The following is a 144,179-nucleotide window of genomic DNA, read 5'->3' as shown; positions in this document are numbered from 1 at the left end:
AAGCTGCAAATGCTGTGTACACAACACCAACACTGCAACATGTCGACACACAATTTTGCACATTCATCAAAAACAATATTAGATGTTGTCTAATATCTCGATATTTAGGGCATCACTTTGGAAAAAAGTTGGGCATTACATCTTTATAATGCAAATTAGTTTCTTTTGAATACTGCAATGCCTGCCGTATATGCATGATGTCAACAAACGGATACTTATAATGTCCTTTACTGTATATGTTAGTGTAACCCACTTGTGGCCAGGTTACGATCTACGAGGTCCGATGAGTAGCTGAGGGACATAGACTGTAATAACCATAAATTAAAGTACACACAATACACAAACAATTAAATGCAAAATGTAACTTTACTGACTTAAAGTGGCAGGTGATAATTCACAAGCATTGGGAAAAACATTTGTATGAAAATAAAATTGTTTTACGTCAGTCGTTTTACGTCAGTCGTCTTTAAAGTCTGTTTCCTGTGATCAGTCTTGATGTGTTTTGTCAATTATCTGGCTCATTAATGACAGTGACTGGTCCTGTGACAATTCCTTAAAAGAGTGTGCACCCTTTATTAGTGTATGTAGCAGTCCGGGTGACTAGCACCACCCTACCACCACAGGGAATATTCGATGGATATCCTCTTCCAGATGGAATGACGTTGGGAGGCTCGCCATCAATAAGAAAGGATCTTCAAAAGTTGTTCTCACTCTGTCCATATGACCTGACCTGTTTTTGCAACAGGAATTTAAGAGTCTGTTTGATCTTTTTGTTTCACAACAATCATACTAAAGCATAACACTCACATAACATTTAAACGTACTGTATAACACATAATGATAATATGTTCAGGCCTTGCATTACACTCTAATTCAAGTCCCAATATCAATATATGAATCATAACCAGCATACATCAACACATTATAATACTAATTAATCATGACTTCTTAATAGAACCATTATGACAAATGTATTAAGTATCACCTTGATCTAGTATTAGGAAAACACAGGTGTTACCCATGGCTCTGTAATGCCCTCTCTCTTGTGAGAGTACATCTTCAAAAATAACAGTACAATAACAAATGAACATCAATATAATATCTTAACATCTTATGTCAGCGTGTACTACTAACCAGTTAACACTGCCTTTATAACATGGAAAAAATGTGTAACTAGAAAATAAAAGAGTTGCTACAGTATCAGCTAAATTGTAAAAGTGTTACCATTTCAATAGCATTGTTGTTACCAAGCACTTACTGCTATAATTCGCTGTCTGAATTGAACAACTGCATTTCTCCATAGAATCTCTACAATAGGCTCTCTACAATAGGCAATACACATGTCGTAGTACTTGTACACACCATGCTACATTAGCTTCAGATTATTAGCTTACCGAGATCAATGACAAGAACCGGGACCATCCAGGTCATTTTTCTCTTAGTTAACCGTGTACCTATAGTGATAATAACACAAAGAATTACAGAAAAATACAAAAAACAAGCAAAATTTTCTGTGATGAAGGTATGCTTTTTTATTTGTATCAATTTATAGATCTTTCTCAATTACTAAAATAACAGCAAAATTTAATTGATTATATACAGATTCATGCTTTCTTAATACACAAGAAACAACTAAATAAATAAAGGGATACTTTGGTCCACTGATTCAATTATTGGGAAATCAAATTGCAAGGGGCAGGGATGTGAGGTTTGCTTCTTGTCTCCAGTTAAAGGTTCAGTCATAGACTGTATATATAATGGACGTAGGGTCCGTGACGTCACCCGTTGGTTTCTGAAGAGTGAAAATGAGGCTAGTAGTAGGCGTTCACCCGGCGCCATCTTGCCGGTGCTGACTCCTCCTAGTTCCTGGCTAACCAATAAATGGGCAAAGAGGAGGAGCGCGAGTGAAGACTGAAGGCTGAGCCACGCCCGCAGAGCTCAACGTTACCTGGTTAGCTCAGGCTAAGGAGCTAGGCTACGGATAGCTACATGCTCCTGAGTGTTCTCGGGTCACAATGTCCTGTCATTTCTCAGATGAGGTCCGGGGGCGGCTTCGCTCTCACAGGACAGACTGCTTTGACACCGAAGCGGCAGGAGAAGGAGAAGAAGGAGAAGAAGGAGACTTTGACTTTTGAATAACTTTAATTATGACACCTTGTCAAGTAAATCTTAATTATTCAACTATGTGAACAGAAAGGATAACTCCTTTCATGCACACACACACATCATACACCAACACTAGAGTTAAAAGATGTTCTGCTAAAAATTTAAAACCAGAGACTGGCTGTCCCCCAGTGAGCACAGGACCTGTCCAACACCCCACACAGCCCTGAAACCCTCCAAATTGTCCGTCAGTGTGAAGTATGCATGTTCGATCTTCAGCCGAGCTGCCACCAAACCCCTCAGACAGCGCAGTGGATCAGTCCAGCCTCCCCCAGCCATTTTGTTCTTCTGACTTATCCAAGTCGCTATCTTTGCATTTGAAAAGAGAAAATTCATTAAAACCATAGTGTGTTTTTTCCTTGCTATGTATTTGGGTCCAAAAACAAAGAGTGGCATAGAGAAAACCTCCCCTAAACCCCCCACCCACTCTTGCAGTTGTTTAAAAGTTAGCTAATCGGGGACAGGACACTACTAGGTGTTCTAGGGTCTCTGGCAGTGAGCAGAAAGGACACCCCCCCTCAGTGCTTGGGTGCAGGTGAGCTCTGTATCTGTTTGTAGCTAGAGCTATGTATAATCCTCCATTGGATGTCTGCCATCCGTTTCTCCACAGGGGGTTTATACAGGATCCGCCAACTGCCACTAGGGGAAGAGTCTGAGCCAAAAACCTCAGTCCATCTCAACTCCCTGACTCCTGCAAGAGAGCGGCGGTTCAGGACCTTCACACAGCTACAGTACAGCTGTTTCCCTCCAGAGGTGTTGAAGGTGCCCAGTGCTGGAGTCCTGAGGGTTAGCAGTCGGCCGCTCTCTTCTCTCCACTCCGCCACAGCAGGACTCACATTCAGGATAGGAAACCTGTACTCTTGTATTTTCACTATACCTGCCTCCCTGAACTTGTTCTTTACCGTAGTTGATGTTGACGTTAGGACTGAGTCGGCCAGGAACCCATTGTCAAACAGTGGCTCCTCAAAGAGCCACATCCCAGGCGTGGGGTCAGGAGGCCTAGTGAAGCTGAGAGTCCTCCAGGCATCTATCACAGAGGTATAATAAGTGAGTCCAGTCAGTTTGTGCTGAGGAGAGTTCATCAGGAACAGCTGCTTGTCATACCCGAGGCCCCCGGCTCTCCAGAGCAGCAGGTGTGCCACAGCCGACCAGCGCAGTGGGGAGCCGTACAGCAGCCTCTGGGCTGCCTGCAGTCTAAAAGCAGCAGTCCTGGAGATGATGTCCGTTAGTCCATGGCCCCCCTCTGCCACAGGGAGGTACAGGACGGACGCCCGCACCCAGTGATGACCTGACCAAAAGAAGTCCACCAGCAGCCTCTGCAGTTGTTCCATGAGTCCCGGTGGAGGAGTAAGCACCTGGAGTCTGTGCCACAGGGATGCTGCAACCAGGTTATTGACTATCAGAGTTCTTCCCCTGTAGGACAGCTGGGGTAGCAACCATTTCCACTTAGACAACTTTGCTTGCACCTTCCCCAGCACTCCCTCCTAGTTCTGCCTCTCTATTTCTTCACTGCCTAGATGCAATCCGAGGACTTTTAACCCTCTTATTCCCCATGTCAGGTTCCCAGGGAGACGGGGTATTCTCCCTGCATCCCACTGACCAAGCACACAGGCCCCACTCTTTTCCCAGTTCCCTTTTGCTGTCGTAGCCTTCTCATATAATGCCAGACTGCCCTCTAATTCTTGGATGTCCCCCTGACCTTGGACAAGGACGTTTACGTCGTCAGCATAAGCTGATACTATTATAGGGGGGCTGTGAGCCAGCTCAGGCAGACGCAGGCCTTTCAGCCGAGCCCTGAGCCGACACAGGAGAGGTTCGATGGCCACGCTGTAGAGCTGGCCTGAGATGGGGCATCCCTGCCTGATCCCTCTTTTGACTGGTACAGGTCTGCTCAGCCCTCCCCCACCTTCACAACACAACACGTATCATTATATAATAATTTCACCCAATACAGAAAGTGCTCCCCGACACCAAAAGCCTGCAGTGTGGCAAACAGAAATGAACGATCGACACGATCAAATGCTTTTTCCTGGTCAATGGAAATAATGCCAATATTAATATTATACGTTGTACACAAATCAAAAATGTCTCTCATTAAAAACAAATTGTCCTGCATTGACCTACCTGGTACACAATACGATTGGTCAGCACCAATAAACACTTCCATAAAAACCTTAAATCTATTTGCTAACACCTTAGATAAAACCTTATAGTCACTACATAAAAGAGAGACGGGTCTCCAGTTTTTCAGCAGGGTTAGATCCCCTTTTTTTGGCAGGAGGGCTATGACGTCTGCAGGAGGCTGGAAGAAGTCCTTTCCCAAACGACTCCTTCAATACATCCAGCAGGTCCTGTCCCGTAATATTCCAGAAATGTTGTAAAAAATCTGCCGGTAATCCATCCAACCCTGGTGCCTTGCCTGCAGCCATCTGTGACACTGCAGTGGTCAGCTCCTCCAGAGTGATGTCGGAGCTCAGGGTGTCTCGTTCACCTGGACTCAGCTGTGGGAGGTCTTGCAGCAAATCGGCAACAGCTTCCCCGTCACATTCCTCTGCCCCAAACAGGTCGGTATAGAAATCCACCGCGTGTCTCCTCATCTCGGCTGGTTCCGATGTTAGGTTCCCACCCGGCAGCCAGAGACACACCATCTGCTTCCCCTGGGCCACGGATCTCTCCAGGTTAAAAAAGAAGGTGGTAGGTGCGTCTATGTCTCTTAATTGTTTGAAACGGGCTCGGACCAGAGCTCCTTTGGCCTTCTCCTGGAGAAAGGAGTTCAGTTGTTGCCTTTTCACTAGTAATTGCTCCGTGTTGGTAGATACACTCTCCAGCTCCTTTATATCTGCCTCTAGCTGCTCCATTGCTCTTTTAATGTTTTCTGTAGAGTAGGAGGTGTACTGCTGGCAGAAGACCCTGATTTGACCCTTGCCGACCTCCCACCACTGACTCAGGGAGGGAAACGACTCTTTCTTGGATCCCCAGTTGGCCCAGAACAGTTTAAAATTCCCACAGAAATTAAAATCATTTAAGAGCTTAACATTAAAATGCCAGAAGGATCCAGGCTTTCTAGCAGGAGATAAAATCAGCTCTACTAAAACTAAATGATGGTCTGTGAAACCAACCGGGTGGATTTGACAGTTTGTCACACGGGTGATAAAAGGAGCGGATTTGTAAAATCTGTCCAGCCGGGCAGCACTGACCCTGCCGTCTGTTATTTTGATCCAGGTATACTGCCTGGTTGAAGGATGTTTCCTCCTCCACGCGTCCACTAGATCTGCCTCTTTGACCGTTTGGCCCAGAAAAGAGGAGGACTGAGGATGGAGCTCCTGTCCTGTTCTGTCTAAAGTGACGTCCGTGCAGCAGTTCCAATCCCCCCCCATTATTACACACTCCCCTTGACCAACACTACCCAACTTGTTTTTTAATACTGTAAAAAGAGTAACCCGTTCAGGACCTTGGTTTTGTGCATACACGATCAAATTAAAAATAATATTGTGTATTTCCACTCTTATAATCAGAAACCTGCCTGCCACGATCTCTGTGCTGGATAAAATTTTCATATTTAATGAGTGAGAAAATAAAACAGCGACTCCAGCGCTCAGGTTAGAGCCATGGCTGAGTACGTGCTGCCCCCCCCCACCATACTCCCCAGTCTGTCTCATTCAGGCAATCACTGTGGGTCTCCTGTAAAAAGAGAACATCCAGCTTTTTCTCTTTAAAAAGTTCTGATACTAAAAACCTTTTGTGAGCACTTCTACCCCCGTTTATATTTAGTGAAGCTGCCCTTAATGCCATGTGAGGATAAAGAATACAGCGTAAAAAGACAAACAGGTATACACAACAGATAGAAAACACCCAGTGGTCATGGTCAATTTTATTTACAACTTTTCATTGTCTTAGATCTTATATTACATGGGAGACCTTTCCTTGCCGCAGTCACGTGCTTCTTGAGCCTGTACCTTATCTTCCCATCCCGCGACATTCGGGACGTTCCGCATGTTCGTCACGCCGGATATGGAAAAGATCATCCTGGACATGACCAACCTGCAGGGGTTCCGAAGGTACGGAGACGGCTGGAAAGGGATGGACGAGACCGACCTGCGTGCCTACGTAGGGCTGCTGATCTTAGCGGGCGTGTACAGGTCCTGGGGCGAGGCCGCCGCCAGCCTGTGGGACGCTGATAGTGGAAGGGTCGTCTTCCGCTCCACGATGCCGCTCAAAGTGTTTTACGCGTACTTGGGGCTACTGCGCTTCGACGACCGCGAGATGAGGCCGACGAGACGCACCTCTGACAAACTGGCGGCCGTGAGAGAGGTCTGGGACAAGTGGGCACAGCGGCTGCCATACCTCTACAACCCCGGGCCCGACGTGACGGTGGACGAGCAACTGATTCGGTTCAGAAGTAGTAGTAGTAGTAGCAGCAGCAGCAGTAGTAGTAGCAGCAGTTGTAGCAGCAGCAGTAGTATTAGTAGCAGTAGTAGTAGCAGCAGTAGTAGTAGTAGCAGCAGTAGCAGCAGCAGTAGTAGTAGCAGCAGCAGTAGTAGTAGCAGCAGCAGCAGCAGCAGTAGTAGCAGCAGTAGTAGTAGCAGCAGTAGTAGTAGCAGTAGTAGCAATTGTCAGTGCCAAGTTCCGTGACACCGATATAGTAGTGACAAATGCCAGTGACGAGCGCCGATAACGTGCGTCTCTTTTGTGGTCGTCCCAAGGTCGTTGTCCTTTCGGTCAGTACATGCCCGGCAAGCCGGCCAGATACGAGATCAAGACGTGGGTGGCCTGCGACGCCAGATCCAGCTACGCCTGGAAGATGCAAGTGTACACGGGGAAGCCAGCCGCTGGCGGGCCCCCCGAGAAGAACCAGGGGATGAGGGTAGTGCTCGATGTAACGGAGGGCCTGAGGGGGCGCAACATCACCTGCGACAATTTCTTCACCTCGTACGAACTGGGCCAGCAGCTCCTGCTCAGGGGGCTCACCATGGTGGGCACGATTCGAAAGAACAGGACCGAGCTCCCGCCCGCGCTGCTCGTGTCCAAGGGGAGAGACGTGTTCTCGTCCAGGTTCGCCTTCACACCCACCGCCGCTCTGGTGTCCTACCTCCCCAAGAGGACCGGGAAACCCATGCTGCTCCTGAGCACGCTGCACGCAAAGGCCGAGGTGAGCGACCGCGCGGACAGGAAGCCGACCCTCGTCCTAGACTACAATCGCAACAAAGGCGGTGTGAACAACCTAGACAAGTTGATCGCCACGTACAGCTGCAGGAGAATGACCGCGCGCTGGCTCCTGGCGGTGTTCCACAATATCCTCGACGTGTCAGCCTACAACGCCTTCGTGATATGGAGGGAGACGCATCCAGACTGGAGCCCGGCAAGCGGAACAGGAGGAGGCTGTTACTCGAACTGCTGGGAAAGGAGCACTGTGTGCCGTCGGTGTAACGCCTACATCTGCAACCGATGCGCGTGTGCCTACTGCCCCCCGTGCGCCGAGCTCGGGTTCGGGGGACGCGGCCGCCGCTTGGACAGGGGCACTGACTGACCAGGGGAACGGGAGGAAACCGTAACTGTACACCGTATCACGTGGTCGATCCAGGGATTCAGGGAGGACCTTATTATGTGTATGCACCGAATAAACACAATGAAACACTGCACAACGGTTCGTGAGTGGTAGTACATCTTTATTGTGTATGCACCAAATAAACACAATGAAACAGAGGAAACAGAGACTCTTATATAGGAACAGGGATAACACTGTGTATTTGTGACATGTAATGACATGTATCCCTCCCTAGCTAGGAAGACAAGGGTCACGTGACAAATTACGTCAGGGACGTCATACCTCATAAACACAATGAAACAGAGGAAACAGAGACTCTCATATAGGAACAGGGATAACACTGTGTATTTGTGACATGTAATGACATGTATCCCTCCCTAGCTAGGAAGACAAGGGTCACGTGACAAATGACGTCAGGGCCGTCATACCTCTGATAGCTCTCCAGGCATGGGATTAGGGGTGACACGTGACATGGGCAGATGTATCTGGCAGGACAGCGGGAGGGTTAACACGTGTAATGAACAGATTGAAGCAAATTAACTACACTACTACAGAGTCGTGTGTTTGGTTGTGACTTGATTTTAATTTTAATAAATTAATAAATTAATATCAATACGCTACATGTGTAAGTTGCATGTGATAGTAACTATATGTTTCACAAATGTTGTGATACATGCTGGTATAACCACCATTACTATTGCCACCTTGTTTATTTAGCCTGTTATGGAATTTACAGTGAATTAGACAGTTTAGATAAGATTATAATCTCCACACACCACTGTTGGTTCTCATATTTATTATATAATTATGTTTTCACACTGAGAGAAGTGGAGAGACTTGATGTGGACTGTTATCAACAGCTCTGTGGGAGATTATCACCTTGAATATTACAGATGAGGTAGAAAGACATTTTATCTATTTGTACAATGTTTTATTTCTTTCAGTACATTACATTTCATTTAGCTGATGCTTTTATCCAAAGCGACTTACAATATGTGCATTTAACCATGAGGGTACAAACCCAGAGCCCAGTACATTGGTTCTGTCTGAAATCTGTGGTGCTTCCACCTGCTGAACACAGAATAAACTGTAAGAACCAGTCTTTGCTGGAACATACACAACATAAAACATCCTTTTATAGTGAGTTTCTTCTTTTCATTAGATGAAGCACTGCAGCACCTGATGTCCTCAGCATCCACTGTGGCAGCAGCAACATGGTGGAGATCGGCAGCTTCAGGCTGGTCAACATGAGGACGACCTGCACCAGCTTCATCTGCACAACACTTCATGTTTTCCTCCCTTAACTAAAGATGGCCTGCAACTGTTTAGAGTTGGCAGTCATTGCTAAGTGTCATGGATAATAGAGTTAATTTCTATATTCATTATGGTTGGTTAAAAAAATGAACACTTATCAGAACAATGTTTATCTTTTACTTTCTGATTTGATACACTTTAGATAAAAACCCAGTGTTTTATTTTTCTTCTTTGCCATAAGAGACAGAACACAGTCAGCACAGCTGTGTCCTTCAGGCTCGTCCGTCCCTAATAAAATGACAGGAAACATAAAAGTATGGCATTATTGTAGAGGAAGTGTTACTTATGAACAAAGTTTATATCCTTATTTTCTGTGGATATTCAACTATGTATTTGAATATGGTTTGGGATTAAACAGTGCACTACCAAGACAATGAATGTACAGTATGGAGTTCTTCCACATTAATAGTATTGCATATATAATTTAATACATTATGTATTATGTGCAATACTTTGCTTTGATTGTTTGTAAGTTATGAAAACAGGTCTGTACCTGGAGTCAGTGTTGAAGTGATGACTCAGTGTTCAGTCTGGTTGGATTCCAGTTGTGTCTCATGTTGGACATCCACAGGTGCAGGCTGTCTGAGTCACCTAGAGGAACATTCAACACAAATACACAGATATGTAAAGTCATACATGTGCCAGGTTAACTCCTTAACAGACTTTTACATGGTAAAAATACAAGTTTATTACTTCAAAGTTCATCAGATCATAATCATTTCAGCTTAGGAAATAGGTGGTGGACATCAGCCTCAGGTTCTCTATGTGACTGTCTATTCTAGTAAAGTTACACTTCCTATAATTTATTTATGTGACAAAAAAAGACATTATTCTGCATGTCCACTTATTTAACACAATAATTCAGTAAAGTCTGCCTAAGATTAACGATGTAAAAACTGAATGTAGCCGACAGGTTTAGTTTTCACTAACACGTTACAACACATCAACACCAATACTCTGAATAAAGAGCTTTAGGAGACGTAATGCTACTTTAAACAGCTGCTCTTAAAATGCAGATGTGACTTTAAATACTCACGTTTCAGTTGATCACAGTAAATCTGTTTCTGCAGAATAATAATCTGTGTAACGTAGTCAAGTCAAATGGGTTGGCGAGTGAAACAACTTTACATAACATTAGATATCTTACGTGGTGGAGCTTATTCTCCAAACACACACAGTCACCTATCTCAGTTTAAAAGATTCATAACGCTTGCCTGCAGGCTAGCGGAGCTAAACTAACAAGCCAGGTACAGAGACACTGATACCTGCTCATCACTACTAACACATAAATAACATACTATACTTTACTTACCACAGAAACGGGAGCGCAGACGTCTTTAACTTCTCCGTCACCTGTTCGGTGAGGGGTATTAGCCTGTTAGCCTGTTAGCTCAGGTGAAGCCGAGCAGGCAACAGGCTAGGAGCTGGAGTCGGGAGCTAACGGTGACGTCACCTGTCCATCAAGTGATAATTATTCATAATATCAAACCTCTATATAATTTAAACGAGTGAGTTAGAAAAAAATCCACCCCCCTCAGAGTTGTCATGAAGGAAGAACTTAGTGATTGAGACTAAAACCGTTTTTTGAACCATGCTGTAAACAGGTTTAATTCTGCTCTAAAGTCGGGCTTTTTAACATGGGAGTCAATGGGAATTGACTCCTTCTTGGAGCCAGCCTCAAGCCAGCTCAGCTTTTTGCACTTCCGTATTGGCCTCATCGCTCAGCCCGGGATGTTGCCCCTTGGGTTCAGTGTGTAAGATTCAGTGATATCTAGTGGTGAAGTTGCATGTTGCAGCCTCACCTCACCCTCCCCTTCCAAACACGATAGAGAACCTGTGGTAGCCTTCAGTTGTATAAAAACTCAAATGGTGTTTAATTTGTCCAGTCTGAGCTATTGTAAAAAAAATGGCGGCCTCCGTCGAGAGGACCCGCTCCAGATGTAAATATAAAGTATTTAAATATAAAGGGCCCATTCTAAGATAAAGAAAACCACAATTTGTACAATTTAGATGAAACACATAACTATTATTTCATATTCAATTTCTTCCAATAGATCCCTTTCAACTAAATCTTACACACTTTACCCTTAAGATGAAGGCTATAACAAATATGACTGATCATTACTGACAAACAAATAGCGACAATCACAATGGATCAAAACAAAGAAACTCAAGGGAAAAAAACTTGCCACTTGTAAGAGAAACATTCAGTAAATTCCTCAGAGGATATGCGACTGATTTCAATGACTTTTCAAGTATTAGTACTAATAAATAGCAACAAGGAAAAAGATAGAGGGAGAGTGAGGGACAGAGAAAAGAAGAGACGATCAGAGAAGGAAAGACAGAAAGGGAAAAAAGAGAAACAGGACTGAAAGGTTGAGACCAAATATGAGACACAGAGAGAGATCAGACGGATCAACAAGAAAGAAAGAAGCTGCAAAACAAGAGCTCCCACTTCAGCAAATAATAAAATTGCATTTAGATCAATTTAAATTCAACTTAAACTTGAATCAGGGTGATGAAATTTCAATTCAACTTGATAAACCAGTAAACAATAATCAGTAACCAAATCCAAACAGCACAGCTGTTAACAACAGTTCTTTTTGTAAATTTAAAGAAGGGATCCAGTACCACGACCAGATGAATGAAGCATAGATAGGAGGTGATCCATTACCTGGAGGGAATGACCAGTGAAGCAGGGGCAAGCTGCAGAGAAACCACCCAGAGACACTAAAAAGCAAGGTGACAGAACATTGATGACATACTGTACGTGTTCTTTGCAGATCCCCAGAGGCCTGGCATTCAGCCTGGTATCTAAATTCACTCACACTACTCCGCTCCTCCGCTCCCTTCACTGGTTACCAGTGGCTGCCCGCATCCGTTTCAAAACATTAGTACTTGCGTACCGTGCTGCGAACGGGTCGGGTCCAGTCTACATCCAGGACATGGTCAAACCTTACACCTCAGCCCGTTCACTCCGCTCTGCATCTTCCAATCGTCTTGCTGCTCCCTCACTGCGAGCTAACCACTCATCAAAATCACGACTGTTTGCTGTCCTGGCTCCCAAATGGTGGAACGAGCTCCCCATTGACATCAGGCCAGCAGAAAGTCTACACATCTTCCGCCGCAGACTAAAGACACATCTCTCCACCTTCGTTAAGAAAATGTTGAATAAACCACTGTCAACTCTGGTGTTATATAAAAAATAGTATAAGTACGTATACTAAGTTTAGTTGCACTTATATATTGCACTTACATGTAGCACTTGTAGTTTGGCTTTTTGATGACTAATTGTACTTACATGATTATTGCTGTTCTGGGTTTGTAACTTCATGGTTGAGTGCACTTATTGTAAGTTGCTTTGGATCAAAGCGTCAGCTAAATGATATGTAATAATCATCAGAAGGCATTTATCATGCCCATTTCTTTAAGTCATTTTATTTCTTATAATTACACATTTTTCAGTTTTCATCGAGGCTATGTTCTTGTGGTATTGCGTATAATAATCAGTTATTGTTTTTTTCTTTTAATTCTACAGTTCTATAATATAATACAATTTAAATTACCATAATATTTTATAATTTTCATCTTAATATAAGTTTCAGTGCATTTTATAATTTTATTTAAACGCATGGAAATGTTTAAGAGGAGAACACACACATAATATCTGGTCTACTGAAAAAGATAACACTTTTTAAACACATGAGGATGTTTAATAGGACAATAATAAGTCACAAAAATAGTCACCCGTCTATTGGTTTTACACATTGGTGTTTACACAATGCTCCATTGTTTTACTGCTACAGCTTTTAGTTCAAATGTTCTATTAAAGTGAAGCTTATTATTTCTGAAAATATAATTTATTTCTGTTCTGCAAAGACAGATGGTTTAGGAGATGCAACCGGACCACACGCTGCGCACAACATCCAGGTCTGCGGGTGCAGATTTTCCTGTGTGCTCACCTCGCGGGACCTGAACCTGAATATTATTGAAAATATTTTGTCTGAACCTGACCCGGCATTTCCGGTCCAAATGGGTCCCTTCAGGCTCAGGTCGAGTACTAATAGGCACTCAGCTGAGAGTTCACCTGCAGTGCTGTGTTTCCAATGATGCACTTCTCCAGCTCAGATAACTTTTCTTCTCCCTTCCCCCTCTCTATTCTGTGTTTAACAATATTTATTTAGACTTAAATTCTGAGATCAAACTTTTTTAAAAATTAAATTATGCAACTTTATCCTGATACAGCTATTATTGAACGTTGAACTACATTCTATGTATTGTTTTTGTGGTATTTTAGGTTCACTGCAGACACTACAAAATATAAGAACTTTTTTTATGGTTTGAGTCCGGTGCGGCGTCGTCATAACATTTTCGCTCTATCACTCCCGGCTTCTTCAATTTTTTTTTTTCCAGTTTCTGTGATTTCTCTATGTGCACACAGCACTGCAGCCTCATGCCCTTTTATGGGCATTGACGGGGCATTACCTACGCTAATTAGAAAAACTGACACGTGCTTTCAACCGAGAAACACATGTCATTAATCAATATAAGAACACAGATGCAAACGATTCTGCAGTTTAAGAAGGCGTTGTTAATCTGACGTGGACTTTACTTAGAAAACTTCTTAAGAACAAATTCTTAAGAAGATATTGATGAATGAGGCCCTTTAAAACCAGGATTGGTAAATCTGGAAGAGTTTGCAAGAGCAGGCTAAAAATATGCAACGGATACATTCCTTCTCTTCAAAGCTATGCCCCAAAGTCATGAACATGCACTGACTGACAACCACTAGAAGCCGACTTTTCCCTGACTCGCTCAGTGTCAGGATGAGCACAGGCAGGCTGGTCAGTTAGTGACAGACAAGTACACTAGCAAAAACATTTCGTCTGAATTTTAATCAGGATGAAATGATTGAATGAAATGGTCCATTGCTGTGTATTACAAACCTGTGAGGGCCACATACACCCGTATTTTAGCATTTTTTGCAGACAACTGTATTTCATTTAGGAGAGATTTCGATTCAACGTTTGTTGACGTGCACAGAAAGTCAAGTGAATGTTATAGTCTTTTGGCGTTTTAGACCCTATATGAATTCATTGGGATTACAAGGGGTGGAGCAGAACGTAGTACAGGAATCCCCCCCGGGGTCTAGACACTGGTGGTGCGGTGCTGGAGGAGATTGAGCTGGAGGTGGATTATGCGCATCACTGAATAACGGCTGACTGCAAAAGAGAGAAGAAGGGATTTAAAGTTTGACAGCAGCCGCATGATTGGCCAGAAGAGACTGTGCAGAATCTGATTGGCCATTTAGAAATGCCCACAATCAGCTGATCAATAAGTATTGAGAGAGGGAGAGATTTGAGATTGATTGAATGGGCGTAAAGTCTTCCTGACTGAACTTTCATTTATTGATGGCTGAAGAGGATTTAAACAAATAAGATAAAAACAATTATTAAACAAATTATTAAACCATACCTTTAAAGGACAGCTGAAAAGCTTAAAACCCACAGAAATAATATACAAAATGTGTATAAGTGCAGTCTTTACAATACAAGCACAGTGATGCCTCAAGGGTGTCAGACAAAACTGTAAGCGTTTGAAACAGACTCTACCAGGCTGATCTTTTTATGTATTTATACATTCTTGTTTTCTGCTGAATCAGCTCAAACAGCTATAAGCTGGAATGAGCTGAAACATGGCCCAGTAACTGGAAATGAAGTGTGACATGATCAAGAAACTCATCAAGTCTTTAGCAAATGAAACCACGCTCACTCTCGGGTTCAAGGCTTGCTCTTCGCTGCCTAAGCATAAAAAGCAGTCTTTTGTTGTTTCACTACAATGCATGCCATCAGCCCAAGAGATAATTCTCTGAATTCCCAGCTGAGAGTGATACTTTTAAATTCACCTACAGCCTGAAAATTTGCAATTATGGGTAAAATCTAGTATATTTAGACATGATTAACTCACGGGAGAACACAATGGGCCTAATTCACCAATATCAATATCAATTTGTCTGGAGAAGTTTTTCTAAGAAAACTTGATGTCAGATTCAAGACGCATTCTTACACTTCAGAATTGTTCGAATCTGTGTTTTTATATTGATGAATGCCATGTGTTTGTAAGTTCCTAATTAGCATAGGTTAGCGACTCAGCGTCAGAAAGTCAGCTCGGTTTTCAGAATTAACATGCTACAATTAGATTATAATTATTTTTTTTTTTTTTTTGTGAATGAGTGTTCTCTTTTTCAACATTTCCATGTATTTAAAATCTCTGAGACAATTGAAATTCATTAAAAAAATGCAAAAATAAAAATATGCACTGAGACTTTCTTGTCTTTTTAAGGATAAAAATGATAAAATATAGAAATCTTAGCATTAAATTGTAGATTAAAGAAAACTACATGTCAGTAGTGTGTGTAGATTCTGTTCTTACCTAAGAACAAATCCCAGGTTACAAACCATTTGTGAATGTCTTTGTAAAAGCTGCTAACTGAGTTTTAGACGAAATTTCTTCTTATGAACAGTTTGTGAATGAGCTCCAATGGGCCTTGCTTTGGTGGGACTGCAGCAACTATGGACAGTCTAATCGTGCAGCTGTTACAGAATCAGTATTTGAATGCAGCTTCCGGAGGATGCAGCCCCTTAAGACACTTTGAGACACAGCTAATGTCACTGAATTAATGCAGCAGGAAGTGCAGCCTTCACAATCCTATATCCTCAGAATCACCCAGCAGGTACATGATTTCTATTTATAGCAAATATTTAATCCTTGTAAAATAAGAAGTGTGTCTAGACAGCACTTTGTACAGGTTAGTGCAATTCAGAGTGCTTTACAAATAACTTACAAGCTAATAGTAAGACAGGGTAAGTTTAAATGAAAAAAAATGTAACACCCGGGCGACACTGGTTGTGGTTGCGGAACAGCTTGTTTTTTATTTCTGTGCCCATGTTCACAGATCAGTGCAGCAACACTGCCTGTGGTTCCGCTGCAGAAGCCGCGCTGCTCCTCTGGAGATGCGAGGTATTGCTGATTTTCTTCACGTTTCGCACACGGTTCACAGTGGAATAGTCAATAAAAATGATCTTTGATCACAGTTTCAAAGCTTGTCTGTCGGATTGCCTAGCCCGTTCAAAATAAAAGCACTTAATGCCTTTGTACATTTGCATATCTAGGTTGTTTTCTAACTCCAGCAATGATTCAATGTAACTATCTGGCGTTCTCTCAGTGGCTGTAGAAAGAGGACGTCTTTGAAAATCCTCTTTTGAAATATGACAGTTCCGCAAACATGTTCTGTGTAGCTGACATTTTGAGTTAATCCTCCAAGATAGCGAGACCCAAGATGATCTCCAATAACACAGGCAATACTACCTGAAGGTTTTCCCTGTAAAAACAATGCCTATTCACTCGAGGTCAAATACGTCTGACATCAAAATATTAAAAACTCCGGTCCAAAGAGCTTACAGCCTTTCAAAACAAAGTTATACAAGCTATTTTTAGTCAAAAATAGATTATGTCTACACACACAAGTAACATGTGGTACACAGCAAGAACTGCAGCTCTGAGGTCCCCAGACAGGTAACGACTTCAAAAATATCTTGAAACAACATGATCTAAAGAGTGTGTGGATTACACAGTATACCCCCTGTTAGTGTGAATAGCATTTAGAATTTGAACACGGAAGCTTTGTAACATAGGGACATCAGAATGTATTATATTGCATTGGCCAACATGGCCTTGAGTTATTTGTACTAACTCTACCAAGTTGGATTCTTTCTTAGGATGTTGAAGTCTTTTGTGGTGTTGAGGTGTCACTACCTGCATAGTGTGCTTGGCTGATGAACATCTTTACCTGGGCTTTGTAAAGCCTCATCAGACCCACGATATTACTGGAAACCTCTTGAACACAAATACATTGTAAATTTGTGCGTCATAACCTGTGCTATTCTCATTTCACTGTTATCCCAATGACAGTAGATGCTGCAAAATGTGAAAATCACTTTGCTTGTAAGGCAATGATTGTATCTATGTGTATTATGGGCTGACCATGGATTAAAGTCTCTATAATGTTGCACTGCTTATCAGAATCAACAGGTGCATTCTCACTGATAGCGGACATTAGCATTTCGGGTCCCTGAGTGCACCTCGTAGGAAGATATCAGCGGACATTTAGGCTTAAAACACGGTGTAAATGATGTTGTTTCGAGTCGAATATGAATGTCGAGGCTTGTGGACACTTGGATGATACCACAGGAGCAGTATGGAGGTATGTTATGCTTTTTCTGTTGTTTTATTACTTCTGAAGCAGGACTCACCATTGACTTGAATTGTATTGGATTCTGCTCTAACAAAGTTTTCCCCTGAGACTCCAGAAGTGTTTTGTGGACTCAAACACTTCACCCACCCCTCCATCGGCATAGTGGTGAGTAGATAATGAGTGAATTTTCATTTTTGCATGAACTATCCCTTTAAATTGCACAACAAGACAGTTTTTGCTTCCACAAACTGCCTACACCTTTTAATAAGCATAGATATTTTACAGTGAAAATGCTGCCTCCTACCCTCATGGTAAGTGTACATTAAAAGAATTGTTGAAAACCCATAAATTCCCCAGCTAATGTTTCTGTGGGTCATGCAGTGCTTTACAATATCACACTATCTATGAGACAAATTGTGATTTGTGAATAAGGGCTATACAAATAAAATTGTATTGATTGATTGACTATCTTAGTGATAGTAAGCAGACACAAAACAAAAAAAGAGAAATATTTCACAGTAGTACCAGTAGTAAGGAGGGTTGTGTTTAATGGAACATATTTTCCTATCAACTGACTCATTGTTTTGCCCCCACGGTGTAGACAGTGGCCGCAGGCATTCCGTTTTCAGGTTGTTTGTCAGCCTTTGGTACACATGATCAAAAGGATTCACAAATAAACTGATTAGAATTTGGGTGGCCAAACGTCAAGGTTGCTGTGATCATATAAAATACATTTTAGTACTTTAAACGCAACAGCTTGGAAACATTCATATTTGAAATGATGAGATGCTGGTGGTGAAAGGTCAAGGTCACTGTGACCTCTATAAACTCTTTCTGCCTTGTGAAGGGGTTTTCTTGAGATCACCTCCTGAGAATCCTGTCAAATGTGGCACAAATGTTTACTAACACTTTCACAGAATAATGGATTACATTTGGATGGTAAAAGGTCAAGGTCATGGTGGCCTGAAAAAACAGAATTTTGGCCTCTTGAACATGAGCATTTAAGGAATGTTTACAGAAGTCTTCTGACCTTACACGAAATCAATTTAACTTTCTCTAGAAATGTCATTTTCCTGAAGTCAAGCATGTTAATTTGTAATTTTTTTATATATTACTATATTACTCATTTTAAATGTGGATTAATAATTCGCCATTGGAATCTGTGACTAAATGACACCATCTAGTTTATACTTAGGCCCAGCTTTTATTTCAAAGGCTGCAGTGCTAAAGTGGAATTGGTCTTATCAAGTACCCTTTCTCAATAAAATGAATGTGCTACGGTCTCAGTTGACAGATGACCATATACAGTATTTGTCCTAATGAATTGTTCTCATGCTATCAGATATAACAGGCCTGCCTGCCACTAGCAATAATTAATAACAAATGTGAATGTGGGATTGTGGTTTTTCTCTCACTCAAAATGCAACAGTTTGGCCCAAACTTCATATAAAAAAGCCTCCAATAAGCCCTTAAGCCCATTTATTTAGATAGGCCTACATATGATGTAGTATGCTAATATGTTTGCTAAATCTACTGTCTTCATGTGACCAAACTACGGTTTCAATCCCGAGAAAGGCTCTTCACTAAGAGGTCGAACATAATCCACAGAGTCAGGGAATAACATACAGGAAATATCAATTTAATACATAAGAGAAATTAAATGACCATAAACCAACTTTCACAGAAATTAACGAAAAGCCGATGGGTGGGCCAACATTAACAAAAGAATGAAAACTGCACACACCAATCCAGAAAGGCTCGTAGGATCTTGGCATTTCCCTTGACCAAAAGCATCAGTAGAACTACACTATAAATGCAACACCTTTGGTTTGTTCCCATTTTAAAGGAATTGAAGTATAAGACGTAAGATTTCCTCTATGCAAACAAAAGGCTTATTCCTCTAAAATTTTGTTTAAAAATAGTAGCATTGTGTTGAATGAAAGAACTGTACATTGAGGAGCGGCCTTTTATTGTGGTTTACAGTTCAAGGCACATCTGTGCAATAATCATGCACTTGAATCAGCATCTTGTAATGTCTCACCTGCCAGGTGGGTGGATTATTTTAGCGATGGTGGAGTTCTCACTATTACAAATTTTAACATATTTCTGAACAACATTTTTGAGAAATATCCTTTAGTGTGTACAAAGGAAATCTAAGATCTTTGACTTTGGCTTGTGAAAACAAAAAAAAGTGTGAAAAGTGTAAAAGAAAAACAAGAGGAGCACCAGAAGCCATGGTCATGCTGAACAGACTGATGTTTACTTCCTGCCTCCTCCTGGCAAACAATAGGGAGCTGAGAATATAAACCTAACAGTTCCAAATTTGAATTGTTTATTACTAATCAGCTACTAAAAAAGCAAGGAGAAGTTATGTATTTAAAAAAACAAAAATTGAAATCATTATTATTATTATTTTCTTTTACCATTTTAGTAATTTTAATAGTTTTACAAACAAATGGGAACCAATGACATTATTCTGCTGGTTCACAGACAGTGGCCGAAAGATGCACCCAATGGACAGGGGGGGGGGCCCATTAGTGTTTCATTCGCCGTGCTCTCGCCTTGGATTACAAATACTGACGTTACAACTCTTTCAGATACCAACCGACTGCCACAACAAAAAGCGTGTGAACACCACTTCTCATCCAAACTGCTGTGAACAATCCTCCAAAATCGTTTCTACTGCAACATTATGCCGAACAGCGATTTTCATGCTGCTGCTGAAGCGGCAGATGCACTGTCACAGTAATTGGCCGAGAGCCTCCTGAGACAGAGAGGAAGGCTTCTACATAAATAAATAAACAAACCAATAAATAAATAAATGCCAAGAGCAGTGTCAAGACATGCTCTGAGAGACAGCGCTGCTGAGGACAGAATCAGCCCTTTGTACACAACAGTCTCATTTCATTGTTCCCAATAAACACACTCGGAGACACAGATTACACGGTCTAGACCCAGACTGTGTAAATATTGCATTTGCTCAGTGTATATTTGGTCAGCACCATAAACTCGACAACATGTTCACGCACTGCCGCATGCATAAATGACTACCTCTGTTTCTTTGTAATGTTGCATGACTAAAAGTTGTTTGTAGTAGGTTGTTGGGCGTTTTTTTAACTAAATGACCTTAAACCTTCAACAGTTGTAATAAACTGCAGTCATGCAATAAACATAGTTACAGCTGTAAACTAGAAAGGCGCTCTGAGAGCTCATACCTCAACCAAGGATAACTAACCATTTAAAGTAGTGTTTTCCATTAATTATCTAGAGGGTGGCAACCCACCATATGCTAATTTGTCCTGACACAGTTTCATAATTAACTAAAAATACTTGTACACCTCTCATTATAACTTGATCAATGTTTTGCTCTGTTGCTGCATCGTATTTGTGTGCAACACATAGTTTCAGCTGCAGTTTTGTATGTACCCAAAAGTGGCATGTAATACAGTTCTCTCTCTCACACAAGAACTTGTCGTTCACTCTTTAAGTTGTGTACCAGTCACTCAGAATCTGTTACATGTTTCTGCATGTGCACCCTCGGTACTGTACTGATTGATTGTATTCCTTGATTCTTCCATTTAATGGAATCCCTACTAAAATTGATGGGTTCTTCTCTGACCCAAACCACAGACTTCCACCAATTTTTGTGGTAATCTGTCCTGTAGTTTTTGTGTAATCCTGCTAACTAACAGGCAGACAAACGAAAAGGAAACAAAACCCTCTTGGTGGAGGTAATATCTTTTGCATACAGCTTTAATAATTATACCTCTACCTGATACAGAAAAAACAACAATATTGGTGATTATTGTAAAAAGACAGGTTATCACGTTGGTTATTTTATTGAAAACTAAATTATCAAGATGATGAACTCCTCATTTCCTCGAATTATGTGAGATTTTATTTTGTCTATAAAACTTTTGTGCTGTACAACTCCTGTTGTGTGTAAATGTTGTCAGACCTGAGTCCTGATAGACTGTACACATTCTAGCACAAAAGCACTATGCCAAATTAATGAAAGTTGCAAAGAGGAGCCCATTTGAGTCTAATTCAAGTATAGTTCCTCTCCTCATTACTCAACATGTGTGTTGTATGAAACAAGCTCAAATGGCTCTAGGGCTCCCCAGTGAAGAGACAAACCTACTTGTTCATTGTGCTATGGTAAGACCACAAAGCAAAAAACTATTCAACCTTTAATTACACTGACCCTCCATTGGTCCCCAAATACTGCTGTTACTATTCGCTCTGACAACAGGAAATTGTCTCTTATTGAAAAAGAAATAAAGACAAGATATACCACTTACCAACGACACCTAACACCAAAAAACATGGGAGAAAAGAGATCAACCAAATCTGATCCCAGGGAGGATATAAATACTTGCATGTCTGTGTATGGGGGCGGCTGCAGAGCAATAGCAGAGAGCCTACGTGTGCTGGGGAAAGCCAGCCTCTAACCCTGGAACGGCCTAGGCACTCACACGATCATTCACTCAGCCAATCAGAGAGACTCACCTTCAGCACAGAGAGGCACATGCAAACACAATGTCACTGTGGGTAACACCGGTGACCACAGATCTCTTGAGTGTTAGCAGCATCAAGGTCATGTCGTGACATTGTGTACTCGATTTGCTTCAGATCTCTGCGTCTCTGCTCGTGGAACAGTCATTCATTCTGAGGGGAAGCTGCTGTGCAGGCAGAGGTCGAGCTCATCTAAAACGCTCGGCCACGGAAACGTAACTCGTCTTCATTTACTCCGAGCTGCGCAGGCACAAGCTGTCAAAGTTGAACATTCTTGTTTCTCTGTAAATGCATCACAAATAAATGAGGAGTGAAAGGAAAGAATCAGAGGAGTGAATAATGCATGAAAAGATGTTTTGTTGCCTTTTCATCTTTGCTAGCTCAGTAGAAAAGAATAAGTTAATTCGCCTTTCAGCTACAGGCAACTTTAAAGGTGCGCGATGTTTCCTCACTTGAATAAATAGAAGTGCAACACCTTTTAAATACGGGAAAAAAACTCATGATATAGAAGCAAGCTTACATAATACAACAGGGTGTTTCTGTTTAAATAAAGCTTTTGTTATGTTCTGTCAGTGCAGTTCTAGCTTTGTGTCTGATGGGCTGCGGGTGAGCCTATGTTGAGCTGTGTGGTTTTGTAGGTGGTTCCCAGAAGCGCAATGGTTCGAGGCTGCTGATTTATAAGGCCAGCTTCCCCCAGCGGTGGGATCTCTTTTCTCCACTTTCAGCCAGCCAGCCGCTGAGCACACTGCTGTCCATCTTTTTTAAAGTACTGTAAATAGAGGGGTGTTCTTTCAGCTTTCCTCTTCCATTTTATCACTCACATTATGAACACAACATGTGTAAGTATTTATTACGACGACCTGTATCTGAGTTCAAGACCATTTCAAGTATATATGCAAGTAAATGGGTTTTCAGTATATTTACCATGTATTAGCATCAGGCTAAAACTTTGGCCCAATGCTGTGACCTGGACCACATTTTGTATGTTAAAGACAGACTGATAAAAACAGCTGATTACAAAACAACTGCTTGCCATCTTGTAGTAAAAATGTTGCATTTGCTTTAGGCATCAGACGTTACACCGCTTCACTGACCCTTTATAAACCCTACCACATGGCTCCAGCTTTAGCTTCAGATCCTTTTATACATCAATACTGCAAGTCAGAATAACCCAGATTCTGAGAGGATCAGATGGAAATGAAGTCTGGAGCATTTATTGCTTCTTCACCAAAAAAAAAAAAATCAAGAAGAAAGAAGTGGATAAAAGATGGAGGAGGAGTGCAGAGCGAGAGGCAGGACGGTAATGAAGAAAAAGCAGAGAGGATGAAGGACATTCCCCGCTGAGAGAGAGCAGAGAGGCTGGGCAACGGGTGGAAGATGAGTGAGATATGAGTGATGAGTAGTGGAGTGGGAGAGATTTAGAGCAAATGAAAAAAGATACAGAGAGAGAGGCGTGTGTGGTGGGTGTGTGTGTGTGTGTGTGTGTGGTGGGGGTGTACTGGTACAGATGACGGTTTGCATTTACACTTGGTATCAGTTCTGCTTGCTTCAAGATGTAAGTCTATAGAGAGCAATTTTTTTGTTAGGAACAAAGAACTCGTGCAAAGAGAGGTGCAGTGGTGGATGTGAATGAGATAGATAGATAGATAGATAGATAGATGGATGGATGGATGGATGGATGGATAGATAGATAGATAGATAGATAGATAGATGGATAGATGGATAGATAGATAGATAGATAGACAGATCAGAATCTAGTTTTATTGCCGAGCAGGTTTACACATACAACGTTTTGTAGTTATGGGCTTGTAAGTAATGTATTTAGATGGAATAATAAAAAGTATGAATTTATTTTTACAACCATGTAAAGTGTAGAAAAGTACGCTTTTCTCACCCACTCTATGAATAGCTTCCCAGTATGGATGTGGATGTGGGCACATAAAGAAAGATCGTGTGTTCACACATTGATTCTTTATGTTAGCAGCTGTCCCTGACAGTTTGAAAACATAAGGCTGGAGATGATAAATATAGACTTATTTAAGACCTCCCCTTTATAGTTAAAGTGCCAGAAGCTGTAGTTCTCTACTCACATACAGTGATAGACCATTCGAACTGTGGTTATCACCGTCTGCATCCAATGAAATTCATGAAAAAAAAATCACATTTTGAATTTGTAGAAGAAAAAGAAAACATGATAAGTGAATACAGGGTCTGTTTATAGATTGAAAAATAAGTAACAAATTTGGCAAAGCTGGCTTTAAATCTGACTAATGATGACATGGTCATCTATGCACAGGTACATTCCAAGCAGCTAGGTGGATCTGCACTAAAATAAATAATGCAAAAACATAATAATGCCCATCTAAATTTAATCATTATTATTAATGTCATTATCATTTTAAATTTTGATATTCATCCACGCAAAATCTGTGAAGTGCAAATAAAAAATACTGGTGCGCCTCAAATTTAGCTGCTCGGTCTCTCATCTGCTCTCGTCTGAGTCGGAGCGAGGCGAAGCTTACACTCACTCACGGAGGCAGCGCCACCACTCACTCACACACAGACAAGCAAACAGCGAAGCAGAGATGACAGCTTGTTAACGTGGATGAGGCAGTTTGTCAACTTAGTTTAAGAAGAGTGGCAACGAAAAGAGGGAATACGGGGTTTCCACAACAGACCCCCAATGATAAATTATTAGCGCTGCTGCTTCAGGATCAGAGGAGAAGCACCGGTTGGTTTGTACCGAGTCTCCTGTCTGAGTGTCTTCCCTCCACTCCTGCTGACCTGCACTCACTTTACACTTAAACAATAAACACCAACACCAAACAGAAGTTATTAGGAGTTTATGAGACATGCACTGAAACACATTGAAAAAAAGTCCAACATTTTGTTGCCCATTTCCTCACACAAACAATCCTAGAGGAAATCATGAAAATCATAACCATCCCATCATGTTTACTGAGCTGAATCTTTAATATTTAGTCAAGAGTATTTTTTGTTAACAGAGTCAGAGACCATTTTATTTATTGTTTTGTTTGTGTGTTTATTTTATTAATATTTTAATATTTTTAATTCTAAATCAAATGTCACACTGAATATTATTTAGAATTACGTTCATTGGTCTTTAACAGGTTGTACTTGCATGATTATGCTATTACATTATCAGTATATCACTGGTATAAAATGGTTTGATGACAATAATATAATTTATCGTAATATTTTCTGGGACAATATTTCTTCCAACAAAATTTGTTATGGTAACCTACCTTAATATTTTTAGTAATACACCAACTTAGAGGTTACAAATATCCAAGCAGAATTGTTGATTAACTGAATCGATACTGAATCGTATTGAATCAAGACCTTGTCAATCTCAATCCAATTGATTTGTGAAATCAGTGGCGATACCAAGCCCTTGTTCAGAAATTACCAATGTATATAGGAACTTTCAAGAAAAGGTTTATTAGTTGTATCATGTGGAGCTAAATGGCGCAATGAAACATTTTGGGTGCACCTAAATTAAAAAGTTAGTCTGGAGCCCTGGTATGATACATATGAAATGATAAACAATCATTTTGTATGGCCCTCAAAGGATGTTATGAAAATTGAAATGGCCCTTGATAGAAAAAAAGATTCCCCACCCCTGATGTAAAGCATGCATTTTACATGAACATCAAAAGATTGTGTTGAGTGTGATCACATGTTCTGAGACTTGGATGTTCCAGTACAATCCTGAGACTAAATGGCAGTCTACTGGAAAACATCGGTGTCACCAAGGATAAAGAAACTTCAACAAAGCAAGTCTAAGTTCAAGGCCACGTTGTTGAACAGGTTGCGGGAAAAGGCAGGAGCACAGTGCACTTGGTTTTTGCAGTACTTGCTCACCCTTCCTATTCAACTGTACAGAAGTAGACCTACAGCACTTTTGTCATTGGAAGACCTGCATGTAGCTGTGTCTGGTTGCAGAGGGGGAATATGTATTAAAGAAAATGAAGAAATGTTAATTTGAATAGCAATTATGCATTGAAAGAAATAACAGATTATGTTATGTTATAATGAGACGATTCTGAATCAGAATCGTTTATTAATGAATGCACAAATATTTTCTTTTTTTGGTACAGTATGGAACAGCTCATAGCAACATAAAAATATAACAAAGTCATTGACATGTACAGCGGTGACACGACACAATGGCACACTAGCTTAGGCGCGACACTCGGGCCATTGTAGCGCACACAGAGCGCACAGCAGGCAGCGGCCATCAGTGCCCTGGCAAGAGAGGGATTATTTCTGCTTCTGTCAATCCAAACATGCTAACACGACCAGAAACACCCGTTCTCTCCGTCTTCTTCCTGACGCAGTCACAGCCACCGCAATTATTTTCAGGCTTTGTAAATCATAATGCGTGTACTAAGTTAAAGTATTTGCATCTACTCCTCCCAATATTTTGCGCACTCGGGTAGAAACACCCGATAATGCATATTCAATAAGGCAAACGTACTAAATGGACAGCGCGTGTTATACTGCACGCAATCCTCAGTGCGCACCGTTAGTAGATCAGCTTGCATGTTTTTTTGTGGGTTAAATCAAGTTTGCACATGTTTTTACAAGCGCAAACCTTCAGTAGATCAGGCACCTGAATGTGTTAACTTAGCTTCATGTGCAAAATACGTAGAATGACGAAGACATTTATTGAAAAACTAATGTCCAAAAATAATGGCATGAACAGCCATGGAGGGTGAAAACTGTCCGTATGCAGTCAGTGGCTTTTCTAAAGATGGAGGTGTGCAGATAACCTTGGTCTCCTTTGAGATCCGTAGGTCCAATGAGTTAATGACTTGTAGGTCATATTCCTAGCTCAGTTTAAGATTTTCATTTAAGCTGTTTACATAAGCATGGAAACAGTCATTTCATGAAAATAACAAAATGACATCATAAATGTATCTGCCCCATCACACAATTCTTTCTTTAAATGGGTTATTGTCAGCAAAACATGCCCCTATAGCTGTCCTCTTTGCTTGTCTGTATAACTTGTCCTGGAAGTGGAAGACATTGTTTTTTAGTGTCCACTCATTCAATAAAGTCGCTTGGAGGCATAAGGTCGTCAGGTCTGGACCCCAAACAGTATCTCAGAGCCTCCAGGCCTTCCTCATGTACAATGTTGCTGTCACGGGGCTCAATATTCATAATGCAAGAACCAATATTCTGTATTTGTGCTACTTTCTTTTGGACCTGAGTATCGTTCTGAATATGTGATGGCAATTTTGCAACAAATGGTTTGAGAAAGTAGTCAACAGATTTTGAGGATGGTTCTTTGATGGAATCATTCCCACTGATAATTTTTCTACCTGGTGGGTTTTTCTAAGTTTTGTGGACTTTTGGGAGCATGTCAAAAGAAGGAAGACGTGGATGTAGCATAAGAGATGGTCATGTTCTTTCTTCGAAAATCCAGTCATAAGTTTTCCAATCCATGAGCATGCATTAGTGATTTGAGGGACACCAGTAGCGCTCCTGCCACCTCTCTCTTTCATAGGTAGAATGACTCTTTAAATGACAGCTCTGCTTAGGAAAAACTCAAGGTGAAATCATCTGACAGATTTTCTACAGAGGGTTTTTCTTTATAGGCTACTTATTTTACTACAACCCTTTAAAAACATTGGTTATTTTCTGTGGCATGCATTTAGTTTTAATGATGTTAACTCACTGCCCTGCCGCTCACCTCTGACCATCAGCTCTTCTAATTACTGTATATTCAACTTCTGACTCATGTGCATGCAGTTGTTACTTACACCTTTGCCACAAGATGCTGCTACATTACACATTTGCAACTGCACTTCTCTCTGCCTCCGAGTGTCAATTAACGTTGTATATGTTCATCCATGAATCTATAGTTATCAGTTGAGCATGCTTTATGATTCCAGTCACAGGCTTTAAAAACACACTCACACTACAAGATGATTATTACTAAAGTATTTTTACCATCTAAAAGACTGCAAATAATTATGTTGTTCTAAATATATAATGGCAGAATTTACGACAGCACTTGTGTGTCATCTGCAAAAAACATGTGCAGTTACAAATGCAATTACTAACCCCATCCTTTCTGATTAAAATTTGTATACGCTCTGCAAGCATATAATAATTTTATTACATTTCAAAGTAACAGCCTAATACCTGCATTAACAGTAGAAAAAACTACATCCATCCCTTTTTCTCTGTTTGCTTCCTTCCTCATAGCTCCCTCCTCTTTCTCCCTCAGGCATTATCGTCTTTGTATGGGTGTCCTACATTTGTTATTCCTCCATTGTTCATTGGCCCAAATTCCTCTTAGTCAAACTCTACCACTTAAAAAGCTCTCCAACTCCCTTCTGAAGGATATCAGCCCCCCCACCCCCCCACTCACACTGATGTGCTTCTTTTGCAACGGATATGTTCTCCGTTCCTCTCTGTTTCCCCACGTGCACATTTTTTAATATATTTCTTCAAGCGCCGTCTTATCTTTTCTGTTTGCTCCAGACCTCAAAAAGTAAACCACGTGCAAACCAAAGGGTGAAGCCAGAAAAGACAGCGTGACAGGAGAGGTTTACAACAGAGTGAGAGCAGAGGGAGTGAATGAGGATGCAGCGTGGCAGCAGCTGGGTATGCAGTCATGCCTCTCCAGTGAAGAGCGTGTATCAGAAACAGCAGCGGTCTTAGCGACGGCCTTCAGTCACCCAGCAGACCCAGGGAAGTGGTACGTCCTTGATGAGCAGATAAAGAGCAGCTGTAAGGAAACAATGGTTTCAGGCTGCCAAAGAAAAAGACGAAAGTCGATGACCCTTTTTTTTTCCACTTTTGACATAGTAGACTTATGGGTCCTCTGCTGGACCCCTGTCCTCTCTGCTGATAAATGATCAATGAAAGCAGGTGAGAAAACAAAGGCAGCTACTTTAACCAGACGATAAATGAGTTCAGACTGTCCCCTGAGGAGGATCCCTCGACTTGGATTATGCCACCACTATGCCGCCGCTGCTGCTGCTGCTCACTGGACCAGAGCCCTGTTCGACTGCTGAACACCAAGGCCAACAATTGCACTCTGGGTTAGCCAAACATGTAAACACTCTAATTTAGTCAGTGAGTAGGTGTTGATTAGTCCTCAGTCTACTGCAGACCCAAATTACATTTTTTAATTTGGATTGTTTCATATCCAAGCCTGGGCCACAGTAGCTGCGTGTGCAGTGGGTGACGGCTGCATTGGCGATCTGCTGTGTCCTGAGTGCGTCTGTTGTTCACGCAGGCAGCGTCCCTGCTGTTTATGGGCTGTGGAGCTGCTACGTGAGGTTTCCCGGTACGACAACTGCATTTCTTGCTAGGAAGAAAGCAAAGCCCTTCGTTGTTTGTCAGGCAAGTGGAAAATATCACTCTGAAAGAGCCAGAAGCAGAGAGTTGAAGTGAAAAAAATGTTTTAATTAATAAAGAGAATAACCTATTCATCCACCAGCAAACCGTCTAAACCTGTAATGAAAATGTTAAAATAGAACGATCGCTGTTGCAAAGGGATATAATCAGAAGCCTCATCTTTACAATAGTAGTTAACTTCAAAGACTCATGGCTTGAACAGTCAGAGGCTTGTAACAGAGAATTATCATCTGCTCAGCGATTCCCATGTCAAAGGAGCTATTAACTAAACAAGAATCTTCTCAAAAACTACAAACTGTTTACCACTGCTGAGATATTTTAGGGAGTGCATGTTTACTGTTTCAGAGGAGAGAATCTTTTCAATTACCTCTGTCTTGAAGCAAAAATAAATCAAAAAGAGAAACTTACCAAGTGCACATCATGAAGGAAGAGAACATGTGCAACACTACATTTTTTGCAGACGTATGTTCCCATTCCCATGACCTCAGTCTGAAATTACAGGCTAAACGTAGCTATGTGCTGGTGTGTTGGAAAGGGTTGATGCCTTTGGGAACAAATTTGATCTATACCACGCAGATTAGTTATTAGGGAGGCTGCTGCACCTCAGCCCTCTGAAGACAGTGGGTGAGAGCAACATCACAGAGAATATGCAGAAATTCATCACACGGCTGAGGCAGAATTTCTGATCTGATGACATTGCTATTTCCAGGGATGTCACTGAATTTGTGCGTGACCCATTCTCTGTCAGCCCAGGCGGCAAATTCTCTGCTAATGTGAGGAAGGTGATGCTGTTGGGTGAAGCGGCGATTCAAAGAGGACTCGTTGACATCCAGGCCCCCAGCGAAATGAAAGCTGCTGTGCGTGGTGCTGAAAGCTGGAAAGCTTTTCGGCTGCCCTGTCCCCAAGACTATGGCACAATGAAGCCTGTGTATGTACCCACCATGTTCCTGTTAACTTACACATGTGAATATGTTTTCTTAAAACTCAAGATGCATGAGAGGAACTGGCTGTTAAATGTTTTATTTGATTTACAGATGCGTCGCAGAAAGCTTTCTGATCTCACACAATGATGGCATATACCATGCTCTCTTTTTCAACTGATCTTGACTTTTTATGACTGGAATTGCATATGTGAAAAAAATATAAATAATGAAATGTTAAATGTTTGCATGTGAAAATAGTAAATGTTACATGAGACTATGTAAACAGTAACTTCAATATTTAGCCTACATGCTGCAGCCTCATGTCTGCACGTGTTTACTCTGGCTGCTCTGGCTTTCACTAAACGTACTTGCTGTCATTCAAAGTGAAATGTTTAATTTAGTAAATTAATTATCACCTAATTCCAACATTACTGCTGTGCTATAATAATAATAACTAATGATAATAATTATAGACATTCGTCAACAGATAACTAATCAGACATGAGAGGGGATTAAGTTTAGAAGTTATTGTTTGCAAGTTACTGTGTGCGTGTGTGTGTGTGTGCGTGCGTGCGTGTGTGTGTGTGTGTGTAAGTGTAAGTGTAAGAGACAAAGACAGCAGTGGAGAAGAGGAAGTAAGGATGGAGATGATCGGTTGTAGCCTCACATTTTTTTGCCATGAGGTCTTTGCATTCCATTTCTACCAGTCATTTCCCTGTGGTTATGGTGCAAGTTGGCTGTAAAGACGATTTATCAGTCAGTACTACATGTGATTTCTGATATAATTAAGGTAACATCCAGGTCTTGAGTTGTAGTAGTAGTTCACCAACGATTTGGAAGTGCTCAAAATCCAACACACAGTCACTGCAGTTACAATGTTCTAGTTATAAAACGGAGGACACAGACACGTTGATGGACATATACGGCTGAACCGTCAGCCATCATGTGGCCTGTGTAGACAACTGCACTGAGCAACAATGCTGCAAAATGTAGCATGTGTACTCAGAAAGATGGTCGCCCCTTTACATTTCGGATTAAAAGGGCACAAGAGTGGACCTGTTCTATTTGTTCTCTCCTCTTTATATTTATGTTTTAAGCTGAAACTCGTGAACTATTTAGTGAGAAATGCATTAATAAGAGGTCTGAATAAATATCAGTTGGATCTGATGTAACCCTTTTTGGGGATTCTGATTCAATCTGCCATTTTATTGGCAGGTTTAAATCTTAAACAGTGTCTCAAGTTCACTCATATAAAAGTGCATCCTTCAAAGTTCTTACCTTTTCATCTGTGCTTTTAAATGTGAGGTCCTCAAAACCACTTCTCTCCTTTAGAACATTTTACTTTCAACATATCCTGAATCTATGATCACAGATATGCACAGAGGCTGATGAGTGCACTGTTGACCTGCATGACAGGTTATCATTCAATGTTATTGTTTGTATGTGACAGAGAGGGAAGACATAAAAACTTTTTTTTCCATTGTACTCCATTGTATTTTTACAATGATTTAATTCAGAGGAAAATCAAGTCCTTTATTTCTATATTTATTTAACAACATATTCGATAGCTGATGACCTGCAGGCTGTCTTAACTTGGAAAAAAAAGAACATCATCAGTGGCTCAGATGATGGGTTGGCAAGTCAGAGACTTCCTAGATCATTGCTTTGTAAGTTTGTTTTACCTCAGATCATTCCTTGTAACAATGCCGCTGCACTGAGAGACACAGTCACTCTCTCTCTCCCACACACACACACACACACACACACACACACACATAGATATTGACAAAAGGGCAACGAGCACTGCACAGAGCTCTACGTCGAAGCAACGACAAAAATGGCTACGTTAGTTTTGTATATAAAACAAAATTTGGCCAATCATCTTGTTTATTATCAAAAATCTGTTTTCTATTCAAAATTAGTTTCAATAATTTGGGGTTTGGCTTGTTTTGGGCTGCTTGTGTTCCCTGACCTGCTGGACTTTATCATTATTTATAGAAATGATGCAGGGATGATGATGGTTGTAATTAAGCACATGTATCCTTTGACCCTTTTGTCTGTGGTTGTGTGTCGATTCTCCCAGTCGCACTCAGCTCCTGCATGCGGCAGTGACTCCTCAGAGGACTGGGAACTTCTGAACACTGCTGTTTGTGAAAAGCTGCGTGTATTGTGGAAGTCTTTCAGTTTATTTAAAGCTGAGGCTATTTTTGTTGCAGTGAACCTCTGCAGCACCGTCTCACTCCACGAGAGAAATTGCTCAATAAGCTGAAATCTGAATGCTTGGGAACTTTTTTCAGATCAGTTTTTTTTTCAGTACCAGAAAACTCCCACTTGCATCGACAATACTGCAGTGGTTTTTCTTCGTCTTCCACATTTCCCTCCAAGTGCAGCTCAGTGCGCTGTGCTTCATCTGGTCCTCTATTAAGTCAGAAGGGAAATAGATTTGACCATCTTCAATATAAATCCAAAGGCACTTCACATCCCATATATCAATCTTGTCCCCATCCCGGCATGTTCTGATTGGAACGATCATACTGGGGCTATAATTTACCTTCCAAATCAAAATGAGCTCAGGAGTGAATTGACGCCATCCTGCCAAGCTGACTGTTATCCATTGTCACAGCTGAGATCGAGGCTTGATAAAGCGAAGGTCATCCCCACTGTCTGAGGCTATCAGTTACGCCGTAGCAATCAACAAAATCTATTTTCCATCACAGCGGCTGCAGAGGAGAAGATGGATTCGATGCACATAGACGGATATTGATTTGGCAATTTCCAAGGGACAAACAAAATGGCCTCCCAACTGTTTAACTGTTTTTATTTGCCTCAGAGTAATGTCTCGGCCCAGGTGGGAGTTTCATACACTCTTTAATCACAAATTAGTCTTTTGGATGGGTTTAGGGTAAATGACAGCGTCAGAGACTGTAAGCTGTAAATTGAGAGACAGGTGATGTCCCGCTGTCTAATCTCTGCAGTCCATATCAGACACAATGAGACAGCTACTATATCCTAAGCTTAAAACCGGTAGTTAAACACCTGCTGTCCTTCTTTAAGCTGTATTCCAATTAAGGTTGAGACACATTTCTACCACTTTAATAAATTCAACACAACACATCAATACTACTTACAACACTTTGCTGTTCTGGATAACCCATCTACAATGCTATCTAGGTGCTGTTGTCCTATTCAGTGTGTACTGTATGTGTGTTTGCTTTGTCGTCCTCTCTGGCTGCTGTTGGAAATATTGTGTCGGGAAATGTTTCACAATAAAAGTCCTGTGAAGACAGGGAGGTTCATTGAAAGGATAGGGAGCTTTTCATTTGAAACCCTTGCAGGAAGTGTTGAGTTTGTATTAACAGTAGTTAATGTAATGCATTAACTTAAACAAGAGCAGTTTAACATGAGTCCTCTGATGTAAGTACGGCAAATTCTACTAATCAAACAGAAGGAATTAGAATAAATAACATGTTACCTTGTGTAGGAAATCCAGAAGGTGTCATTATTACTGCAGTGGTATTTGCTCCTGTTCTTCCTTAAATGTTATTGTAGATAAAGTGGCGTTCTATTTTGTCAACCTCAATATGATATTGAGTGTATCATATAACATGTTGAGAGAGAGAAGCTGACTCAGACTTCCTAATGATGGTAGAAAACTAAATTCCCTACTTCACCAAATGTAAAACTCTTTCAATCACTTTGCATCATGGTAACTGGAGGTCATGTCTGATGTAGACAGTAGGGGATTCCTGGTCACACTGTGCAGTATGGTCAGAATGCCACAGTCGATATAGAAGTCATTAGGTCTGAGAGGACATAAATTAAGACATGAAATTGCCCGAGCTCAAGTTTAATGTCTTATGAAAAGTGCAGTGATATTAGTTTAGCTGTAACAGTTAAATTAAGTGTGTGGACTGTGCACAGCTTGGCATGAGGTGAAATATGTGTGTGTGTGAGTGTGTGTTAGTGTGCATGTCTGTGGGAGGAGCATGGGGGTTCATTAGGTTCACCTGTTGTTATCCTATTCAAAACAAAACTCTACCATTAGCCAGGCTTTAATTCCTAATTCTTTCTTCTCCCCTGTCAACTCCTTTTTATCGCTTCTTTTTCTAAATTCTGAATAATTTGCATTTCTAATCTTAATGTTGTTTTCATTCCATTCTGCTTAGTTACCATCTGTGACCTCAACACTCCCTGGAAATCAGGAGAGATAATGTCTGTTGAGTTGTTGGGAGGCTTTCAATGTGAAATATCAGTACAGTATGTGTTGAGATTCACTTATAGTAGTTTAACTATTTTAATAATTTCAAAGAAAGCAAGTGCAAATTGAAGCTACAAGCACCATTATAGGGCCCTCGCACCTTTGTACACATACACACAATTCAGAACCTTAATTATATCAGAAATCACTTGTAGTGTTCACTGATAAATCGTCTTTACAGACAATGAACTTGCACCATAGTCACAAAGCAAATGGCTGGTAGAAATGGAATGCAAAGACCTCAGGGTTTAAAGACTGTGAGGCTACAACTGATAATCTCCATCCTTACTTACTCTTCTCCCCTGCTGTCTTTGTCTCTTACACACACTCATTTCATAAAATCAGATTCTACCACCGAAAGAAAGGACAAGTTCAGAATTCTGAGGACCACTGCACAGGTCAGAGGCCAAGAATGAAGAGATGGAGTGTCAGACACTTCACCAATGAAAGTAGAGATCTGTTGCGTTGAGAGAGAGCCAACGATCATAGAGAATCTGGAGACCTAAAGAGGTTGCAGAAGTGCAGCGACCCTGAAACCCTCAGCACCACAAAGATTGCCACTCAAGTGAACAACACACACCTCCACATAGATACAAGGCACTGCAGGAGGCTCATAGTATCACCCAGCAGAGGTTCAGGAGGGAGCTACAGGCTGAAAGGGATTAAAACCAGGTTCTCCAAGAAGAACTGGAGAGCCTTAGCGCACCAGACCATGAGATCAGCCAAAAGTATGAAGCTGGCATGATTCCAGTAAGGCAGCAGGCTGACAACCTGAAGTGTCAGCTTGAGAAAGAAGTCAAGTCTCACGCAGAGTATCACAGGACAGGCTCTTGATGCAAATCTTCACAAAAGGCTGCTGAGCAGGAAATGTCTCTGTGGAGAGAGGTGGAGGAGCTGACAACTTGACTCAACATTCAGCTCTCACTCCAGGATGAGAGAGCGCGCAATTGAGCCGCCTGATGAGAAGTCGCCAAACAATCAGCAGTATGGTCCCGACATAAAGCTCTCCCTGCCTCTGAATCTATTGAGACTGAGGAGCCTGAGAAGATCCCCAAAGGCTAAAAGACGGCTTCAGTCTAGAGGAATATCTCATTGTTTAAGACTAGTGTGTAGTGCCGGTTCTAAACCTGCCTGTTTGGGATGGACTGTTTCCTTGGCCTGTGTTATTGCTCTGGGGCTATTTTCGAGTTATTCCTTGTCATTAGTGAGCCCTCCTCAAACAGTTCTACAATATGCTGTCACTTTTTATTGTTTGTGTGCTGGACGTTGTGTGCAGAGTCTATGGTGCAGAGTAAAGTTACAGAAAGTCTTGTTCATCCTACCTGGTTTATCTGCAATTAAGATTTTGTAGTCATTGTTTTCCATAAAATTAAACTAATTTCCACATGTGTGGTTAATCTATCAATGATTTACTTCACAACTTTTCTAATAAAAGCTTGGTTATTCAGTTCAATATAAAGCATGGCAGCAACAAAACAAATGTTATTATTTTACTTTGAAGATAAATTGCCACAACAGAAATTGGTTCTATGAATATTTTTGTCATGATGGAGATCAGCACCCACGACGTTGGTGAACGTCGTTGGTGTGGGATTTGCTGAAATGAAAAAACGACATACAGACACGTTTGTGGAATTAATAGGTAAATATAACTGTAAATAGTAGTTCAAGAGCCACAATCTAAAGCTTATATTGAACACAAAGTTAATCCCCATTTTATGATAAATGATATGTGATGTCACAAAGAAATCAGAAAAAGACATAATTTTAGGTACCTCAACAAATTCATCCATTCACTTACCATTAGGAGAGTGAATTACTCTTAAAAGTATTCTATAGTTGTAGCTGACATCATTTGATACAGTAAGACTTTGGTACAGTAATACTCCTAGTTTGCTCAGCCCCACCCCCTTTAGATTGTTCTATTGCTAAGTGATCATTAAGTGAGAGAAGCTGATCAGGATGCAGCTTGACTCGGGATGGTTGACAGGGACGTCCAAACTGGCCATAAGAAGATCAGCACTATTTACAAACTGTTAGCCAAAAGAAGGATTTTCTTTTCAATTAACCAGTTGTGCTTCTTGCACGCCTCATGGTCCTCGCCCCCCCAACAAGACTGCTTAAAACAGGAATATTCTCAAAATTGTATTTGTTGAATGAAAAAAGTTACATATTTAAAAAAGTAAAAAAGTTTATCTTTTTATTCCAATTCACCCTATAAAATGTAAACCTTAGTTGTGAAACCTTTTTTACCATAGATACATTGTTGTTCTCTACTGATAGGGGCCCACTGAATATACCAGCTGCCCTTAATATTGTTACACCCCTGCCTCTCAGACAGCCTGAGCCCTCCACTGACCCTAGGTCTGGTTTAAGCTGGCAATTGGGGCCTAATTTTTATGATTGCATAGAATGGAAGACCTTTAAATGGTAATTGTGTTCATTCTGTCATTGAAACCAATAAATATCGGATTGTTTAATTGATATTCTCCAAAGTCTGGGGTCGTAGATTCATTCTTATCTAACACTTGGCTCAACGTCTATATGTGACCTGTAACAGAACAAGAATTCTCCACTTCCTTCCTAATGCGAAGTGAAGTAATTTCCCCAGACTGATGACTCAGAGATTTTCAAATGCACTCTAGCCCAGATATTTTGAGTTCTGTTTTAATTATCATTCTATTTTGTCTCGCTTTGCCTCGTGGCTGCCATTTCAAAATATTCCCTGAAGAGTCAATGCGGCTACAGAGAAAAGGAAATGCAAAACGATGGTTCACAAAAAAACAAGTGGCAGGGTTTAAAAAGTAAAATGAATTAAATATGTAAAACCGCACCTCAAATAAGAAGATTCATTAAAATAAATAAAGTGGTCGACTGACCAAGTGATCAACTGACACTGACACATTAACTGACCTGAGCACGGACTCAAAAATTAGCATTAAAATGTTGAAATCAAAACATCAGTTCAAGATGTTTTTTATTAAGTAACATGAATCAAAAGACATGTAAACATACAGTACCTCAGGCACTTTGAGGAGCTATCAAGTTCACCTTTTTCATTCACCTGTAGCTAGACTCTCTGCTCTCTACTGCTGCCATAACTCTACCTCACATGAACAGTTTTCTATCAGCTCAACATCACCTCACATCATTCTAACCAGTGCCTGTCACAGTAAAAAAAAAACATGTCTAAAAAAGTAAACTAATTCCCACATGGCTGCTCAGTGTCTCTCTGCTCGTCAACTTCCTCTCAGCTCTCCTTAGACAGAGTGGGCGGCTGTCTGTCCAGGATGCTAGCCAGTGTTTTGAACGGCTGTCCCCAGTCACCAAGATAACTAAAATCCCCTGAACTGTCAATTACCCACGACTCCTCTATGGAGCTGAGCGAACCCGCCACGGAGCCACCGCCCTCGTAGGCGTAGGTTGCTAATGAATCATAGGGCGGAGCGGCATAACCCTTGTGGCTCTCCTCCAACCGGTGTTCGATAAACTCCCTGATCTTCTCAGCATCGCCCTCAGTCACTCTGCCACAGGAAGAGAGCGGGGTCTTTTCATTCACGGCAACAATAACGCTGGCTGTTTGACGATGGATGTCAGGTGACCTGACATCATCGTTGCGGCTGGCGAGATGCAGCAGAACCCCATCCCCATAGCCATTTTTCTCCGTCTTGGAGACGGCGCTGTGGGCTTTGGCTTGCTGTGAGTGTGTGTTGCGCAGGGTTCCCATGTCGAAGGCATGAGTGTCCGCCTCGCCACCGCCCTCGTCGTCGTAGTGAATGACATTGTCGCGGATGTCCTCTTTTGATGTCATCAGAGTTTCTTTCTCTTTGTTGCGCCTCTGGCTCATGTACAGCGCTGACATAACTGCAAGGTACAAAGAGAACAAGGTGATGGGTTAGTTAAAAAATATCAGTGCTAGTCTTCATGTGTGCATTGAGTTCAAACAGATCTCTCAGTCTCCTCAAGCTGTTTTAAGGTGTCAGCACTTGACAACAAGTGTGTCCGCTAACAATTTCTCTTTGAAACAAACTTTCCCAAATCCAGTTGTTCCATCTTGTATTTTATGAGCTGATGGATCACAGTTGTACGTTTCCTGATGGCAGGGTCTAATAGGGTTACACTTCACTCCCAGGTCAGATCCAGGGTAATTTGCTCTGCTCTCAGTTGGTGTCTGCATGTGCACATGATGTGAGGGATACAAACTGCCAAAACTGAGCACTAGCAGCTTTGAAGATAGCGAGAGGAGGAAGCCCTGCTGCTCCCACAAATCTCACAAGTCCTCTTACGGGCACAAAACATTGATTACACTCACTCTTGTGTCCTGGACTGCTCTCGGAAGTTCTGCTGTGTTTACTGATCCACCAAAGCACTCTTCCACTTTCTGACATTAGCACACCACATTACAGATAATGTACAACGAAGATTTGTGGGTAGCAATCGCTACTTATTCATCTGATGACTTTAATTCTTAACATAACAATGACTGGCAATCAATGTAGATACCTACTGCACCAACATGTTCTCTAGTAGAGGACAATGTTGTTTTGTTTTAGCATTTACATGATGTAGTGCTGGGACAAACAAATGGCAACATTTGTGCCATTGTTTCACAATAGTATGTTTTAGACAGGTGGTGTGACGAGGAGGATAATGCAATGATGCAAAAACAGTCTCAGAATCAGCTGTAAATGATTTTTCTAATTTGTTTTTATTAATTATTATTTTCCAACCTGAAATACTGTGTATTTTACTCATAGTGGTTGTGATGGCCGTTGAAAAAAGTTTTAAATCTCCAGCCACATTAAATGGTCTTCCTCAGTATCTGGAGTTCAGTTCAAACACTTAATTTTCAATGTGAACTGAGTGAACATTATCTACAGAAAACTACCATCAGTTTGCATGAAGTTGAAAGCACTAGAAAAGATGGTGAGCCTTGATTTTAGAATATTTTTTTCAAGCTTTCCAAAATGTCTCTTCTAGGTATCAGGATATTAACTGTTTGTCTATGGTCTAATAGACAAATAGACATGGTGCTCTCTCTCTCTCTCTCTCTCTCTCTCTCTCTCTCTCTCTCTCTCTCTCAGCTGCAAGTGTGGGATGACGTGTGAATCCTCTTATTGTCCTGCTGCCAGTTATATATATATCAGACCTATGGTTATGAAAACATGTTTTGTACTTTTTTCAATGTGTCACCCACACTCATCCATTCTTGGTTGAAGGTCAATTAGCGAGTGTCGGCTGTCAGTCACATAAGAATCAGGCATCACTCTGTCACCTGACATTAAATATTGCAAAACAATGTATTCATGATGTTAGTAGTAATAGTAAGATCCAATCAAATAGGTGCCGTTTCCTACCTGGGCAAATGAAGCCCTGCTCACTCACTCATCCTTTCCTCACTTTTGATATCAGGAATGTTTGTTCATCCACTGTGTGCCCTTTCATCTGCTTTATGATCAACAAGAGGATGAGTGAGTTAAAACTGTGCTGTGAGTCCTCATCTGCCTGGCAAATGCCACCACCACTGCTGCTGCTGACTGGAAGACTGCAGCCCTCTTAGACAGCCGAAAACCCAGAACCATTATTAAGGACCTAAATCTTCAGCAGAGAAGTATCGAGCCTAACTATGCATCACAAGTAAGACAGCCAGCAAGGTGGGTGTCACATATTGATGCCATTCAATCTTACACCTGATTGAGAGCTGATATAACTGTTGAGAGGGTCATCCACTAACCTGAAGGTTGCTGTTTTGATCCCGGTAAAGAGTCCTTGGGCGATAAACCGAACTACACTACATATAGAAGTGCTGCATGAATGTGTATGTGAATGTTACCAAGTGTTTTATGGGGTCCAGAAGACTGAAAAATGGCTATATGGATGCAGTCTATTTACGTCATGCTATGAACACGGAAGCCATAATGCCAGACACACAAAAGGTATACATACATTTGTGTATCAGAACGGCAAACTACATTCTGTCATAGCTCGACCTCTCTCCGCACTGATCAAGCACAAATATTGATACGATCATCTGGCCACAATATTTATACACAAATCAAAGACCTCATGATCCATATTTGATATATTTCCTCTATTTGCTGCTAAAAGTCGTCATTGAAAACTACATGCAGATGTGGCACATCAGTGCACAGAGAAGGAAAAACAACAACATTCCCTTGGGGTACTGTATGTGCTATAGAAACTAAACAAGGCCAGGGGCTGGGCTGATGGGAGCTGCTGATATGCACTGGAGTATATTGATGTTTCAGCATGTTCGGCTCTTTAGGGAGACTTGATAGAAATAGTCTCATGTCTGCATCGGGTGTGCTGCTGGAGGAAACAGTATGGTAGAACTGAGGGTTGTGACACAGCACAGTGATAACAGTGACAGAGGGTCAGAGGGGGCTTTGAATGCGAGGACACACTGTCTGCAACCTCTCTGTGAATCATCCATCCACTGGAAGCCAAGCGCTCTTTATTGGCTTCTTTTGTGATTCAAGTTAAAACCTAAACACTGATTCTTGGTCCGTCTCATGAGACAGTTTTGCAAGAGCATGAAAGTAGCGCAAAGGTGTCAATATAGGGAAACAAACAATCAAATACACAGTGCAATAGAAAGAGCAGAATAATGTAAAATCATACAGGGGTGATTCAGCAGGATCAGCAGCAGTGGTGTGTTGTGCTGCAGGTGGGAGAATAACACTGTGTTAGCATTAGAGGGGGATTTATTTAGTGTTGCGAGAAGAGGAGAAGGAGATGGAGTTGTTGGCCTGGTAAATTACTGAAATCTTTCCACGGTGTTTTGTAGCAGAGAGCTGTTATCTGACCTGAGAGACAAACAAACAGCAGCTATAGCCCAAAAATGTAAATAAAGTGTGTTCAAATCTGTTGATTTCCTTTATTGTGACTACATAGCTCGACCAAAGTTTGATGAGTTCACTATCAAAATAGAGAAAAGGCATTTTTGTTTTGCAACTGACTAAGGATTTATTCACACATTTTTTTTACTCTAATTAAATGCAGTTAAGGTGAAACATTTCACGCATTGCTCAAAATATAGCCTATGAGCAGGGTGGCAAATACAGAATTCCTCAAATCAAATGACAGGATCTAACTTTCAAAAGTTTGACTAAAACAGTGTACTCAGGAATATAATGTAATCAACACATCTGAACGACGGAGTGTCATTTAGAATGTGTCACAGCACAAGCTGCCGGTTCAACTTGAAATGCCACAAAAGCTGCTAACTGCATGCGTCAGTGCTATTGTCAGCTTAAATTGTAAAAACTAACATTCGGCAGAATAGGGTTTGCAAACCAAAAGTTAGATTCACCAAAGGGAAAACGGGTTTCCTTGCGGCATTTAGGATTTATTTTGGGACATTTTGGGTTTAATCAAATGAAGCAGTATAGATGTTGATTTGATGGCTGCTCCTTTCTTGAGCCAGATCTCAGAAATGAATTTGAGTACAAGGTCATAAATGATAGGAATGATGTTAATGATGTTAAAAATAAAGCCTAAGCTGTAATGACTGATTATATTACATTACATTACATTTAGCAGACGCTTTTATCCAAAGCGACTTACAATAAGTGCATTCAACCATGAGGGTACAAACCCAGAACAGCAAGAATCAAGAAAGTACAATTTCTTCAAAAGAGCAAAACTACAAAGTGCTATAAGTAAGTGCCATTTAAGTGCTACTGATTACCTTCTCAGATCTTCAGATTTCCTTTATCTACTTTCTTGCTCCCACTCTAGACACAGCAACGTTCTCAAGAGGTTAGTGGTGATGCATTTCGGTTGATGTTCACTCTACACGACTTTGTAGTTCAGTTTGGTGTGAAATCAAACAAGGGGGAAAAGTTGACAAGTTCACAAACTGATTTAAATCCAGACCAAATGACCAACACGCATGAAAACACCCTCTGATTAAAATGTTCGCTTTGGGTCTCAGGTAAGGAGCTTAGTAAGTCATATTACATCTAACTAATACAGATTATAAAACATCTGCTTAGCCTCTTCTGTGTTGATCCAGATGAGGTCACGCGTCACAGTTATCATGTGCAACGCAGTTCCTTACACTTGGAGCGGTATAGAATTCCAACAGCTGCTGCTGAAAGAGCTGAGATTCTAACCAAGAAACAGGGTTTTAACCACATTGGCCTCCTGAAAACTTTAGCTCTGGTTTTAATGCCTTGCTTTTAGTCCTTGAGAGGCAGCGGTTTAGCCATAGAGTTTTAGACCTTTTGAGCCTTTATAAGCCTGAAATTCTCGGAGAACATCTTTTCTAGCTGTGTCAGAGTTCTGACAGAAAACCAAAGGTGAATTAATCAGTGATTTCTTCAGAGCTGCTGTGCTTTTACTGCCCCGCCTCAGGAGTCAGGCGTTTTTTTGAAAAACATTCCTTCAATTTCTTTTCTGTCAGATTTGGTTTTATTTGTGAACAAGAAGCTCCAGCAATTCCTAAATTGGAGACAAAGACCAATTGTCTCAACTCTGGTCTGGTGCTAGCATGAGTTGAGCAGATCAAATGACTGACAGAAAATAAATCAATTGAATAAAAAGTTGAATAATCATTTAAGTTATTTTACCAAGACACATTGAAAACCCTAGTTTAGTTTATTAGACAAAACAAGCAATTAGGGAGTTATCCCTCCATCCATACATCCTGATCCCAGTTATCATGTGGCGAAAGACTGGAGTTAAATATGGAATTATGATGAGGAATTTTCTAATATTCTGCTCGTAAATTATAAATCAGGTAAGAGATATTGCCATTTTTCGACAGCTATTAAGTTTTCTCTTCATGGCTTTTTACTTTCTGATTCTTGTTTTTTTCTTACCACTGGCCAGTTTGTTTATTTTATTTTTGGTATATTTCTCCCGAGCTTGCTTGCTGCTGTTGTGCTTCTGCCCTGGAGGTAACAAGCCCTAACAGGAACTTAATAAAACAGGAGGAGAAGCCAAGTCAAAGACCATTCCCCAGGGAGGACACAGAGCTGTGTCAAACCTCTGCCATTGATGTGTTGGTTAACAGCACCAGGAGTTGTTATTTCGCCTTTGCATCTATTAAAGGCAAACCCTATGTCTTTTAAACATGCAATGTAAAGATGGTAGCACTTTACAAATTAACACTTCGTATGGCTTCCTTTACACCTCCCTTCCTCTTCAAAGTGTGATATTACTGCCAGGAAATACATGAGGGAATGTTTCTTTCTTTCGGGCAGGAGAGAGGAGTGGATGTTATGTGTAAGCAGCTATTAGCCTATCCTCCCTTCCCCTTCTTTGTGTCCTCTTTCAGTTATCCTCTCTCTCCACAGAGGACACCAATAAAGAAGGCACAATACCCTCAGGAGGCTGCGATTCTTCTCTGACATGCCATCAGTCAGTCCACACACACACACACACACAAACACGCACACATGCACACAGAAAGAGAGAGATAGGGTGAATCAGATATAAAGGCGGGATAAAGAGCTGCTTTCACACACCTTTCTTTTCATTTCTGTATTCTGAGTAATGTCTTAAGAAAAATATGAGCACACACGCACACACACACACACACACACACACACACACGCACACACACACACACACACACACAATGGGAGCTGTCCATGTGTGTTTCTGCTGTGGTTTGACAGGTGGTTATATACATCTCTGCAACAGACTCAAAAATTAAATGAGATGATGGAAAAAGGTCAAAAAAGCAGTAAATGAGGAATAATTGAGGTCCTCAAAAAACAATCAAACATGATAATTAGAGCATGTTGTGGGTTGTTGGCACCCTCTAGTGTTACAGTGGGTGCACCAATTCATTGGTAAAGGGCCTCCCCCGGTCATCATCAGGTGTTAGTGCAGAGACCTCAAACTCAACAAGAACTCAACTGTTAAAACACTTGAAAGTACTCTGGATATAAAACGTGGTTCTATACAGGCCACTAAACTGACATAAACATTATTAAATTACTTATAAAAAAAACCTTGGACTAGCAACCTTCTAATAAACTGTTTAACGTGGTGGGAACAACATAAGAAAAGATCTAAATAAAATGCATTTGTAAAAAAGGGCAGACAGTAATTGTTATGTGGTGACAAGGTATTTACATTCACATCAGGTGAACAGTACAATTTTATCCATTTTATACAAAACTCCCAGTTAGGGGACAAATAAAGTCATTTTCATTCATTGTTTTTGGGGCCATGTGGGGGCAGAACAAATCCAGAACAAGTTAGCAGAACCAGGTATTCTCTTGGTCTAACGAACAGTTGTGTTTCAAGACACCGATATAATATTAATTCATTTTTAGCTCCGTTTTGGTCTCCACCACTACTCAAAATGGCTTTTTAGCACCTAAATGCACCACAATGCTCTGCCAAGCTTGTCTCTAGATCATATTTGGCTTATGTGTGTGTGTGTTGGTGTTTGTATATCCCTGTGTTGTAGGAGGAGCTTACCAAACAACAGAGCTACACACAGCAGAATAGCCATCAGGGCTCCGGTGCTGAGGCCCACAGGCAGGAAGATGGCCTCGGCTGAACAGGTCAGCAGAGAGCCCCCCATCTCACAGGAGCACACTCGGATGGTGAGGGTGGCTGTGCTGCTCTGAGCAGGGTAACCGCTGTCTTCGACCACGACAGGAAGAACGTAGACGTCCTGCAGCCGCCGCTGAAAGCCTGAGCGTCTGGTCACAATACCGGCAGTGTTGTCTGGAAGCCAACAGAGGATGATGTAACGTCACAACAATATCGTTGATATTTAGTGTTCACTGGCTGGCAGCCATCACACCACCTTCTGAGAAATCTGATTAAACCTGAAGGATTACACCCACAGAATGCTGAATGCACGGTGGCTGGAGTGTTTGCCCTGTAGGATATGGCTGGTGTTATTCTATATTTTTGACATTGTCTCAAAATTGGATGAAAAACCAAACCAACAATGTGTTTGTCCCTCAGTTCTTTCCCTACCCTGCCTGGAGTGTGTGTACAGGCAACCAAGCCTGTTGGTTTCTACTGAAGAAAACAGCCCCCAATCTATAATTAAATTTTTTTTAAATGTCTCAGTAATTATTTTAAAGTAGTTGGCCACTTTGGTTTTAAACAGGCATTACTCAAATGAACTATACACAAGAAAGAACTTCATTTGTTCCATGTGCTCATTTCAGAAGTTGATTAATCCATATTTGGTGCCCTAGTGAGTATTTGTGTGGACCTTAATCAAAATAAAAGTTTCTACACTGTTGTGTGTACATGCTAATGAAGAAACAGGTCACCAAGTAGAGCTGTGGCTCACTGATGTGTTTTTAATAGTTTTTGGCCAACACCGATGTTCTATTTTATAGAGGCATAAGTATATCAGTCTTATAATATATATGTAATACCTGTCAGCAGGAAACATTCATTGTTTGCTTGGCTCTGCCACCAGACTTATCCTTTAAGACAAATGCTACACAACACAGACAAACCCAGGAGGTAATGAAAGAATCATCATTGACCTTGTTTGCAGTAAACGTGTTGATTCTGTCATTTGTCTCAGAGGAGAATCTCAAAAGAAAAAGAAAAGAAACTGCATCATTTCAAACCTCAGCAGAGACTTCCTATAGTCTGTGCCTCAAAATAGTAATTCGATTTTTAGATGCACCACATGGCACGGGAGGAAGCTCTGCCACTTCAACCCTGTCTGCCAGAAATGATGTTTCTATACAACTGACCTGCAGCAGGAAATTTGTACAAAATATAATTAAGTTCAGAGGCAACATTTATTTTGGGTGGATGGTGTGCTATATTTATAAACAGCAGCAAGAGGTTTCATGAGGTAGTTAGGGTGGATGGTGGACATGCAGAGTGCACAACTGTCACACCAGAGACCAGGGCCTCCGGTCCTACGAAGCTCGTTCACTGCTTATCGGGATCAATCACCATGGTTACTTATACTGAACAGCTAACCTGCTCCAGATCAATTAAAGCTCCGCCCCCGGACCAATCAATTCCTTTGAAACATGATATCAGTGTTCTTAGAGGATCCCGTGGAGCTCAGGGCTCAGATTGTTAGAGGGTCTCTGAGGAGGACAAGGGTCTTTCAGAGACCCAATAAATCCTTTGAGCTACTCTGATGATTATCTTTATGAAAGATATAGATTCTCGTCAGAGGGAATGATAAACCTTTGTCAGCTGCTGGAGCCGAACATAACCAACCTGACACGTAGGAGCACTGTGCTCACAGTACAGGTCTTGTTAGTATTATCTCGTTCCCACAGGTTATTATGTCGTGGTCACAAAATATATATTTTTCCCAAATGTCACCGGGGGCTCAGTAACCTACACATTCACACAATTGGAGATTTTTAATGCAAAATACAACAGTAAATTAGAACTGATGCTACTCTTATGCAGTCATGCCAGTTCAAACTCTGACGTGTGTTTGTATAGGTTTAACTCAGTAAGCACATCATCTTTGAACAAAATCCAGTTAATAATTGTGTTTTTCTTTGAAACATAATTGGGAAAAGTAATTATCCTTATGTAAACAAAACATGGAGAGTTAAAATTATTTTTCAGTTGTTAAGTTTTTGTCCCAGACAATAGGTTTTCAGAGCCGAAGGTCAATGTATCCCAAAACTCTCACGCACTTACTTTCCACTGTGCTACTTCAGTGTCGGACGATGGCTTTCTCTGTAGCCACTCAGCCCAATGCCTTCCCAGCATGCACCACAGCCTCGCTATTTAGGCTAGAGCAGGACATTTAGATGTCAAGACATGCACCGAGAAAGTGAACTGAACAAAGTGTGGTTCAAAGTTTAGAGTCAAAGTGCTTGTTTAAAATATAATAACACTAAATAACACACTCTCGTTCCAGGAGATACAGGGAAACACGAGAGAGAAAATGTCCTTTAAAATAATTTGTATTTATTATGATTAAATGGTACTTTCTGAACATGATGATAGTACTGCAAAGATTTGTAAAAAGATTAAACAAAACCTTTTAACTGCTACCCACATAAATATTTTATTTTAGCGATTCCAATATTTGTGGTGCTGCTGATACAGTTTGAAGAAATTAAATCCAGTTTTCAAGGAAAATTGGAACGTGTTTCTCAATTGTAAGAATCAATCAATTAATCAATCAAATTTTATTTGTATAGCCCATATTCACAAATCACAGTTTGTCTCATAGGGCTTTAACAGGGTGTGACATCCTCTGCCCTTAACCCTCAACAAGTAAGGAAAAACTACTAAAAAACCCGTTTAACATGGTAAAAAGAACATAGAAACCTCAGAGAGAGCCACATGTGAGGGATCCCTCTCCCAGGACGGACAGAAGTGCAATAGATGTCAAGTGTAAAGGAGCACATCAGGTTCATAAAGGTTTTAGCAGCATTGATAAGGGTAAACATTTTGAAGCATAACTGAAGGTCAGTGAATTGGTGGATTAATGTCATTAATGGTCGAGTATCTGAGGAGAAATACTATGTGGAGAATGTGTCTTCAAATGTTCTACAGGGCAGAGACGACCAATAAGAAGAGGAAATGGGATCATTTATTACTTGAACAATTTATGTGAAATGTATTTTGATGAAAACTTTCAACACAAATAGGTTTGCAGCAGATGTGTGTGTGTGTGTGTGTGTGTGTGTGTGTGTGTGTGTGTGTGTGTGTGTGTGTGTGTGTGTGTGTGCGCGTGCGTGTGTGCGTGTGTGTGCATGTGTTTGTGTGTGTCAGGAAAGATCTGTTCTCCCCTCAGTGGACAGAGATGTAGCTTGACAAGGTAGAGACCATTAAGGCACCTTGTTCCTGTTACACACACACACACACCCACACACACACACACGCTCCAGTTCCCCTCTGTGGCTGCAGGCCTGTGTGTCCGACACTATCAGACGTGATGCTGACCGTATAGGTACAAATATACAAAAAATACAGCAGTGCGTGTTTGCTTGTTGTTGAGGTGTTGCAGAGGGACACAGGAAATGTCAGGGGAGAACTTGAGAGGTAAACACACTCTTCACTCAACAGGGAAGGAAATATATAAAATAACATGTTAAATAGCTGCAATGAAAACTCTGTTAAATGATTATTCAACCAGAAATAGATCTTATTTGATCCTTCAAGCTGACATTATGATTCTGTGAGTGGGAAGCGTGCAAAACCTGTAATCCTTGATGCTGCATCAGTGCCTCCTACTGGTTTGTTGTGACTCCTGCACATTAATGAACTGAACTCTGTGAAGCTAGTGACACTTCATTGGCAGGTGAGAATGAAAGTGTGTCACAGAGGAAGCACACATCCGTCTGCAATTAGCGGTGACACTGACTGCAGCACATATGGAACTTGGGGAAGCAATGGGATGTATTGATGAAAATGTGTAAAGTGAAGAAGGAGAGAGGTAAGGGGAATTACTGTGTGCACCTAATTCTGGGTCTCTGTGCCTACTGGTCCACAAAGTGTGAAGTGACACAGTCTGTTTGTTGTGGGAGGCTTATATGTTAGAAAACATTGTTTCACATTGACATTTGTCTTCCCATTCCTACACGAGAACCAGGTACATTCGAATTAAACTGGTCTCTGTGTCAGTTACTCTTGTTTGCAATAACCAACACAAATCACAACATCTGACCTCAACCCCCCTCGTCTGTGCCAACCACTTAGTGATTGACTGCCTACCCAGCCTGGGTCATTACCACATAGGACTGGCTGCAGAACGTCCATCCATTTAAACTGTTCCCAGGAAAACTGCAGACCAGGTAAGTGTCCGTATTAAAAAGAGAATTACTTTCCTTTGCTGATGTTGTCATACTCTGCCAAAACAGCTGGGCCAAGGTCGTAAGTATTTTCATCCAAATGTTTGTAAGGTCTACTCCAGGTTATCAACACTCTTTGGAGATGATTGTACAGAAAATGTAGCCCTCTAAATTACATGGCATTATTGTCTTTATATTATGTTAATGTGGAAACATTTTAAATGTCATGCAGGTACAGTAGACGGGTGGAAAAACTGTTTCATTGAAAGGAAGATGTTCTGCTAATCCTTATAATATCAGTAATGTCACTGTTACTACAACAATTGGTGTAGTATAGAATACGGGGCGGTAAATATACACTATCCATCTATACACTATATATCTATTTGAAATAAAACACTGTATTCTCAGTGGGAGCACCTTTTTAAAATATGACAATTTCGGGGGTTCTCTTATGTCAGTCAAGGTAACTGCATCTTAGGATAATTCTATGTTAAGTGGTTTCACTGCATCTAACTCTATATTGCTTGTGTGTTACCTAAAAAAAATATATATAAATACATATGAATGTACTAAACTGTAGATTTAGACGTTACTATTTGAGTTGATGAGGCAAACATTTGGCCAACAGTTGCTTATTTACATTTCCATCTGTTACGGAGCAAAATTAACATTCATTTGGAGTTTCTGATTTACTGGTAAATTTGAGTCCAACACTAAACATTTTTGTAGCTCTAGTTTTTGTTCTCTAAGTCCTGAGGGAAATACAGGGCTTTTTAGTAGTTATGTTATAATTTGTCCAGATGCTTATCACAAAAACTGCACAGTGGGGTTTAAGAATAGGAATAGTATAGCAATAGTATAGAAAAGGTGTGGGAATATGATTCTAAGTTAGCAAACCCTCTCACATTGTCATTTTATACTTGCTTCTTCCCTTTACTCACTTCCAAAATCTCGAACAGTGAAGTTTCGGTTGCGGAGCTCTTTGGGGCTCTTGAAGAAGAACCTCTGGCCGACAGGAGGAAGATCCTTGTCCACAGCACTGACAGTCTGGATCACCTGGTCAGAGAGCCGACAGAGGGAGAACAATGACTCAGGGAACCCTCGAGAGAAGAGCTGGCAGCTCGTACAAAGAAAATTGCTTGTTCAAGTCAGTTGGCTGGAAGGGAAAATGTCAGGAGGGAAAGTCTTTTCTCGTGTTATGTGACAAACCACTTGGCTAAAAATAATTTCTGTCCTCACTGGTGTTGTACGTAGCCATGGTTAATATTTAGCAGCTGAAAGTGTTTCGTACGCTATGACATGAGACAGACCGACAGAGGCAGCACAGTTCAGCTCACCTGTCCGATTCGGGAGTTCTCACACACAAAGGACTCTGAAGGAACAGCCAGCTCGGGAGGGAACTCGTTCACATCCAGGATGTTGACTGTCACCGACACTTTGGTGGACAGCAGTGGGTTGTCTGTGAGGTGGAGAGAAATCATATATGACTGTAGTGACACACACACACACTCATCGGCCACACTGACAGAAGTGTAATGTGAAACACTTATTCCTAAAGAAGCAACATTCAGGCTGAAGTAAGGAAACATCCACAGGTATCAATTATTAATACTTACTTATAACTTTTAATGGGTGCAAAATGAGTAAATCTTCTTCATAAGGACTATGTGGGTGTGTTTTTTACCTAAACTTCACTTTTCTTTAACTTGACAACATATATGTTAGTTTTTGTTCCTTGAGTGAAGTAACTCCTCTACTTCTGCATCCCGCTGTCTGTCTGGGCTTAGGTCCTTTTCCCTGTGTCCCTGGCCTCAGCCGTCACACAAGCAGCTCTGGGTCAAATGTGCACAGAGGCATTGACTCAGAGTGAATGGGCCTGATCCTACTGAAACTAAATAACAGCTGAGAGCTGCTGCTGCATCTGAACATGAAGTCAGAGCATCCCTGTATAAAGTTTAGCACACAGAACTTTATACTCACTTTTTATTCGAAATTCGTTCATTCATTCGGCTCATAGCACAAAGAAAGTCATTGATGGAAGTAACTGATAATTAATTAAAGGCAAACTGGTTTGAATAATCATTGTAATCATCAGAACACTTGTGGAAAGTTAAATAAAAGAGAATTCTATCCCTTGATTAATTTCGTCCTTTGATAAAAAAAAATGTCAATCTAACTTCTTTTATATTGGACATGATTTTGAGATGCCTAATCTTGATTCATAAAGAACACAAAAAAATGTGCTATGTTACATTTAAATCTTTCATGTAAAATAGACTGCATTTATACTGTGCTTTTCTATTAGTCGAAGCACTTTTGCATGAGCATTCAAACAGTGTGTCTAAACACAATGCTTTTTCTCACTCATTGACATAACAGCTTTCTGCTGGAAAAAACATCGTTTTTTATGTGACTCTTTAACATCCATCTGTCAATGTGAGCAGATCTCTGCATTAAAACAGGCTGTGTTCCTCACTCTCAGATACAAATATCACTGAAACATAAATATCAAACACAACTTACTGTTTATTGTTTGGCAGTAACACATGTATCAAACACTAATCTAATCAGAGAGATGCTGGATATGTCTGACATATTTTCAATAGCTTATACAGTCACAATAAGATACAAACTGTAGAGAAACTAGCACTTACTAGTAATATTATTCATCCAAACCCAAATCCTGTTGCAGTGTTGGCCACTAGATGGAGTCAGACACTAAACAAATACTTACATGGTGCTTTTTCTCTCTCTCTCTCTCTCTCTCTCTCTCTCTCTCTCTCTCTCTCTCTCTCTCTCTCTCTCTCTCGCTCTCTCTCTCTCTCTGTGTGTGTGTGTGTGTTTCACCCTCATCTCCAAACACCTGTCAGATAATCTTGTCCAGTCATTTTGGATCATCCTGTCATTTAACTTGCACAATCTTGTTGTGCCGTCGGCTGTGACGGATTCAGGGGATTTGTATTGTTGCTCACTCTAATGAGGAGGCTGGGTTGGCAGATCTGTGACTCGGCAGCCCATTGCCTCCTCAAGGAGCTTACAAGAGGGAATCATATGGTGACGGTGCACATGGAGTCAGGATGAGTTAAGCTGCTTGCTCGATTTGACTAAATTTAGTATCCACCACAGTCGATGCAGCTGCACTCAAACCAAATGTGTAGAAAACGGGGGGGGGGTTTGATTTTAAGAATCAAAATCACACTGGCCACCAATGAAAAGAGGTATTTAAGACATTCCATGGCTACTGTCAAGAAAAAAAACAGACTGAAAATACTATTAAAATCTAAAAACTGCATGCTTGCTCTGGATGCAGGACGTTTGTGTTTTTTAATACTTACTGACTTTGGTTGCCACCACATTGATCTTGTGCTGTACTGCTGTCTCTCTGTCCAGGTATTCATTCGTGGAAATAGTTCCCTCAACAGTGTCAATGTCAAAGCAGCTGTCAGACTCTGTGTCCCATTCCAGTGAGTACCTGCAGAGATGAGAGCAGTCCACATGAGAGGGGAACAGGGTAAAGTGGTGAGCTGGGTGCACCGCTGTCAAAGGAGCCGCAGACAAGCTCTCATGTAGCAGAGAAAACTTTTGTCACAGGAGAACCCATTAAAAAACAGAAATGTTTTTGCTGTTTTGACAGAGGCATTGAAAGAGAGACAGGAAACAGGGTTAGAGACCTGAGGAATGACGAGCAGTTTGTGGGGCCGGCCGGGAGTTGAAACCACGAGCAAATGGTAAATGGTCTGTATTTATATCGATCTCTTCTAGTCTTGATGACCACTCAAAGTGTTTTACTGTACAGTTTTACATCCACCCATTAACACACACATTCATACATTGTATCCATTTGCAGTACTTTTTCTATGAGGGGCAGTTCGCGGTTCAAGGACACTTCGGCCTGCAGATGGGGAAGACTGAGATTCGACCACCGTCCTTCTGGTGAGAGGACGACCGCTCTACCACCTCAACCCCAGGTCCACTACTCGCGAAACCCATGTGGCATGCATCCTGATGTTTCAGTTATCAGGTCGCGCCCTAAATAAACTGCGAAGTTGTAGCACCTCTGTATGAAGCAGTTAGATGATGGATATGTTAGAGACACTTGTAACTATAAACTACTTGCATTAACACAAGAACAACTGTATTCATTTTAAAGCCAGGGCTCATGTTTATCAAGTTCCTAACAATGACACCACAGACGTGTCACTTGAGTACCAACACAAGAGCACAAACGTTCTAAGAAATGTCCCTCAGGCCATTTCCTCCTTTGCTGGCTGAAAGAGTTTCTTTGGGGGGGGGGGGGTAATTTGTCCTCACTCTTGCTGAGGATTGAGGTCAGAGGATGTCGGACCTTGTTAAGCCCTATGAGACAAACTGTAATTTGTGAATGAGCTATTCAATTATGCAGTGATTGGTCCCTCTCTTCCCATCTGGAAAAAAAGAGAATTAATAAGGCCCCCGCACACCTCACATTAAGATCTTGTCATCCTCTTTGACCCTGTGGTGACTCTCAACAAATATATCAACACTGTCGCCAACGGTTGTTACTGTTCCTGTCTTTCAAAGACTTCAAGATTGTTTTTAATGCTTTAATCTCAATGAAAATGGATTATTGAAGTGGAGCGACTAGACTTTCTCAAATTGGAGGCTCCTCCAAATGTGGCTGACGAATGCATCCTTTCAGCCCCGACCACCAAGTGGATCCTACCCGGCCCAACATATCCCATGATTCATTGCGCTTCTGTAAGGAACTGTTTTTCAAAGACGTAATGGCGGCAGCAAGCGAGATGAGCGTGTCAGATACATTTATTTTTAAATGTACAAAATTAAACAGTTAATGGTACACAAGTTTAAAAAACAAATCTTTAAGACGTTATTAATCAACGTAATACGTTTTTTGTAGATAGATCTGTTTGTGGGCGACGGCTGTAAGGGCAGGACAAGCTGGTGATGCAATAAGAAGACGGGACCGTTTCTTTTCAGTTCAGCCGACGCGGTCTACGCAGCCGAACAGAATTCAGTGTAAGATTATTTTATTTGTTTCTAAAGTTTTAAATGGCCTCCATAAATGTACGTGTTGCACTGAGGACCTTCATGATCTCTGAGGCTTTTGACTGTCCTTATTTCGCTTTGTTTTTATTTATGGCACAGCACTTTGGTCAACTCTGATTGTTTTAAGTTTGCATTATAAATAAACTGGACTCGACTTGACAATTACAAGAGTGACATATTTCTTCTTTAGGGATCTGTCCAGTATTTTTCGTTAGGAAAAAGAAAAAAAACTATACTGTTCAGCGATAAACTTCAAAACTGGCCAGACAATCAATGCAAAACACAAAAACCCAACACCATAGGAAGTCTAATTAGCACATACATCAAGTACCTGGTACAATTACACAATATGCTCAGGTGAGCAGCATCAACCCTTTAAATCGAGCCACTGAGCAAAGAACAGAGCCCATGCTTCATCAAACATATCCTCCCTCCCAGCCACTCTATAAATAACCCACTCATTTTCAACAACTCTTTTCATTCTTTAAAGGGGGACTAGGAGGCAAATTTCCAGAAGCACACAGTTATCCTGCATCCTGCTGACAGAGCTAAAATGCACCATGGTACAAGTCCAAAGAAACATACCATGAGATTTTTGACCAAGAAGATAATTATTCCACATAACATATGGACTACAGTTCCCACCTTCCTGCTACATCTCCAACACATATCAAAATGTCTCTCTCTCTTTCTCTCTAACTTGGAGGGAATCCAGTACGATCTATTTCAAATTGAGTAATGAGTGAGAACACCATAATATGAAGAGTTCTTTTAACTTTACTTTTGGAATCTCCTGATCCAGGTCCTTTCCTCAGCTCAGTTCCTGAATCCCAGTTGTACCTTGAAACAAATCAGAATCTAAATAATAGAAATCTCCATAATTCTGAGTTACTTAAATAATACATATTATAAATTATTTTCTGTCCCTGAACGCATCCTGAGCAAACACAGAAGACTGTCTCTCACTGTCCGTCTGTTGACAAAAACAATATCACCACATGATCCCTTTAACTGTCCTCGATTTAGACTCTGTGCTCTAACAGCAGGGTGATTATCATCTCAATCACAGGATCACATCTAACCAAATACACTAGAGCTCTGAGACTAACTACACATGTGTGCTGTTAAATTATTGGTCACAGTTATCCATTTTTAAAGATGCCTTACAGCAGCTCATGTTAAATTCATACTTGTGAAATCGAAACTATTGACTTAGTAGAACAATAACATTCGTGGAAGGATTGACAACCCTCCAAAATTGTCCGGACGTTAAACGCTGGCATCCTTGATCAGTACAGTCACAAAGATTATTGTATCAGGCTGTGGATAAACACTGTTAAATATTAACACCAAATCAGCATCAAACTATCTTTGTGTTGCCATGCAGTGCAGGGTGCTGTTAATATTATTCCCACAAAATAATGAGGAGTTTACTACCTGACAGCGCTGCTGCTGGCATCCAGGTCGTGGGCGGTTACTGAGCCAATGATGGTTCCTGGAGGAGTGTCCTCATACACATCCATGGAGTAATACGGCTTGGTGAAGACAGGAGGCTCCTCCATGTCCAGGACGGTCACCTTCACCGTCGCAGAGTCCTTGAAGGGCCCTAGGTGGAGAAAACGGGGGTCCAGTTGTGCGTTGGATGCCTCGACCTTGAAAATGTACGATTTTTTGGTTTCATAGTCGAGGGTCTGCAGAAACACAAGAAGAAAAGAAATGGGTGGACAGGGAGAGATCAAGTATTATTATTGTAATATAGCTCAGACTAGTATTCTTATTACCATGTGTACTAGTTAAATTATACATTTTTGTCCACAAAAATAAAAACAACCCTTGTTTTCAAGAATAACTTCTAAAAATTGTTTTTAAAGTTTTTGTTTTTATCTTCCTAATCAAGGTTATTCTACCAATAATTTATTCCCAAACTTTTAACAAGTTAATAAATCAACATTTACAGAGTTTTTCAATCAATTTCCTACAGACAGAATACGTCTGTATTTTGAAACAGCAAACATCTCAGCTCACTGCAAAAGAATACAAAAGAAGATATTTGAAAGTCCATAGTAAGAATCTAGCAGTGAACAGTGAGAATATCTGTTGCTGTCAAAAGTGACTGCAAATAAACTTAAACAGCAGCTGTTTCCATAGTTTCCAATGAGGTGGCACATACAGGAACTTGTCTCAAGCAGTGTTTTGACTGAATGCTAACATGTCTTTTTGAATCTAAAAATCACTGATGAAAACAAAATACTGTGAAGAAAAAAAAGTCTTTCTTTGAGCTGCTCACTGCACAATTACCCACATCCAAATAAATTAGGTATGAGCATAACAAGTTAATTTAGATGGTGATCTTCAAGATGTGTCCTTTGAGGTGAGATTCACTATCACAGCTGATGCTAAGGAAGACTAAACCTTTCACGGTACAATTACACGATAAGCTTCTCATTATCTTCACACAATTAAAAGATAATATCTCCTTTTTTTCTTTTTGTGAACGCAGTGTGCTTCCATATGTAATGAAATAATAATGACACACCTCTCGTAACATTTAGCAGGCACCTTGCCACCACTTTATCTGCAGTCCAACAGATGAGTTGCTATCTAATCCAGGTTCACAGTATTTACCTTCACTCTCCTATTGATTTGCATCTACTAGCTAATTGCATCTAGCTCCCGTTACAGGCCCTGCACTGCTATGGACTGACACCTCTGTGGAAAAAAGAATAGTTCAGAAACACTTGAGACACCCGATGTGGGCCGACCTCACTGTTGAGCACTCAGTCAGCAGCCGTAACCGTGACTGACCTCTGTCACACTCGTCTTCACATCCACACACAGAGGCTGTGTTCATCTTCTTCATTGGTTCTAGATACAGTCTACCATATACTGTGTTCTAGTGCTGTTCCGATTTTCAATTGTACACTTTTACCGACTTTAAAGTGAACTACAAAACAGTCACAAGGCAAATCAAAATGATGTCTGCAGCAGCTGTAGCCCACATAGATTGAGTTAGAACAACGTAAATTGCAGCCTGTCAAGAGCTGTCAGAGCTGCAGAAGAAGAAGAAACTCCATTAGACATGACAAAGAGAGACAGTTATAGGTTCATAGTCATGTTTGTGTCAACGCACTTAGAAATGTACAGGCTGTACATTTAATGTGGCCACCTGGCTGCTACTATTAAATAAACTAGTTTCACTAACCCAACACTTAAGCTGCTAACACAAGCTGCTAGTTAACCTTCTTGAGTGTCTGGTGAGGAGGGTACTACCCAGACATCTCCTCTGCATAAGCAGCAGGATTTCCGAAACAGACCATTGAAGTCTGTATTGGGACCACATTTGAGAGACTTGGTGATATATTACATTGATAAGTTTACATTAATGAAAGACTAGCACATGAGCTGTAAAAGCTATTTTCATGTATTTTTCCAAGATTATCTATCAGTGTTACATTAAAGTACTAGAAATGTATCAACATCTGTCTGCACTTACCCCCTAGAGAATTCTATTGAGAAAACACCATATAGTGAGTGACAATGTAAAGACACACACACACACACACAAACACACAAACATACACACACACACACACACACACACACAAACATACACACACACACACACACACACACACACACAGAGCTCAATATATTCCCTTTCATTTCGAGAATGATGCCGTGATGCCCTGCCATATTGTTGCATAGCAACCATGACTGCATCTTTATACATTAAGTCCTCATAGTAGGGACTTCAAAGAGCAGCATGCTTGGGTACCGATGTCCAATCACTCCGATAAATGCACCACTAACTGATTGATTTGGACACAGAGGGGTCGATTTCCATTCTTCCCCCACACCTATCTGTTTGTGAACGCACAGGAGAGCGATGCAGGAGACAGACACTTTGATATGGAAATGTAGCCGCAAACTGTACCAAGACAAATTCATATTCATATCAAACTCAGTTTGTCTCAGGATGCTGAAGCCAATTCACATTCCATCGCTCAACTCTTGCTGTCTACCGTATGAAAATAAAACCACTTGGGTGTTTTGGCTCTTCCAGAACTCTACGATTCTTTAAGTGGAAGAGGAGACTTGAAGACCAGCAATGCAACAAATGCTGCAGAGGAGGTGCTTCAAAGCTGAGAGAAAAGCGTCTTTCAACACACTCAGAGATCCAAACATGTGAACATAATCTCCAACCCACACAAACACACATTTAACTCCTTTGCTTTTATCCATGCACTCCCGCTGACCTTGTGGGAAACAAATATACTGTTGTTTCCCACGAATATCCCTCCCTTGATAGATAGTGTTGAGATGACATACATGTGTGGATGTGCCTCCTAGCGAGTACATGTGTGTGGAAACCCTGAGCATCTTTGTGAACACAACAAAAGAGAAAATAATTCAAAAGAAAGTCAATATATAACGGCATTTATACCTTCACATATTCAAACAGCCTGAAAAGTGTTTTCAAGCTGTTGGCGTTGAACCACTCAACATCGAGTGTAAGAAATGTAACAAATTCATTTCATCGCTTTATGTTGTGTTTTCCTTGTTTATAAATGTAATGACATTAAAAAAAAGGCTCAAACTTGCAGGTGGTTTGTGAGCTAACACACAGCACATACTAACATGAGCCGTTTTCAGACGAAGAATTGGGTCCGGACTTTCTCCACAGTTTACTTTTCACACATGCACAACGCAGGTCCTCTGCTCAGACACCTTCAGAACAGCAACAAATCCTCCGCAGAATTCAGGTGAGGGGTGGAGCAGCCGGGTGCAGCAGGCAGAAGCGTGAAGTAACGTATCAATTCTGCTGTGGAGATCATGTTATTCTGTTTACAGCACATCCACAAACAGTCTTGAGTATGGCACTGCTTTTTCATCCTGAGATATTTAGATTCTTCTTATTTATTTGTTTTTTTGGGATCTGTTGCGTTTGAGAACTTATTTTGAGCTTGAATTCAGTATTGAGCTAGTTTGGAACAGGTTAGCAGACTGCTAATTTAGTTAAGCAATAACAAATAGTTGTCCAGAGGACCATTTCTTTATATAGATATATTTATGTGGCTTTCTTGTCTTAGAGTAAGATTTTCTAATGTTCTTTTCTTCCACTTTAAAAGCTGAAGTGACTTAACACTGTTAAGTGACTTGTCAAACACTGTATTATTGTAATTTTGTACATACGTGATGTAGTCACATGATAAGTCACACGACAAATTTGACTTGGCTTTCTGTGCTCACACTAATTTCTGATAAATAACCTGTCCTCGACAACATTGACAGAAAGAGAGAAGGACAAAACAACTTTCCAAAATCTAATTTTTTTGTAGTAAATGATATCTGTGACCTGCTGAAGTCATGAAACCATGAACAATAACTACTCCTACAAAATCAATTTAAAATCATATTACTGATGGTTAAAAATGGTGGATTTCAGGGAGAATTGGACACGGCACACAAGCTGACGACTGATGTAGCAGGCTGCCTTTGTGGAGAATGAATACTATTGAAAGGCAGAAACACCTGATGACACAATGGTACATAATTGACGATGTGTGTTTCTAACATCATGTCCTTTGTTTCTGATTCTGATGGTTCAACAGAGGCCACGGATCAACAATTATCTTACACAACATACATACATTTTTTGGATCGTCTGTCCTGCTCTGATGTGGTTCACCTGTGCCCAGTTATCCCTGCCTCTCTTGTGTATTTAGTCTCTGTGCTGCACAGTCTTCTTTGTCAGCACGTCTATTGTTTCCTGTCCATGTTCCTGAGTTTCTCCTCTGTTTTGCTGCATGACTTTTGGATATCCTGAGTTTCTTTGTGCCTTCGTTCGTTCCTTATTAAATATTCTTTGTGCACCTACCTACCCTATCTGACGTCTGCTTTTTGGGGTACAATAAACTACAGCAATTCCCAACTAAAATAGAGAATGTGAATTTGCAGAGCAACAAGCCAGAGTTTGCCAAAATGCAGAGCGCTTTTCCACTTTCACTGATTAGTAAGAAGTGAGGACTTGGCCAATAGTGATTCAGAAACTGTGAACAAAGTGCAGCAACTGCTGAATCAGCATCACTTAAGAAATGAACCTGATGAATAAGTGATTGTGTTCGGTCCCTGTCACCTGACCTACAGTGCAACACCTCCGCATAACAGGGACGAGACCTGCATCAAAAGGAGGAGAGGTGAGCGAGAGGAGGGCAAAACAAGTTCTCACGTCAATGAAATTCTCAAATAGCCGAGCTACAGAGGAATTAAGTGTCTCCTAACTGACCTGAATTTGTCTAGTGTCCACCAGCAAGATGATTACAAAAAGGAAGGGAGAGTTAAAACCTCTCCTGGATCAATAAAGTTCACTGTGTTTCATCGGGCTGACACACAGACTTGTAGGGTTAAGTGAGGGGGAAAAGAAGTGGGCTGATTGGCAGCAAGGGAGCCTGGGAGGATTAAAGTGATTGGCGTCGTGCCACAGACAGTAGAAAGGAACACAGAGTGGAGAGAGGAGAGATTAGGGTATGATAAAGCTGTAATATGCTACTTTCCCCATCACAATAATTATATCAGTGTGTCTGCAACCTGTGGGACCTGGTCTCAATTTTCTCCGAATTGTCTGAAGCTCTCTTTTCAGCGGCTTCACAATGTGCCCTCTGCATGGTGCATGGATATGGCCGTTCTTTAACAGAAACATCTCAACAACAAATAGAGGGAGTGAATTTGCTCTGTTTATTGCCTGCCTCTTAACAACCGATGTGGTTTTCGAGATTCTATCCAATCTTAACCCTAAAAACACAATTTGGTTTTACGATCACAAGTGGGTAACAGGAGACACATTCATGACGCATATTGGCAAATGAGAGCTAATGTACTTCAAGGCGCACGCTACTTCCAGGTCTGAACTGATGCCATCCATTTGCAGTGAGATCACTGGAGGCAGATGTGGAGACACATTCTAATGCACAACCGTGAGCTGAAGAACTTGCGCTCGCATCAGTTGAGAGGCATGGTAATACCAGGTGTAGACCGGTCCTCTGACTTACTTATAAAATCCCTAAATGCCAAACTGTGTTCTCAGGTAATAGCACATCACACCTACAGCTAGAAAGAGAGATTATTTTTAGTTTATTCCATTTCTTTCTTACATGAGTCATACTTCATTGAAATGTACATGTATAGAAGGAAATTATAGATTGGGTTGACATTGAAGACATTTTTTCTCTGTGTGTGGCAGGAGATAACATTCAGTGTGATGTGGATGAAGATGTATTGTCATATGCAGAGAACAGGATTGACATGTGCAAACTACTGTATATAGGGAAAAGATCGCTATTTTGTATATTTCTTGATTGTAATGTATTTCTGAGTAATTGATTGTATTTTATATTTCTTTTCTAAAGATATGGGAACAAATTGCAAGATAAAGTAAAACCCACAGGAGAATACTGTTGCTTTGATGATTTGTTGCTTTATCATACATTCTTTTAAATTATGCATTACGATCGTTAATGTAGTTTTTTCAAAACAGTAAAACATTGTTTTCTGTATAATTACCAAAGTCAGTCATGACTCTTATTGTGATGGGGCTTATGTTTCATAAGCAGCTTGGCTTGAATAAATTGTGGATGTAAGTAGAGGAGAGAGACAAATATGTATTTTGTCATTCTCCGAGTTGTGTATTTTGTTCATTGTGCATTCAGAGACAAACCTATGGTGGATAGCACATGCTTTATGGCAGCATGAGTCAGTTAACTGATATGCTCAGATTCGTGTTTTAAAAGCAAAATCTATGAAGAGTTGTAGGAAGAGTTTTGAAAAAGTGGAAGTGGTATTAGGGAAAGTCAAGACCCAGAGGCATTCCCAGATCAGATGGGATATGTAGTCCCTCCAGTAAGTTCTGGGTCTACCCCTTGGTTCTCCTAACGATTAGGCATGCCCAGTAAACCAATGGAAGGTGCTAGAGAGGCATCCTGATGAGAAGCCTGAACCACCTAGAGAAATGGCTCTACTCTGACTTTTTCTCCTGACGTCCAAACTCCTCACCCTATCTCTTAGGCTGAGTCAAGCTACCCCACGGGAAAAACTCAGTCTGGCCTCTTTTCTTTACGATCTCGTTCTTCCGAAACATGTAAGACTGCAGAAAACAATGCTAAACATCAAGCTAACAGGTCTCTCGCCTCACTGAAGTCACTTTTAACAGTGACTAACCTTTTCCTTTTGAATCAGTTCAAGTTCCTAGGTTTTATGTGCACTGGATTTTTTTATAACACCTCACTTTTTGCCGCCATTACTTCTTTGAAAAACAGTTATTCACTGAAGTGCAATGAATCATGGGATATGGTGGGCCGGGAAGGATCAAAGTGACCCCAAAGAACACTGATGCGTGCACTATGCCTACAGGACATAACAAATAAATGATCATGTTAACTTGATGTTTACCCACTTGTCTCCATTAACTTAGGAAAAGTCATCAAATCTGAAGCAAAAACCCCACCACAAAACAAAGACTTCTCTCATGCGGGTCATAAACAAACTACACCATTGTAAATATCAGGGATGTACGGTAAAACAGACTGTTTAAAATCCGTCTGTGAAAACGCTCACAAATATAAACCTTTCTCTATTCTCACAATAATTCCGATACTTTTGATAAGGAGGGGTAGAGTCAACAGAGCAAGCTGCTCTGTCTCTTGTCTTCTGGACCATTTTTTGTCCTGTCAACACCGCAAGCACAATGCATGATGGTATATATTGCTCGGTTAGTGACCATCGATAGTACACTACTTTTCTCGATGGACTGTGGGACACAATGAGTTCACTATGTAGGGTATTTAAAAAAAATCATTCCAACTAAACTTGAGGACTGAGCGCAAGTAAACCAGTAGCTAGGGTTCATCACCCTGTTGTGTCCCCCGGGAAAGACTTTGTCATCCGTGCTACTCGCAGCAAGCCTGTTTGATTGTATTGATTTATAGTATTTGCAGCATATGTGTTGTCTTTGCATTTTTCAGTGCAATTGTGTTTTTTTGCTAAATATGTCTTATATCACTACGGCACTTTAATTCACCACACCTGTAGAGTGTTCTTGTCTGTATCTTTCTTTCTTCATAAAACATTTGCAGAGCTTTTGTTTGAAAGATATTTAAAAACCTGCACCCATAGTTTTGCTTACTGAAGAACTGAACTTTAACTTTAACTGCCACCAGCTGTCTACCACCTTAACAGTATGAAATCAATAGCAAGCCATCAATCAATCAAGCAAATATTTTATTCATAAAATATTGTGTTTTTTCTACCAGTCTTCTTTCCTCTAGTGTTTTATATGTTTTCTTTGTGTATAAGGTTTGCAAATTAAAAAAATCCTTTGGTAAAGAGTGCTCCTCTCTTCCACAGAAAACACTGCTCCTTAAGCCTCGTCAGCAGTCGCACACCTGGCTGCCTAGTCTGGCACGCCACTAACAAAGCCATGTGAAGCGAGAGCGGAGACCGACATGTCCTACAAGCACTGGAATGGTGTAGAACAATACAGTGGGCCAGCTGGCCAATTAGAGAAGACTGGGCTTTAATAGGAGGGGTCCTTAAAGGGACAGGAGCAAAAACCCAGCATTTCAGACAGAGGCTGAAAAGAGGATCTGCTGCAATAGACAGAATGTGGAAAGTGATGGGTTTTCTGAGCAATAGAGCCTCTTTTCAAGTAATAACCAAAATTAAAATTATTAACCTGAATATCTCCTTTAAAAAGAAATTTCAAAATAAGAAGTTCATTCTCCTCTTGTGCTTCTGATCCTATTGAAAGTGAGGGATTGGATAACCTCTGGAACGTGATCTAAACCAGGGCCAGCATTAAAACAATAACTGATTAAGATGATCCTCTGGTGCCATTTATCCTCATCTGTGATACGTGACATGAAGTAAACGTATACTTCAGACCTTGTTCTACTCTAAGTGCGCAATTCAAATCTCTGCTTTTAAATTCAGGAACTGTTTCATACGGGTGACTCAGCTTCTTTGAATGCACGACAACTGCATGAAAAAATGGAGCTGTAACAAAATGTTAGCACTGAAAGCCACTGATTTATGGCCTTTCTTATTTCTAAAATAAGAGTCATAGCTGGGAAAGTTTTGTGCTCAGTAAGAGGCTGTCATGACTGTTGAAATTTAGACGACAGTCTGAAATAAGCCCTGTGATGTTAAACTTTTGATGTGATATGACACGGGTGCTGTGTGCTCCTGAGTGTCTTTTCTCTGCATGCAGATGTTTATGGGAGTGTGACATGAGGTGGTATGTCTCTAGATGCAGCATTGAACGGATTGACATTTTTTGAGTCCTTTTTAGAAGAGCTTCTCCTCTTTATCTGACTTCATGCCAAAACCTTCATGAAGAGTTAAATCTGAAACTGAATGCTGTGGTCCAGCAAGAGCAAGTGTCATGTTTTCTAATTAACGTTTTAAGTAAAAAGTAAACTGTTGAACATTGTACCTAAAGCGATCCTAAAACAACACCACCCCCTCATAGTTTTTATCTCTGTCATCTCGCCTCCTCTTCTTTACTCCGTCTTCTTCCCGTTACCTTCCATTCTTCCTTTCCTCTCTGATCTCCCATCAGCAGGGGAACCGCGTGGCTGACACTGCAAAGTGAAGGGTGTTTTGTGTGCAGCAGAGTGTGTTAGCATGCCAGTGTGTAAAAGGCATTATCTAGCCTAATAAGCTGGTTCAGTGGAAGGTTAAGAGGCAGATTGATTGGGATCACAGCCAGATCAGCACATTCCTTCCACGCTTAGATCGCTGACAGCACATCACCGGTGAAATGCTGATGATTGTGAAATTTGCCTTTGCATGGGGGTGATAGAGTCATAAAACTGTATGTACTTTATGCTTATTATCAGCTATTTTACCTGTGTGTGTATATGTGTGTCTGTGTGTCTATGTAAAAATTTGGTCCTTGAGACATCTACTTTTGTCTGACTGAAACTCTCTCTGTACATTTTAGTTTTAGTCCAGCTATAGACAATTTGATTTTTTGATGCAGTTTGCTGGATTCAATACCATCTCTGAATTGTTAGGTGAGACAAGCCATACTTATTTAGTACACAAATTCAAAAAATACACACACACACACACACACACACACACACACACACACACATACATACATATATATATATATATATATATATATATATACATACATATATATATATATATATATATATATATATATATATATATATATATATATATATATATTTATATCAAATTTTCAAAAGACTTCAATTTTTCTGTTTAATTAGTCATACTTTAGGCTTGAGCTCTGTTAAACGTCACACATTACACTGTTAATACAAACTCACCACCTATAACCATTTCAAATTAAAAGCTGTCTTGACTGACATAATATATAAAACAACAGATGGGTGGGGTTAAAGAATATAAAGCAAAGTGCACACATACACCCACAGTTGTGGAAATGGGTAAAAAAATATGAAAACAGCAAAGTGTTGAAAACACCCAGATCAATTAATTAATTAAAGGGTTAGAAATGTACATGTCTCTTAACTGACATGTACATTATAGACCGTTAGCAGGATTTTATGCACACCCAGTTTTGTCAGTGCCAACTATATCCTTGTGCATTATAGGCGAATCAGCTTTCAATTTTATGGACAATAGGTAATGTATGTCAGCTGTCATGAGTGTGTGGGTTGTTGTAAGTGTAGGTACCCTTTTCAAGACTACGACTCCCTCTTGACTTTGGCCATTAGAGATCATTTCAAACATGTTGCCTTCATCTCCTGGAACAATGGTATAATCCACCTCTGCATTGCTGCCAGCATCCAAATCATGGGCCCGAATCCGACCCACTGCTGAGCCAACTGGCGCAGTCTCTGGCACCCGTAGGTGGAATATACCTGAGCACATGAGAGACATTATTCTTCCATTTCAACAGACAAAGAAATCAATGATCCACAGACCATTCCTAACAATCCAGCCAATCAAACGTCACTGCTGAGACGATCTTACTCTTAGCAAAGCGGGGCGGGTTGTCGTTGACATCGCTGAGGGTGATGTTGATGGTGGTGGTGGACGCCAGCCCCCCCAGCTGACCTCCCATGTCTTTGGCCTGGAGAAGAACCTGGTACTCCGCTTTCACCTCACGGTCCATGTTGGCCAGTGCTGTCCTGATAACTCCTAGAGGAGGTGGAGTAGCAGAGGGCGAAGTGAAGTAGAGAAGTGGTTTAATAAGATATTTATCTGAAATGTAAACTACTTATATGAGGGTGACTCTAGTGATGCAGTTGAAATTGAAAAAGCCCAAACTTCTAAAGTGTTGACACTAGAAACACACACGTGACAGAATAATTATTCCAAGGCATTACCAACTCATCAGTCAGTGAACCTCAGTGGTGCTGTGGACAGTATTTGGTAGTAATCTGTTTAGCAGTAGTGTGAGAATATTTGCATTTAAATGTGTTAAACTTCAATGTCTGTATAAACTGTGTTTTCAATCATTGTGGCACTATGGCAATCCAGTGAATGCTGCCTTCTTATCAGTATTAGCAGCAGTCTGTCGGAGGACGTTCAAGAAAGTATGTTCTCAAGGTATTTTAATGTTACCTTGTGCACAATGATGTTCATAACCACTGGATTTCTTTTGGTGAGTTGTAGATCCACAATCTGAGCTGTGTCTTTGGGTTACCCAACAGTATATATGTTGGTGTCCTACGCATCTACAGTTTTTAAGTTTATTCTTGAAAACTAATGTTTGGGCCACCCTCTGCTCTACTCAGATTGGGTCAACATGGCATTATGGTTATTGTAGTTTCCATCCATTTACTTAAATACACAGGTCACATCTAAATGAAGCTTGATACATAAACACAAACAGTTTTTATTATTGTAATGATGCGACACAAACATTAAAGTGGACAAGATTTATGGCTTGTAAAGGTCCCAACTGTAAAGGGAAACTGGTCCCAGTTGCTGATGTCTCTGTAGATAATTTTCCAAGTTTGAAACTTTTCCCAGTAAAACCACCTTTGTTTGAAGACTCTGGGGTTGATGCAGCCTGCGTATATGAAGAGACTCGATAGAGAGGCATGCTGCTCCTCAGGGGGAAAATCAAACATGACACTCCCTGTTCAGAGCAATTACTGCTCCGCTGAGATGTCTGTTAAAGGACTGAAAATCTTTATGTCCCTTTCAATCCCTCTTTTAGCAACCAGCAGCATGGACCAGAGAGGAGCTCACCCTCAGAACCACTCACTGTGTCCTGACCGGTTGAATTTCACGCTTTTGTTAGGAGGGAGCACAGCTGGGGGTCTGAGCGGTAGGTTCATGGAGAAGTCACAGATCTGTTATACAACTGTGTGAGTAACTTTTGGTTTATTGTGGAAGTTTTAATGGAAAAGTTGTGAAACGGGTGACGTGATGCTGCTCTCCTCACCTGTCTTAGGGTCCACAGAGAAGTAGGGCTGTCCGTGAAGGATGCTGTAGACGATGCGTGCGCTGTTGCCATATGTGGGGTCGTCTGCATCTGTGGCAGTCACCTGTGTCACATAGGTTCCTTAACAAACACACACACAAATGTTCCCATTTATCGTCTGTGCAACCAGCTTATTACAAAACAGTTGGCGCAAAGGAGTAGGTTAGGTGACATAGCATAAAGAGCAACAAAATCTGTGTCGTGTAGGGTTTGTGGTGGACTGTCGCATAGACAGATGCAAGAGATCAATCATCATGTTGTTTCTGTCATCCATGACTGTTCCGCAACATTCACTGCATGTTCATTATTATGACCACGATGATGAAGTTCCACTAACATTTTCGAAATCCTGAACCTAACCATAATTTTGCCAATGGATTTTCACATCTGCATAATGTGAGTTCAGTTAAATCAGATGGTGTTTTAATATCATTATCAGAACACACACACTAGACGATTTGGCCAGAACGTACGACCACACACTTGCTGTTTGTGGGACATTTTTTCACAGTGCTCATTGCAGAGACATGAGATCACAAAGAAACTCACGTGATCAAACGTGGCTTCAGAAGAAAAACAAACATGGTGGAGGATCAAAACCATCAGCTCGCTGCACTTGCATGTGTTCTGTTTGCATCAAGATTTAAAAAAAGGGGGGAAAATGAATGGTGTTATTGTAAAGAAAGCTGAATAAGCGAGCTGGAGGTCAGTTGTAAATGTATTGTGGTTGTTATTAGAAGCTAAACAAGTATGCAACAATTCCGGTTGGTGGCGCTTCCTGGTCAGCTCGCTTTCATTGACAATTGCGAGTTTGGTTAGTAGTCCGATGTAGCCAATTATCATAAATATCAAACATATTTGATATTTTGACATCAAGATTGGGGCTGGCTCCAACACAATCTGTTGCATTAAGAGTATTTTTTAAAACCCTCACACTTCAGGATTATATAATCGGCTCCGACTGGCCACTAATCTGGAATGTCCCCGATAGTCAGAAGGGGCGAATCAGGTCTAAAATCTGCCCGATTATCCTCAAGTGTGCACCAGCTATTAGTGTGATTCATTCAGCATATGTGAACAGAATACAGTCATTGGACTCTGTTGTGGACCAAATTAACCACACCTGTAGAGGAGGCAGTCTCAAACAAACCGCAGTGCGTTGTTTGTTGTTGGGACATGATCCAAACTTTACCTGACCCAAAGTACAGGTGTCCACTAGAAGTATAAGCTAAACGGCTCCTGCAGCGGGGTGTGATTTGTATTCTGGAGAATACACCAACTGTAGCAGCCTGTGTAGTAATAGCTCCATGTTAAATTGTCGAGCAGAGCGAACATTCTCACATGGTTTGTAATGATGTATCTTGGTTAACCTTTCTCTATATTTCTCTCTATCTCAGCAACTACTGGATGGATAGCCAACTTAAGTATATGATGCGATACCAGCAGAAACTGATGATATTCCCATCAGCTGTACTTTATGTTCAGTACTAAAACTAACAAATGTTGAACATTGTAAACATTACATTATACTGTGCGATCAGGATTAAAATAAGGACACAGGACGAATGGACAACAACTGTAAACATGTAATTGACTGTGTGAATAATGCCTATTCTCAGCCACTTCTTAACAACAGCAATTTAAAATCCTGTTTCTTATTGTCTCAATAAAAAGTGCACAGGCCTTTACAGCAGACAAAGAACTCTATGAACTCTATAGCCAGGGACAATACAACCAACACGTCTTTGCCTTTCAGTAAGCTACATGGGGATTTATTCTTGATTCTTTTTTATTCTATTGTCTTTGGTATTGATGGATATTTCTTTTTATTTAAATTATATGGCTATTTAACTGATCCAGGAAGATCAATGAGTATGTTTCAATGGACCAGCAGGGAATGCAGATATTTTGGAGCGAACATTAACACCTCCACTGCACAATTTTGGCAAATTAATTCTACAAATTGCTAAATAAAATAAATGGTGAATGTATTTTTCTCTTAAATGGGAGGTCTTACCCTTACCCTGTTTATGCTCTGTATTCTTAACGAAAATATTTTACAAAACAATTTGAAGTACGTATCGTACCAAAAATAAGTTATGACATACCCCAACGCAAGCAAGCATTAAAGCTAGGGTTGGTAATCCTCGAAAAATTTCGAGGCTACACTGACAAAAACAATTAAACCTAGAAATCCCACCCCCTCCCATCGGCCCTCTCGACAAGCTACGCCCCCAAAACACATGAAGGTGCACAGCCTGACAACTGGTAAAAGTCAGCTATTCCTTTACTCGCTTGCTGACTTCTGGCCGTTGTCTGTGCTTCAGGGGTTTATGTCTTTCCGGCTGAGGACTCCAGGCATTCACAGTGAGAGCACGGGCAGGGGGCACGGAGGCAGCCATGTCTGTTAGTGACAGATGGGTACGCCTTACCACTCATTTCGATCAGACTGAATGACAAAACCTTTTTTTCTTTTTGTTACACAACTTTATTTATTGATGCAATTGGGATGTGAAGAGGACTTCAACAAATAAGATAGAACGTGTTGTAGAAACAAATGACCAACCCTACCTCCAGCATTGGAGAGAAATGATTAATATGGTGTACATATCTGATCTCGGAGGGAAAATAAACAGGCACCACTTGAACAGGCTATGCCAGAACAAGGCATCTTAGATGATTTGTTTTACTCTCTTTTTTTCCATTTTAATATATTGTTTTATCATATTTTATAGTGTATAAGGCTTTTATAGTTAAGCCTAAAGCATGTGCAGTATGAGGCAAATGTACACGGTATATCAGGAACTCTATGACAAGTCGTTGACTTCACAGAAAATTCAACCATGTTCTTTGAATTGAGAAAACAACTCTTTCTTAGCAGTGGACTTCTCATAGACAGGATTATGTTTTATTATATGGGTGCTTGTGCTGTTTGCTCCCATAGCTAATCCGCTACACCGTTTGTTGCTGTATTTCAGTGTAACAGAGACACACTGGGGTCAAGCTTCTCTCAGAGCACTTTGGTCCTCAGCTGAAGCATTAACAGCTTAAAGCATAAAGACCTTGACTGTTAAATTACCTCTCAGTAATGGTATTTAGCAGACAGATGGGCCACTAAGTCTGGCTTAGTGTGTGTGTGTGTGTGTGTGTGTGTGTGTGTTTGTGTGTGTGCCACAACTACAACTTAATATGTCCGGGCACATTGCAAAGTGAAACTTAACAGGAAAGCTGAATTAAAAAGCCTAGTTAATAACACATATGTATTCTTTATATGGATTTCAGATTTCCGAATTTTTTATTTAGCGCAGTGCATCAAACCATACACACGAAAAATGATTTTAACTTACTTTTAAATGAAACAGGGAGAGTTGGTTACAGGCAGAATCTTAAAAACATAGTTCGATTTTCATTGTTTATTTTTCCACCTCTACTGATTGATGTCTCAGCCCATTCTGCCTCTATTTCCTGTCATATTCCACCAGTCCACCAGATGTCTCCATACATAGTTCCTGTTCCTAGAGCGACCTGTTCAACTGTTTCCTATTCCCAACCACTTGACCTCCCCTACACATCCATATTTTTATTTCCCTTCGTTTTCTCCCTTGTATTTATACCAATTCCTATTATTCCCAGTTAGTAACCAGACAATTACCTTCTCCAAGTAGTTTAGTTTTTGTCTGTTTGTTTGTATGTCTCTCTTTCTATTACTTATGCCAAAACAACAAAAGGATTACCAAGAAACTCGGTGGAAGGACGGCGGCCTTTTGTATCATTTTCGTTAATTTCTCAGTGAATAATTCACAGATCTTGATGACAAATATCAGGTAGGTTTAAGAATCTGTAAAGTGTCTGTAATTCAGTGCAGATCCAAATAACAAAATCGTAAATTTAAATTGGGACTGTTGGGCCTTGGTGGAGGCATACACGCTACTGTCTCCCTTTCTGCTGATGATGATGTGCACTGTCATTCTTATAACCTTGCCTGCTGCCGGTATTTTGCTTCATGTTGTCGTTACCTACCTATCTGCCCGTCTGCCTGTCGACCTGTAAGCCCAGTCCTCATCACTAGTTCTATTAAAGTAAATGCCCATGAGTATATTGGTCTTAAAATGGGGTGTGGTCAGGCCTATTGTTGGTAACGAAATCTGTTCCGAAGTCAGTGTTGGAGCATGATCAAAATGCTGTATAGGTAGTTGCACAAAGTATGCTCTCTGCTTGTTACACAGTTTGCAGATCCACAACCGCAGCTGCGTCCACATCCTGGATCAAGATGGTGGAACGCGATTCAGAGATCGTGATCGTACTGGCGGATCGTGGAGCCTCTTGGAATCCGATCGTTGATAGTGGTGAAGGATCATGATCGTGTTGGCAGCTGAACGTGGATAGTGGTGGTGGATCATGATTGATGTGGCAGCTGATGGTGGATCCTGATGGCGGCAGTGGATCATGACGATGGATTGTGGATTATGGTGGCATCTGATTGTGGTGACAGCTGGTCGTGGACTATTATTATTATTATTATTAACAAGACTGCTTGATAAACAATATGACTACTCACAGACTCAAGAGGATGTCGCATCTTGTTAAGCCCTATGAGACAAATTGTGATTTGTGAATATGGGCTATACAAATAAAATTTGATTGATTGATTGAGATGACCTCTTCATGTGCTGTTCAGGTCATTATTCTATCTTACATCCTGCCAAGTAAACCATTAAAGCAATCTGCCTGATGGATTCTAGTGTTACCTATTTTAGTTTGGATCATTGTCTAGAATGACCACACTACAATTATCAAGCAAAGTTCCAATTAATGTTGCAGCTTCTTACTTGTTGTCAAAAGCATCATCCAATTTGTCCTGGATACTTCACAATTTGCTCCTATTCATTCTCTGTGACCTCATTGTTCTTCTATTTGGGAATTGAATCAGGTCATTAAATATTTATTCAATGTAGAATATAACGGGACATACAGTATATTTAGAAAGGCTTCACGTATTCTGTTCAGCTCTCCTCTCAGCCGCTGGCAGCCTTCTTACCTGTTGGGGACATCTCCGGGACACTGCCGCTGTACGGTCCAGCTGGGAATCGTGGCTCATTGTCGTTGATGTCCTGCACCTTGATGATGAACTCAGACTCTGGTTCCAGAGGAAGGCCTGTGTGGGTGTCAACAACCTGGGCCCTCAGCGTGTAGAAGGACTTTTCCTCCCTGAAAAACATAAAGTATAACACACACACACTGATGGAAATATTTTCAAGCTAGAAAAACTGAAGTCAGCCTGTATCTGTAACGTGATTTTCAGGCATCCACATGCTTTTTTGTGAGCTTGTGTTCACACCAACACTGGGTTTTAGCGAACACTTAACACACACGTCACTCACATAGACCTCAGATTATGTATAGGTTTTCAGTGGATTTGGGTCAAGGGAGTCAAGACACTGGGGGCGTGAGTACATGTCTTAGAATCTTATTGTCATGGCAACACATCACCTTTTCACTTCACCCCTCTTTTGCCTTTGACTCTAAGAAGTCTCTGCAGCTTTGGATACTATTAACTTGAAATTCTGCTTTTTTAGTGTGTTCACCATTTCAGTGGTAGGAAATATTACTGTATCCTATTGGATAGGTACGCCTAAGGAATGCATTCAGAAATCACATTGTGTCCTTGCGTCTTGCCACTGATAAAATACTTAAAAGTGTTGAAGTTGGTGAGAGTTGAAGTTGGTGCCTCTCTGTCTGTCGCATCTGAGTTAGACATGAAAGTAGACACTGCAATGCACTGTTTGTTGGCCCTTTATCTACAACCTGACCTTGGGTACTGCTTCGAGAGAGAAGGGAGTATCTGTGGAATTTAGACAGGCACTATTCTCCTGTACAGATATAATGTGTAATATACAATATACATTAGTGTACATAATATACACCTTTTACTAAGGAAATATTGTTTGTAGAAAAATGTACTTGAGAAAAATGCAGTAGCACAGGATGATTGTACGATGGTGAGAACTGTATGTGTGTATTAGCATAAGGATATATTGAAATAAACACTACTACAAAAGACTATTATGATTTGGGCCTTTTTTGGATGCACATGCATACATCTCTGGGGCTGTTTTTGTGAGCTTGTGTTCACACCAACACTGGGTTTCAGCGAACAATTAACACACACGTCACTCACATAGACCTTAGATTATGTATAGGTTTTCAGTGGATTTGGGTCAAGGGAGTCAAGACACTGGGGGCGTGAGTACATGTCTTAGAATCTTATTGTCATGGCAACACATACATCTCTGGGGCTTTTGTAAGTTTCGCACCTCTGCTCCTCACTTGTGACAGCCTGCCATGTAACCTCCCCCTCTGTTTACCATTAGCTCACTGCTTTGGCTTGTTAGTATCGTATCAAATAATACACCATTAAAATGCTAACATACGATGCACATTATTAAGCTAAAGCTCGAGCTACCTTTGTGAACAAGACACAGACAGTGAGAAAAGATGGGGCAATAACTTGGAATAATTTTTGAGCATGTACAGTGTAAGACCTTAAAGTGGAGACTTTATGCTTGCAATAAAGCAAACTAAATGCATTCTATGATTGCCTAGTGCTATACAGAGGTAACGGAGCATGGTGATGCAGAAATACAGATCATATCATGTGTCAATTGGTCCAGATGTAATTACAGTTTTCATATTCAATAAAGATGCCTCAGTGGACTTTGGCTGGAAACAGCACTGCATTCAAAAATAACAAGGGGCTGCGTCACTTGGGCCTGTCGCTTTGTGTTGTGGTGAGACAGTGAAATATGATCCAGAATATGTATATGTATTTACAGTTTTGTGTCTTATCAGTAAACTTACAGAATAAATACTATTAGTGGGATATCGGTGTTTTATGACTCTGTTGTCGCTGTGACAGTCACAAAGTAAAGCTAATGAATATAAATATGTCATTCATGTCACAAGGGCTATGTTAGGGGGGGGCTGTGTTTTATCACACAGAGAAACGTCATTGGTCAGCTTGGCCTTACCAAATCCAAGTTCTGTTTCAAAATCCCTATCAATTTCTATCACTTTAAAGCCGAAGCTCACTAACAAGTAAGAGCACTTGAAAAGTGAATTTCATGGGTTATTATCCCTGAAAGGTTTTTATTTTCCTCACTCATCATCATTGTATATTAATCCTCATAGCTCAAAGAAGGTTGTTGATATAGCACTGTTAAGCTTCTCTACTGCTTTCCTAGACCAGTAAAGTCACATTATCTTAATGTTGTCCTAGATAATACCAAAACATTGTGTCTAGTTTGCCTAGTCAATAAAATACCCACTTACCTTTAAGCTGGCGTAGGCGTGGTGTAATATTTTTGATAGAATTGCAAAGGCACATTCAAAGACCAAGAGCGTCATGTGATATACCACATAATAGATTTACAATGTAGATCAATCCTTGTTAATTACTGCAGATGCCAGTAATGTCTGTATTAGAAACAAACAATATTACCGTATTGTAATTATTATTTATGAGTACTGACCTGTCAAGTCCCACCAGCGCATGAATATCTCCAGTAATTTGATCGATGGTGAAGATGGACCCGGCTCCTTCGCCTGACAGAGTGTACTTCACTGCACTGTCTCCATGGTCCATGTCTGTGTGGAGCTGCAGGAGGAAGAAACATACACATATGGCTCCAGCTGCAGCAGCAATCAGTCACAATAAAGCACAATTTATTGCCAAGGTCAATGTCATTTATAATTATATGTAAATTAATGTGTAAAACAGATCCTGTGCTGTTTACTGAGAGCTTTCATGAAAATAAAAAGGCAAAAGATGCAAACAAATTATATTTGCACGTTATGTTTATGATATATATAAATATATAGTTACGAAACATATTTTGACTAATTTCACTCAATACCTTGGCAAAGAACCACAATTTACACAAGCAAAAAAGAAACAAAACAAAGTCTGAATTACGAGGAGTCTGAGGGTGGAGAGTAATCATTGTTTGACTTCCACAAGCTTCACTGCATGTTTCATATATCATAACCATGACAACATGACCATGGTCTTTCCTGAATCTAACCAAACCCGTAACCTAGGGAATCTGTTTTTGGTAACAGTCCCGTGGCTGCATAGGTTGGTTCATTCATTATACCATCCAGTTTCCCATCTCGCCATGTTAGGCGTCCGCTGCCCCTCTGCCAGTCATCGTATTAAACCCATCAAGTGGCAGGGTGGACATAAGCCTGCTGAATGGTCTTTTTCTATGCTAATTCCCAGTTTACCACCAACCAGTTACCCAGGATTTATAAAATACTAGTAGTGGTGTCTTCCACTGTCCCAGCATTTAAGTACATACAATTATTTGACTGGTACCTGATTCATTAAATGCAATTACAAAGCACATTGCAAGATGTATCATAAAGTGTTACCAGACTTTATTATGAGTTTTAGTCCCTAGTTTGAAAAAAAGAGACACCAAACAGCAACTGGATAAGTCTTCAGACTCTTTTTAGACCTGCAGACGTTGTTGAAATGTGTTCAAGTCCAAGCTGAAATAACCCTGATGACATTTAAATGGTATCATCAAGGTTATTTTCTCAAAGCTCCTTCAGAGCCACAGAAGACATTATACAACTGTGTTCACCGGCTGAGTAGTTCCTCTTGTGACTAGCAAACTAACTTTGACATGTAGAAGTGGAGTTCGTCTTTAAGCCTGCTGGGGCCTGGGCTTCAATATAAGCTGAGTGAATGCCCGCTCCCACAGCACCCGAGTAGAAACACGACTGATAGATGAATCATAAAATGCAGGGCACTCTAATCTAAGAGGTGCTACGAACTCTACAGTTGGCTGTGAAATGACAAATGCCGTATGATAAAGAAATACTCTGTCTTATAGACTCTAGCTCTTTAATGTGAGGTCATAACATTACAGAGTGGAAGTGTGTGCTCCTCTCCACTGTCTACCCAGGAGCTGAATCCACAAGAATCACCAGCAGGTCCACACTCCAATTACATGATTTATCAATGCAATGCCTCAGCCAGTCACCCTTTCCCAGCATGCAAACCGGCCAATGTTTAATCAATGTGAAGGCTGTCCTGCTGGTAAATTTCTACACTGGTCTCGGTCTAGAAAGAGCAAAGAAACCACTCTTCCTCCTGCTAGATAGCCGACCTTAGAGACTTTAAACAATGTAATATCTCATATTGTTGAAGTTATTAACCATGAAAAATACATTGTTATATCCACAAAAGAATCTCTACCAGATGCAGTAATTTTGAAACCACATACATTTTCAAAAGGAGGAGAAGGGATGCTTCCCAACAGTGAATTCATTATATTTCGCCGAAAGGGATCCAAACACTGATGTGAAAGGTAACAACTAACCAGCCAAGACCCAGTTGGCTCCAAACACTAATGTGAAAGGACCTGAATACTGATGTAATTTAATTATGATCTGGTGGAGCTGCATGTTGATGTGAACACTAATAAGGACCAGAGGAAGCCCAACTGCAGGACTAACACACAACATGAGACATCACACAGTCCTCCATATGAGGTCAGTGCACAGCAGAACTGCTGTGAAATCACAGTGACATAGTCTAACATTAGCTCATAGCTTTTGAAATATTTATTTTTTAATGCATATTTGAAATGGTAATGCACATGTCTGGGACATGGAGCAGTGAGGGTTGAGAACAAGTTTTGTCATGTATACAATTATTTTTAATGCAAGCGGGTTTAGCACAGCTTGCATCACATCCTGTGACGGGAGTTCATGTGCATACGATAGAGGCTGCAGCAGAAATCTGTTAAGGGTGAAGCCTGTGCCGTCACAAACAATACAGAAAGAGTTCATATTTGCTGTTCAGCATTAGTGGCCCTTTGACCAAAAATCTGTCCTGTGTTCAAAAAGTGGAAGGGGCTGTTGCTTGTTGGGGTTATAGTTTAATGTCCAGGTGAAATACAATCCTGGAAAGATGATGGTATCTGAGACACCTTCAAATCTACAGATCTGTTATTCACATTCAAGACTCTGACAGGATTTTAAGATTCTGGAAAGCTATCAAAGTCAACCGTAGGAATATTAGGTTCATGTAACAAAAATACCCGGGAATGGATGTTTGCATTAGCTAATGCAGCGAACTGCCAAGTGATGTTGCATTGCAGCAAATGTTGAGCTAGGTTTAATTTTTTTTGATGGAGCCATCTGCATTGGGACCCCTGCTGTGTTGCTAGACTGGCCTCAAATAAATGAAGAGGCTGTTTTTTTCATGTCAGGGCTAATCATGGTGTGAAGGTATCTCAGTTTAACCATCCAAATCAAAACAAGGTTTTATAGAGGAGTGAAAAAGCAAGGAAAGTGCAGACCGTCCTGCTTCCTCTGTTTCCCTGTGATTCACAATTCCTCAATGAAACATTTATCCAATTACACTGAGTCAAAATGAGCCAGTTGGTTAGGGAGTATACAAGCAACACAAATGTGTTGGTAGCCTCTTATACTGCAGTAAAGGACAGATCAGATGCCTTGTTCAGAAAGTGGGTCCTAAGAAACACACACACACACACACACACACACACACACACACACACACACACACACACACACACACACACACACACACACACACACACACCAATTAATTCCACAGTTGATTTAAGTGCAAACAGATCTTGTCCTTGTCTAATATAAACTCTTTTGGCTTAAATGTCACTTTACTTAATGTGTTTTCAGTTCCTCATGTCATCTAATTTAGAGAATATGCAACTGCTTGGTTTGAGATTTAATTCAGGTTCAAGAGCAATGTCTCTTTTTTTTCTGCCTTCAAAGTTAACATAAAAGGTTGTGAGCTTAAAATCCTTTTGGTTTTTCACACTTGACATTTACTTTGAAGTAAGTGTTTTCAGTACAACAGTCAGCTTTAAGAAACTTTTAATCGCATTTGCATGCACTTGCTCTTTACTTCTGCTTTGGGAAGCACATGCGGAAAATAAAGACATTTCACATAATTGCTCGTAACTTTTAGGATTAATCTTTATAAGGAAAGAAGGTCCAGGTCTTTTCTTTGACAATCAAATGTTTCAGCGTTGCATTGTAGGCTGATACGTTGCCATACAGTGACATAATCTATTTGTTTATCCGTCATTAAATTGATGGACACTAATGATTCATTTTAAATTCTGAGCTTTTTGATTTAATTGCATCTTAATCTAAATACATTATTATTACATACAGTATTATTATACTAATCACCTGTGTGTGGGACCTCCTACAGTTTGTTTTTTGTTAGTGAGCAGAAAGCCAAGCAGTGTTGAAAGGAGTTCATAGAAGACACATATTAGCTATACTGCTTATCCCTTGAGGGTCACTGGGTTAATGGAGCCAATCCCAGCTAATACTAGGCAAGAGGCAGGGAGCAGTTACCACAGCCTACCACAGAGCTCAGACATACTAATTAACCTGCACGTCTTTGGACTGTGGGAGGACGCTGCAGCATAGAGAAAACCCACACAGACACAAGGAGAACATGCAAAGGCCACACAGTAAGGCCCCAGCTGGCAGGTTTGAATACAGAACTTTTTGGCTAATGAGGAAAGGCTCAGTTATGTTTAACATTAGACCCGTGTAAGGAAACGGATTCAGCCTTCTGACTATGCTCTCCATTCTCTTTGTGCACATTTTGTCAAAGCTTACAAATGAAAGAGACGAAACGGAGCAGCACCACTGGAAATCATGGGGGGCAGTGTAGCCAATAGTGTAAGCGAAACAACCATAGGACATGAAGAAGAAATTTGAACTACTTTTTGATGAGAGACTTGTTGAGTTAGTAAGAAACTACAAGATGTTAGCTCGCATGATTACAATGTTGCTCACGAGTGGCTGTATTACTTAACAACCATGAAAGACACATTGAAGTATGTGGGCAGTGACAGTGACATTGTCTGAAACGGATGGATATCTTTAGGTGAGGTTACTTCATTTGTACCCGTAGGTAGATTTGTTTTGCAGCAATAAAAAGAGAAGGCATCCATCCAAAACAGTACAAAATTATAACCCACAGACAGAAGACAAGACCACAAAAACCATGACAAAAATGCATTGCTATCAATAGAAAACTGGATAGGGACGAATGTGCACATCTGGCTATAACCGGATCAAGTGAACAATTGCAAATGGAACAAAACTATTTCTGTAGCGTTTTGTTTTACCCCTTGGGGCAGAGGGTAGAAGTTGAAATTCCCCATGTAGAGGGTACTCTTTAGTAAGTGAAGGGAGCATGAATGAGCCTCAACATCACTAACCACTGTATCACTGTGTTGTTCTTCATAAAAGACGTTTCAAAGACATTACAATGAAATAATGTTGTACTTATTAATGCATGAATAATAAGAACAACAGTACTGATATAAGTACTGCAATAATAAGTACAGTGACTCACATTAATCAGGTGGACAAAGACGGGACACTAAACAAATGCCAAATTGCTCCATGTTTACTAATGCGTTGCCTGTCAACCTGATAAACCTGCAGACCAACCCACCATTACTTCCAATAATGGATTGTCAGTGGACTGCATCCTGACATTGATAAACTATAGCATCAAGTCTCCACATCAGCACAGATGGCAGCTCTGATGCTCAGCTCTCAAGCCAGCCCCATCCTTCGGACAACCTCCATCAGTTCATCTTAATTTCTAATCAGTCTGCTGTACGGGCATGTTCGTCATTACAGTCAGACAAATAACAAATTGACAACATCGATTGTGGGGCTGGTGCTGAATGATTTTAGAATAGGGCATTGGTATTCTGTAAGTGATTAACTGGAGTTGGAATAAAGACATCAATTTGTCTGACGTCTAAGTCTGTCTATGTATCAACGATCCTGGTTTTAACTGAGCCATTCCATTATGTTCTGATACTTTTGTGGTTTGACTAGCTGCATCCCTTTCTCTCTTAATATAGATGCTGCTGTTATAAGTTCCTCACCCAAATACTGTGTGGCCAAAAGAGGCATGCTTGCTACTTATGTGAGCTGAAGACCAGACAATATGCTCCAGAGTGGTCATCTGGCCTTATACCATGACAGATGGAGGTGTCACTGCAAAGGTCAGGCAGCCATACTGTATGTAATGAGGGCAATGAGGTGATAGATCTTCACAACCCCAAAAGGCCATAAGAGATGCACAAACATCCAGTCTGTACGTCGTGCCTGCAGCAAACCAACCAACTCTGCAATGTCATGAAGGGAAGGTTTAATATGAAGATAGTGGACTGATGGTGTGACTTTTCACTCATCTGCATTCCTTTTTATGCTTTACATGTTTATACATATTATCCAATAAACATCCCTGATAATTCATCTTAAACTGGCTTGAGGTCATGCTTTAGCCTACTTATCTCATCACAAGCTAAATTAAAGATCAATCCAGACGGTTTCAGGTATAACAGATGTTAAGCCCAATGAGGCTAATTGTGATTTGTGAATATGGGCTATACAAAAGAAATTTGATGATTTTATAAATGTTTGGGATTAACTAAATAAGCATATACTCTGGTGGTATAGGTGTCCCTTCTAAAACATAATAATCGTAATGATCACAATTAATAACATCCATTTAATGGGGTGATAACTAAGCAGGTGCTTAAAACCCACATGGGAATCATTGTCACTCATTCATTGGTTAATCTGTGTAAGGAAGCAAACCCAGGATGGAGAAGGTCCTATCTGTTCAAATATCAAGTCACGATCATGTACCAAGTCAGACCTCAAATCATTCTCTGGCTGAGAGAGGACATTTATTCAAATTGATAAACATCCACTCGGACTCAAGAATAAACTGATTAGAATTTGGTGGTCAAAGGTCAACACAACATTTCGGCCTCAATCATGATGACATTTTAAACAAATGTCTAATGGGATAAAATTATGTCTCCATAAATTCAGAAGACATTACATTTATTTACCTTCATTTCCTGGATTTCAACCCAAACCGTAACTTCTACTTCCCCAACACTATTGCTTATCCTTTAACCCCTTATTTACATTTTTACCCGACTCTAACCTTCTCCCCTGTTTTTCTCATAAAATGTAATGATTTACCATTTGTGGACTTGCTTTTTTCCCCATACAGAACATAAGTCACCATAATTTTACTGTATGAACAGATTTAGATCCCTAGAGCAAGATAAGTACCTAGACCACACACACATACAGAGTACTGCTGTGCTTGCACTCTGGAATATACAACCTTATTTGTCACAGATGACCAGTGAAGAGAGAAATCCAAGGAGCTTCCACCTAAATCTATACCCAGGATGAATTCAGCTGCGTGTCAGTGTATGTGAGCGTGGCACATGACTTTTCCACAGATAGAATTCTGTCTCAGTAGAATGAATATGTTCTGCCCTAGGTGAAAAAAAAAGGCTTCCTCTAGAGGTGTTTATGCAATGGAAGAACAACCCTGTGAGTAACACAGCCCTTCTCACTTTGTCACTACTCGCCGTTTTTCATCCTTCTCTCGTGTTGGATTTCACCTGCCTGTGATTTAAAGCAGTTCTGTGATTAAAAAACAACAACAAATTTCTTCCAAATAACTAATATAATAATATTCACTTACAGAGCTTTCAATTTGGAAGACCTGCTTATTGATGTAATTATCATCATGTGTCAGCAGTGGCATGTAGATCATGCAGATGCAGGCCAGGAGTTGCAGGTTATGTACAAAAACTTCAAAATAGAGAAATAAATGTGATGTGTCAGTTACTTTGACCATGACATGATTGTTGGCGTCAGACAGGCTGGTGTGAGTATTTCTGAAACTGCTGATCCCCTGAGATTTTCATATACAACTTTTAGCTCAGAATGGAGCCAAAAACCACAGATGAGGTCTGGTTGATGAGGTCAGAGGAGAATGGGCACACTGGACAGAATAAACAATTCGTCCAACCTTGAGGTGGATGATCTACAACAGTAGAGACAACGTCAGCTTCCACTCCTCTCAGCCAAGAACAGACATGTGAGGCTGCAGTGACAAAGACTCATCAACCATGGATAGTTGAAGACTGAAAAACACAGCCTGGTCTGATCAACGTAGATTTGTGCTGAGGCTGAAGATGGTAGAGTCACAATCTGGAGTCAACAGCATGAATCCATGGAGCCAACCTGACTTGTGTCGACAGCCCAGGCTGCTGCACGATGTGCGATGGTGTGACGAAACTTTTCTTGACTTTGGGCCTTAATACCAAATAATTATGATTTCTATCTACTTTCTATCTATCTATAAGTGTTGCTTACCATGCTCATCCTGCATGACCATCTTCTAATGGCTTTTCCAGCAGGATCATAGTCCATGTCAAAAGTCGAAAACCTATCTTATGAACATGACAGTGAGTTCTTTGAACTTCAGTGATCTCCTCAGCCACCAGAATCTGAATCCAGTAGAACAACTTTGGGAACGGGATATTGGCAGCATGAATTTGCTGTTATGTCAATGTGGAGCAGAATCCGAAATGATGATTTTAGGAATGAATGCCGAGAACAACTGAGACTGTTTGGGAGGGAGGGGGAGGATCTACCCAGTATTAGTACACTGCTGCATCACAGGCTGTAAAAGCACTGTGCTGAATTGTGTGAGCTGCGTTGTACAGAGGAAAGTTAATTGTACCAAAAATGTGTGCACTGGTCAGGTTTTGCTCCTTCAGTGGGTGTGGCGCTTTGCTGGTAATGGTATTGTTAACAGGACAGTTTGGGTGTAGCAGCTCAGACACCCCGCTGGTGAAGAGGAGAAATGCTAATTTGCAGCATGTTTAACATCAGCATCTCGAGTGTGTGTGATGAATTTGATGTTTGATGGTCCAGCTGTGCTGTGGGAATAAGCCGAGCAGTAGCAGAGGTAGCAGGGTTCTTTTCGCCTCCGCTCCTTCAGTATTTTTCTTTATGCTTTTGTTACACCACTTGTAAACATTCACATTACAGTCTTCAGTAATAGCCATAAGCGTCACAGGGGAACATTGTCCTTGCAGCTCACAAACATAGCTATACACTTTTTATTTATTTGTATGTGTGTGTCATTCTTTGCCACTTTGCCATTTCCAAGAACTTATATCTATGTTCTTCTCTAAACTGCAACAACAAAGATGTTAGACATAATCATTGGCTGGATTATATACATATATATATATTATCACACATATATGCATAATATATATTTGAAACGAATAAGGAGCTGCATTTATTAAATGCAGCAGAGTTGCAGGAGGTATAGGGATGGACAGCGCGCACACAACCTTCACCAATGTTACACCACAAAATATAGAGGTCTTCATCCTGAGTCATGTGACTAGAACACAAACATCTTTGGTTAGATTTAGGGAAAGATGGATTTGGCTTGTGTCTGAAGTCAGTGTGAATTTGTTCTGTATCAAATCAGACCAGGATCTTTTATGAGCTGCTGTGGGAGTCTGAACTTAACCACAAAAACAGTGTAATACTACTTTACTCACTACAAGTGGACATGGTGCTACTTAATCAGATGTATTTGGTGAGAAAACAATTTGATGTCTGTTAACATTTCACTTTGCATCTTGCCAAATATGTAAGTTAACAACAAATGATCAATATAAAACATAGTTTACGAGACTGAACTGGCCCAGGTACCATAGAAATCAAATGTGAAACCATTTTGTTTCTGTACCATATGAACGTTTATTAGAAGTCCTTAGTCCTTCACTGATGCTTTTAGTAATGCCCAACCAAAACATTGATGAATGTGTCCCACTAAGTTTGTTGTCTGTTTGTTTGTGTGTTTTAAAGCCTGACATATCTTATTCCTCTGTGCCACGCAGCTCCATTGTTTCCAAAATCTATTAAGACACATCAATGAGCCACACTGTTGCACAGGGAGACGACAGTGTATTTGTTGACAGGAATTAAAAATGTATTAAAGCCTGCTTTATCCTTTAAGTTTGCATTCTCATTTGTGACAGCTACATTAATGTTTTATGAGATGAATAAATATGCACTTTAACTGTAGCATTTCCACTTGTCAGTAATGCAACATCCCATACAGTATGATTAGAATTAGGTCAAACTTAATGGCTTCAAACTGAAGTGTTAAGAGTCGATTGATGTTCATGCCAAACTATTCATAAGATGAATTCATATCAGGAAGTATGTAACCAAAGCAGTTTCAACTGTTTACATGGAGACGTGATGTGCCTGCCAAACATTTCCCCCCAGTTCAGCTTGGTTACCTTTTCTCTGGATATACAGTACGTCTTTAGAAGATGTGATTTCAGAAAATAAGCCAGAGCAACCTCCTGACCTTCGACCATGCAAGACTTTATATAACTTAATTATCCAATGATTAAGCCCAGCATGTGGCCTATAGACAATCTGTGCTTGATGCAGTTCACGGTGTTATGAGGGATTACAGCGCTTTTAGGACAATAGTACAGTCTCGATTGAAGATTTGTCTTTATTTGTGCAGCCTGTTTGCCTCTCAGAAGTAAATTGGTAACTGGAGAGTGGTGTTAGCCTATCATGTAATATTTTGTAAACCTTACCTTTTTTATTTTCTGGTTTTAGTCAATACATATTCTATCTAAACTTCAGCAATCTGCTTTTAAGTAAGATTTCATTTAACTGATTTTAACAATTAACTCTGGAAAAAATGCAAAATTAGCAGTTCTCTTGCAATATGTCTTATTCAAAAAGTCTGCAAAAATCTAAAATCTTCACTGTCAAATGACCCTTGTAAACCTCTGACTTCTGTATCTATACAGCACGTTCCTAGTCTTGATGACCACTACGCCCCTTACAGTACAGTTTTGCCATTCATTTATTCACACATGTGCATCACTTTGGAATTCCCCATCTTGCTTTAGGACACTTAGATACGCAGGATAGGGGAGATAGGGATAGAACTGCCAACCTTCCGGTTAATGGAGAATCCACTCTACCTCCTAATCCACAGCCACCTAACATAGTAGGGCTGTCAGGACTGTGTTGATCTTAACGACAATAATCACAATCGACAGCTAGCTTTCCACGCATTGCCGAAGTGAAGCACATGGGAAATAAACTCCACAACAAGATGAACGCACACCAGCTGCCGCCACCTCCTCTCTCCAGGCTCATTCTGATGTTTGATGATATTTTTGTGAACGTGATTTGATTGGCTGATGTTTGTGGTGCAGCTTGAAAAGTTAAGCTTTTTCTCAACCTCTACCACATGCCACACAAGCAAATGGAAGCAATGGAACCACAATGCAGCTCTGTTACACATCACATTAACCTATTCAAAGTGCATTACCATCCATAATGGACCAAAACAAATAATCCTGTCTTCAGTCAAATATTTGCTAACGTAGCTGACAGGGTGTCTTACTTTTAGTGAGACAAAATTTTCAATAAACAATGTCCAATCCCTTTAGTAGTTAGATTAATATGGCTTTTTAGATGTGATATTATATAACATCTTAACGTTTGGGTCATATTTAATGTTGATATAGTCACAGTTATTGTCATTGCTGCCATCTCATCTTAGTCTCAGTTTAGGTATTTGGGGAAAAAAGGTCACTGATTAACATGCTCGGTCATAGTTTTTATTTATGAAATTGGTACTAACCAGACCTGCATGTGTCTGGTTGCAGCTACTCTGATCCTTGCAGGACTCCTGCTTTGCCTCAAGCCGATAAACCTGCCTGCCTCCACAGATCCGGCCAGACGTTTTATCACTTACAGCTCTGACTAAAACTGACTAAAGTGGTATAAGGTCATCTGATTCCCTCTGCCCCCCTCCTTCCTCACAGCCCTGCCTCCTCCTGTGATAATAAAGCTGTAACCCTGCTATTAGCACCAACAACAGATTAATCAGGAGCCCCTGGGCACGAGACCTCTCTGGCTGGGCATGATTAGAGCCTGGTTTATTTAGCCTGACTGCCTCTTTAACTCCTGCACGTGTTCTCCCAACTGCCGGTAGTTGGGCCAACAGAAGACTACAGAGCTTAGAGAAGTTTGCTTGTAAGCGGACTCTCTTCATTTTCAACTACCACAAACGTATCCTGGAGCGAAACAGACCATTGTGTAAAAGTCATGCACACTTATCAGCTTAAATAGACCATATTTGTGCGTCAAGGTTGATGTGTAGGTAGTGATGCAGGTCATGGTGCCAACTCACCTGAGGGGCTTGTGGGTTTAGACTATGTAGGCCTTTCAAATAAGTATCCTATCAAGCTGAATCCAGATCATTTGCCATAACTAAATTATGTAAGTATACACTTTCTTGTTTTTGAGTGATCACAGTGTGTGACGTGTTGCACAACTACACCGTGCTGTCAGTGCCTCATTTTCTGTTTTCTTTAATACACTTGTTTACTGCAAGTGCTTTCTGTTAATATATATTATATCACCAATGCAGCAGCAGAACCACTCTGAAGGTTTGCGAGCAGATGGGACGGCTACAGAATGGACACACAATCGTGTTCCACACTCCAGCACTGATATACAGCATGTAACATTACTACAGCTGCTTGACCAATGACACCACGCCTCATTGCCTTCATTTGGCAGATTAACCTTAAATGTCCAAGTGCAAGGGGCCTGTCAAGCAGCCACACTGTGTACAGCTTTAGCTAAAGGAACACTGTGGCTTATTACAACTTGTGTTCTGCAATCATCTCTATTGTTTATGATAACATTATGTTCATCGAAGGAACGAATGAATCTAGCAGCATTATCGCTGAAAATAAAAATGGCTCCAATGGTGCAAGATGCACAATTCAGATGCTGAGTCACAGGCTATACAGATTATCTAAATCACTTTATTTTGTTGTGTATCAGTTTTATTTATTTGAAATCTGAACAGCCAATAATTATCCCTCAGTGAAGATCTGCTATTGATGTTTTCAAATGCCAGTCTGCGTAACAATTTGACTGTTCACCTTCATTTTCTCTTCCATTTATGTTTGAGCTGAAGTTTTTTTCCAACCTGTCAGTCCTATCATCTGACTGCTCGCATTTCTCGACGTCTTGCACCTATTCTCAGCAAAGTCAAAACTTAAATATAAAACCCCAGTGATGCAGCAGCAACTGTTCACTGTCTAAAACCAACGTTAAATACATCAGGTACTAAATACATACATAAAACCAGAAGACAGACGTATTAATCGCTGGTGTGATTCTGCATGGGCTCCCTTGCTTGAAACAGCCCAACTTTTGCATTTGCAATGACCAAAGCAGATAATGGAAGAAAGTGAAGTCGAATATTTGAAGCATAGGAATTTATTATTGATTCATAGTGTTGGTAAATGTGCATATAAATATTCACTTGCATCAGAACAAACCAATAGGAGAACAATTCTGTTCTTTTGTATTTCATCTTCATCTTATGCAGATTCAATTTAAATAGAACTAGGCAATTTCAAGTGTTTGTTAGAGGAGATACTTGATTGTTATTTTTATGTGAGGGTCATTTACACTGGAGGTACTGATACTTCAGCACTGGTCTGTATCAGGAGAGAACACAGCTGCTGATCAGAGTCTTGAGACAGGAAACAAACACATACTGGCCTTGATTTTAAAGTGTTGATTGTTGATTGTGGACTGGATCATTATGCTGCGCTTCACCCTCCCGGCTGTTGCTTATTATGAGCGAACAGTGGAAACTGGCCTGTTGCTAAATGGTCACAGTGAATCACAGACAGATATGGATTTGTCAGCCAAGCAGTTTTTTTCTTCTAATTAGTCTGTCTCTGAATTGCTCAAAGCATCCTGCTGCACATGAGTAAGACCATATGCCTCGACATCCTCCTTACAGCTGAAGAACCATCATTCAATCATTCCATTTATTGAGCTGGTTGTCAAAACAACTTTATGATTAAATGTATGTCTTTCCTAATATGGAATAGTCTCCACCACAGAATATCTTTACCAGAAAAGTATGCCTTGAATAAAACACTACACATACAACACAACACTGAACAGGTAGAAGGATAAAGATATCTCACAGCCAATGTAAAGTTTTAACCAAATGTTTGACTGAAGACAATCTCAATAAACTAAAAATTATCTAACAGGTACCTATTCATGTAATTACACATTTGAAATGCTGTTCACAATTGTATTTACCAAGTCCAAATATGTAGGAACCTACACAAATTCAACTTGCATTCCAAAGGATGATTATTATTATTATTATTATTATTATTATTATTATTATGCTGCACAGACTTTCCAGATAGAATCTCACCAACGAAGGATTGCTGTGAAATTTAAAACACAAATGTTCAGGGTTTTCAGTATTTGATAATATCCAATACCCTGAGCCTGCTGTGCGTGGGTTCTAATTAGGAAAAAACTATTCTAGGATTCATTGTGTGCCAGTGATGAATTGAACAATTTAGCAATGCAGCCTGCTGAGCTGGAACAGTAGGATAAGCTGGTAGTGCTGGTAGCAAATCCTCTCTATAGCAGGCCAACTAGCATGTAGCTCAAAGCACCAGTACTCAAGTGCGGCCTCTCAGATCTGTCAGCATGGCAGCAGGGTCTTAGTCCTGCAACTAATATGTTTTAATGTTAAGTTTCCTGGAGCTAGTCACAATAAATTCCTTTTTGTCATGCATTCACTTTGATGATATTTAGAATATAAAAAAGAAAAGAATCACCTTTTAACTTCAGTAAAATATAATAACAATAATTGAAATAATAATTCAATGGTTTGTATTTGTAATGACACTATAGTGTCCACCTTCTTATATTGCAGATTAAACTAAAACAATTTTTTTTAAAACACATCTGACCTTTTTTAGTGTATGGAAATGTATATAGTACCTTTCCAGTCTTATTTACCACTCAAAGCACATTGCACATTTAAGCCAGTGGCAGAGGTAGTTTCAGAGCTGGATCAAAGCCATCACAGCTGGACAAGTTACCTTCACTTGATCTCACACACACACATTCATACAATGCTTTTATTTGTAGCACCTTTTTCAATTACACACCATTCATACACTGACGACACAGCCATCAGTAGCAATTTGGGTTTCAGTGTGTTGCCCAAGGATCGAAGCACCATCCTTCTGGTTAGTGGACGTGGTACTCTCGACCTCCTGAGCCACAGCAGGCAACAATAAAGAGCTAAGCTCACACCTTAACCTTATTCTTAAAAGCATGATTTAATTAAGCCTGGCTAATGAGATGTTAGCATGGATTAACTAAACAAAAATGACCCTGTTTACTCTATACAGCTAGTTTTTTTTTAGGTAATCGGGGACTTTTTTCACTGCATCTGCACAGTAGCAGTTAAAACAAGTTACAGTTAAAACACACTTTGCCTTTCAACTTTTACCCATCACACTGTGCTATCAGGGAGGGGTCTGAATAATTCATTCTGCAGCAGGACAATGAGTCCAAACACAAGACTAGATCAATGAGGAACAAGGAGTCCTGCATCAGAACCCTGATGTCAACATCATGGAGTCATTCTGGGATCACATGGAGAGACACATGACATTGAGACAGACTGAATTGACAGAACAACTATGGCAGGTTCTCCAAGATGCTTTGAACAAAAGCCTCCTGCCAAGTACTGTGAAACTGAGTGTAGGTGCACCAAGAAGAACCAATGCTGTTTTGCAGACAAAGGGTGTTCACCGCAAACATTAGATTGAGTTCTCTGTTTTCCCCGAGCTCTATTAGGTTATCCTGTGTTCCCTGTCCTTCTGAGCACAGCTGGTGTGGACACGGTTTGACACAACTTCAGGTTATTTCATTTGCCAACAACAATCCAGGTCTTTCTCTGCCTCTTAGCCTTTCTTTACCTCTCTGTCATACACAATGCACATGCTCTCTCTCTCTCTCTCTCTCTCTCTCTCTCTCTCTCTGTGTTTGCCAGCTGCAGGTCCCAGGCTTCCTGCAGAGAAAAAGCTGCTGCCAGTCTACAGCGGAGAGCTGCTGGCAAGTCAGTCTGCCAAAGTGATCACAGTCACAGCCACATCCTGAGCTTCATCATGTGGAGCATGTGTGAGGAAGTCTTTCTGTGGTTAGATGGTTAGAAAATAAAGAGCTGAGAAAAACACATAAAGGCAGAGATTTTATATACATTACTTTTCAGCCATGTCTCTACATTTCCAGGACAAAACTCAAGTTCCAAACAGTTTTCTCAAATATGTAAATTTCTACAAAAAATTCACGTCAGGGTGACACTATTGAACCATGACATTTTAGATTATACTGTTGCAGTATACTCTAGACTCTTAAGAAGCACAAGGTTCCTCCTTAAGCTCTTAAATCAGCCTCACTTCTTCATGGCATTAATTTCAGAAGATCTTAGAAACACTCCAGAAAGATTGTACTGCATGTTAACATCAAGGTAACGATGCACCTGACCACACCTTTTCAATCAATCAATCAGATTTTATTTGTACAGCCCATATTCACAAATCACAATTTGTCTCTTAATCCTCAACAAGAGTAAGGACAAACTAATTAAGAAAACATATGAACAGGGCAAATGCGTAGAAACCTCAGAGAGAGCCACATGTGAGGGATCCCTCTCCCAGGACGGACAGAAGTGCAATAGATGCAACGTGTAGATGAGCACATCAACAAAATAACAGTATTTACAACAATGATTAGAAGAAACTGTTTGTAACATAATGGAGAAGTGTGTCAATGTTGAAAGTATTTGTACATAAGAAAATGTCTGATAGGGATGAAGGGAGCGTGACTATGAATATGACTGGATGATAGATGGTCGTCAAATATCAGGGAAATGAGCCTGTGACTGTTCATTGATTGAGCAATGGATGCCAATCAGCTAATGCAAGTACTCTACTGAATTAGCACTATGCTACATTCTAATAACACTAATAATATCTTAATCGAATAAATTAACTATTTTAAATATAAACTAAATACATGAAAGACTCAATATGTTCATAAACTGGGGACTTTTCTTTCTGGCATTACATTTTCTTCTGACTTTTTTAATGGGCTCTGGCTACTGTAGTATAGAAAACATTGTACACAATGACCCATGCAAAGTAAAAATACAAACTAAAGACACAAACTGGGTTAATTTGTGAATATAGGATATAACATGCATGGATATTGAATTTAATATTTAGGCTTCTTACCTTTCCAACATATTGTGGTTCAGATCCCATATACTCCTCCAGGACGAAGAACTGGTTCCACACCCATCCTCTTTTAATACGTTGGGCCCTTGACCTTCCATGTCTCCTATGCCTCGTCCTACCCTCTATTGACATCACTTCGCCGACAGACACCCTCATGGTTTTGGGTCCAGTTGCCCCCCTGCCTGACATCACCGCACCCTTAGTTCTGCTCTGGAGCTGAGAACTTTGGGAGCTGTAGTCCAACAGGAAACAAGAGCCCACCAAAACAAGAGTGACATATTCCCTTGTGATCATCAGGGAGTGTTGATGTGAAAGAAAAAAATATGCTACTGTAAACTTTAGAAAGATGGCTTCTTCCAGGGTGGAAATGGACATGCATCCACAACTGGATCCGAATCCCAATATTCCAGTGTGATCCAAGATTATAACAGGGAACAATGTTAATGTAGTGTCCTCGCTGTAATTTGCAAGTCACGAAAGAACATTATGGTGGGTGCAGGAGTCACCCCTTCAGTTTGATGTCAGCCAGCAGTCCCTCAAAGAACTTGTGTTCGGAGTAAAGCTGGCGGTTGCGTGCTGATATTTGAAGTCTTCTGTTCAATTTGTCTTTGTCATGTTAGTCCTCAGCTTCGGCACCTGCAGGAAAAAAATTAAGACAATAATCTTGAGTGTGAAAGTTAATTCTTGACCTTAAAAACAGTAAAGAAAAAAAAACAAAGAAGTCTTATCTCAAGCAGCTTAAGTTTGTTCTGACTCAAGAATGGGAATCAGGTTGACTTCAAACTGCCAATAGTATGAAGCTTTGCTGGCTCTGTTTAATATTTGGAGTACAGTGTGGCCATTAGTGGATATATCAGTTGATAGGTAATGTGGACATCCACATGATGTCCTTAGGGTTAACGGTAATTATATACCATGCATGAAAAACCCTTGTTACAGCACCTATTACACACATTTATTAATGTGTGTAATATGCAAGACATCTGAGAGATGACGTGAAGTGTTTACTCAGTCTGTGTCAGTCGCTGCAGCCATTGTCAACAACATATCAGGCCAAGGACCAAGGAAAGGATCTCAAATCAGATCAGAGGGCTCTAATTAGAAAAAGGCTTTAGCATGCAAGGTTGGCAGCCTTGCTTGATTAGTCTGACAGCTGATGCATGGCACTTGCACGTGCAGAAGGGGCCGTTGGCTAATGCAGGGCAATGTTAGAAAGCCTCATTAGTCGTGTCATCTATAATGAGATAAGATTGCTGTGTCTTGAAATGCAACATGCCAGGGGCTTTTCAAAGTGTGGAACTCGTCAGAACAAATGGAGGACTGTACAGCAGAGTGTTTTAGAACATTTATAAACAGCAGTTGAGTCGCCAAGGGGTTATTGGGGTGTATGATGGGTGTAAGTGTATGACTGTCACACCACAGGCCAAGCGTCACTTCTGGAGTAACAGCCTGTGGTTGGGTTGAGGCAACTTATGTGCTTTGGTTAAGATCAGGGAAAGACGGTGGTTTTGCTTGCATGTTAATAAACAAGATGTGCCTGAGGTCACGGTGCTTTTTTCCTGTATTGAACCAGAACTGCATCTTTTAATAATCGTAACCAAGTGTTCTGAAAGTCTAAACAAAACCACAAACAAGTTTATAAATTTGATAATTCTGTAGTCACTACAAGCGGATATACTACAAGTGCAAGATCCATTATATTTTGATGTTGCAGTTGAGTTTAAGGACAACAACATAATAACCTTGTGGTTTGTGGATGACTCGCTCTACCTCCCGAGCCGCAGCCGCCCTGGAGCAGTAAAAACAATGAGATCTTTGCAAAGTGTCAGTCTCACTCAAGCTATAAATATACAGAGTCTCCACAAGTCTCCGAAAGATGTGTTCAACTCCACTGTGCCGAGAAACTCTTTCAAAACTGGTCTCCTTTTTTCAAGTGCCAGTTCTCCAAGAACTACTCCTTTCAGTACAGGCAACTTTGCATTCAACCTTCATACTGTTGAGTGTTAAAAGAGAGGCACATTCACCACAAATAGGGACAATGCTGGCTTCTAAAGACATCATAATTCCTTCCTCTCAGTACTGTAAGGTTTTTGCTGTTCTTGAGGAATCTATACCGTTTCTTGTGCCATGCATGAGCCAGACGTGGGTCTGAGTTACTGTCTTTTGCTTTCTTTAGCAGCTGTTCACGATGTGAACTCCTTTCTCTGCTGTAGCGTTTGACTGGGCATAAAAGGGCTTGAAGTGACATGTCGAAAGTCAAACTCTTCAGCGAAGCTCTGGAACTCTTTGCAGCTGTAACATGGTCCATGGTCACTGTAGACAATCTGGAGAAATTCCGTGTCACGTGATTTCATGGGAGTGGTCACACAGGTGGCAGACATGCTGGGGAGGAACAGCATCTCTGGATAGTTGGACAAAATAATCAATCACCAGAAGGTAATTCTTTTCATCCAAGTAGAATAGGTCAGTCCCAACTGTCTGCCATGGCTCCTGTGATTATCATAGGCTTTTTTTGGCGGTTTTGCTTGATGCTTTAGACAGATCTCACAGCTGGACACCATCCAGTTCATTAGTTACTGGCCAATAAACGGCTGTTCTGGCCCTCCTCTTATATTTTTCTACCGAGGTGCCCCTCGTGCTGTCTTTTCAGCATCTCTGGTCTCAGTGACTGATGGATGACGATTCTGTTCTTTCTGAGTAGAAGGCCGTTAACGACACTTTACTCAGATGTAATACTGTTGAATGTCACCTCTAGGCCAACCCTCATTCAGATTCAGCAGGCCTAGTTTTCATATGCTTCGCAACATAGCAATGTATCATGTCCATCTGGAACAACTGCAAGCATGAGCAGGGCTAATGCACTGGCCATGCATGTCTACACAGCCCCAGTTAAGGTACTGTCTCGCTTAAGATAGGATAAGAGGAAATAAGATAAAACTTTATTGATCCAGACACCAGGGAAATTCAGCTGTTACAGCAGCAGGCAAGTCAGACAAGAGAATAAAGCAATATAAAAAGGCAATAGAATAAATAAATACAAATTTAATTACATAAAAAATTGCTGAGTATGAACATTAGATACAAGATTATTAACAACCCCTCTCTCACTTATTTGTCATTCATTCCAAACACGGTCACGGTACAATGAGTGTTGCATTTTTTTGGCTTTCTATTTTAAGTCCATCAAAAAAGCATCAAAGCTCTCACCAGGCTGCAGCATTCGTGGACAAAACACATCGCATAAAGGTTTTAATTTTCTTGTCCTTATCGTCCACCTCCGCATACACAGACGTGTTGAATATCTCCACTGCTTGGGGTACTGCGAGGGTCTGGTTTACTGTCTAGCCCGATAGCCTGCAGGTACAGCATAAAATGGTGCTTGAACGTCCTCCACTCACAGTCCACATTTCCAGTCCAATTCACAGCGTCAGGCAGTTTAAGACTCTCCACTCTCTTCTACATCTATTGGTGTTAACATTGATCTAAATTATAGATCAATGTATAATTGATCTATATGGGCCCAATATGGGCCCACTATGGGCCGTATATACATGGTGTACACTGCCCACTTCACACCAGGATCTCTACTGGACCTTGATTAGTACAGTTGTCTGTAAGTTATGGAACAGAAACATGTTGTCTACCGGTTTATTGGCTATTGGCCATTAATATCTGCCAAGTCCAATAAACTCTCTAAAGACATCTGTTATTTCAAATACAAGAGACCTAGATCAGGCCAATGTTTAAAACAATTTCTAAAGCGTTGAGAGTTCCCAGTTGAACACTGGCCTGAATAATTGTGAAATGGAAGTAGTTTGTCTAAACTGAACAGCTGGGCAAAAAGACACTTGGTCAGGGAGGTGACTAAGAAACCAGCAATTACTCCAACAGTTTCAGAAGTCCTCAGCAGAGATGAAAGAACCGGCCTTTTATAATGAATGTTTGGATGCTATTAAGATTATTGGATGGCTAGCAACTGCCTTCAGTTAAACACACATAAGACAGAAACTCGTATAATTGATCCTGAAATTTTAATGTCAAATACCCGGCAGCATATTGTCGACCTCATCCTCACTTATATGGCCAATCAGGCTCTTAGATCATGTGAACAAAAATGACTGGCTGTTCTCTGAACCCGCTATGAAACCTGAGGTTACCGTGTTTTTCAAGCGGTTGCACCTAATTTATGGGATGCTTTCCCCAGTACTACCCAACACTCCTGTTATGTCTTGATGAAGCAGTTGAAAATTCCAAATGTCTTATGGTGAGCCTCTCTGAATTGCTGCTCCATTTTATTTACTGCTTTTCCCTGGCTTTTCCTCTGTATTCAGGACTGTTTTTGTGGCTCTGTCCTCATTTCTTGTTTTTTTTTAAGTGTATTTTGTATTGATGCAATGCACTTTGTGGTTTTTGTATCTGTGAAAGACAAAAACACTTCATACTTTCATACTTTCAAAATAATTGTTACCTCTTTAAGAAAACCACATAACTTCCAATGGCAACATTAAGTGGACTGGCTTTGTATATTATCTGCATGTGGCAACTCCAGGATGGTTGAGGTTAGCAAGAGGACGTGAAGCTAATAACAACCTTCACACAAAGTAATGGTCTGACATAGTCATTCTCCATCCCAACCCTCTTTTTCAGTCTCTTTGCATGAAGGACAAATGTGTTTCTGAAGAGAAATGATCTTATAAATGATTTTAAAAGACTTAAATATAGACTGGATTGAGATGTAGTGCAAACATATCTACAACAAACTCTGTGATGACTATAGACACTTGGATCCCTCTGACTATCAAACAAGTATTAATGTATTAAAAATCTGAAAATAAAAGTGACATAATGTGGCTAGTTTCTCTCTTGTCACCACCAAAAACTGTCCCAAGTGCCATGAAGATGAAACACTTTCACACTGTCAGAGGTCACAAGATGTTTTGGGGTAAATTACATCGATTAGTTTTAACATTGATGATTGATCTGTTATGTATGGCGTATTTATAGAAAACTGCCCACTTCACACCAGGATCTCTACTGGACACGGATTAGTACAGTCGTCTGTAAATTCAGGAAAACAAGATGTGCTGTTCTGCACCAAATCCCCATCCCCAGTGACGTGGTCTACAAACAAAAAATAACTGAACTGAACAAACAAAGATCATTTGATATTGGAAAAAATTACTCTCAAGCCCTGGCATTTGATTCATTTATAATTTGTTATAATATGGAAAATTTAACCAAATGTATATGTTGACTTTTTTTTGTCTTTTATTGATCATGAGGAGATTCTACCATATTTCATTCTAACAGTTTACAGGCCAAAACCCTTAATGCCAGCTTTGTCTCTGTTAACCGTAGACTAACTGCTGCAGGGCGTGGATCTATCAGGCTCGAGCTCTGCCACAGAGATTCACTTGTTTCCAGTGCAGTGGCTGTGTACAGCACAGCTTTTCTGTTACAGCTGAGAGGACGTGGGAGCTATGAGGCTTTCTATTCATTCCCTTCTATTCTCCTAATGCACAATCGGTGTTGTAGCTGCACTGCAGACTTAAATTGAACTGACAAAGTAAAATCAAAGATAAGTACATAATATTGTCATGTGGAACAATACTGTTACCCAAAAAAATCCCTATTCTTCTTTAGGTCTTGAGACGTTCCTGTGCTCCAATGCCCCTTTCATCATCATACGACCAGGCTGTCATGGATCAGTGCTCCCTGAAACAGGAGATGGTAAAAATGCCTCTTAGGGGAGGCTTTGTGTGTGTGTGTGTTTGTGTGCATGTGTGTGTTCTCCAGAGAGCCTTTAGCCCAGTCAGGCACATAACCTCAAACAGTATTAGAATAATTTTTATAGTAAAATGAAAGTGGAGTGCTACTTCAGAGCAGATAACCTAGTTGCAGCTCTCAGTGACGTGGCACTTTCAAGCTTGTTACACAATTGGCTTCCACTAAGGTCACTGAAAATATTTTTCACTTGGTCAAAACCTGTAGTTTTCTTTTTAGTCTTTATGAAAGATCCTTGAAGCTTAATAGATATCAATCTGCTGCATCAAGACACAAGTGTGTTGATAAAATCAAACCTGCCACGTTCCGCCTGTTGACCGATGCCTCTGTGCCACTGACTGCCCCCGTCAGTCCCACTCTCTCAGTATGTAAGTGCTGACCCATTCCTAAACTGTTTGTACTCATCATCACACTGCTTCTGGGCTGATGGTGGGGACATGTTCACCACTGAGGACTGATGAATCCACACCTGTGTTGCCAGGTGCCAAAAACACAAACACATACAAAGAGTCCAGGATTATTGTATTGGTAGCCAACTTTTTGTCACATTCAGATCCAGACTGTGGTGCAGCCAGAGCTGTAATTAAAATGCGTGAATGATTTGAGACGACAGTTTGTATTATCTGTTCAAGCTGAACAAAAGATGTAAAACAGAGGTTGTGAGTGCCGACAGTGGCTGTCTCACAAGATCTTAATGTGGTTGCATGCATGTGGCATATCCACGGTCAGTTTTCCATAATATATTCCGGATATACTTAGGATGCATAATCAACATGGTTGATTTCACTCTCATGAAATAAAACATACATTCGACACACAGCAGCAAGTATAATCCACCTGACAACAGTTTTATGTGCAGCTATGTTTTTTAAATCATAAACCTTCTAATATCATTTATTTCTGCAATCCATTAGTGGTTTTGCATCAAAATAATTAAATTCAATGTTGGATTGGAAGTGCGATGGGGAAGTGAACCACGATGATTGCCACCTAAGTCTGTCACAACATAAATACCCCAAGGCCACGAGTGCTGTAGCTGGAAGATTTAAGAGAAACTCATGAAATAAAAAGGGGCCTGTCAGTTCACCAACAAAAACAAACACTGGAGACAGTTTACACAGCTGGAGACTATCTCTAATTCTACTTAGTCCTCACCCTCCACTTGAAAAATATTTCATTTCAGATTCTCTGACCCCTCGTCTGTCAAAAAGCGATCATTGTGGACATAGCGAGGAGCCCCGGCCCTTCTCTGGGCTGTCATTCATCCTCACTAACAGTAGCCCTTCGGCAGCTTTGTGAAAAGCTCTTAAGAGCCAACTCTCAGGCTACGTCCACACTCATGTCTTTGATTTATCTGGCATCCACACTATTTTGGTAAATGCAGTTGGCCCCATTTTAGGTGGAAACTCTGGGGTTGCGGTTTAGTCTAGACCAGGGGTCAGCAACCTAAGGCACGCATGCCATCATTGGCACGCAGCGCCATAATCATTGGCACACAACCGATTTGAAAATGTTGTGTGCCGAACGTCCAGTGTTAAGAGCCACTTTGAGACAAAGCACGAAAGAAGTTTCAAGGATCAGGCAGACAAGGGAGAATCATTCAAACGTGCAGTGTCCAGGTATGGGAAGCCAACTCTCTCAAAGTCTTTGCCACTGCCAAAACCATGCGACTGAAGCAAGCTTTCACAATTCTGAATATGAGTGTGGTTGGTGGGGTTAATGACAAACTTATTATTGCAATCATAATGATATAAACATGTTTCTTTAAAGTGCTGTTCTATATATAGCCAATATGGATGGAATAAAATGACATGTCTGTTGGAAATATTAATGTGGTTCAATAATAAAACTTAATATAAAAAAATGTTGATATGGCACACTAAGTAACAAGAAGATTTCACATTGGCACTTATTGTCAAAAAGGTTGCCGACCCCTGGTCTAGACTGACAGAAACTGAGACTGTTGGAAATAATAATGTAGATGCCAGCTTCCTGATCGGTTCTTATCAGCCATGACTCAACGACTAGTGTTGCTAACACTTTGCAGTTTCTCTGCCGTTTCTTCCTACTTTGCACAATTGCTTTGGCCCAGATTTGGTCCACACTGTCACACTGCCACACTGTCATCTGCCCCACACACAGCATGGAATGATAGCACTTGGGTGTTTGCCTGTTTGCCAGATCTGGGCCACAAGTAAGCCATAGCAATACTGCATGTCAACCAAATGTGCCAAAAGGTGACCCTATTTATCATTTACACCCGCGGCCACTTTAGGTTCAAATCCAGATTACACCTTGACTATAGCACTGCATGTTTGCCAAAAACTTTGTTTGTTTTTTGGGGATATCTCGGCCACATTTGCTATTTTACAAGTGGGCCACTTTAGGCACACATCCAATTTGTCCAGGCCACAAGAAGACCAGAAGTGCCGCGTCAATGCCTGAAGTGCCGTGTGTCATTGCTGATTCTCACTGTAACACTTTCTGCAACTCAGCAAACAGAGTGGGCAAACCGCCTTTTGTTTACACCTGCATGTGCATGACTACTGCAAATCAATGGCTGGAGTTTCTAGGTGTGTTAATATGGATGAAGATTATTTCTGGATAGGAATGATTGTTGTTTTAAAACTACAAAGTATTGTGTGGACGTAGCCTTACGAATGTTTAAAAGACAACTATCCTTATTTCATGAGGCCACTGATTATCCCCTGTTAAGTTGCCATAAAATCCAACCACTAAAATCTAGAAAACCAATATAAATGGTCTTTATTTATATAACGCTTTGCTAGTCTTGATGACCACTCATTCATAAAGTGCAGCACTTTGTTATGGGCAAATCAGGGTTCAGTATCTGGCACTTTGGCATGCAGATGGGGAAGATTGGGATCGAATCGCCGACCCTCTGGTTACGCCCACTCTACCCCCTCAGCCACAACCGCCCATGTAAAACAAATGTTTACAAAAAACTTGAGTAATTGAGGTGCAACATGTTTGGAAAGTTTCAACTCTTACTGTTGTTTAGTTGTTTTTGTCAAGTACACATTTGACATAAAATTGTGCAACATACATAGATGTGAATGATTCCGATGAGAGGTGGGGCAGCAGGAGCAGAGGCAAATACTGATCCTGTGCTTGTTATGGTAAAGTGAAATATTCACACTCCTGCAGAGACAAAAAACGAAAAGGAGACGGATGAGGGAGATTGACACAGAACACAGAAAGTTTGTGGAGAGAAAACCCTTCTACAATCCAAAGAACTGAGCAGTTTTCCAGTGAATTCCCAGTGGCTTTGAGTCTTCTTGTTGTGGGGCAACTGTACTCTGTTGAACCTCTGAGCCGCCCCAACGGATTCAGCTATTCTTGGATGCTATTGATTTCTTTGGCCTGTGGTCTGACTGCCGAAATACTCTGCTACACTTGATTGTTTCATCTCCTCCAGAGTGGAAAATTCCCACAGTGGGAATGAAAAGCGGGAATGAAAAGCTACAAACTTTTCCAAAACATGTTTCAATCCTATTTTAATAGGAATCCTAAAAGCTTGAAAGCTATAAACTACATTTGTTGTATTAGTTCCATGACTAAACCTACAATAGAACACAAGCCTCATGAGTACATGTCATGCAGGACAAACTTTTTATGACTTAACATTTTTTATTAGTGGGTCCAATTTTTGCTACAGTGCTGCTACGTAATTCCTTGGTCATAGTGGAACATAAAAGTATGTCCCTTCATTTTGTTTGCATAACTACAGTGATTGTGTTTTGGTCTCTGAGTGCTGACCAAGTGCACGTCACTGTGCCTAAACTCAGTTGGTGATAACATGACTGAGTGTTATTTGTGCATCAGCCACACAGAGTCAGCAACAAGTCTAATTCTTTTTGCACTTGACAAATGACTTGGAGAGGACATTCCAATGACAGATTTTCAGTTCAGAAACTGTATGTTTAGGTTTTACAAGATTTACAAAGATTTAATATTTTGTTTAATAGAAGAACTACTCTAATAGTGTTTGTTGCTACACTAACTCATATTTTCACTTTACTCTGATTGGTTGTAGGTCTATTCAACTGTGACCAGAGGAATTTTGGTCTGAGACTTTTAATAGCACCCCTTTTGAAAATTGATAATTAGTTCCAGAACCATTCAAGTATGTTAATTGGGCAATGTCAGACTAACACAGCTTTACAGCAGCTTATAACATTAAATAAGATACCCTCCTTAAATGCTACATGCATGTTAATGAATTCAGTATACAGAACAATTTTACATTTTGCTGCAGATGAAGTACTTTTACTTAAAATGAAATGCTATGTATGAGGCAAAAGTTAAAATGTAATCGAGCATTTCAAAGTACCATCCTGGATGGTTAGGCTGTTTTATACACAAAATATATCTAGAGAGATCATATATAAATAGAAGTCAACCGTGTAAACGTTCTAGAAAGGCTGATGAAGACACTGAAGAGTGGCCTGAATGCATAGTGCGTTTACTGACATGCGCTGACAGAGTGTGAACGTACGTGAGAAATGCAACTGCAGCACAGGCTGCCTGGGCTTTTTGGTGAAAACTCTTCCGCCAAATGGACAGGTGTCTCCTGTAATATTCCACGCAGCACTGAACACTAACTGGCTAATTAATGACCCCGTCAATCACACATCAGGGACGACACCCAGGGAGGAGCAGTGCAGTATACCATGTCTGCAAACGTTCCCCATCTACTCAGCGTTTGAACCAGGAAATAGTGAGGAATATATTAGAGGAAACAGCAGGAAGGTCAGAATCTGCTGCTGTTGACATTTAGTTGGAGTTGGTGGAATTTCCAATGTCCCGTATTAAGACACAAATACAACATTTCTTTGCATTATACAAATTGGTTTATTAAAATGAAAACAGAAACTAAGCTGATGGTTTATTACATAATACTGATAATCATCATATTATTATTCCATAATCACTATTTGCTTGTCCTGTGTTAATGCTCTGGATCTGCTTCAGAATAATTCTTTATCATTAAGGTTGTAGAATTGTAGAACTGTTTGTACTCCTCAAACAGTTCTACAATTTAGTCACTTTTTATTATGTTTTTGCTGGACTGTGTGTGCAGAGCTTTTAATAAACGATTTATTTTGCAGAGTGAAGTTTGAAAACCTTTCTTCATCAGTTCCCACTGATGACACAAAGATTTAAAAACAGCTCACAAATATACCAGTTCATATATCAGTGTTAATATGACTATTGCCGCATTGTCATTAAGTCTTAATCACATGACTCAGCAGAGTTAGAAACAAAAGATACAGGGAGCAGAAAGGTTTGGTTTTTTAATTTGTATTATTTGTATTATTGTGCCAGTATGGCCATCAGCCATACTGGCACAAAAAAGCTCTACCAGTGCTGAGAAGGATCCAAACACTTTTTATAAATTTAAACTTTAGCTCAGTTAATTCCTGAAAAAGCTGATCACTGTAGTTTGCATCAAACAAAACTCAAACAGGAGGAAATGGTGAATTGGTTGAGGAGGTATGACCAACTGCCAATGTTCCCATGTTTGATGCCTGTGTGCGTATTTGGGACAGCAGGACTGTGTGTGTGTGTGTGTGTGTGTGTGTGTGTGTGTGTGTTTGTTTGTCACCAACTGCATGTGTGTTTCTCAGTGATGTGCTTTTCGTTTTTCCAAGTATATTTTTTAAACTTTTATCTTTACTAGATAGTGATAGTGAGGGACATGCAGTCAAAGCAGAGACCTGCTGCTTTAGGGCATGTATGCTCCTGTGGTACATGGCAAAGCCATTCGTCGATCTGGGCCCTGTACTATTTGTGCTTATCGGGGTAACTTCCCTATCCTTCCCTTTAAGTAGGTTTATCCTATGAAATTAAATATTTATAGGATAGATGGTGGATAGATAGTTTACAGATATACCTCGTGACAGCCCCCGTTCCTCCCTCCCCTCGCTCTCTCTGAGACTCGAACAGTCAGCCCTGACCAAAGTGACACTGCACGCGATGCACACTCTCCTTAAAGGGAAGGATAAGGGAAGTGTACAACAGTGTTGGTTAAGTCGACCCCCACCGCTAACACGCACAGTACATCACAATCTCTCCCTGTTTCAAGATGCGCTGGCTGCATCCCATAATACCAAATGCGCACAGTCATGTTCCGGGCTGTTATTCCTGCATTTAGCAGCTGTAACTGTTTCTTTTAGTTTGGATAATGTGTTTGTTCTCGTATTTTTCTTAAATTATGCTTTGCTCCTCGTTTGTGAAATATGTGGATCTGCTGTCAGTTCACTTGTCCATGTCTGTGATTGGTCATATGCAGTAAACCCCGCCCCGTTTATGTGCACATGCTCAGATCTTGATGAGGCACACCTGGGTTGACTTATCGAGTTGATAACCAGCTTCGTGTGGCCACTTAGCCTGACTGCGATAGTTAGGTTAAGTTCACACAGATATCGGAGAGACATCCTGGGTATGTTGAACTTGCTACGCAGTGCAGAGCCCTGGTCACTCCAAAGTGATGTGTTTGTAGACACCAGTGTAGAGTAATCAGACATTTACTGTGTATGACAAGTGTTGTGAGTGTGTTTATCAGGCTCTTCTTTGGGGGCCATCATCACACTTATCCCTCAAGACCACTTTCTTAAATAGGGATTTTTATGATCAATGTTTTGGAGAAAACTGAAAGTGACTCAAGTGTTTCCTAGTGTTTGAGTAGCATACTAATCAGCAGCTCTTTATCGTGACTGAATCACAGTGGACTGCTGCAATAAGCCACCCACTGGCCAGCTGCTGCGTTTGGTTTCAATCCACTCTAATTCCTGGTCATTTTCCTCCTCTTTCCACGAGTGCACAAGCCAATGACGGAACATGTTAATTGTGCATTAAAGTGTACAGTGGATTCTAATTCTTCTTCAGTGAAATATTCACCTTGAACATTCAAAATTTGTACGGGAAAATCAAGCAGCTATGGTGTGAGGTTAATTAGCCATATTAGCCATATGCAAAGCAGTCCATAATAACACATCCACACACAGTCATTAGCACTACACACATCCACCATCTGCACACACAATGTCTAAAACGTGAACAGGGTGTGAATTCTTTGAGCGTAAAGTGGGATCATTATTTGCATGTGTGAAAGTGATCTCAATATAATGTGAGTGAGTGTTCACACTTGTTAATACTAAGAAGAGCTGAATGAAAGGATTAACATATTGAAAACCGTGTTGATGTGGCCGCTCTGCCAGTAGAAATACAAACAGGCTTTAAGTGTGGTTTGTCCTGAGGGTGGTGTTCAAAAAGTCATTGCATCATTAAAATCAAAGTGTATTTGAATTCCATTCCACGGTCAAGTACAGTACTTCAAACGGGTTTTTGATGGACACAAAAAATGTATAACATAACTGAAATTTCATAGCCTGCATTGAATTTATGCATTACGAAAGGCCCGGATCAGGATTTCTATCAAGTCAAAGTATTTATCATGTTATGCTTTTTAAGAGAGCTCATCATACAATCCTACAATCCCATTCTTTACACTGCAAATTGAATTAAAGCAACAACTGATTGAGAATTAAACTATAGTGAGATGCTATTAAGAGAATGATTTTTTTTCCCCAACACTGATATGAGTTATTAATGTGTTGATGTTTAAAATCAAGTTGATGTGTTTAGTTACTATAACATCACTGCATGTTGTCTGAAGCTGCTCTAACTTAAAATAAAAGTTTGACTTCCACCTTACGAATGTGAGCTAACTTGGGTTCCATCATTGTACAGTTGAACCTCACTCTGAGGACTTGGTTCCCTGGTTATCATGAAAAACTGCGTCCAGTGACTTGTTTGTTCAATTATAACTTTACAGGGGTGATTTGATACAAGTCTTCATTCTGGTTAACTATGTTTTCACAGTCATAAGAAGAAACAACCCTGACTTGATGTAAAGACACACATCAGGTTTCTATAACTTTGCCACAACATGCTGATGAGAGATAGTAGGTTTTTTTTCATTTAATTTTAAATGAATTATAAGTAGCATGAATTATTGTGATTGTATTACTGCAAATTATCATACTTATGTTTGCAATTCAAAAGGTTTAACAAAATAACTGGATATGAAGTAGAGAGAGAGTGTGTGTGTGTGTGTGTGTGTAGCGTTGTAGTAGAGTGGAGTATCAGGGCACAGTTCCACTGCAGTGATCTTTAAAGAGCCAGACAGCGTCACAGTGATTCAGACTCAGCAGCCACCAGGCAGCAGCAGCAATTTATAATTTTCGAGCTAAGACAAAGGATAGGAGAGGTTTAACAAAATACTTGGATATGAACTAGTGAGTGTGTGTGTGTGTGTGTGTGTGTGTGTGTGTGTGTGTGTGTGTGTGTGTGTGTGTAAAAGTGCAGACACTCTGAAAATTGCTCAAAGAATTTGCAGTTTCACTCAGATTTTCTTTGCATATTTCATTCCAATCTAAATTTAGATTCTGCCCACGTTCAGCAACATCATCACACACTGTACCAACTGAAAACAATGCAACCACTTTTCCAACAGAAGCAGATTGTATTACATATACCAGCAGATAAGTTTGGTGTTATGGTCATCACTTTTAATGACTTTGTTTTTAGAGTAGAAGGCTCTTACTATTCCTTGTGAAACAATCAGATGCAAACTTGCTACAGTAACCTGGAATACTTCATATAAATTTGGAGTATGACCCCAAAAATCAAGTTGGAATAAATATATTTAGATGGTTGTAGATAATGTGGCAGCAGCTTAAACTATGATATAAGCTAATACAAAATAAATCAAGTTTCATGCTTTCATCATACAGATGCAAATATATACAATCCAATCACTTGTGGCATTTTTCAGTGCCACAAAAGAAGGAAGCCTGAAAACATTGCGAGTATATTTGCCCAGGAACAAGTCACTTAGGAATGTATGGGGCGTGGAGCACAAAAAGGGCATTTAGCTTAAACAAACATTTTAAAACTCAAAACTACTCCTCACAATCACCACTAGTGCATCTTCTTAGTAAACTGCAAATGATCAACCACAGGACAGATTCAGGAGGCTCACCGGGCTCATCAAATGGCCTCTTCTAGCCTTTGCTCACTACGTGGCATTGATTCCACACGATGTTGTCAATGCTTTTGTCAGACATGAACTGTCAGCAGAATCCAGTCGTTAACAACGAGAAAGAAAACTCATCCTGATATATTTGCTTTATTTTTGTTTGTTTTTTAAATTTTTGTATGTTAGAAGCATCATCAACACGTCCACTCTTTTGCACTGAATCCTCCAGAAGATCTCCTGCTATGTTCTCACATGAGCTCATTGGGACATTATCTAGAGTTCTTACTACGGACAGAGGAACTCAGAAGAAAATCAGCTTCTCACTCAGACATTTGCGTTGTCACATACTCATGAGGTTATCCTTTTATTCTGCTCCATGTTGACATTACGAGCATCTACTGGATTGACATCCGGTGAAGGTCACTGAAACCAATTTGTGACTTTTACTTTGTGACATGAAGCATTATCCTGCCATTAGATGATGGTGGTGAACGTGGTCAGTAACAATACTCTAATAGACGGTGTCATTTAAACCATGATTGATTGGTATTAAGGCCCAAAGCGTGTGATGAAAACATTCTTCACACCATCACACCAGTAGCAGCATTCTAGACTGTTGGCATAAGGCAGGTTGGCTCCATGTATTCCTGCTGCAGATGACAAATTCTGACTGTAGCCAGTTACTCAGTTTGACGAAACGAAACAACCTTAGGAAGTGTCCCATGGTTCCAAACCTCTTCCATTTCACAGTATTTGAGGCCACTGTGCTCCTGGGAACACTCAGCACTTTAGAAATGGTTTTATACTCTTGTCCTGATCTGTGCCTCACCACTGTTTCATGGTTTTCCTCCACAGAGAGTTCCCTGGTTTCTGACCTGACAACAGTTTGAATTGTAGTACTTGTTTACACAGGTGTGCAGACTGTGCACCCTTTTTTTAAAACTATGTGCAGTCAATTCAGTGGGCCGCAGGTTGTCTCAAGTCAGGCTCTAAACATATCTTAAAGATAATAAAGCCAAGATGTTGCACATTTTGAATTGCACTTGGAGAAACTCCAAATGCACTTGCTTCATTGTACTTTAGACGATGAGCTCAGACCCCAAAGTCAGTAAAACGTCCCAAAAAGATGACATAAGCTGGAGAGTACAGGACTTTTTCACATTTACTATTTAACAGTGAGTCATGAAAGCCTCTGTATTTTGTTAATCTAAACACAAAGTCCTGGTTGTTCCCTTCTTTGTCCTTCTGTCCTCCCCCTGACGACAGAAAGCTCCTACATAAGGAAGTAAAAATGTCAGCGCTACAAACATGAAATGACTCCTCACAACAGCTCTGGTGATGTAACTGATTTTAACACAGGCCCTGTTGGCAACCCATTCCATTTCCATTTTGTCGGAGCTCTGCATCCTTTTGATCTAAAAGGTCATGTGGGCTTCTACTCAGCACAATGTTCACGTAAAACATGAGAGCAAACTTTTATTGGGTGAAAACAGTCGCCATGCCCGGTTAAACATGTAAATATGATGAAATACCAGCAAGCAACTCTGCTAACAGGCACCTCGAGGACGGGAAAAGCTGATCTCTGCGTGTGCGAGTGAAAACGGTGTGCGCTGGTTTGAGACACACAGTCAGAGCGTGATGGACAACAGAGAAGAGTCAAAGGAAAGAAATGGAATAATTGAATAGAAAAATGTGTGCATGTAATAAAAGTGATAATACCTCATATTAATAAATCATCACACCATGATTTCCATTCTATATTCTATATTTATTTGTTGCAGTAAGCTAAAGCTGTGGTTAATATTTATGTGAGAGTTACTGCTTATGAATGCTAAATAGGGGCCGTTTAAATAATGTGTTAAGCGAATATACTTTTTAACAAAGTAAATATTGATGCATTGCACCACATGATCCCGCATAAACATTTAATAATGACATAAAGCGGCTGAGCAGCAGCGGGGAGAGCGTAGCAGGGAGCGAGAGTGAGACCGGGGGGGGGGGGGTCAGAAACAGGTGCAAATCCCAGAAAACCCAGAAGTCATCAATCTTCCACTGAGGTGGAACAAGGCGGGCTGCCCCAGTTGGAGCCACACAGCAACTCTCCACACAGCCAATGTATTACTCTCATTCATTTCCATCTACCACCAGCTCTTCCTTCACGATAGCAACAGCAATTCGACAGGAAATATGAATTTTGATTTATTTATTGATTCAAGGTCTATTTTTTTTTTTCACTTTAAGTTTTTTGCAGCCTTGAATCAAAATGGAATTTCACGCCTTCGTTTTGCCCTCTCGCCATGAAAGTTCATTACAATCCAACGACATCATCCCTCCTGTAGTGTTTTGCCAGTTCAAAGGTCAGTTCATACATATGAAAACGAACGAGTTCACATTCATAGTTCATTTTAAAACATTTTGAACTAAGTTCACAGTTCCAAAAATGAACAAGTGCACGTTCATTTGTTCCTTTTTTTATTTATTTTTTATTCTTGAGGGCACACGTCTTAATGGCTGCAAACCAGTCACTAATTTGATGACTGGTTTCGACCGTACTCAAAGGCTGCAGATCTCTCACAATGTAGTCCAGAATAAGTGTGTCTACTTCTTGTTACACGAAGGCATCAGGTCTTTTACAAAATGCTCTGAGCTTCACTTTGGTGGATGAACCCCGATTGTTGCCTCGTAGTCTTACCCTTCGTTAAGAAGGGTAAGACTACGAGGCAACAATCTTGTGCTCATCATTAAGTCGCAGGTATTCCCCAAGATGCCTCAACTTGATGTGTCCTTTCAAATTAGATGCAGTTGTGGCTGACGCCTGGACTTGTTTTTTCAGACCCCGGGGGCACAATGTGCATAAAAACTTGTGTTTTTTTCCGTCTGGATCTTGTTTGTCCATAAACCTGCTTCAAATGCTCAAACAAACTGGCTTCAGCAGTAGTAGCTGCGTCTGTATTGCTAGCACCGGCCATGCTGGGCCGTTTCTATGGCGACGTCATGCGGGGTGCCGTAAAACAGTGTCGTAGTTCACGTTTATCACTTGTAAACTGATTCATTCAAAAATATGAGCGTGTTCAATGAACGCATCCATGTACAACATGGCTCCTGTACATACATGATGACTTCCACTTCGGATCGAATGCCTCCTTGTTTCTTTAATTTCTTTTAGGACGTCTATACAACTTGAGTAAATTTCGTCTGAGCCACATTCACTTTTTAATTCTGGCCTACTCAGGAAAAGGGTTAGGGTTAGGGTCAAGCTATGACGTCTGAGAATGAATTACTCTCAAATGCTTTATGTACAAACCGAGCTGAGAATTCAGTGTCACACAGACTCTCTATTTGAGGATTGAATGTACAGTGACCTCAGCAGGGGAAAAGAAAGAGGGAAGAGAAAATACCTCATTTGACACAGCTCCAATAATATAATCGTACGAATTTAAACAGCACAGTAGTTAACTTTGGCCTTGTCCACACATGGATATTTTGCCGAATATGTTTTTCCCCTGTATTTGGCCCTTTGGTCCACAAACAAACAGCATTTTAAGTCACTAAAACATTTTTCCAAACGCATTCCAATGTGCAGATTCCAAACAAGTTTCTGTTGTGCACATGAAAAATGTAACATTTTAGCAACAATGACGTCACAGTTTACTTCTCGCATGCCCACTTTGCTCTGCGTGATAGGAATCTGTCAGATACAACAACAATGGTGGCTCTATACCGGTAGACCATCTCCACGTTTGGATAGCATTGTTAGGTCTGACTAAAAGTTTGCTGCTCAATGTATCATCATTGCTTTTGTTTGTTTGTTTTTTGCTTTATTTGTGTTTTTTCCTCACAAACCACAGCCAACCTGCTTAGCAACATATCTCCTCTTGATGGTTATGAAACATGTTGCGTACATGCACTGATTCAAAACAACCTGTCGTCATGAAGCGTGTCTCCAATATCTACATCTAGCTTTGTTTTAGCTATCTCGTTCCACAGTCAGGACCTACCACTGCTTTTGCATTAAAGTGTGTTTTCTGTAAAGTCCATGCAGGAAGTGTTGAGTATCAGTCGTAGCTTAATTCAGCAAAATTTAAGTAATGCAAGTCAGAACCCACCTGACTACCATTCAGTAATGTCACAACATAAACTTTACCTCATATATCTCCATATCCTGTTGACATTACAGATCCCCCCCCCAAACACACACACAAACACACACCCCACAATCCCCACACACCCATTCCCTGGCCTCTACCACCAGCGAGAGGTTGACATTTTTCATTTGGAGTTAAAAGTTGGACATCTAATGCCACACAATTTGGAAGAGACATTCAAAATTTCATAAAATGAATAATCATGACAACTTTCCATCTTGCAGCATGATCTGATTAAAAATGCAAATCTGCCCAATACTTTATTTCGAGACCAAACACCTGCAAAACGAACGACTTTCCTCAGCTCGTGTCCTTTCTTTCTGTGTCAGCTGGAGGGCCATGTCAGTGTCTGTGTTGGACCTGGCCCGCAGGCAGCAGGTGTTGACAGTGATTTTTAATAGTTGGAGCCGCACTAGCATCTAAGCAGACCCACATGACTTTGCCAACCAGTTTGCTGTTTGGCATGCTGCAGCTGAGCAGCTACTCAGCTGTTAAGCCTACAAACTGATACTAGCAGTGCATTTCCCCTAATAAATGTCTGGTGGCTCCTCCAACAAGCTACGCTGCAGGACGAGATGTTTTCACAGGGCAGCTTGTGTTAGTTGCTGTTCAAGGTTTCTGACTATTGTGCAGCCAACTACTTTATATTTAATGTGACTGTCTCCTGTGCCTGTGATAGAAACCGACATCATGCCTAACACTGACATTACTCCTTATACAAGATTTGATGGTCTTTATCTATGTTGACAGACACCAGTTTAGATATAAATAAAGGGGGATGCAATCATGAAAGCAAAAACTTTAAATATGACTTTCTACCTTTTTGATTTGAGATATGTTCATGAGAATGGGAAGAATCCACATGAGAAGAATATAATGAACTGTTGTTGATGCAGAGGTTTAAAAAAGGACCCACTTGTTCCAGTGTTATCGCTCCATCAAATCATGCTTCTTCTCATACCTCCAACACTTTGTTTAGATTCAAGGGTTCTGAGATGCAGTGAGGAATGTCTCACTGATTTGTCCAGCTGACAGGCTGAAGTGTGAGGATTCAAATTTCAACCATGTTGTGTTGCTCCTGGCCTTGACAAACTTGCTGTTTGGCTATTAACATCAAATTGTGTGCAGAAGCATGTGGCGGAATCATGCAGGAGATTCACTTAGTAGAGTGGAGGAAGAAAAACAGCATTTTCCCGACACAACATCCACATTAACACCCAGATCAATATTAATAAGGTGTCACATCTCAATGGACCAACTGGTTCGAGACATTTCAAGTGATATTCAAACAACATATGAAGCATTGTGATTTAACAGTGTGATAATGCTGTGATCTGAAGTAAGACCCAGAGGATAGATCCCATAGGGTTCCACTTGAATGTTGTTAACTCAGGTATCCGTACAAGGAATTCTTTGATTAGTGCTATTGGCAGCTAGCAATGAAAGGACGTGTCCACTCTGGTAACGTTGATAAAGATTAGGTCTAGATATAGATTGGTTTTGACGTTAATGTTGTAATGTGCAACATATAAAGGCATTTAATGCTTTTAGTCCAATCAGAGTGTAACAGGATAAGATTCAAACAACACTAATACAGTACTGATGTAGTAGATTAGCTGAGTTTTTCCTTGATAATAAAAAAAATTATAAAAATATTTGACTGACTGAATTTTTTTAAATTAATTTTTCTGTCACACATACGTCATGCTATCAATCATTTGTTAATGTTTTCATGTGGTTTGTGGTCTACAAAACATACTCTAATCCACAACATGTCAGATATTTTTAAATAAACACTAGATGTTAACTGATCAAAAGATTGTAAAAACATGTTGCTTCATTGTGAAGGAGACAGAATGAGTTGAGGGACTTTGAGGCTTGGAGACAGTGTTCTTTGAGTGGGATGTTCGCTAAGATGCAGCCCATCTCTCTATGCCAGGCTTACTATTTTCCACGAGATGTCCCAGTGGTTCTCTGTAGCCACAGCTGAAGCTCCAGTCAACCAGCTGAGCTTCAGGAGATAACTAGTGATTTGTGATTCAAGTGTTTCCTCAGACAGAGCCTGCTCCTCCCGGGAGGCTGGCAATGCTGCTGAGGGTGAGCAAAACACAACGGTAGGTCACACCGTGTTATTATTAGTGATGCTGAATTGTCTTAGTCTGCCAAAATTAATTCCATTGTTTAAAATCACTTCTGCTGCTGTGGGTAAGCACTGCCGAATTAGCTGCAACATCACTGCTGTTCACGTCGAGCGCGTCCTCCCGGGCATGAATTCAGAATCTTTACATTTAAACGTGTGTAGTGTGGACACTAACAGTGTGTTACAATGTATTGCTGTTACATTGAGGGTGAGCAGTATCTACTTCTCCTCAGTATTTGTTTCTCCCTCTATTAAAAAGGTCATTGGCATCATTCGGGTCATGTTTACACCTTCTTCCAAGATTGAATACATTCATGTTATCCGATGCCTTATGTATACAATGATGAACCGAACCACATTTATGCTTTAAAATTTGCAAAAAGGAATTTTATTTCTGGTCCTTGCAACAACGGTACATGGTCTGTATTTATTTTGCACTTTTCTACTCTTGATTAACACTCAAAGCTCTTTACATTACAGTTTTACATTACAGCCATGCACCCATTCACAAACACTTTGATACAGTGCATCCATGTGTGTTAGATATCTTTCCCAAGTACACTTTGGCATGCGGAATGGGGGAGACAGGGATTGAACCGCCGACTTTCTGGTTAGTGGACGACCCGCTCTAACTCCTGAGCTACAACTCATCAGGTAGCAACAGCAGTAGCAGTAGCAGATCAAAACCAGGGCTCCTTCCTTTTCTTTGTTGCCTTTAAATGTGATTTATGCATTGCAGGTTTCTAAATATGCCTCAGAAAGCAGCAGCTAAAATTGTTATTTCTGCTTGCTATGCATCCATTGCAGATGGAGATTTGCTTATGTGGCCTGTGGGCGTAGCCGTAACGTTGCTGACTCTTGGCAAAGAGTCTCTCACGTATACGACAGAGATTTTGTGGAAATGAATGAATGAGACGAAATGATGGAAAGAGGTGGTTAAATAATCAGACCTTTGGTATTACAGTATCAGACTCACACAGCCAACAAAAACAACCTTTAGTGCAGATACGTAAGTCTTTGCTTTCTTAATTCCAGTGATGAGGACTCTTACAGACCATAATGTTCTTTGAATTATGTGTAGACATATTGTGTTTGTCCATTTCCAGCTCCATAAAGAAATTGTTTTTTAACCCAGTTTGGTGTGGAACATGGCCTGAACCATCCCGCACCTTTGGGATGAGCTGGAACAGCCCCATTGGACAACACAGTAATTCCACTAGACGGAAAAATCCCAACAATCCCAATCGATTTATGCGCCATCAGGTTTGCTGCAAACCAGACCCTCTCCTGGTTACAGTTTGCTTTTCAAGACCTCCAGTCCCTTTTTACTGATTCCATCTCTAACCTTAGGAAACACAAGTGTATGTGTTTCACAAGAGTACCAAGCTGTTCCTACTCTGGTCTGATCTTATATATAATATAAATAGTAAAATCAACATTCGGAAACTAAATATACCAACTTAAAATAACAGCTTCAAAATAATTTTGACGATACACTGACAGTGTTTATCTCTAATATTCAGCAGGTAAACTTAAAATATAAATAATTCAAGTTAATTTGAGTTTGGTGTATTTGTTACATTTACAGTATTTGTGCTTCTGTAAGCCAGGGATCATGAAGAATATTCACTATATGGCCATGCGTCAGTTCAGTGAGTGGGTCTACGCAGCTCAGTCAAATGATTGATAGTTTGTATACATGCAAACTGCCTAACTCTTGTGACTCTGGGCGCAACAGAATGAAGTTGTGACTGCAGGCCGACGCTATATAAAATGTATGTAGTGTTGCTTTAAGAATTTGTGTATAAACACGTGGTTCCATACTACTCACAGTGAACAGATTGCTCAATAACAAAAAGATTCTAATGAGATTCTTATACCAGAACAGCTTGTGTTTTTCCGCAGAGAAAATCTATTCTACAGTCCACTACACTACACCTCACTACATCATCCACACTGGGTGATGGAGAGATCCTGCATGCTCATGTTGCTGCCACCACCTCCAAACCACTGGCATCTACCACAGTGACATCCAATGCATCACTACAGACAGCCCCAGCCGTGAGTGTGTGTTGGCTTAGGTTTAAAGATCCAAGTGTATTCATCACCTTAGAAAAAGTAGTTTGACAAACAAATCCCAACACAAGCCTCCTTCCTGACTAGTAGTAAAAGACGTGATGGGTAAAAGATTACTGCTACTGCTCAGGTCATATGTCAACAGATCTCCATGGCAACTGAGAGAATTTCATTTGTCGAAGAGTGCGTGAAAAGAAAAATTGTAAATTATCTTTACTTTGTCAGAGTAAGGGAGAGTGGGGTGCCCTTTGCCCATTGCTGCTGTCAGTAAGGCCCAGTGTTAAAGGTTAAATCCACTTTCCACCGACAGACTCAAGCTCACAATACTGTAGTATAGTCATTACACACATGCCCACATGTGTCTCAAACCTACAACAAACACAATGGTAAAGAAAATTCAGTACGCTGGTAAAACTGCCTGTTGAGTATAAGCATTCAGAGAAACGGCATCTCTTCATATTCAAGAAGCTGAAGCCAGCAAACGTTTAGCACTGCTGCTTGATAAACATGTTATCAATTGCTACAGATGTGGACAGTTGACTGTTTATTGATTAATCATATATAAGCTCCAATCAAAATCTGACTTTGTTGTATTTGAGGAGTTTTTATAGCTCTGGCTGTGTTAATGTTTTTCATTATAGCTGCTAACTGAATGTTTCTATATAAAATCTTTGAACAATCAATTTGAACTCGTTTGCATTTAAGAAAATAAAGAAATGCTCATCTCAGCACAATGCACAGTGGAATTTAATAAAGTAAAGACAAGGGATTTCACTTGGAGAGAATAAAGACAAGAGGTGAGTTTATTCATTAGAGATTTGTGACTTCTCCAGGTCTTCTATTTTAGATTTAGGGGTTGTAGTGGAGCTTTGAAACACTCACACTGTTATCTACTGATGTGGTAGCCCAACTGTCTCCTCCAAAGGCAATGAGTAATGAGGTGTTTTCATTTCATTTGCTTTGTGTGCTTGTGCAATAAAGATTTTCTTTTTTTCTTTAAATGTCAGAGACGAGTGTAAAGTGACATAAGTGGAGCACACCCTGGGACATTCCAATCTTTGTAGTTTGATATTTGAAGATCTGAGGAAAATTTAAAAGCCTAAAACATGCACATATTTGATGTGCTGCACAAATAAAAGTTTTTTTTTATAGTATAAATGGAAAGAGAACCATCACCAGGCTGCAGTTCCTCTCAGCTAAGCAAAACATTTTAGCATCTTTTAGCTCATTCTTTTGGCCACTGTGCACAACCTAAAGCCAAAGCTGAGTCAAGCAAAGCAATAAGCTGGTGATGTTGGTGGTACATTTAGGCTACGTCCACACTAATAAGATTTTGTTTTAAAACACATAATATTTGCTCCGTTAACACCTGGGGTCCCAGGATTTCAGAGCCCATAAAACAGACTTTTGGAAACTACTGCCGGCAACATTTTAAAGTTTAGAGGTTTTGGAAGCAATACCGCAAACACCAGCATTTGCTTCCTAGGTTTTATCAATTTATCAAGCTTCTCTTACATGAGCAATGGTATTAGCCTCTCCTAGCATTGGGTTAGCGTTTGAGGTTACCAGTAAATGCAACATGGATAACACATTACAAGCATTGCTGACAGGTAATCTGCAACAATATCTGTGGGTTTTCCCAGTTTTCCAAAATGGCCACTTGATATGAGCTTTGTGACCTGATTATTTCTTATACAAAGCTAAAATGCTTCTCTGGACAGACACAGGTTTTATTTTAAAACACTTTACAAGGAATGTGTATCAGTGTGGACATAGTCTTAGCAGAGGTGATTCCTCAGAAGTCCAAATCAGAGCAAAAAGTAGAGTAGTAAATGTAACTAAGTGAACAGTACCAGCACTCCAATTGAATGCTAATGTTGCTCGCTGTCTGCCTGTGACATGCCAACTTCATAAGGTGATGAAGTTTTGTTTATAGCTTTTTGAACTTTTCCCAAGTGGCACAAAATAATTAGTTTCCGAGGATGTAAAAAGCAATAAACACATCTGAATCATGTGCAAATAATAACAATGAAAACTGAACGTTGATGAAACAAAGTCACATGACTAACAAAACATTAAATAACACCTAATTGTGTATGAATAATTCTATTCTTATAGAATATAATTCTACAGAAGCGTAAAGATTCACTGCAGGGGAACTTTTCTGGCGCTCCAAGTTGGCAGGAGCATGTGGGTGTGTTACAAACTACAATTCCTAGTGTCATAATCTATAAGTGTTGAGGAAAATGTTTATTTGCACCACAAGTCACATGGAGATACAAAACATCTGAATAAACAACTATCTTGAAATTTGGTAGAATATAGTAAACTCACAGAAAGGTCCGAGCGAATCGTACAGTGTTGCCAGATGTACGGTAATTATCATATTTGTACGATAATTATGCCTCTTTATGATGTACAATCAATAATGCATCATGTACGATAATTTGATCATTTTGTGACACTTAGTATTATCAGTTGTAATCTGGATAGCAAAATTTTGTGTTTATGCATCTCCTCAAGTGAGGTCTTTCCAGCAAATCACGCATGTAGTGATGATGAAAGTGAAAATGGACCCCTACGTCTGTATTTATGCATCTCTTTTCACGTGACGTCTTTTCAGCCAATCACGTGACCGTGATTGGTCCTTCTTGTGTTATGTTGAGCCTTGCGCCTTAAAGAGGATAGTTTCTTTACACTATATTGCTTTGGAATCTAAACAGAGTTTCGAAACGTCGGAATTGAGCATCCTATCCATACTCCGGTTGTGTACGATAATTTTGAGCTTCTACAATATTTCAAAATTTCCCATTGGGCAATGCTGATCATAGACGATGATACTGAATAAAAGCATGTCCAGGCCTTTCTTTGTCTCAAGGTTTTCCCACAGTATTTCTTGTTCTTAGTTAAATTAAGGGGTTTTAAACCAGTCACCATCTTAATCATTAAACTTTGTTATGTCAACCAATGTACTTACAGGCTGACACGTATTTGTTCAACTCACTTCCATCCCTTTCTTACCACTGATTTATATCCATAAAGACAGACTCCACTCCACTGCGTCACATCCGATAAATCCCTGTGCAAAACAGTGCACGCAGAAATTAATCTCCTCTTAGAGACAGCGGGATTCTAACAGTCACTATGTTTTCGAGGATAACGTTCCTCACGTGTTAGGTGAGTCACTGTAAAACATGACGATGATGTGATAAGCTTTACACCCTCATCTTGTTTTCCCAAGTAAGTCAAGAGATAATGCGACAATGTCAATTTATGGTGAAGTAAAAAAGAAAAAGTTCCCTACATTTCTGTTGAGAGATTTGAATGTCGTCACTGTAAAATATAGAAGCGTTTGTTGATGAAAGAGTGCAAATATGTTAATGAACTATAGTATACACGTAAAGATGAACGTCACGACTATCAATGTTTTGAGGCAGTTCCCTGCAGTCAGGTTGTAACAGACCAACACTCATGGTTTAAAATGTATTTTAAAACCAAGCAAAAAGTGCAACATTAGATTTCTATGAGCATCCCGTTTGTGTCAGTTCACCAAGCAAACAGCTACATTAGATTCTTCAGGAACTTCTCTCAACTGTCATCAAGCTTCATATCAGCAAATCATGAAGTGATCAAAGGGCTCAAACCACACGCGTGTGCTTCCCCAGGAAAGTGAACAGTCTTTCCCTGTTTAGGAATGCGCAACATGTCCTGATTGCAGCTCCTCTTCTGTAGCTGTCACTTCTTTAATTGATTTAAGAGAGCCTGGAATCACCCCCCCACCACCACCGCCAACCTACCCCCAAACCCCCCCCCCCCGGCTTACTGTCCCACCTCTCTCGTTTAACGCTTGAGAAAACACCTCAGCAACGCCTGAAATAAACCAGCACTAAGTATCACAGAGACTTGGTTTGAACTGATGAGGAGTAACATTTGCTCATTAATAAGCAGTGTTAGGAGTGGGGGAAAAAAAGCAGAGCAGTTACCTCACACAAGCCTCTCAGTGTCCCCCCCCCTCCTGAGCTGCTGCTGCTGAGTAGAGTAAGTCCAAATATCTCACGTGAACTCTCTCTGTGGTGATTTCTCGCTGCCTCTGTTAGTTCACCCTGTTGAACTGAAACCACGCTCTAGCTGCCTTTTTCCCTTTTCCTTACTCTTCTCCTCTCTGTGTATCCTCTCAGCTCTCTCTCTCTGTCCCTCTAAGTCCCTCCCTCCCTCAGCCTCTTTCCCTCTCACACATCCCTTGACCCCCCCCTTCTCTCTCTCTCTCTCTCTCTCTCTCTCTCTCTCTCTCTCTCTCTCTCTCTCTCTCTCTCCAGATTTGCGGTCCCGACATTCACTCTCCAGGTTTTTCCTCTCACAATTGGATTTGTTTTTACTGGCAGAACCATTATTGCGTATTCTGGCGCCAAAGCAGCTTGTACAGTGATTTCAATTTAGAACATTAAAAAGAAAATTGTTTTACTTAATACAGATGAACACACTTGTTTGTATTCTTTTTTAGGGTGAGGTGAAAAGATTGATCTCCCACCATGCCTTCTGGAAATAGTTTATAGAATATACAGACAATTTGAAACAGCTCATTTTTGAAGGAAACATAATTGCAGATAAAATTTTCTTTTAATGATGATATTGATCGTGTCAGTAAAATTACAATTGGGATGGAAATCGTCCTGACCAAATTTTGGGGAATACCGAGTTAAAAAGAAACCAATACGAAAAGTTTGGAATTAGTTTCATGAAAGTCAATGGTCTGAATGAAATCGACATGAAAACAATATACAGCTTGTATGTGTGAGCACGCTTGTGAGCTAAAATATTTAAAAACAAACATAGCCCCCAATAAAGTTGCAGTATAGGGAACATTTGCAAAAATAGCTTTTTGCCATACTTGCTAAAACTGTCACGATGACCTGAAAATTGTAATTGAATCAGGTAATATTAGAAAAATCTTGCTCCTTTGGCTTCACCTACAGCTCGTGATGCAAGCTGCAGTTTCAAAACCACCAATCAGAGCCAGGGGGAGTGTCTGTCTGTGTCAATCACTGCATGTGTACAATAGCCTCCACTCCAACCCCTGTGCGCATGGTCAGGCTGACTTGTTTTATTAGTTTGTTTTCGATTATGGCTGTTAATGGTTATTGTCATGTTTATAACATTTGAAAAGTTGCTGAAAACGTTGTTGGGAAAAGCCCAAGCCTTGTTTTTTTCTGGTTGATGCGGATGCAGATCCTGCGTTTGCCCCTCATCCAGCTCTGTATTACTGTGAGGGACTTTTGAGACAATTCTGCAGCTCAGCATTCTCTCCTCTTTATTTTTGACATCCTCACAACTGCAGCTTTAATGTGTCCTTTTTAACATGATGAGGAACCAAAATGATATGTTCCCAATATGTTTTTGAGGGAGCAAATGAAAAACATTGCTCAAGGGACTATAGGGGGAACCCTCCTTGGCTGTGTGATTACATTACATTCGACCTGTAAAGGTCAGATGGACGATTATGAGTTTATTCAGCTGTGATCTAACCATAGTGCTTTTGTTGCCTCAACAGGTGAGACTCTGGATGCAAAACTGGTCTTTGTCAACTCTGAACAGCTGCGAATGACTACCGCCACCTCCTGGTGACTCTGCTGCTGATAAAAACACATTTTTATTTATTCATTTATTCATGTAATTTTTTCTGGATAAAAGTTGCTCTAGGCTGAAATAAGAGACAAAGCTGACTTTTTCTCTCCATAGTTGCGAACTGTTTGCTCATTGAACTGTTGGGTTTCCCTATAGTGTTGTCAGTTCTCGACCTTACTGTTATGGAAGTTTCCTGGAAGCTGGTGAGAGGAGAACTCAGGCAGCAGCTGATGTCTTATGCAGAAGATTTTAATGTAGACTTGATGCATCAAGGAGACCAGAAGGTGAAACAATATACAAACGCTAACAGAGTAACATGAGCAATTGTCCCCCCCCAAGTCTGAAGATGTCTCCCACAGCATCCCAGTATATCTCCCTCTACTTGCATCACCCATTCTAACAGCACATCCATGAATGGCTAGAATTGATGTCACTCTCTATGTTACATGTAGGTGTTCGCATCCTATTGGATGGCTAAGCCTAAAGTATGCATTCAGAAATCACATTGTGTCCTTACGTCTTACCACTGGTGAAAGAAAATGTTGGAAGAGGAAAGTTTAAAGTATAAGTGGCATGGAATCCAAGAAAAGGTAGAGTCACTCAAAAACAAACAACGATAAAATACAAACAACCGTCTTGTCACTCTAGTAAGCAACCACTGGAGGGCGCTTTACTTGTCACCAATATCAAAGAGTTCACACACTGTACCCAAAAGGTGATGTGTTTTAGCAATTACAGCGCTAAATTCATTCCCTTTGCATTAATCCGACCATATCTGAACATATGCAAGCAATCTGCAAAGCCACAACAACACTTTTGACCCTGATTTTGTATTTCCCCTTTCCTCACTCCGGTCGGTGGTTTTTTCTCATGTGAGCACAGTTATTTGAACTCATTTGATAAGATTAACAGACTAATTTAAGTCTTCAAATGTGAATGAAGTAAGTATATGTATTTGCAAGCTAGTCTGCTGATTGGCCAGTTATTTAAGGTTGTAAATTAAGTAAAAGTTTCTGTGTCTCATTAATGGTTAAATGTCACTTTTCTTACATTAATGATGTTGAACATTGTAGCCAAATCTTAATATAAATAAGCAGAGCAGATCAAGGCACCAGTTAAAAAAAAAAAAGTTAAGTACTCAAACCTCAAGGTTGAGTTTATTACTTTGCAAGTAAACAAAGAATAAACAATAAAACAAAGTCTTAACTATTAACTATTAAAAACTGCAGAAACCCTTGAGTGTACTTCACTCTCATGCACACAGCCGGGGCAGCTGTGGCTGAGGGGAAGAGCAGTCGTCCTCCAACCTGAAGGTCGGCAGTTCAATCCCCAGTCTTCCCCATCTGCATGCCGAAGTGTCCTTGGGAATTGCCCCTCATAGAACAAAAAGAAGTGCTGCTAATAGATGCACTGTATGAATGTGTGTGTGTGAATGGGTGAATGTAAAACTGTACTGTAAAGTGCTTTGAGTGGTCATCATGACTAGAAAAGCGCCATATAAATAAAAAAACATTTACCATTTACATATGTTTGAGCTTATTCAGACAAAGGCATTTACATCAATAAATGGAGGACAATTATTTCAGCACTTAGCACACCTGCTGAGTGCCACTTCAATAGGGTGGACACTATGCACACAGGCTTTTCATTGCTGAGTATTTAAAGAAGGAAAGAGTGGACCTCCAGGAGCTCTTTAGAAAAGACTGACTGCCTCCTCAGCAGGACAGCTAACCATTAGCTTACTCCCATTAGCTCAGTAAGAAAGTGTCAGGAGCATCACAGCCTATGACACAGCCTATGACTCACATAAGCAACAGCTAAGACAATGATATATTGACTGATTGACAAGTTTACAGCCTATGTAAGTCTAATTTAAATATGGTAAAAACTAAGACAATTTAACGTTATACATATATTTGTATGGACAATCCTGGTTATCTGGTTAGCGGTCATTTTCATACTGCTGTTAAATTCAATAATTTTTTACTCACCATTGTGCTGATGGAGGAGTGAGTGAAGTGTCCACAAAACATTTTAGGAGTTTCAGGGGTAAACAGCGATTCTTTAAAAAGAAGAAAACTACAGAAAGAAAACCTAACATGCCTCCATACTGCTCCTGTGGTGTCATCCAAGTGTCTGTAACCCCCAATATTCTAGAAGTAGTAATGCTAGCACTTGGCCTTGGGCGAGAGACAGTGTGTGCGTGCAAATGTGAATGCGGCTCCAGAGAAGGATAGCAGAGGATATTTCGGCTTAAAACAATAGTTGAAATGACGCCGTTTCGAATTTGAATGTCGGGGCTTCCGTACACTTGGATGTCACCACACGAGCAGTATAGAGGCATTTTATGTTGGTTTTTTACGTTTGAAGACGTGGTCCCCAGTTGCTTCAATTGTATTGGATTTTAACCATCCCTCCATCGGCATAGTGGTGAGTGAATCATTTGTTAAATTTTATTTTCCGGTGAACTATCCCTTTAATGTACAACTTTGTCATCAGTCTGTCAAGAGTAGCTTGAGGTAGAGGTAGCTTTATTTTATTTTTAACCATGTTTATTTTTAACCATGTTAACCATGTTCTTATATAATTATATATATATATATATATATATATATAATGTATTCTCACTGTGTTGTCACAAACATATATTTTTCTCTTCCACTGGCAGAGTCTCTGCCTTTGCCTCTTCTCTTTTTTTCATTTTATCTTATTCCCTTGTTCCATTCGTCTCCTCTACCTCCCCCACTCTCCCCCACAGTCATCCCTCCCAGTAAAGATGGTTCAGAGTTGTTGACAGAGTATCAATCGGGAATGTTCCAAGCAAACAGTTTGTTTCTCTGCTGGCTGTTTCTGCTGTATTGTAGCTGAGACGATATCCGAGTGCATCTCCCCCGAGCTCCTCAAGCAGGGCTCTCTCCCAGCACTTAATCACACACACACACACACACACACACACACACACACACACAGAGTCTTCCAAGCATGCCTGTTATGACAGCCAACTGTGACTCTTGCATGAATATAAGCACAAACACAGGGTGACTTCACGCGCAAGTTTGGTTTTGTGTGGAAAAAAAATAATGAAAGAAAACAATGGCATGTATGTACACAAACAAATTTAGGCACACACACACTGTTAAACTTTCAAGTTTGAAGAGGAACAATGTAGAAATCTTACACGCGCACACACACACACAAACACACGCATTATTTCTTGTGACATTTACACACCATCTTTCCCTGATCCTGACACACACACACACACACACACACACATTAATGACCAAACACGCAGCAGGTGAACAGACCTAACCCGCCCCCCACCACCTGCACCAAAAGCACAAACACGAAGACTAAATTGTGGATTAGCATCACCCTCCCTCCCCCGTCTTAAAGCTTGACGCTGCAGGGGTCTCTGCTGCTGCAAAGACCCTCATCCGACTTCTATCTTAACCAATTAAAGACTTAACGTGTGATGAGATGCAGTGTTGGTGAATCCATGTGTGTTTACCCGGAAACCTGTCACGTTCAGAAATGTGCATGTGTCGTGGCAAATCACATGCAATCTCGGGAATTGACAGTGCGCAGCTTGGTCTCCCTGGCTGAGTGGTTTGACAGATGATCAGAGATGTTTTGTATGTGTCTTTAATCTAACGACTAATCAGGAAAGCTGCAGCTCTTGCATTTTTGATAGAGCCTTGGTGGATGAATGTCCCTCACTGCTGACTGACCTATATACAAACACTCCAACTTCTCTTGTATTGCTCCTGCTATTTCTCTGGCTTTAATCTCACTGATGGACCATCCTGGTGTCCCTGCCTGCCTCACCTCTACATTGTCTGGCTTTTATCTTGCTCACTCTGTGCTTTTAGATATGAAGAAGAGTTAAAAAACAAAAAAACTGGTTAAAAGGACAAATATACATTTGAAGTGGAAATATTGATCTCAAGAGCCTCTCAAAATGGATGATCCTGTGATTGCAAGGGTTATTATAGGGCTTGAAATGATGTTCGATTGCTCCAATGGTTGCATTTATATATATATACACACAATACAATATAAGAACACTGCATATCAAGTTATATTGCTGCGAATACTGTAGTGAGTAGTGGGTAGTGGGTTTAAACAATTTTTAAACCCAAACATTTAACACATCAAAATATATTGTAAGAAGTGTACACACAATTTTGTATGTACACTTCTTACAATATATTTTGATACCCTGCAGTACTTAATAACATCCAGCTTATAAATACTCTTTGTTGCAGTCTATCACTTCTTGTTTCGCGAAATTCTCCCTTTCAAAAGGATTCTTGCAGGTGCTGCTCCTTTGAGGACAGTCCACAGATATTGGATGATGTTGAGGTTGGGGAACTGTCGGGGCCATCGCAGAACCTTCAGCTTGTGCCTCAGTCCATTTGGTTTTTTGAGGCGTGTTAAGGATGATAATCTGTTACTCTTGCAACTGCTGTAGGGTTAGGGTTAACCCTCTTTTCATCTTCAGCTTTTTCACACACATCTCGGTGATGTTTCTGTGGCAACACAAGTCCAAAGCATTATCAATCCATGCCTGATCACTTTCAGAAGCTTTGAAAAATCTTTTTTTCTCCAAACTAACTTTGCTCATTGAGGCCAAAATGTTCTATTTTAACTTTATGAATCCACAGGCTATTCCACCATCCATCAGGCTTATTTCAAAGTGCCTTTGCAAACTTCTGATACTGAATGTTGTGATGGACTTACTTCTGATGAGTGTCCCGTCCATCCATTATCTATACTGCTTATTCTATCAAGGTTGGGGGCGGGGGGCAGGAGCCAATCCCAACTGACATTGGGTGAGAGGCGAGGAACATCCTGGACAGGTCACTAGTCTTTCACAGAAGTCTGCTAAATCCTCTTGAAGGTCTGTTGCAGTCAAACAGGCGGTTCTGATTTGCCTTCAATCCTTTGAGCAGTTTTGTCTGGATGTTTTCTTGACAGTGACGATGAACACTGACCCTAACAAGCTATTTAAGGTCTGACATCTTTGTAAATTTTACCACAGAGCTCACACCTCTGAAGTGCCCTGACCTTTTTCTCTTCCTTTCCTTTTTATTATGACAAATATATTACACCTCATCCATTTAGCGTCTACTCCATTTATGACCAGGTGTACCCAAACAGAAATATGCACTTGGTGATGCGGCAAAAGGAAAACAGGGATTCAACCATGCAACCATTATCTACAGCGCTTACCCTTTAGTCGCCAGGACCATTTCCAGTTGACATTGTGCGAGAGGTGTGGTACTCCCAGGGCGGGTCGTCAGCATATCACGGGGGCAACACATAGAGACAAACAACCATTCTCTCTCTCATTCACACCTATGGACAATTTAGAGTCTCCTATTAACCTAACCCCACAGACAGGCCTCGGCCAAGAACCTTGTTGCTTGTTGTTTCAAAATAAGGATTACCAAATTAGGACACATGGTATGAAAACCATTAATGGCTGATTATGAGAATATTTGCATGTCCAATTAATAGATTTCATTGTGTGTATGCTTAAAGACTTAATTTCTTAGTGCACTGTAAATGAAGATGGTCTTGATAACTGTGTGAGATATTTCACAGAGACCTTAAAGTACAAGGAAAAAAATAATACAAATAAATGCTTTGCTTCATTTCTTGAAGTTAGCGTTCCATAATCCCAGTTTACTGACACATTTACACCCAAGCTCTACTGAACCCAGTGAGGTAGTTTTGTTTTTGAATATCCCAATAACTACAAACACTGCACAAATCCTATTAATGTCTCGAAGCGAGGTGTAAATATAAAAATTGCTCGGTCAAAATCTCCACATTAATGGTACTGTACCGACAACTGGTGCTTTTCAGCATACAGAGTGAATGAGAGCTGCATGTAGCATATTGCACTGTTATAGCAGTCAAGAGGGCTGTATTTGGCCAGCCTGTGAAATCCACTTCTGCAGCCTCCACACTGAGTTCTTTGGAACATGGTAGCAGAAGCATTCTTGGTGAAAGATGCTAATGCAACAATTGGCTTCCTGGGGACAAAGTACAAGCTGAAGTGTGATACCGTCTTCCAAATGACATCGGCAGAGAGACATGATGGTGGCTTTCAAAGAGACTTTGAAGACACTATGTTGACAGCACGTGTGAGAGGTGCATTTTTTCGGCTGACATGAAATAAACATCACCAATGTCTCAAGGCCAAATATAGACTATTTTACAAAAGCAAGCATTGGAATTACACTATATTTTCGAGCAAAAAACTTGAAATAAATGAACAGTATTCAAATGAGAAACGACAATGTCCACGTCTGCCTCTTTAATAGTCCAGCTGTCAGTCTGTTCCATGTTTTGTTCATAATTAACAGCAATCCCTCCTCTTAATTAGGTCCAGAGACCCGTGTGCCAAACAGTTGATTTGATTGATACAAATACACATACACACACAAAGTCAAGCACAGAAGCAAGCCATCCATCACATGTGATACACTGCATATTTAGTCATTCCATAGTACAGTAGGTTGCTGTTGCTGGCAGAAGCATTATACATCTCTGAAAGGCATTAGTAAATCAAATACACTCTCTCCTCCATCAGCACAAATGAATTAGAAGCAGCCTGCAGCTCACAAGTCCCACTACAGTCCCTGCTGATGTGTGTGCGTGTGTTAGAGAGAGAGAGAGAGAGAGCACTTTTCACTACATATGTACATGTACAATAACGTATAAGATTTATCATGCAATCATGACCATAACCATGCATACATTTTGTTGTTGTTTTGTCTTCACTGCAATCAGTTAGGGTGGTATACTATTTGTGAGTATAGCCTCAACAATGCAAATGACTGTGTGTGTGTGTGTGTCTGTATGTGACTGTGTTCATTCTTTGGTCCGCCCCTGCACAGATGGTATGGCATGCTCCTTTAGAGATGCACAACGTAATCCCTCACACACATGGTGGGCTTAAACGGAGTGTGTGTTTTTCTGTGTGTGTGTGTGTGTGTGTGTGTCAGGATCAGGGAAAGATGGTGTGTAAATGTCACAAGAAATAATGCGTGTGTTTGTGTGTGTGTGTGTGTGTGCGTGTGTCTGTTTGTGTGTGTGTGCTCTTGTACAGATATCTCTGTGAGGACCACTTTGAGCCTACAACCTATGGATTGAGGACATTTTGTCCGGTCCCCACACTCTGACCCACGTTTAATGAACTGTTTGTGGGTTAAGATTTGGTTTTAGGGTTAGGGCCAGAATTAGGTTTAGGTTAGGGTTACACAGATTACATAAATAAAAAATGTAAATCCTCAGATGTAGAAGCAACAGCACCTCCACACACAGCTTTGATCTCAGAATTCAGGACTGCCATTGTGGGAACCGTGCAATAGAATCATGTCTCTAAACAAGCAAATTTCTCTACTAAAGAACAGTTAACACAAAACAAATTTTACAATGGGATGTGGTCATTAGTATAGAACAAATGATGAATATCCAGCTTAAAAAGTGCAAGTCCAAAGTGGCACGCTGAAATTCAAACTTCCATTCTCTGAAAACATGCAATACCATTAGCTTAATTATATGGAACAACTTGAATGAATAAATTGGTAAATAAGTCACTGTCACAATCATCGTCACAAGTGCAGCTATCCCTGGCCCAAACTGGCTACATGTCAGTTAGTTACTGGGTCCCAGGACAATCATTTTACACCATTTATTCAACACATGTATTTGTTCCACCATCCCAGTGGTGTAATGGTGCCTGAAGAAGTCGGTAAACTCTTTTTTTTTTAAAGCAGCCCATCCAGCTGCGGATAACAGTTGTGTGTTATAATTAGTGACTAAGACTACTGTTGCATAATTAGTTCACCCAAAACTGTTCCAATAGTATTTTCACCCAAAACTGTTCCAATAGTATTTGCACACTGTCACTTAAAGGGGACATAGCATGCCCATTTTACCACAAGTTGATATGGTTCCTTGGGGTCTTAATGAAATGTCTGTAACATACTTTGGTCAAAATACCACAAGGATCATTTAAAACAGCACCCTTTTTACCCTGTCTAAAACAGCCCTCCACAGAGTGACCTGTTTTGAGTGCCTGTTCCTTTAAATGCTAATGAGCCAGCTCCCCCCTCCCCCCTCTCCCCCCATGATTTTAAACGATATAAATTACATATTTTATATGATATAAATTATCAAATACCATACTTTGTATTCCCCTTCTGTTGTCCTGGAGTTTTAATTTTCCCAATCACATAATTAAATGTCCCCCTCTGCCCATCCACTACAAGCACACAAGCAGACAGACAGAGAGAGAAAGAGAGGGGTGGGGGGGGGGGGGGGGGGGCTATGAAGACCATCATTTACCCCCGAACCCCGACATTCAACGGGTACAACAACAAGCGGAGAAAGCAGAATCGCGGGCTGACCTTATATATACAGTCTATGGGGCTGACCAGTGGAGAAATGCTCGTCCCGTGTGAACAGCCAGGCGGCTGCGCGCTTGAGAACGGCGCTGCGCTGCCTCGCTGCGGCGCTTCCGCGTCCGGTGTAAACCCGGCGTAACAAGTGGGGGGGCTTTGTGTGTTTGTGCCAGTGTTACAGTAGTGCTGAACACTGCGGAAGTCTTCCACACTGCTGGCTGTGTGGTGCTGACACAAATTCCAGCTCACGCATGGGAGAGCGAGCGGTCGCGCCCGAGCAACTGCTGCAGCCTCCCAGTCCCAACGATCCAGACAAATGCCACATGTGAGTGAATCGCGGGCTGACCAGCGGAGAAATGCTCGTCCCGTGTGAACAGCCAGGCGGCTGCGCGCTTGGGAACGGCGCTGCGCTGCCTCGCAGCCTCGCTGCATCCGGTGTAAACCCGGCGTAACGAGTGTGGGGGGACGGGGGGATGAGGTGGGGGGTGGGCCAAGGCCATGTAGGGAGACTTCCAGTGCCTTGTTACGACACAAAACCCAGGAAGCTCAATCGAGTCACTCAAACATGACGTTTCTGACTTAGAGGAACCATAACAAAACGCGCAAGTGTTTTTTCCCCAGAGTTTTTGGGTTGGTAGACATGCCAGATACCCACATTAACGTGTAGAAGCACTAACAAAGTGGAATTTGCATGCTATGTCCCCTTTAATTTATGATGAAGATTTTGCATCACTTCTGGCCGACAGATGCATTTTGAGTTAACTAAGTAGTTTATGGGCCTAAACTGTCATTTGGATCAGTTGATTTGCAACAGTGTGTAGCCCAGAGTATGGCACCATTATAAAGTTTAAATTATTTGTCATTAACATTATTTGTCATTAACATTTTTTTATGAATTCTGTTAAACATGAGGTCAGGTAGTGGATTTCAGGACACAACTGAATGATGCACATCAGAGGCGATTTAGAAGTCGATATTTAAAAATAAAGATAAGTGGGCATATAGCCATAGTAGTAGTTGACCAAAGTGGAGCACGATGGAATTTGGAGTTGTGTAAGGATCTATGCTACACATTTTATCCAACATCTTCACAGGCAATATGGATCACTGGGATTTATTTGTTCCCCATAAGCTTTTCCTATTATAGCCAAACTCTCTGTCCCTCAGAGCACTGTTACAGCCTTAAAATCCTTTGATGAAGCATTGCACACGCAGTCAATTAATCAGGTTAACTTGGGAATGTGTTTACATGCGAGGTTACAACATGGTCACCTGAGTATAGTATGGAGCTATTTCAATCAGGAGAGACTTAGAAACTAATGAGAAAGAGTAAATTAGAATAGTTTATTGTGAAGATTTATTGTGAAAATCGTTGGCACTTAGATCCCAGCAGGAAGTATAACACCATGGAGCAGTCCTATGAGTTAGGAGCGTCTGATCTGAAGAAGACTTCCTTGGAGCCCAGACACTGGTGGCGATGAGGGATGAAGCATGGAGTTGGAATGTCTAAGATTCTGGATTATGCTTTGAGCAGATGACCAGGACTGCACGTGACTTTGGGCGAACGCTTGTGTGCCTGCGAACGTGAACGTGGCTCGAAGGAGGATATCAGAGGAGTTTTAGGCTAAAAACATGGTGTATAAGATCAACTGTTGGACTGACTTTATGAATAGCTTCATCATAGTGAGAATATTACACAGGCCTGTGCATGAAGTATAATTAATCTGCAGCTGTTCAAATTGTACAGTAAAAATCTCTGTTTATGTGGGTATTGCCTAATTTCACAAAAATACGTAATTCAGCTTGTTCCTTCATCCAACATACAACGGACATTGTATGAGGAAACCGAGAGATGGAAACAGAGAAAGCTTGCTTCTCAGGTTGTGATGCGCATTAGCTGAAGCGATCAATTTGAAGAGAGCTAAACTAAATAAATTAAACACACAGTCTAATGATTGAATATAATAACTGATTTACAGCTATATTTCTGACTCTTTTTCTGCAACTTATTGTGACATAATGAGCCAGAGCTTTGTATCAGTGGTTATTAAGGTGATTATGTCTGTTCAGGAGAGGACGACTTTCACTCAATGTTTCTTTAGGCAAAGGCTGATAAAACCTGGGGAGCTGCACCTCTGGGTGTGAAAAGGATGTTACCTTTGTGTCATACTGTGCTTTGGGACTTTATCATTCAGCTCGTGTGTGTCAACGCTTAGCCTATGACAGACTGTTACCCATGTCTGTATTTCTTTACAGGTCTAATGGAGCCACCACATGTTACTTAGCAACAATATTGGGATTGTCCGTTTTTTCCCCCATGGCTTTGAGTCTATTGAAGACTCTGCACTGTGTTCACATACAACACATAACCAGGGATGTTTATAGCGTTGACCAGTTGGATTCAACTACAGCAATAATAATAAGAGCGATGGGATTTGACCAAACTTCAAAAATACTAGTTCTGTAGTTTTAACATAATCCTGCTAATACACAAATAAACAGCAATGAAGACTCTACCTTCTTAGCAAAGGTAATAAACTAGATAGATATCATTGAAGGGCAGTGGACATTGGCATCACAGTATTGGAGAAACAAATTTAAATATTAGTTTCTTAGATAGACGACACATATCACTTCCTCTGAATGTACAAAAATTACCCCAAAATAGCCTGGATACAGTCTGTGGAATATATTGAGGAATTATTTAGTAATAATTGAGTAAAATCACAATATTGCAGTTGTACACGTGCTCGTCAATCTGAGCTGTCAATCAAAACGTGTCATTGTGTAGTTATTTCCTGCATTGAGTCACATTAACCCCTGCCTCTCAGTGCCTATTGAGTGTCATTTTAGGCCACAGTGCTACTTTGATCATCTCTCATGCTAGAAAACTATTTCCTCCTTTGCCTTTCATTTTTGCTAAATCCTCACTTCCCTTTCCTCCATATCTGTCTCTCCAAATTTCTCAGTATGTCCATGTCCAACTCTCACTTGTCTTGCTCTTTACTTGTACTTTGTGTGTCTCCTTCCCGACCCGAAGAGGCCTGCCTCTGTCCCCCACAGACACAGTGACATCCTAATGGGCGAGCTCTCTCAGCTCAGTTATTGTGCTTTGTGGTGCACACAGTCATGGGATGGGAGTAAACACAACCTTTATGCTGTTATGATTCAGTTGTTCATCACGCCAGACAGCATTATGTCTCATTTCCTTGAACTTGTACTCCCACACAGGTTCACATTTTATCAGTCTCCCTTGTGGTGAGGCACATTTTCAAGGTGGATGTTGTCTTCAACCTTTGATGCCTGTGCATTTTTGTGCAGTTTCTTTTGTACATCAGGACAAAACGTCTGGGGAAAAAATGAGTATCGTCATTTTATTGAAAGTACTGCAGAGAAAGACAAAGTAACGCAGTGACTGAGAGCCTCATGTTATCTCAACATTAGGATGTTGTGTAAAAAACAGACCCCTTTCCTACCTCTTACTAAGTGTTTTAAGAAATAAATATCATGACAGGTTCAGACACACACAGTTTCATACATCACAGACCAAAGGAAACAATCCTAGCAGGGTCTTTCCATATCACTTCACCAGCAGATCTCAGATCAACTTGTTTTCTTTGCACTATGAATGGTATCGTATGAGAAGCCAGTTATTTATTGGGGTTTTGTGAGCAGAGTTAATTACAGTTTTTCTCGATTGCTTAAGCACGATTTTTAAAACAGGGCCCGGTTTTTCAAAACACTACACACAATTAGCACAACCACACACCCAATTAGCAGAACACCTCAGATCCTTTGCAAAATGAAACACTCTTGTAAAAACTATACACTAATTTATAAAAAACATATTTTGTTACCATATGAAACACACACGTTTCATATGACTTAATTCTGTTTGAACCAGTTACACACTGCTAAACACTTTTAGCAATTCTACTTCTCAGTGATTAGAGTACTGTAAGTGAAGTACACAGAGAAAGTGCAAATATACAATACAGTTTTTTTCGATTGCATAAACACTAAAATCAAAAGTATTACACAATTATCAAAACCTTACACTCAAGGAGCAAAACATCGGCCCAGATTTGCACCACTATAAGCACAATGTCAGCTTCACACTTTTTGCAAAACAATACACAGTGATTTGCAAAACACTAAACACACTTGTATGCATTAGACACAGAAGTATATCAAGATGTCACTTCCTTGCAATCCCAAAGCACTGACTGGCAAATGACCCCCCCCCATGAGCCAATTGGTTCAACACAGCCATCAGGTGCGCAAACACATGATTTCTTAATTGTAGACACACCAATCAGGTTTAAGCACTATACAAATGCAGCAGGTGAGTTCACCTGTCTTCAGCCAAAATGGAAGGAGTCAGAAGAAGAAGAAGAGTGAGGGTGAGAGGGGGAATCCACGGAGGAGGAGAAGGCTGCGGCTGCGGCATGAGTATGTGGAGGTATGTATTGTTCACTTTAGCACTGTGATGTTGCATACTGCACACGTAACCTTTATAATGTAAATGTACTGTATACCAGATCTATGCTGAACTACACAATCTTATCTTTCTCTGTATTTCAGAGAGTTTTACAGATGGATGCTGAGGAAATCCCGCATGAATTCATATACATAGATGAGGCAGGGTTCAACCTCACAAAAGCAAGAAGGAGAGGCAGAAATATCATTGGCCACAGGGCTATAATCAACGTCCCAAGGCACCGTGGGGGTAACATCACCCTTTGCGCTGCCATTACACAGAATGGGGTCCTCCTCCGTCACGCCAATATGGGCCCTTACAACACACCTCACATTCTCACAGATTGGACCGATTGCACAACATCGTCACAGCAGTAAACCACATGCACCAGATGCAACACATTGTCATCTGGGACAATGTGTCATTCCACCGCTCTGCTCTGGTTCAGAACTGGTTTCAACACCATCCACAGTTTACAGTTCTATACCTTCCACCATACTCTCCGCTTCTAAACCCAATTGAAGAGTTTTTCTCGGCATGGCGGTGGAGGGTTTACGGTCTCCGGCCCCAGGCTCAGGTACCCCTCATTCAGGCCATGGAGGAGGCCTGTGACCAAATCGACGCCGCAGCTGTGCAAGGATAGATTCGACATTCAAGACGGTTCTTCCCACGTTGTCTTGCCAATGAGGTTATCGCCTGTGATGTTGATGAAATTCTCTGGCCAGATCCAGCTAGGCGAAGAGATAATGTCTAGTATTTTCTGTACCGTATTTGTTTCAGATCTTTTTTTTTACTGTCATTGTAACCTGTCCTGGATACAGAGTTTTCTCTTTGTCTGATATTTGCTGAGCTTACAGTGTTACGCACACTACTGTAGTAGCATGAAAACTGGGACATGTTTAGTTGTGATTCTCCATGTCCACATGTTGACTGATTTGGGTTTATGGAGAGAAATAAATTATAATTTCATTGGTCTTGTGTAGTGTTGGTGAATTTATTGTATATTTGCACTTTCTCTGTGTACTTCACTTACAGTACTCTAATCACTGAGAAGTAGAATTGCTAAAAGTGTTTTAGGTTAGCAACAGCAGTGTGTAACTGGTTCAAACAGAATTAAGTCATATGAAACGTGTGTGTTTCATATGGTAACAAAATATGGTTTTGATAAATTAGTGTATAGTTTTTACAAGAGTGTTTCATTTTGCAAAGGATCTGAGGTGTTTATGCACCTGATGGCTGTGTTGAACCAATTGGCTCATGGGGGGGGGGGCGTCATTTGACAGTCAGTGCTTTGGAATTGCAAGGAAGTGACATCTTGATATACTTCTGTGTCTAATGCATACAAGTGTGTTTAGTGTTTTGCAAATCACTGTGTATTGTTTTGCAAAAAGTGTGAAGCTGACATTGTGCTTATAGTGGTGCAAATCTGGGCCAATGTTTTGCTCCTTGAGTGTAAGGTTTTGATAATTGTGTAATACTTTTGATTTTAGTGTTTATGCAATCGAAAAAAACTGTATTGTATATTTGCACTTTCTCTGTGTACTTCACTTACAGTACTCTAATCACTGAGAAGTAGAATTGCTAAAAGTGTTTAGCAGTGTGTAACTGGTTCAAACAGAATTAAGTCATATGAAACGTGTGTGTTTCATATGGTAACAAAATATGTTTTTTATAAATTAGTGTATAGTTTTTACAAGAGTGTTTCATTTTGCAAAGGATCTGAGGTGTTCTGCTAATTGGGTGTGTGGTTGTGCTAATTGTGTGTAGTGTTTTGAAAAACCGGGCCCTGTTTTAAAAATCGTGCTTAAGCAATCGAGAAAAACTGTAATCACTTGTCATCGGGGCAACTGTGGCTCAGGAGGTGGAACAGGAACAGAACACTAACCAAAGAGTCTGTGTTTTGATCCCTGTCTCCCCCGCATGCCCAAGTGTCCTTTGATGAGATACTGAACCCAAATTGCTCCTGATGGCTGTGCCGGCAGTGTGTGAGTCATGTATGATAAAAAAAAACTGCCCCACATAGATGCACTGTGTGTGTGTGTGTGTGTGTCAAAACTGCACTGCACAAGTGCTTTGGGTGGTCATCAAAGCTCTATATAAACACAGACCATTTAGTTACAGTAGCAAAACAGAAAACAAGCAGAGGTTGTAGTGATGAGCAGAGCCAAAGCTGCAGTTGAGCAGCAGATGCAAAAAGCCAGTAATCTGCATATTCATTCTTGAATACTAAAATAACGAACGGTATATATTTACATCAAAGACATGCTAAAGCCATTAATGGATTTTGGAATGGAAAAAACGTTCCCGTTAAAATATAATTCTGTGGTGAGGAATAGATACAAGTTTTTCTGGAGTTAAATCGATGCCAGCAGAGGAACTTTACAATTGCAATTCCAACTTTATACTTTAGAGTATCCAAATATCCTTCGCTGGGATTGGATCGTGGTTTCACTTTGGTGCAAATTTCCAGCTGAACATCTTGTTGCAGTCACAGTGTAAATCTTGTTCTTTCTTTGCTTTTGTCAGCTGTCATATTGATGTCACCCACCTGCACCTCCAGTTTCCACCCTCCAGTGATCTTTACTCTGTGTAGACTTCATTCTCCAATCGCACAATCCCCTCAGCTCTTTAACTTTCCCTGATGTGCATGTGATTTCAAATCAGTTCATTTAATATAGTCTCTCCTAATTGTTATGACCCATGCTGGTGGGAGCAAACCTGTCTCCCAAGAAAATGCGACAGAAAATGGCAAATTAAATTACAAGTGAATTATCTTTTCTTGTTTAGTAAGTCTACTGTTTTATGTAACCAAATTATGGTTCTCTTTAGACTGTCACCGCAATTGCTTGATGTTATGGAAAGATCCTGATCTGGTTTAATCCATAAAAAGTTTGCTCAAAAAGCAACTATTTATTCACCTTTGACGAAACTACCATCATTCAATATCTTAAAAGTACTTTTGTGTTGCCTAAACCACAGACAGTACCCTGATGTGATAATCATTGATTTTGCAGTTTAGTTGTTAATAAAGAGTTTTTTTATTTTTTTTTATTATAATTTTACTATGTTGTACTATAGGTGGGGTGTATTCTTATGTGATGGCATTATATGGCTCTGGCCTGCAGTTATTAATATCATCAGATATCTATGTATATAATATTCAGACCTGGTTAAGAAATACCCTCTTGTCAGGCCACTTTATGGGTAAAAATTTAATTCAAAATTTCCGAGAAGTACATTGGTAAGCTTACTGTGCAACAATTTGTCTGTCGGCTTGCTTGAGGCAATCTGCCGGGGAAAGCAGCAGAATATCCTTGAGGGCAGATGAAGCTTGACAGAAAAAGTATATATATATATAAAACCCCACTTCTTTCACTGAAAACTAGTTTCTCCCTCTTGGACTTCACAGATGTCTCTAGGTGTGTCGGCGTTGAGCTTCAACGCATCTTGCCACACAGCCCACCTCTGGGACTGACCCCAGGGGTGATGGGAGCTGAGTTTGGAGCTGGTCCTCTGTGCCTATGGGCCGAATGCTTTCGCAGCTGGGCAACATTTGTTTTTCCCACGGCCAAATGCAACCCATTTCTATTGTCACTGTGATGATGTCACCACCAATTTATGCTTTACAATTAGGGAGAGTGAATCATCTGGCACCAAGAGCAGATGTGGAGGTCAGCTCTTGCTTTCATAGAGAAATATGATCGGGTCTATTGTTTGGTTGTTTATCCACTCATCCATCCGTCCACCCATTGTGTACACCACTTATCATTTTCGAGTCGTGGGGGAAGCTGGAGCAAATCCCAGCTGACATTGAGAAAGGCATTGTCCTAGCGTAAAGTTTCATAGGGCCAAAATATAGCATATTCCATTATAAATAATTCAATTTATTTGCATAGTGCCAAATCCTAACTGTCATAACAAATCTTCTCAAGGCAGTTTACATAGTCAGGTCGACAACTTTCAAAATTATAGAGAAACAAAACAGTGAGGAAGCTCTTGTCGACTGTGGAGACAAGAAAATTCCCTTTTAACTGGAAGAAACCATTAGCTATTACCTTTGTTGAGGAATTTCTGACCATCCTCACACACAGCAGGATGACACCACAGGAGCAGTATGGAGGCATGTTGTGGTTTTTTTCTGTAGTTTTTTTCTGTTTAAAGAATCGGTCACCATTTACTTCAAATGTATTTGATTTGGTTGCAACGCTGTTTACCCCTGAAACTCCTAAAATGTTTTGTGGACACTTCACTCACTCCTCCATCGGCACAATGGTGAGTAGAAAATTATTGAATTTAACTATAAAAATGGCCGCTAACCAGATAACCAGGATTGTCCATACAAATATATGTATAATGTTAAATTGTCTTAGTTTTTACCATAATTAAATTAGACTTACATAGGCTGTAAACTGTGTCAATCAGTCAATATATCATTGTCTTAGCTGTTGCTTATATGAGTCATAGGCTGTGTCATAGGCTGTGATGCTCCTGACACTTTCTTACTGAGCTAATGGGAGTAAGCTAATGGTTAGCTGTCCTGCTGAGGAGGCAGTCAGTCTTTTCTAAAGAGCTCCTGGAGGTCCACTCTTTCCTTCTTTAAATACTCGGCAATGAAAAGCCTGTGTGCATAGTGTCCACGCTATTGAAGTGGCACTCAGCAGGTGTGCTAAGTGCTGAAATAATTGTCCTCCATTTATTTATGGAAATGCCTTTGTCTGAATAAGCTCAAACATATGTGTGTGCATGAGAGTGAAGTACACTCAAGGTTTCTGCAGTTTTTAATAGTTAATAGTTAAGACTTTGTTTTATTGTTTATTCTTTGTTTACTTGCAAAGTAATGAACTCAACCTTGAGGTTTGAGTACTTGACTTTTTTTTTTTAACTGGTGCCTTGATCTGCTCTGCTTATTTATATTAAGATTTGGCTACAATGTTCAACATCATTAATGTAAGAAAAGTGACATTTAACCATTAATGAGACACAGAAACTGTTACTTAATTTACAACCTTAAATAACTGGCCAATCAGCAGACTAGCTTGCAAATAAATATATTAACTTCATTCACATTTGAAGACTTAAATTAGTCTGTTAATCTTATCAAATGAGTTCAAATAACTGTGCTCACATGAGAAAAAAACACCGACCGGAGTGAGGAAAGGGGAAATACAAAATCGGGGTCAAAAGTGTTGTTGTGGCTTTGCAGATTGCTTGCATATGTTCAGATATGGTCGGATTAATGCAAAGGGAATGAATTTAGCGCTGTAATTGCTAAAATCTCCTTTTGGGTACAGTGTGTGAACTTTTCTTTGATATTGGTGACGAGTAAAGCGCCCTCCAGTGGTTGCTTACTAGAGTGACAAGACGGTTGTTTGTATTTTATCGTTGTTTGTTTTTGAGTGACTCTACCTTTTCTTGGATTCCATGCCACGTATACTTTAAACTTTCCTCTTCCAACATTTTCTTGCACAAGGTGCAGCAGGCTTTACTTTTTTTTGTGGCCCCAATGTGAACCCGATTCAAATGTAGTCTGACCAACGAGCTAATTGATAGGTGCTTTTTCATACATTATCTCAAGGACCTTTACACAGTAAGTGTTGAGGAATTTTTGACCATCCTCACACATTACCGTATATGCCACTATATATTATGTATAGTGTATATTATATCTGTACAGGAGAAGAGTGCCTGTTTAGTTCCACAGATACTCCCTTCTCTCACTAAGCAGTACCCAAGGTCAGGTTATAGATAAAGGACCAACCAACAGAACATTGTAGTGTCTACATCGAGGGACTTTCATATCTAACTCAGATGCTCCAGACAGAGAGGCACCAACTTCAACCCTCACTGACTTTAACTCTTTTGCGTATTTCACCAGTGGTAAGACGTAAGGACACAATGTGATTTCTGAATGCATACTTTAGGCTTAGTTATCCAATAAGATGAAAACACCTACATGTAACATAGAGAGTGACAGTAATTCTAGCCATTCATGGATGTGCTGTTAGAATGGGTGATGCAAGTAGAGGAAGATATACTGGGATGCTGTGGGAGACATCTTCAGACTTGGGGGGTGACAATTGCTCATGTTACTCTGTTAGCGTTTGTATATTGTTTCACCTTCTGGTCTCCTTGATGCATCAAGTCTACATTAAAATCTTCTGCATAAGACATCAGCTGCTGCCTGAGTTCTCCTCTCACCAGCTTCCAGGAAACTTCCATAACCTTTACTGCCAATTTAGAGTCTCCAGTTAACTTAACCCTCATCTGCATGACTTTGGAAGCTGGAGAGAACCTAAACAGATGGAGAATATGCAAACTCCACACAGAAAGAACCACACCAACATACTTAAATGGTTTGGGGGTGGAACCGGAGTTTGACCATCAAATTCTAAGACAATATAGCAATGTAGTACATTATTGTAAAACTATAAAAAATTAATTCTTCTTTATCTCTGCATTTTAGGTCTCGAAAGATAAATGTAATGGGGTCAATCCTTAATAAAAAGCTTTAGCTAAAACAGGATAGTTTTAGCAGTGTTACTTTCCCAGTTATGCTTACATGTCATTGTAGATATAAAATCACAGCTCTAATTAACCTGACAGGACGGCGATGCCTATAGGATGAGGGGAGTTGGCGAAGTTTATTTAGGGACCCCGTAGTCGCTCTCTCCCTCTCGCTCTCTCTGCACTGCCGGTCCTGTGAGGAAGTGTAGCATGGGCGCAGCAGGTGTGGACGCCAATTGTTTGTTGCGAGCCCAGCGTACAGCTGTGTGTGTGTGTGTGTGTGTGTGTGTGTGTGTGTGTGTGTGTGTGTGTGTGTGTGTGTGTGTGTGTGTGTGTGTGTGTGTGTGTGTGTGTGTGTGTGTGTGTGCGCGCCCGTGTGTGTGAGAGACGGCATCAGCGTCGCCATACCGGCACGCTGTAATAATCTCCAGTCAGCGTGTACACACAAACTAATGGGAACGATACTTTACTTGTCATCAAGACAATAAGGACGGCGTGGGTCTCTGCTTTATTTTAATGAATTGAAGGGCTGCCTTCAGGCAGAATATTTACGGTCACTGTTTTTTCCCACATTTAGATTTCATTTAGATTATTTGGCCTTGTTTAGATTTAGTTTCTTTCTGATTAATTGGTTTGATTTCTGGTTTCTTTGTTCATTTTATTTTGTTCTTTGTTCTATGGGTAATGTGCAATATGGTTGACGGGTACTGTGCAATCCTGGTTTAATGGCTTGAATATTGGTGAGTTATTGGCTCCGTAAACTAGAGGCCCTCTTCTGTTATTTCATTGTATAATATCGCTTGCAGTGATAATCCACTGGTGCAATCACACCAGTATTGGGATTCTTAAAGTGTGCTGTGTTTGTTTTATGCATGATATTTTAGCTTTGTTAAATTGGGTCTGGAGCCTTTAACTTCTCTCTTGTTAATCTGTTATTTATATCAAGTATAGGCCAGTACTCCCTACATTGCACATGATCCTGTGCTGTTTGATCAGTCTTTTTAAATCCTTTGTCCAACTTGAATAAATTGTCTATTTCTGGAATCATCAGCCTCCCGCCCCGTTTATTCTGGATATATGTGGTGAACCCGATTGGCATTCAGCTGTCGCACTAAACTTTTGACCACTACATAAAGATTTAACTATGTTGTGGTTCACTGTTACTCCCGGGCCACACTGGCTTGCTTTTCATTTGCAAAGAACTTCAGATGATGGGTAGTATTGTCTTTCTCTCTCGCTTGCTCAGTCACTCACTTAATCTCCCTCTCTCTCTCTCACATACACACTCACACATTTATGTCCATTTTCAAGGGAAACCCTGTGTAAGAACATGGTGCTGCCAGTAGCAGCTCTGCGGCTGAACCACGACCAGTGTGATCAACTGACACCCGCGACACGCTGCAGAACCCGGTGGTGTGGCCCGGGCGTTAAAGTAGAAATACATCAGTCACATCAAGGGACAAGCATTTTTCCTGGCCTCACTAAGGTTATTTCTTCACCTGCACCATTTTAGTATCACTGTGAGTCAGTGGGAGAAGAGGCTTAATAGACAGTGAGGTGATACCACTCCAGTGAAGCACTGTAACCTTGGTGCCAAAAATCTTAACCGTTTTTAAAAACGTTACAGACCACAGACATAACGACAGATTTATCCTATTATTAATATTATAATCATCACACTAGACAATTTGGCCATAAAGTCACTGTAATGTTGAGCCCAATGTTGGAAGAAGGAGATGCGAGTCGAAATCTTCACCTGGTGCTTAAATTTAATTGTTGTCACCAGACCGGTGCGAGTACAGGGTTAACCCTAAACCATATGCAAGCGTGCAGCGCTGGAAAAAATGAAAAAATACTAAACTAAACTCTAGTAAGATAACTACTACTAGGCCCCTGACTCTTGGGCTCTAGCACATGCAGCCTCCAGGCCCAAGCTTAACTGTCCCTGAGGAGCATCTACCCCTTGGCTTTATACCAGAAGCCCCTCCCACAAGACAAACCATAAAGACAAATATCAACCAACAAATCTCTACAAGATATGAAACTGAAAATATATAAATACCCATCAGCACTTCACCCGACCCAGCCTGTCACAGAAACACCACCATGCTATACCATATGGGCACTTAAAAGAGCAATTCTGTGATAGTAGTCAAAACACCCCTCTGGTCTGGGCTTGTGAAAAACTGTGTGTCTTAAAGGTTATTTCCAACTATTGGTTGTGGACTCTGTGTATCAGTATAGTTTAGAAAGATTACATGGTTTATGTGAGTTAATGTGATTGCTAGCTTAACTTGCTACCATGCTGACTAATGCTACTGATACTGAGGTGTATAACTGTATGACCATCGTTTATGTATGAAGTGTTTGCCCCCTTCTATATTACAGGGCATGGGGTAACCCCATGACAGTCCCACCACACTCTTGCCACAAATAGGAAACGATTTCACAGCAGCGATTGCAGAGACTTGGAATCTCACTCACATGATCAAACGTGACCTCAGAAGAAAAAAACACATGAGGGAGGATCGCCATCGTCAGGTTGTTGCACTTGTGTCTGTACTGTTTTGCAGCGAAAAACAAAAAGAAAGGAAATCAATATGAATAACGTCATGCTATGAAGTCTGAATAAGCTTTTACAGCGTGAGCTGCAGGTGAGTTGGAAATGTATTCTTGTATTCGGTCATACAAGTACAGAACATCTGGTTGGATATGCTTACCGGTCAGCTCGCTCTCATTGGCAATTGCGGGTTTGCTCAGTATTCCGTCAGACTCAATTATAGTTAATCCAAAAATATATTTGCAATTGCGGAGGCTTTGACTCAATCAGTAGCATTAAGATTATTTTGTAGACCCCTCACACTTCAGGATTATTTGTGTAAATAATTGGATCTGATCAGGAACATCCCCCTGCGATAGTAGGGAGGGTTATCCTATTGTGTGCACCAGCCCTTTGTGCAAGTCAGACTGTTGTTAAATAGCCAGATAAACATACATGTTTATGTGCACATCAAACTGATTTTTTTAAATAATTATTCTACAGTTTCACTTGCAATCCAATTCAAAATTGCATGTTGGTCAGTTCACACGTAAAAAAAAAATCATAGATTAATTAAAAACTCTCTGCTAAAACTGTAACTCCCTCAAAATGGCTCATGCTTTCTTCTTCAATAGCCACTGCAGGTAGCTGGGGGAAACAGCTGCACTGCCTTTTCACTTTAATTACAAAACAGGTAGAAAAATTATAAATTAAATTGCATACTATTACGCATTGGAAAGCATGATGAGTGTTGGATCTTCAACATGTGAACTCAGCTTTAGAGGACTCATCATCTGATCTTGGGAAAATATCTGAGTATTCATATTTGAAACTCCCAGAAGGAATATGATTCCTTTGAGGAAATCTCTGGCAGGATTATGTAGACCAGTGCATCATGATGAGTAGAGATCTGGGTTTAAAGGGAATGACACTAGAATGTGATTGGCCATGATTGCCAAAACCTCCAACATATATTTGTATAATGGAAGATAATACATTCTGTCTGATCCAAAGTGTGTAGACGTGTGTCACTGAAGCTCCAGGTGAGCTTGGCCATGAACATACTAACAGGGTGTCTGCCACTACCCGAACACCACTAACAGTCCTGCTGAAACCAGTTCCAATAAATACACTGCTCAAAAAAATGAAGAGAACACTTAATCGTCACAGTATAACACAAAGTCAGTTAAACTTCAGTTATTTCAATCCGTCCATTTAGGAAGCACAAGTGATAGTGAATCAATTTCACCTGCTTTGGTGCAAATGAAAGTGACAACAGGTGCAATGGAGAGGCAAAAGAGCAACAGCCGTGTCCATCCACTCCATAATACGGAAGTTTAATGTTAATTGCCTACAAAATGATACAGGCTTCAACTTTGTTGGGCTGTCATTGTAATAACATTGTTGAGATCTTAAATAAACCAATGCTATTGTTTGAAGTTACTAAAGTGACAAACCTATAATATCCAAATAACATCTGTGCTAATGCAGGTGAATCAATGACATTGAAATTGATTGCTCGGCATTATTTCACAAATGAATCAAAACCACACAGCTTCAGGCTGCTTGCAGTGGTCTGTATGCAACCCTGCCAGGATGCTTTGTTATTAGAG

At 40.5% G+C, this 144,179-nt stretch overlaps 1 protein-coding gene across 4 annotated transcripts; it reads right to left on the bottom strand.

Annotated features, from left to right (window-relative positions):
• Positions 1 to 37,329: 37,329 nt before the first annotated feature.
• Positions 37,330 to 119,161, bottom strand: LOC117778665 (cadherin-12-like). 4 transcript variants are annotated; one of them, XM_034614397.1, is made up of 14 exons: positions 118,985 to 119,161; positions 91,787 to 92,425; positions 75,179 to 75,303; positions 72,688 to 72,857; positions 67,611 to 67,730; positions 66,188 to 66,355; positions 65,888 to 66,075; positions 55,598 to 55,851; positions 52,450 to 52,586; positions 50,452 to 50,573; positions 50,056 to 50,170; positions 44,832 to 45,083; positions 37,593 to 38,234; positions 37,330 to 37,555 (listed from the first exon to the last, which is right to left on the bottom strand). In XM_034614397.1, the coding sequence occupies exons 2-13, from the start codon at positions 92,162 to 92,164 to the stop codon at positions 37,621 to 37,623; spliced, it is 2,643 nt and encodes an 880-aa protein (XP_034470288.1). In that variant the 5' UTR covers positions 92,165 to 92,425; positions 118,985 to 119,161; the 3' UTR covers positions 37,330 to 37,555; positions 37,593 to 37,620. The 4 variants fall into 4 exon arrangements, with proteins under 4 accessions (XP_034470288.1, XP_034470287.1, XP_034470289.1 ...); XM_034614396.1 differs by having other exon boundaries at positions 37,330 to 38,234; XM_034614398.1 differs by lacking the exons at positions 37,330 to 37,555; positions 37,593 to 38,234 and adding an exon at positions 43,159 to 43,743.
• Positions 119,162 to 144,179: the final 25,018 nt, after the last annotated feature.

Source organism: Hippoglossus hippoglossus, chromosome 17 (assembly GCF_009819705.1).
Source record: "Hippoglossus hippoglossus isolate fHipHip1 chromosome 17, fHipHip1.pri, whole genome shotgun sequence".
Lineage (NCBI taxonomy): Eukaryota > Metazoa > Chordata > Actinopteri > Pleuronectiformes > Pleuronectidae > Hippoglossus > Hippoglossus hippoglossus.
This window is presented reverse-complemented; position numbering and strand designations above follow the sequence as displayed.

Bases quoted from the DNA above. Each gene is read 5' to 3' on its own strand.
- LOC117778665 (XM_034614396.1), bottom strand. From the start codon at position 92,164: ATGTCCATTTCCACCCTGGAAGAAGCCATCTTTCTAAAGTTTACAGTA. The intron at 50,574-52,449 runs GTAAGTATTAAA...TCCACCTCACAG, and splicing joins TGTGGTGGCAACCAAAGTCA to ACAACCCACTGCTGTCCACC. The intron at 50,171-50,451 runs GTGAGCTGAACT...CTCTCTGACCAG, and splicing joins AGAACTCCCGAATCGGACAG to GTGATCCAGACTGTCAGTGC.